We start from the raw sequence: 114,293 nt of genomic DNA, 5'->3' as shown, positions 1-114,293 counted from the left end.
TGCACGTATGAAATACGATGTATTTACACTTCTTTTTTTTAAAAAAAGGAGGGTTAAAGACTGATAAAAAGCTTAGGACAGTGTTTTGTAGTTAGATCAGAAGTTTCGGACTTTTCAAATCGTCAATAAAGATTCCATGGGAACATGATCCTATTTTTAATTTCACCTGATATTTAATTAAGGATTAATTAAGTCTTGTGTATAATTTAATATTTGATACGTTTAATTTAAATTATTTGCAAGTTTAACATATGTGCATGTAATATTAAAAACACAAAACGAACTTTTAGGCATAACCTAAACCTTACGTCACATAATAAAGAGTTGAAATATTCTAAGATATACTGACAAGAGGCTAAGCATTTTAGACACAGTGTAGAGATACAATGGCATAACATAATAATGATTTGTCAAAAAGTAAGGGAAAATTGACATCATGTAATAGATTCCCGGCGTCATGTAGCATATTGATGACACAATATAGTAAAGAATTGGCCACATGTGACAATTTTTTTCACATCATATATGAAATTCTGACATCGTGTTATAGCGACTTGATATTGAATTAAAGATAAGTTCACATCATGTAATGAACTACTTAGACCAAACAGTAGAGAGTGCACATAATGTAATAATGAGTTTAAATTATATAATAACATCTTTACACCACGTAAAATTGTTTTGACTTAATGTCATAAAGAGCTGATATAATGCAATGGAAGATTGGCGCAATGTAATTGAAGTGCGAGTTAATGCAATAAAGACTTAACATAATGTAATGGAAAGTTGACATAACGCAATAGTAGTGTGTGTTAATGTCATAAAGAGTTGACAAAATGTAATGTAAAGTTGACATAACGCAATAGTAGTGTGTGTAAATGTCAGAAAGGGTTGAAATAATGTAATGGAAAGTTGACATAACGCAATAGTACTGTAAGTAAATGTCACAATGTGTTGACATAATGTAATGGAAAGTTGGCACAATGCAATTGTAGTGTTCTGCTATAAGGCAGTGACGGCGTTCCATACGTTTCCATTCATATGTTAATATACAATTATTGCGGGTTTTTTGAGGTCAATACAATGATTTAGCCATCTGAGGAGTACAATATTCACCGAGCCCGAAGGGCGAGGTGAATATTGTACTTCGAAGATGGCTAAATCATTGTATTGACCGAAAAAATCAGCAATAATTGTTTTATTATATGATTCACTGATAAAATGATGCAGCTCATTCCTTGTTAACTTGCAATTAATTACGTCCTAGCCAAATAAAAGAGAGAAACAGAATTAAAATGTGAATAAACCTTACCAGTCGTATCAATTTAAAATGTTTTTTTAAAATCAATTTTAGTAAAAAAAAAAATGCCATGAGAGAAATATATATTATCAGTCTTTTTTATAGGATAGATTTTGAAAGGAAGGAGTTTTATTAGGAAAAACTGACTGCCAAAAAAATTGTTGTTCAGTAAAAGTGTTGGAGGGGAGGGGGGTGTCCCTGCATCCCCTCTTACCTCCTCACCCAAAATATATATTCGCTTATGTTTTTTTCACATGAAAATAAAAATCATAGTCGTTTAAATAGCTTTCTAAAACAATTTGTATCAATTTGGAATTTCCGAATCTATTTTTAGATCAATGTAGAGGAAATAAATCCTTGTATTGACCTGGAACGTCACGTACAGGTCAATACAACGTAATATTTTTCTAACATAGTTGGATCTCAGCCAATCAGAGAGATTGAAATTATTCAATCATATAATAACATGATATATCTTTGGGAGTCTGTCAGAGTCTGTTAGGTTACAATCAACGTGTTTTAAATTGAAGTCATCGCGTTTATCATAAAACTTTGTTGTTAAATTACCATTAACGTCTTATAGTTAAGTAAAATATCTACATTTGTAAATATGAAACAGATGTCAGACTCTGTGGTATCCTTTAGTATACAAGCTCACTGGGATGTGTTAAAAAAATTTCAGAGGGGACATCAAACAAATATTAATTTCGAGACTGATTCGATACGTTCCTTTGAACTCGAAATAAAAGACAACAATGAGTTTAACAAATATGTTTCATACTTGGATATTTTACAAGAAAAGATATAAATGGTAACCTTTCTAAAAACAATATTTTATTAACGTTATGATTTATTATAACGGTACATGTGTATGCATATGGAATTTATATCCCCAAGTTGATTCCAATTCCAATTGCATGTTCTACTTATTAACAATTTCTAAAACTAGGCAAACTATTAGCAAATAAGTTGATGATACAAGAATATTAACAATCTCGTTAAAAGCCATCGTTTTTGCAAATTCTACAATCAATACAATAGTCTTTTCAGCAAATACAATCTATAGCAAATCGTTAGGCCATTATTGTCCCCCGCTTGAAAAGTGGGGGATATTAATTTGGGTTTGTCCGTCCGTCCGTCCGTCCGTCCGTCTGTCCGTCCGTCCGTCCGTCTTTCTGTCTGTCTGTAACGCTTTCGTTTCCACACGATATCTCGAGAACCCTTTGAGCTTTTGCAATGAAATTTAGCATAGCAACTCCCTATGGACTTAAGAAGACCCCTATTGATTTTGAGGTCAAAAAGTCAAAGGTCAAGGTCATAAATAAGCAAATTCTGTCTGTTAAAACACTTTCGTTTCCACACGATATCTCTAGAACCATTTGAGCTATCGCAATGAAATTTTACATAACAACTCCCTGTGGCCTAAAGAAGACCCCTATTGATTTTGAGGTCAAAAGGTCAAAGTTCAAGGTCGTAAATTTATACATTCTGTCTGTGTGTAACACTATCATTTCCGGGCGATATTTCAAGAAGATTTTGAGCTTATGCAATGTAATTTTATACCAAAACTCCCTAGGACGTCTCTCGCCCCTCTCAAAGTGCCCCGCCCCGTTTGTTTTATTAGTATTTATAGTATTACATGTCGCTATTTTTAGCGCAGGGGCATGTGGAGAGTTATTGCGTATAAAACAGGTTCTCGGCGGACTTTATGTTCTTATTACATCTATTATAACTGTTTAATAAAGGCTAAATAAATCAAACACCATGGATTGTGTAAAATTTTGAGAATACCGAACATGAAAACATGAATATACATGTATGTGACTTCAGTTCTGCATATACTTCGCTCCATGTACAGAGACTCCGTGGTCTAGCGGTTATGTCTCACGCTTCAAATGTGAGAGGTCCCGGGATCGAATCTCGGTCGAACCTTTCTTTTTTTTTTTTTTTTTTAAATACTTTTTTTTTACTAAATGATAGTATTCAGCATGTGAAATGAAAAATTTATGAGGTTATAAAATCATCATTACAGTGTGATAAATATCTCATATAAAAAAATCTTCTATACACATAATAAAGAATAAGCAATCAAATCTTTATATGCATATTGACATACATGTATTTTATTTCCTTCAGTATACATGTATACATTTAATAATTCTACAAATTCAGTCAGGGGGAGCCGACTTTTTCCTTAAGCGGGGGACACGAATTCTCTGAATTAGCTTGTTTTCATCCTACTTTTGCTCGGATCATGACCAGGAGTACACGGCAGATGTGACCCGTTGACATGGGATGTTTACTCATCCATGGTACTTGATCCCACCTCAAATGTTTTAAAATATCTGTGTGCCGCAATGCTCCTAGGTTGTAGAATTTTAATGAACATTTTGAGTTTGGTAAGTCTTCGCTGTCTATCCCGCTGTGCATTACCAGTTACGGAGGTTTGAAATCCAGTATGGGTAGGAAGTTCGACGAGTACATGTATTTTTAACTGAAATGGTTTTGAAGAATCTCTGCCTTCGACGGAAGTTCGGAAAGCAATAATTGGATTATGGTTTTTACCTATAGACCAACAAAAAATTTTCATTGTACTTATCAAGAGTTTTTCCATAAAAAAAACTCAATTGCCAGACGATAAATAAATACATGTGCTATAAACATGATAAAGTAGAATCATGGAATTGATTTTTTTTGGAACAAACTAAAAATGTTTAAATTATGATTTCTTCATCCCTTTTCATTTATAGGAAATCACTAAATTAGATGTACCATTTCGCAAATAACAAATGATAATATTAATGTATAATTAAATGCAGATGCATTTTATTTTTGCTTACAATCATACACGACTTACTACTCAAAAACTATTCATTAGATCAGACAAAAGCCTGCTAGTTTGATCTAGACAATTCCTTTCTTGTGAAAGATCGTATGTATGTTTGTAAGGTTGAGACTCGGTCAATCCTTGAGAGGCATAATGTAAAATATCAACAGGCGGATCCAGAAAAATATAAAATAGTCTTTTCTTTGTTATTTCCTCAGTACTGTTTACATTCAACAACAGCCGTCGAAAAAGAATTCTGTTGACTTCACAAAAAGGACTCGAACAGCTGACATCTTCATCAGACACCAGATCCAAGGTTAACAGGACCAGGAACCTTTGATATTTTTTGATACAATTAGAAATCCATATGTCCATGTTTTTAAATATATCCATTTCACAATTTTCAGGAATGACAAGGCGGACATTACTTCTTGACTTTATTTCATTGAAAAGCTGCAGAAACCTAGTTTCTCCCTGATTTGGCATTGCAACTACTACGATGTCTCTATCCAATGTATGTGAAAGCCCTGAAATTAAAAGACAATATTTCTTATTTGATATTCTGAATTCTGTAAACGTATTTAAACTATTTATTTTAGCAGTGATCCTATTTTATACCGCTTGTATTTACTAATTCTTCTCCACAAACTAAAAAAAAAAAAATGCGACGTATATGTGCAGCAGCTCGAAACAAAATGCAGTACTTCACGATAACACTAGCCAGTTGAGAAGGGAGAACTTATTGCAATTTTGAATGAACTTATCTGTACGATTAAGAAATAAATGCCATCTGCTCAAACTTCGATAAGAAATTTAAAACACATAAGTCCAAACATCACATAATAAAATGAACCTACTTAACGGAGACTCCATCAAACTCTCTAGAGATGATGCAGCATCAGGTGTGATATTCAGCTTCGCTTTCGCTTCCCGCCTTTTTCGAAAAAAGTTAAACCAAACAACAAATGCAATCATTAATAAAATGAGAAAAGAAGCCACAAATATCACGTAGTCAAAGGATGAGGGTTGAAACGATGATTTGCTTGGCTGAGACTCTTGTTGTATTGTTTCCAGGCTATAATTAGGTGTAATTTGGACAGAAGCTGTTGGCATCACTGAAAAAGAAAATTTATATCATAAAATTATGTAGTTTACTTTTTGTACAATTGATTTATTTTTTAATAGTAAACAATCTTAAGAATATGAAGACGTTTCAGAGATTTCCAAACGATACATTTCAAAAGCTTAACTCACCAATGGGTTGACAAAAGTTGAAATCGTCAATTTTTGTCTGGATCTATCAATTTAAAAAAAATCTATGTTTCATTTAACTGTTGTTAACAGCATTTCATTGAAATCTTCAACTTTTGCCTAGATATATGATTTAAAAACAGTTTGTAACTGTATTTCATTGAAATCGTCATTTTTTGTCTAAATCTACCATTTAAAAAAATTTGATAAATAAGCATAAAGTTACCTGAAAGAGGAAAGTCATAAATATTTTGCAAAAAGTTTTTTTTTTTAAATTTACGTAAATTAATTTCAAAATACCCAAACGATGATATTTTGATTAGGAGGAATTGCTGTGAAACTGAAGTTCTTCTGACAAAGACTCTGAAATTGAAAAAAAAAAAGATTCATGATTTCAAGAGTACTATTATTCAATCTCTTTCGTTTGAATTTCACATTAATCTCACTTCAAAAAAAGTTAAAAGGCACTATACAGAATATGTATTTAGTTTATTTACCTTATAATCACTGCATTTTATGGTGCCGCTGTCCAGGATTGTTGTAACATTCCCTATGTAAATAGAAGCTATTGGATTCCATCGAAGGCGTTCAGCATTCTCTCTACATTTCAGATTTTGAAAATTTATTTCTGCTTGAATATCAAACGTGGTGCCTCCATATTTCCTCTCAGCAAAGTTTATCCTTGAGCAAGTACATAGTAATGACACAGGGTCTAAAAGATGAAAAAATAGACAAAAAAGTAAACAAATTTTAAATAGGCTGGGGGGTGGCAGCCATTTTCAGACTATTTCGATCTCCTTTAAAAGAAGAGCTCCATATAAAGCTATACAAAAATGATCAAATTTTAAAACTAAAATGTATGATTTTTTTCTTTGCCAAATGATAGTTGACAGCTTAAGATATCGTATCTTAAAGATATGTATGCCGTGTTAAATAGAACTTTTGCACAGCTGAAACCGAACAAAAATTTCTGGAGTATGATAAGCTACCAAAAATGAAGCATTCTTGCTAATTCGACGAAATTCTATTCGGTATTAACAAAGTACTGATCAGGAAAAGAACACGATATTCTCATGCATATTTATAAAGGACTGACGTTTATCCTGGATCTGCGCATGTGCGCGGGAAAAGCATCGCGAAAATCATCAGGTCGAGGAAAATATTTTTTGTGACGTCTGTTCAGTGAGGGACACAAATAGACCAATCAGCTCAATGAGTTGCATTTATGGGTTACTACATAAAATACTACATGTGTTTTTCAAAAAGGCTAGTTTTTTAAATCGCTCTCAGAAAGACTTGATGCATTATGTACATTATTATCAACTAATCCCATGCTCATATTTGCATACAAATGATTAACAATGATGAAAATTAAAGTTTTCCCCACTCCATTGTACAGGTCCGTTTGTTTAGAGTTTCCCCGTGCTGTACTGCTAGTGGACATTTTCGGTTGGGTGAACATTTACGGATCTTCAGTATGGAGCGCATTATGCGCAAAATATATTTTATGTCAAGTACAATGTATGGAAAGTAATTTAAACTACTATGTTTACACCCTGAATGGGATATCGTCAATAATCCCTTTTGGTTTTTTAATATGAGCTACATAACATATGTAGATGAAACTTACATACCATACGTCTTGCCTTCTTAGAAATATAGTTGTGCTAATAAAATAAAATTGGTCAAGGAATTCCAGGTCTCTAAAAACTATTCCAGTTTGAGGGCACAACCATTAAGAAAATTAATTCAGGTAGGTAGCATCGTTTTTTTTTAAGTGGGTGGGGGGATAGAACAGTTAGAATAAAAATCAACTAGCTCGAAGAAATCTGACAAGTAAAATAGGTTCCAATATCTATCAGTACTAAATTTTATTCATTCGCTACAATTTACTGCCAAACTCCAAATTTCACTTTCGAATTAGCTCGAGCCAATGCTGATAACCTACTTGCAAGATTTTTTATATTATTTTCAAGGGGTCAGAAATACTGTGGTTCATATGTAAAGAATATAATTATATTATTTAGTAGTATTCTGGTTTTGGCATTCGGTATATTGTGCAGATTTATACATGATATTCTGTGGAATACTTTTTGTTGTTTTGAACCATTAAGAAATGCAGAATCGAATGTATCTAATAACCATTTTGATTGATCAAATTATATCATTTGTTTGTATTGGTTATTTCATTTTGGCACAACATGGTTTCTACACTTCTTTATCCATAGTCGCTGACAGCTGTAGAAGTTCACCCAACCGAAAATGTCCATTGAAAAGACAATTGAACTCTTAGGTGCTCTCAATATTGACAATCCCTAACTCACGTGTTTGTAGTAAAAACGTAATAGACCATCATGCTTTTAGGTTCATTCACGAGATTGGACCATTGTTTGCTGTAAACATGCGAGACAACGTGATCATGAATATTTCAATAAGAGGCGGTTTTTTATCCGACACGGAGAGAAAATAATTTTTACCAAATAATATTTCATAACTTTTAAAAGTGATGGAGTGGAATTGTCTCATTTGCAGAAAGTATATAACTTATATAACTTGATGAGACACCACATATATTTATTACTTTTAAAATAAAACACTAATACGGCATATATAGCTTTAAAAAATAAGTTAAATCTGGTGGTTAATTTGTGATTAATTTGTTGACCCCCCAGCCTCCTTAAATAGAAAAGTCAAAAAAGAATCAACAAATCTATGCGTGAAAAGAAGAAAACACCTGCTGTGGCCTTTAACTCGACATTTAGATATGTTGACGGCGTATTGTCAATTAACAATTATGGCAAATTCCATTCTTATGTCGATACGATATATCCTAGTGAGCTTTAGATAAAGATTCTGGAACATCTGTTTCATATTTGGATATGTTACTTGAAAAAGACGTCAATGGTAATCTAACAACCAAGCTCTATGATAAACGTGCGTGATGACTTTGACTTTACTATCGTCAAATTCCCTTACTTATGCAGCAATATACTAGTACTTTCATAACCTGCACACGGAGTTTATATATCTCAGATGATTCGATAAGCAAGAGCATACTCTACGTATGAACAATTTCTAAAACGATGTAATTTTTTGACAAACAAGTTGATGAAACAAGAATTTCAGAAGTCTCGTTTAAAGTCATCATTTCGTAAGTTATATGGTCGATACAATGATCTTGTAAGCAAGTACAATTAATCATTGAGTCAAATGCTGACTAACGTTTTTTATACTAATTGTTAGTCCATTATTTATACACTGAATTGGTTGATTGATTGATTGATTGTATATTGTTTAACGTCCCTCTCGAGAATTTTTCATTCATATGGAGACGTCACCGTATGTCGGTGAAGGGCTTCAAATTTTGACCTTTACTCGGCACTCAGGGCCATTGAGCAGTGAGGGATCTTTATCGTGCCAACGCCTGCCGCTGACACGGGGCCTCGGTTTTTAAGGTCTCATCCGAAGGACCCGCAACTTTCACTTCGAAGTGCTGAGCGCATGGCGAAGGAACAGTTGCTACCCATTTTTTATCGACTTAGGTCATTCGCGGCCGAGATACGAACTCACGACCTCCCGATCACGGAGCGAGCGCTCTACCGACTGAGCTACCGTGAACGATACACTGAATTGACGACGAATTTTTCCGTTATTTCCTGATTATGATAAGGAGCACATGGTGGGTGTGACCGGTCGGCAGGGGATGCTCACTCCTCCATGGCATCTGATCCCACCTCTGTTGTTTTGGAGGTCCGTGTTAGCCCTGCTTCTGTTTTGTATTGTTTTATGGACTTATGATCTTGAATACTGTTCTTAATCTCCAAATGTTTTATTGCTAAAGACTGCGAAGTGATTCCAATGAATCATTTGTCGAAAGCATTAGCTAAAAAGAAGAAATTCAGCATGCAACTGATGAAGTATCCCCATTAAATGGTGGTCAGGCATGAATGTTCTGGTAAATGAGGACATCAAATGATTGCATTGAAATTCTTTTAAAATATAATCAAACCTGGTTCAGTTGTTCCAGTTATCCGGGCAGATGTAAATACACCTGAAGTTAGAATTAACAAAAGCATTCCTAAAACATCACAACAAGGTGCTGGAATAGAGAAACAGATAAAATTATCAACGTATTTTACATGGCAAAAGTGACATTCAAAATAATATTAGATAAATCCAGAAAATTCCTCTCTAAAAACTGTTGTTTTCTATTTCTGTTATTCAATGAAGCCCCCCGAAATATATCCAAATTTGCAGTTTTCCATTAAAAAAAAAACTCTCTTGGATATGTCTACATTCTTGCTGGTAAGTGAACCAGCTTTAACTTCTTATTCAAGGTGTTTTTGATAATCTTCTTTAAACTTCATTGAGTTAAATAAACCATGCAAGTATAAGTAATACTTTATTTTCTTTATACACAAATACATGAGTTTTAGCAGGATATCGCATTTTATATTTCATCTTTTGATAAAATAGTAAATTTGAGAATAAGGGATATAAAGTCGTTTAAGATGATATGATATTTACCCACCTTATATGTGTCCGTTCACAAGGAATCCACTTTGTTTATCAGGTATCCTTCATTTAAAACATGAGTGTTTTTATCTCAACCGCAATATTAAGACACTTCTAGCAAATCATTCTCTTTCAATAAAGTCACCAGTGAAGAAATATTCCAATGTCAAAATAATTAAAGCAATTGGTCAAAATGTAAACATTTAATTTTTTGTTAACAGCTCAAAAACGTATGCATATATATATTAAAGGGACTGGCATTGCCTGACTCGGGGTAGTTATAGATAATTGAGATCTGGATAACTTCTCTTATAGATATACAAAACAACTAATCCAATTGAAAATAAATACCAAAGAACTCGATGAAAATCAAATCGGAGATTGTTAAATTGTTGTTTTTTTTTCGTTGGAGAGTTTTACATGCAAGAAAGTAAGGAATAAATAACAGCAAAGTACTTATCACAGTCTTACTAGATTAGTTTAGAATTCTGAAACGTTATTTATCATTGATAGAATACTGCTAACTTTTATCATGATAAATGTTTAAACTTATTTGTTATGACAACTAAAAACACCATAAGCATAATAATAACCAAAACAGAATTTATATTATTCACAATATTCAAGTAATAATCATATAGTTTATACATGTACATTGTGATAATAAAAACACTTTTAATATACATGTAATGTCTCTTATACCTGGTATGTAAATCAAGAAGATTAACAAAGACGTATAGTTTGTGGAATGTGGAATACGTTCATGTGTATTTTTGCTATCAATAAACTACATGTAGCAATATGCAGAAAATATAAATTATTTTAAGCGTAGTCGAGAAAACTTAATCTGATGTTAATTAAATAATTATACTTTGCAAAATCATACTGTCATCTAATCTCAAATGTATATATGTACATGTTCTATATCCTAATACATAATATACTCTCATGCATCCTACAGTGTATGTATATATACATGATATATTAATAAATAAAATACTGTCATGTACTCTACAATGTATATGTACATAATTTACTGGCACGTACTCTAGGTAGTGTACGAGGAATTTACTGACATGTACATATACGAAGGTTTTCCGTCAAGTTCGTTGACAAGCTAATGTAATTTAAAAGTTGTGGCATAGATAACAGGACAACTATTCTCTTAAGAGAAGGTCCAGTGGATGTAGGCGAAACCCTGTCCACTTCTTTAAAGAGAATAACAGGACAGCATTCGTGAAAGAAGAAATGAGGTTGCATTGTCGTAAAAAATAAAATCGTTTTTAAGCGGACAGAGGTCTGAGGATTTGCAGAATCTGAATCTGAGATAAGAAGTGTTAAATATTACTAGTATGAGACCCAAACAGTCTGTGCACAATTTTGATGATTGGTTATAGTGTCATGAGAAATGTATCAAGTTAAACAGTGACAACGGGCAGTACATGTACGCAGGTACGTATAAGGTGATCATGACGTTATAAGAGACCTAAATTACAACATTTATTTTATTATATTATAAGTCTCTTATAACGTCTTGACCATTTTGTAAGTACATTTTGTAAATTTACATTTTTTGGTAGTATTTTATTAGAGACTTCGTATTAGCTATATAATAATATAGGGTTATTAAGGTCTTCCGTTTCCAACGGAAGACCTTCTACTGATTCTGATGATTAAGATTATTCTTATTATGTCGCCCCGAACGAAGTCGGGGACGACATATTGATATTGTACGCATGTTTTTTTTTTATCCAGGCTGTTTCTCGGAGATGGCTGGGACAATCTTCCTGAAACTTTCCTCAAAGGACGATCACTGGTTGTAGTTGTGCAGTGAGGTCGTTCAGTTCCAATATGTCTACCGTTGCCATGGAAACCTGTAAAAAGCGACGAATTTTGTCCGCGAGTGTTCTCTCTGGTCCCTTAAACGTTCGTCATGAAACTTTTCTTATTTTAATGATTAGTATCTGTAGTTGTGCGATTCGCATTTAAATTTTTTAAATAATCGATTATTGCCATGGAAACCAGGGGAAAGTTAAAATTCTTTAATTTCGATTTTCTCAATAACTACGCAAGCAATCGTTTTGAAACTTTCAATGTTTATTCCTTGCAATGTGTCAAAGTGATTTCTACTTTTAAAATAATTGTAATGAGTCGCTCACAGTTGCCATAGAAACGAAACAGAAAAAAGGTTAAGATGTACACATGTGTTCTCCAAGGTCTAGGTCAAAGGGTCAAAGTTCTTCGTATCCAATAAAAGTTCTTTTCACAAGGATTACATATTTGAAATACGAAAGCCCTAGCCCTTACCGTTCAAACGTTATGGCTAAGGTACTATGTTCAAGACGACCCGCACCCCCCTTTTGAAAGGCACAGCCAGGTAGAATACACAGATATAACATATACAACTTACAAGTAACGTTTTAAAAGTTTCATTCATAGAATTCAGTTCCCGTCATGTGATATTTTGCCATCATTCATTCTCCTTCTGTTTTGTGTCTTGAATTTATAATTATTTTATTTTATCTATATAAAAAAAAAATAACGATTGTCAGCTGCATTTATTATCATTTCGCGTTTTCTTGTATATCTACTACTTGTATATTATTCATTTCATTAGATACTGCAAGTATAAATTAGAAAATTGGTACGTCATTTCCATAGTTTTTATTTAAACAATAAAATGCTTTCTTTGTTTGGTATTACTGGAATGAACGGAAGCAGCTGTTGCAGAAAAAATACATACTAGTACTAGTAACCCGCGTAAGCGGGTTATGTAAATTTTTTCTGTAATAGCTGCGACCGTTCATTCCAGTAATAACAATCAAAGAAAGATATTTTATTGTATATATTTATATCTGTTTAAATAATTATTTAAAGTAGGATTAAAAAGATTAATTATTGTATTAATGATGCGAACGTCTTTATACGTTTCATTGATAGAACAGCCACTGATCAAGAAATCTGTACAAGCGACATTCCGACTGTAGTTCATGCAGTGATAAACGCAATGGGTTTTCTTAAGAAATAAAGGAGAATATATTCAGCGGATGTAAATATTCATTCATAAATCCTTGGATCTGCTCCTGCAGGTGCGCGAAGCCTTGATCACCACTGTATACAAAACATTCATCTCGCCGAAAATGTTCATGATTCCGCTAAACTGAGAAAGTTTACACATGATTTATCATCTCATAAGAAACAGCAGCCCTGTGCAATGCAGAAATGCTCGAATTGAAGGTGGCATGTCAGATTCTTTTTCCTGCAGAACCTCTAAAAATGAAAGTGAAAGTAGGGAAATTTCAGAGTTCTAACTGGCGTTATAATACACAAAATAATTCGGCTGATCCTCTTAATGAATTACACTTGCCAAGCTTTTTTTGGTAGGAAAGATACTGCATGCCAATTAACAAGTATGAGGCTCAGTTCAGTACATCTGCCCAATTTCTTTTAAGCAAGTCTGCAAATTTAGGAACTTGTAATTTTTTCCTGCACTACTTTCTTTAGTGGGATGTACCCAATTAAGGTCTTCCGTTTCCAACGGAAAGGACTGATACGACTGGATGGTTGTCCAAGCTTAGCTAATGGACCATTGTTTTAGTGATGATAAAAATGAAAATCTTGTCCAGGACGGGGCGACATATGCTATTGCTTGCAATAGCAGACTTTCTAGTTATTCTTTTTTTTTCCCCTTTTCCTAGACGCCAACTTTTCTCAATGGATTTTGCTTAAATTTTCAGAGTTTATAGACGTTACTAAACTCTATCAGAATTTTGTCTAGCATTCCAAAATTTCACTTCCGGTTTTGAGTTATTTCCCTTTCAACGAATATTTATAGGCTTCCTGTACGAAATGTTCCGCCTGGAATATAGGGGGAATTGAGGCGTACTTGGAGAGGCGTCAATTTGTCTCTCTACATATATGGTGATACACAGGTTCCGGGCGTAACTTAGGCGGAAACCAAGCGTAAATGGGCAGGAATTTGAGGCGAAAAATGCAAATGAGCTACGCCCGGAAAAATAAATGACGCCCGTAAAAAAAATTACGCCTGGAAACTAAAATGACGCCTGGAATAGAATTACGCCTGGAATGTCCTTATTATTATATAATACTATTGACCTAAAAACTTATAATATTTACCATGTTAACAAAGAAAAACATTCAGATTATGATTTACAATATGTTAAAGCTAAAAATTTAGCTTTTTGAACTGTAAGAAAACATAATTACAGGCCATTAACATATATCATTAACAAGTATAGAAAAATAACATGAATTTTGTGTATTAGGGACACTAAAACACGGCCACCATGATTGAGTGTGTATTTAGAATTAAACTTTTTTACAATACCTGTACATTTTATCACTTCAATAATTATATTGAAACATTTTAGTTACTGACTGAATACAATTCTTCATTTACTCAGCAGTTTACAGTTAGATTCTCACTGCAGCCTCTATCAGACTGATATTTCTCAGAATGTGTGCAAGGACAAACTCAAATATCTAAAGTAATTTTAGGGTCAACCAGTTATAACTATCATTGTACATAATCATAATCAAATTTACTCAAATAGGTACTAGATATTCATGATCAGACCTACCAGCAGACACTGTGTCATCCTCAAGAAGTGTAAAAGCCTTAACATTGAGATATCTGCATTTCCTGTTTCACTCACTCTAAACTCCCTCCTTCATGATCAAATTCAAACTTAACCTCCTATCTGAAATGACCCTTAATTGATAATTAAATTGACCAATCAGAGGCTTTTACTTCTCCTGAAAGTTCCAGGCGTAATTTTTGTTTCTATTTTCCTGCCATTTTACGCCCGGAAAATCTGAACTTGCCAATTGACGCCCGGAAATTACAAATGACGCCTGTAAGACGTCTCTTCTACTGAGGCGTAACTCTTTGAAAATTCCGTCTCCGCCTCAAGTACGCCCGGAATTTGCCAATTCCTGCTCAATTCCACCCAAATTCCAGGCGGAATCCGCCTTTAAAATTCATACAGGCTTCATTTCCAGACAAAGGCTCGGAGATGGCAAAAGCTGGAGCAGAAGTTTTACTGATTTTACACAATAGAAGGATTGAAGTTGTGCATAGCGGTTTTTGTTTTTCGATTTCTCTATTCAAAATGGTGCTATATAGGGGTCAAAAATTAGAACGCCTAAAAGAGCGAAAATTTACACATATTTTGCTTTTTATTTTCTAAACTAAAAATATTTTGTTAAAACATATAGAACAAAATTTGTGCAGAATTACAAGATCTTTCAAATGATATCTCGAAAAAAGGGCTGACCCCTAAATTAAGGGATCAAGAGGGGCCAAAAGTTTTTTCCAGATATCTCAAAAAGTATTGAGAATTTGTAATACATATAAGGAAGCAAAGTTGTTCAAAATGTCAAGCTTAATCTATTGAAGTCATCAAAATGCTTCCGGCAACGTCACTTCCGGTCAAACCGGAAGTCGTCAGAAAATGCATATTTTTGCCGTTCTTGACAAGTTTTTGGGTAATAAATGTCACTGGAAGCATAAAAATTAATTTTCCGTCCGTCGACATCACTTCCGGTCAAACCGGAAGTAGCCAAAAAATAGCATATTTTTTAAGGTTTTGATGCAAAATTGAAATTTTAAAGTGACGACTCAGCTCATTATTTTCTTTTGTTGACGTCACTTCCGGTCAAAACAGGACGGAAGACCTACTCGTTGCTTTGCAACGAGCTTTGCTCTAGCTGAATTTATATTGGTGAATATTGGCACGAGTTGGCTGTACAAATGCACGAGCTTGCGCAAGCTCGTGCATTTGTACAGCCAACTCATGCCAGTATTCACCAATATAAGTTCAATGACCCTATAGTACTGCCCGTGTGCTTAACAGTCGTCTCTTTAGCACCCAGTTCATTATTAAAAGGAAAGAAAACAATTGATTGAGGGTCTCAATAAAATTTACTACTGTCCATAGTTCTTTTGATCAGATTCTTTCAGTAGAAATTTAGTCGAAAATTGTTGAAATCAGAACATTCAAAAAGTTTGACGTCGATAGGCCCACAACGTTTCCCATCGTCTGATTTTAACAGTCTCGTGTTCTTAATTTAGATTTTGTATTTTGTTTCATTGATATAAATTTGAGATTGAGATTTGAGATTGATATTTTCTCCCATAAATTTGTTCAAATGGGATAAATCCCACGGATATTGACAATCAAACAATTTCTCCCATACATTGTGAAACATGAAACATATCCCATACAGTATGACAATGACATAATATATAGAATATATACAAACTACAACAATGTATTGCAGATAATAATTCATTGTCGATATCCGTGGGATTTATCCCATTTGAACAAATTCATGGTAGAAAAAATCCCCTAGGAGAAAATATCCCATCTGACATTTTTTCTCCCATGGGAGAAAGTTGGTGGGACTGAAAATCCAACCATTCTCCCATATGATTTTGAGTTTTAGGACTCCATATCTTTAGAAGTGGAGATGTTTGTGACATGAGACCCTGGAATACTGCTAAGAAACCCCACAAAGTGATATAAAAATATTTTGGAAATCATAATTAGAAATGGTAGTAGAAAGTCTGGACTATGTCGTGTCCAGAGTTAAATGTCGTACAGTTATTTGAAAAATCACTATTTAAAGGAACAATGAATGATTTATGGATGTGCAAAATATGGTTAGAATCGGTTGAATATTTACAAAGTTGTCTACGACTTTTTGGGATACCCTCGTATATTGCCATGTACTATGAGGCATAAATTTTGTTTCGAGATATATATTTTACAGCTTTTAAAGACATATCTGCCGTTAGCATCTCTAGCCATTACCATTATTTGTCGAAGCTCTCAGATCATATACAAGGTGAAGAAAATCTTGGCAATCATTCATATGTCCTCGATATAAATCATATTTATTTTGCCTGGTACGGATACAGGGAAAATGTCTTTGGATGATGGAAGGTGATTCCAAATAAACATAGAAATGTGTTCTATTATTGAGCAGAGCTGAATGGCGCAACTTACGAAAGAGTTGCTTGGAAATCACGTCTAGAGGATTAGAATGGTCTTCATTATCGTTTACAAGGTTTGCTGTCAACAGAATCATGATGGTGTTAAATTTTAATTCCACGTTGTCAATCCATTCTATTGAATTATGGAAGATATCTTCTTGGAATTGGTCTATGGTAAGAAAATGCATTCCTGTTTGGTTTTCTAGTTCTCTGATCAAAGTTAGACCAACGCCTGACAGAGACACCACAAAAATTTCTTCGACCGACTCGAAATGCTCAAGGACTTCTAGAATATCAAAAAAATATTTGGACAATTAAAACTGGTAAATGTGGCATCAAAAATATCGAATAGTATTCGGCCAAGTGTTGATATCTCCTTGGCAAGTTCTGTGACAGTTGATATAAACAAGTCGCATGTTGACATAAATGTCTTGGATGTTGATATAATTGTGTCGCATGTTAACATATTAAAGAAGTCACATGTCACCATAGTTATGTTGCATCTTGCATGTTTGATGTCAGAAGCTGGTGTTGATAAGTAAATTTACCCATACTAAAATTATTTTCTCTAATAAGATTGGTAACCTACGTACATATTGCATAATTTTCTTGCATGAAGACATAAATAGCTTTCATGTTGACATATTTTGAAATTTTAAAACATTTGATTTGGCATTCAACTTTTATAGTAGAGATTGGTATAGATAAGATTTGATCATTATAATTACCGTGTAAGACTATGGGTCTATCTTCAGATGGTTCTCTATTATTGGATTCCTCCCCATTACCAGGTTCTCCTCTCATACAGCAACACAGTAAGTAAATACCGACCGTTGAAGCAACGATCACACCCAATACACTCAATATCACCACCCTCATATCAATACGGGGTCTGTGTGGAATTAAAGTTGTGGGGAATTTTGATTTTGAAGGTGGTGGAGTTACTTTAACAATTTCTGAAATAGAGTAAAACAGAACCGGATTGTTTTCTGAGATTAGAATATTAAGCGTTTGTATAAGTTCCCTAACTCTTACAACAAAACTTAATATTGGATTTGTATTCAATACCATGAAAGGGCATTAATTGTTCGTTACTTATACGTAGCTTGAACAAGTTTTAAATTTTATTCCATCTTTCTCTTCCATTTGTTTTTTTTTTTTTTTGTGTCATCATAAAACGACTCAGCAACTCAGATTTATTTTGAATCTGTCAGTGTTTAATAAAATATACGATTGTTTGGAATGAATTATCTGTCTTATACCAATATCTTTGCAGATATTTGAAGAACCAGCAATCTCGACACGAAACTGAAAAATATTTAAGAAAATGATTGGTCATTTTTGAAATATAGAAATATTTTTTAGCATAATTATAAAAAATAATTTCATACATGTATTTACAATTTTACATCCATAAACTTACCAGTACATCATATTTTTGTGATCGAATCTTCATAGAGAAAAATTTTCCACAGGGTCTCTGAAGACAATATTAAATGACCGTAAGCATGCACATATGCATGATTCATTACACAAGAAAATTACTAGTAACTTTTGACATTTCTGTGAGATAAAAATGAAATATTTTTTTCTTCGCTTGTTTTTAACTGAAACCTTTTTGTTCCTAACTGCAGCAGAATTATGATAAAAGTAATCAAATCTATAGTGATACCTCAGTCCTTCTGCAGTATAAATACTTCTCAACATCAGTTTCATTGTCGGCTCCCCTCACTAACACTCTGATAAAAGGGTCCCACTTAAGCAGATATGCCGAATCTCTGCAGTCTGTCTTATTCCATTTGAAGCTGAGGTTAAAATTAAACCAACTTCCATTTTCATCAAATTTGTAGTGAATATCGTGAAATTTAATGCACGGGCCACAGAGTAATGTAAACAGATCTAAAAAAAAAAAAAAAAAAAAAAAAAAAAAGATGTTAGTGTTTTGTTCAAATATAATTTTTATGAAGATTATAAAATTACATTTAACGTGAGCAAGACGTACATCCTCACGCAAAAACACACAATTACACATGTTCGTAGACCCGTACCTTTGCAGCACTGTCCGTTGGGCCCCAGTTGTGGTATCCCAGCAAACCCACCCTGACATCTATAGGGGGCGGGGCAGTTATTAAATCCTCGTTGGCAGCTTACTATGGTTCCATTCACACTCAAAGGGTCCCCCACTGTACAGTTGTTTTCTGGTGAAATAATAAACGATTTTTAAACTATTTTTGACACTTTAAAAACTCTAAAGGTGATGTATGAGTTTTGCCCCTGTGACCTTGACCTTAAAGTTTGAATAAAAAAAAAATTATCACATTTATAACTTTAAATTGGTCACAATTTATTAGCCAGAAAAGATACGACTTTCATATAATACAATAACACATGAGTATTACCTGTGACAACTTTTTAAGACCTTTCAATAAATACTACATTTTTTTACCATGTGACCTTGTTCCTGAAGTTTGACCTACTTTTCAAAAATCTTAGGCTAATAATTTTTTTATTGAGAAGTTATACATGTAGCCTAGGGCTTTCATATTTGATATCTACATTATCCGTGACAAGATGTTTCCGAGCATATGATTTTTACTCTTAATTGACCTTGACATTCATGTTGGACCCAATTTTTAAAAAGTTTAACTTTGCTGATTACTTCTGAATGACATACACTGTACATGTATTAAAAGGCATTCATATATGACCCAATATGCCTTAAATATTTACACCCCGTCTACTAGGACACCGAAAGCAGGGGATCACAATTCTTTGAATTTGCGAATACTTGTGCGTCATTTATGTAATGCATTGAATGATGAGAGTGCTTTTCATAGCTGGTCATAAGCATACTTGACGTATGTAAATTGCTATATACGTATAATGTTCGTAACGAATATATATAATGCAAGCGATGAAATTGTTTGAATATCGCCCTTCAGTATATTGTTTCAAAAGCAGATTGTTGACATATTTATATACTATATAGTACTCACTAGAACTGGTTGTCCAAGCAAGAGAAAAGAAGACCAGGACTACATAGTTTGTTTTCATATTCATAATCCGTAAAGGCCACCATTTTTTTCACTTGTACTGGTTTGTTTAAGCCGATAGTCTGTTGTAAGGGTGCATAATGCATTCAGTAAACTTAATTGCTTTGTTCTTTTCACGGCACCTCGGGAAAAAAGAAAAAGAAAACATAACAATGACAAAGAAATAATGATAATATAGAACGTGTTCCAGTAATTGAAGAATACGAAGGGGACTTGTTAGTTCCAACTGTGTAACGTAAGAAGCTATTGAAACAAAACATTTATCATATCTATGTATTTGTATGTATGTATTACTTTTCGACACTATTAAAATGGGGATTTAAATTTTGACCTGGTATTGCTGGTATGTTTTGTTTTTGTCTATATATACCTGACCATGGTATACTTTTTTAACGTCAGAAAATTATATGACACTGACATTTGAAAGGTTGGGACCACTTGCCCAATTGGGATATAATTTAGCCCATTTGGGATATAATATCCCAAATGGAATATAAATTTACAGTGCAAAAAATGAAGAAAAACAAATTTGGCAATAAATATCAAAAATCCGAATCAAAACACTTCAAAGGGAATGTAATTTGGTTAACAAGTTTTTCCGTATGCCCATTATTTAGGAGACTGATCCCTCAGAAGTTCCATAACTTCTTGGGGATCAATCTAACAACCTGTAGGGTTGCAGAAAAAAAACTTGCTTACCAAAAGATATTTCTTTTAAAGTGTTTTGATGCGGATTTATGATATTTATTGCCGAAATAAAAATTAATAACCCATCTTGGATATTTTATCCCAAACGGGTTGTTTGAGGAACACTGTAATATATACTCCCATCCAATGGTAATGATTTGGACTCAAAGGGGGAGGAGGGGCAACTTCCTAAACCATATCTGACAGACTGGAAAAATATAATTAACTGGCCAAAATTTCTTAGTGGCTCGGCCTTACGGGAAAAGAAGGAGCAACCACCATCTACAGGAAATTTTATTTATAATTGAGAAAATACTATATAGTCAGAAAAAATGGGGTCCCCGTATTCTACGTGACTGTTTTCTTTTATAATAGTTGTTCTGCGGATGTGCATATACATGTGTTTTTCAGCTTTTATATATTGCATATACTGGTATACTTATTCCAAATATGCATGTGATAACCATGCAAATCTCTGCGTCTTTTCAACACTGCGGGCAGTTAAAAAAGAATAATTATTATCAGTCGTCGTGAAAATAAACGCGATATTAATGCATACTTTGAAAATAATAATAGTGAGTATAGTACAGTATAGTATAATCAGACGCTCACATATACACCTCCTCCCCCCTCCTTTCAAAACACACAAGCAATATGACATCAGTTATTTTTAACATCAATGTTATTTTGATTAAATTCTCTTAAACATTATGATAATCCAGGCTTTAAATTATATTTGTTTTATTCTTTAAGAAAAATTATTTGAGATTTTAATTACGCTGCATATTGATCAAATTTATACTTGCTAGTTTTATTAATAACCGTAAACACAGACTGAGTGAATGTATATGCTTATACAAAATCATGTGCATATTTCTACAAAATGCATTGATTATTTTTTTAATTTGCAAAAATTACTTAAGTTCAATCCAAATTTGTCTAAAATATAATGTGACAAAATTTAAACTTATAATATACAATACTAGTGTATATTATAAAATTAATGTCTTTTACATGTAATTGTTATAAATTACAGTAAAATGTCTTGTTATTATTAAAAATAACACTTTATTCTTTCGTATTTATCATAAATAACAATAAAATGTTTTATAATCATTGAAGCGAATTGATTAAATTATAACGAATACAATGTATGTCTTATTAAATAAGAACAAAGTACGGTATTAGCAGTAATTCGCCGCCAATAATACGATATTTTAATCTTCTTTGTATCATTTTTTGATGTTATGCTTTGAAGTAAGGAAGATGCGAACTAAATTCTACAGGCACAAAAATGACGTAATTTTTAACTATGACGTCACAAATACGCGCTAAACATGGAATGGTCGTGTAAAATCGTTAAATTTTATTGAAAAATGAGTAATCTCTGCTGAAATTAAACCCTTTCACATGCAACAACCACTTTTATACTCCGCATATAAGTTCATCACTACATATTTCACACACACGGTTAAAATAGTGTTGGTTGTCACCTGTGATCAATATGAATTTTGCAAAAGTTAACGTATGGAAAAGATATATTACCGACGCAATTTTCCTGATACCAATGTTAATGACGCTTAATTTACACAGAAAGATTTTTTTTTTAATTTCAAGTCGCATCACGGGGCAAAGTGAACTATAAATAACCCTAAATATAAATGAAATATTTTGTAAAACAAAGTATAAATTGTAGTTAAAGATGCCGCTTATGCTGTTTGTACATCGTATGCACTTGCATGCTCGTATAGTGTCCATCGGCTTTACATGTAGCATTGAATAACAGCACGAAAATATTCACAAAAATAGCACGATATTTTTTTTATCTAATTATTACAAGAGAAATTAAAAGATCTGTGATACATGTCTGTACCTCAATATAATTATATTTTCCTTTACGAGTTTTCCTCAATGTGAATCTAGTCTTTAATACTTATCATAAATAGTGTGACCTCCAAACAATCATGACGACCATTAATAAAATGTACATACATTGAATAAACTTTATGATAACATTTAAATGTCAGCATTATAGTATTGTTCAACATTCAGTTTGTCAGATCAAGTATTGCTTTGTAGCCTTTAATTATGAAATATAAATATTACATGTATATACATGCTGTAAATATTGACGGTGTGTAGTTGATAGCAGATCCAAAAATAAATAAATAATTAAATAAACAACCCACAACCAATCCGAAAAAAAAATAAGTTCCCGAATACTAGATAGTATGCACATTAATAGTACGAAATACCGCATAAATTCAATTGTTTATTTATTATAATTTTTTGGCAAATAATTCCTGCAGAATTTAGATTTAGTATTGATAGACATTGAACATTACTGCGTAGGTTAAGCCCCCCCCCCCCCCACCCTTCCACTTTCCACAGAGACGTTACAGTATAGGTTTCAAATTGGGGAAATGGTGCTGTTTGGAAAAAATCTTGGTAATGAAGTTCGAACCTATACCCCCCCCCCCCCCCCCCCCCCCCCAACGAAATAGGTTTTAATTTTAAACCATAACCTTTTTTTCTTGCTTTTCATTTTTTGGGGGGGGGGGGGGGGGGGGGGGGGGCGTTTTTTTCTTACACTTAGCACCCTCCCCCACTTTTTATTTGCTTCCGACGCCAATGCAGAGTCATAAATTACATGTTTACAGAAATATATATTTAGAAGCCAGTGGTTATATGGTTAAAAAAAGACTTTATAATTTACAATGATGCGCATGTTAGTTGAATTTTGAAATTTATTTTACATTGGTCAGCGACATTCAGCAGCTTCTGACTTGTGATCAAGCTAAGGACTCCCCTGCCCTTCATCCTTGGATTTTCAGATTTTTTAGAGATTACATGTAACAGGTAGATAGTCAAACGGATGAGACAGAACGCACGTGATTCTTTGTTACAAAGGAAAGAAGATCGTCTTCGAAAGTTGTCAGCAATGAAATAAGTGTTTGGGGTAGTGGCAAACTTTTTTCAAGGCCAACTTTCTTTCACTTCCAATTTTTCATTGTATTTCTTTGCTATAAATATACTGTGGTAAAAAGTGGGGGGGGGGGCAAATCTTCTGTTCAATGGACCTTTTCTATAGTAAAGGTAATGTTGGGAAAAAAGGTGGGGGGGGGGGCAGGCCCCCCCTGTTGCTACGTGCCTGTTTTGTACTGCAGGAACGGTATGTCGTATTTTGGGAAATACAAGGAATTACATGTAGAATTAGAAAAGCCAATTTACCACTGCTAAAGAAGCTAACAACTCAATTTTTTCTGTCAAAAAAAAATTCAACGTATGCACGTAGCAACAGGGAGGGGGATTTTTTCCATACATAAATTTTACTATTGGAAATTCAAATGTTCTTTGATAGGCCGGTTGCGCCCCCTCCACTTTTTGTTACAGTACAGTGAATTAAGGGTAAAGTACATGTAGTATATATAGTATTTTTAAAAAAATTACTAAAGAAGGCCTCTACACCCCCCCCCCTTTCCCCCTGAAACATGACTTTCGAGTTTGGACAATCCCCCCCCCCATTTTTATGTTTTTTATTTTCATTAATATCTTGTTTTTTGCTTGTCAACTTTTTTCATATTAGTTATTTTTTCATCTTTGCCCCCCCCCCCCCCCCCTCACTTTCAAAAACGATGCAACGTCACTGCAACATGCATTTTCAGATTTTCAGAAAAGGAAATACCTATATATGGGGGAGGGTGGTGTCATGGGCCAACTTATGAAAGATCCGTGTTTCCCGGGTAGGGACTTGCAGGTTTTTCGCGTTCTTTGTTTTGTTTTTGTTTTTGTGGTTTGCTCATTTTAATTTATTAACATTCATTCCTGCGGAAAATGAGTAAAATTCTTTTCATGGACCAATACATTTAACATGATTAGTGTATCCTTTACACATAGGAAATACCTGTCTGTATTGTATTGTAAATTAACCCATTAGATTCTTTTTGTTTATTGCGAGAATCATAGGTATATTACGTTCAATTGCCAGAAAAGTACAGACACAAGAAAGTTTTGATTTTATTTTTAAATACTAGTAGGGTACATTCTCTACCAAGCAAAGAAATTTTGCGAGAAATAAAAAAAAAAAAACGGAAAGTGTTACTACCAACTTAAATATTTTGATCCTAATAAGAATAGGCGAAAACGAAATAAAGACATGTATTTGGAATTTGGGATAAATATTTGTCATCGGCTGCTATAGGAGGTGGGGATTCTGAAAAAAAAATCCACGAGCGATTATACTTATCCGACATTATTGTCAACATGTATTGAATATGAACAAATATAAAAATGACTCTTATACGTGTGTAAGTATTTACATGGACTTATAAATTAAAATGTAGAAAGCCTTCAAAGTGAGAAAAGAGTAGAGTAATCATCTGAATACTGTGATATATTCATTTATATCCTGGTTGATGACAGAGGAATACTTGAAATTTAAATGTACCCCCCCCCCCGCGCTTTTCTGAATTTAATGAGTTCATATTATTTATTATGCATTACACAATTTTTTGGGGTTTTATTAAGACATGTAAAATGATATTTAATAAGCCTGAACATGAATCATAAGTAAAAGTTTTGATTAAAAGGTTTGTTTTGTGGGGGATAAAACATTTATGAATACTAAAACATTAATAATTTCGGAACAGGTGTTTAAATCGTTTTAAGCAAATTGAAAGAATGCCTGTTATATTATTCAGTCAGAACTGAGTCCGATTTAACCACCCCCTTTATCCCCCTCAAAACAAACCTTTTAATCAAAACTCGCATTCTTATTTATATGATCTAGTATCTTTCTTGGCAAAATTGACCATTAGAGGGGGATCTCTCCTCTACATTATATTCATAGTATTCCAAACTACTGTTCCAATAAATATGATAATAATATAAATAATATTTAACTTGATATTCAAGTTTTTTTTTAAATGTTCGTGCACCTTAAATACCATATTCTAAAGAACTGATTTTTTGGTGCCGGGGAAACACCGATGTTTTTCCAATCAGGACATTTTTTCACTAGATCTGATGTAAAAAAAAATTTCTGAATTTATTTAAGAGAAATAGTTAAAAAAAAATATTGAACCCGTATAATCAATGCAATAAAAAGAAAGCAAATCTCACAGAGAACATACGGTTTATTTTTTTTCGTTTCTGTTGGATTTAATTTTAATCAACTAAAGCGGAGACACCTTCGTGGAGGATAACATTGTAAGTAATAATGAAAATAAATAGATTTAAAAAAAACAAAACAATAATGACGTTTTAATAAATCAACAACTTAATTTCTTAGATTTATATTAAGTGTAATATAAAATGAGTCCTAGCGAGTAAATTAGAATTTTCAGATTACGCTTACTACACGTTAAACGTATTCATGACGTCGAGTCAAATTTCTTCGTAAAATTGCGACGTTCTGCTATAAAAGGTACTGTATTCAGCGTTATTTTTCCAATGCATACATTTAAGTCAGGTATATAAATTACATATCATTTGATTCTAAAAATTCTAAGCTTTTAAAAATGTTTTGAACGGAGCATGTCTGACAGCCGGCATTTTTTAGCCAATACCGTACTTTGTTCTTTGAACGTATTTAAAATATAAATAATATAAATAGCTAAAGCAACCTTTTCAAATAAACTTCAACATCAGATCTGCAGGAAAAACAAATGTTATTAACTAATTCTCGGCCAATTTGTTACTCTAAATAGGATTTGTAAAATACATCAGTTATAATGGGTCTGTGTCCGGACCTAAACAACCCCCACCCACGCCCACCCCCCAACACACAAAACTTTCCCGATTAAAGTCGGTTATAGCTCGAAAATGGGGGGGGGGGTATTCTAGTGACGCTAGCGTATTTCAGCAGAGACATAAATAACATTAATGTCTCTGGTTTCAGCATATTGTTTGTATGAAGCATTAGCATTGTTAGATCCGCCACTATTACACTTCGTATTTTTCCGTTTAATCCCGATGCTATACGGAATCAGACGATTTTATTCGAAGCACGGATAACGAGTTTGCGCATGTCCGTTTGCACGAATTCCTGGCGACAAAATAAACTAAACAACATGATACCAGAAAGATAGCAATAATGTAGTACAGGGAGCTAAAGCCAACAATATCTGAATATGAATTACGGGTAAATATGACATTATACTTATGCTTCAAGTATATAACGATTTCCATTTGCGTTTTGAAGCGTTGAAACAGACAAAACGTGTTGTGTTACCCTCTGTCAGAAACAAATTCAATACCTCTATTTATTTAATATTTAAAAGATCATAAAACTCGAATGGGATATACATCCCGACCCATTTGTTATAAGTGTTTATATTGGTCACATGGTATTTTCTGGCTGTTTTGTAACCAGTACAAAATCTACATTTTCCTTCTGATAGTTTATTTTTCAGTAGGACAGGCAGCATCGTAACATTCAGTCAGGTTGTCACGTAGTTAGAATAATCTAACTGTGTCTCGGTACAGGCCCTCACCACAGTTAGAATACGTCCCATATACTTGTAATGTACAAATCTTTTGCCTATTTTGAAGAATATAAAATGATTTGCACTGGGAATAACTACCAAAATAATCAAAACAAACCTTCTTGAGATTGCTTATGCCTTTTTGTAAAAAAATAATCCATATAATACGTAAATCCATTTTCCTTTTTCTCTCGATAGTTTACATTTTCTCTAGATTGTTCCTAGGCACTATGCGAGCCCGTGTTTCTTTCTGCTACATTACGAATACACAACGAGTTAGGTTGTATCATTTTAACGATAGGACATTCTATCTAGTTGTCACGATATGATACGTATCACGATTCTACAACACGTTACAACTGTGTATCACGATACAATTAAATATACAGTGTAAAGCAGAAAATAGTTTCTTTTGTTCTGTATAATGCCAAAATACAGGTAAAACAGTATAACAGCATGTGTATAATAGCAATTTGTAATTGTATATTTTGAAAAAAAAAAAACTCTTTGATTAATACTCAATCACTTACTAAAGAAATTAAATTTAAAAGATTTCCAAATGCCAGATTTAAATGCCCTTAAGACATATAAAATGCTGATTCCTTCCACCACGCTCATTTCGCTTTCGGACCACAGGCACTTGATTTGTATACAGGACACCGCTAGTTACAAGTAGGGGTGCCCCTTAGGTCACTGATCCAAATTGGAAACTAACCCTAACCCTGTTTCGAACGCCATTTTTAAAAGCTTTATTGTAAAGAAAAAACCTACTTCCGGTATCATGATTCCAAAATGACAATATGATATGCGTATCATTGAGACACAAGATCAATACCATCAGACCAAGCAGAAAAACGAAAATGCCCTTGGACAAAGAAACTGTCACCTTGATTAAAGAAAAAAATGCACTGAGCAGAAAATATGTGGCTATCAATAATGCAAATATAAGGAAAAAGTACAACACACTAGGAACAAAAAAGTTTGTGAGGAAAGCAAGGAATTTTTATATATTATAGTACATGACAATATCTACTGCAAAAAAGATATGGCAGTATATTAACTCAAAAAGTAAAACGAGTGGTTCTTGGACAGTGTGAACTAAAAATCCAAAGTCTAATAAAACAGAAGTTTACAAGGAGAGAAACATTTTAGCAATTTTTTAATGTTTTTACACAAAACCTTGATTTTCAATAAAACCATGAAGAAGGATATAAATGTCAAATTTCATTGGAATTGTCAAAGCATTGAACCTGTTAAAGCCATTTAACACAAAAACATAGTCATCTTTTTGATATACATATCATCAAAATAATTTTTAAAATCGATAGATGAGAGAAAAGTTTTCTAAGCCTTGAAAACAGCACGTATTTCTTTAAAAAAGGAAACAAGGCGATAGCAGGAAACTACAGACCAGTGAGCTTAATTTTGTGTAAAAAACTTTCTTTAGTTAGGGACCACATAATAGAGCATTTTGCAAGCAAATTTTTGTAACTAATTTTGGCTTTATCAGTGGTAGATCAACTTAATTACAACTGTTAAGGGTATTACCCCCTCCCCTTTCTCAAGGAATGGACAGCGCGCTTTGGACAGTGGACATGATGTTGTTATATGAATCTACATACACATATCAAAAATTAAATTTGATACTGTTTTTGCCACATAATATATTGCTTACAAAAAATTGGAAGCATATGGAAAGCGTAAGAACTTAAATAGACTTTTAGGATTTTTGAACTACCTAAGTGGAAGGAAACAACAAGTATCCATTTTTGCGGGGCAACATCAAAATGGCATAGCGTAACTTCCGGCATTCGTAATACAGTGCATATTTATATACGTGAGCTCTACTGTGTACCTATTTGCCGACGACACGAAAATCTTCAACATAGTTAAGGGTTTTTAAAATGACACTTCAAAGAGATCTTGAGAAACTAACAAATATTGACTGGCTCCTAAAGTTCCATCCAGATAAATGTAAACACATGCACATTGGAAGAAGGAAATTACTTTGAAATGATTTTAGTGTTTAGTCAAGAGGATAAAGACATGTGTCATCATAGATGAACAATCAGCTTTGACAGACATATAAGCGAGAAGGTGAAAAAGGCAAACTCTATTTTTGCAATGTTAAGGCGAACGTTTCAACATATGTTGAAGAAATTTTATTCCTCTTTATAAGACACTTGTATTCACATTTAGACTATGCGAAATGGTGTTCCCTTTCAAATCAAGACACATAGAGATGATTGAAAGGAATAATTGCAGATTCTTTCATTGGCAAATTTAAGCTATGAAGAAAGGCTGAAGAAACTAAAACTACCAACGCTGTACAGGCGCCACCGTGGAGATATGATTGAAGTGTACAAAATAACAAGATGGAAAGTACACCCATTAGCATATATATTGTAGAGACATTTCTTTCAAGAAGATGTTTGTACAGAGACCGTTAAATATGAAAATTCAGCTATGTTAGAACTGTCACATTAACTTCCAAAATATCAAACATTAAACTTTCATAGACTATTTCAACTTTATATCAAATGTGCCCTACAAAGTATTTTTTAAAATCTTATACCGGCTAAGTAGTTTTGTTTTGGAGTCGAGGAAATGGACCTTGACAGGACCTGTGTTGGAAAAATACCATAAAAAATACCATAAAAAAAAAAAAAAAATACCATCGATATATCGCTGTATCGTTACACTATGATAAAAGTGAACAATTCTTTTCAATTTGGTATACTTATCATAATGTGATTTAATGGTCGCAAACTGAGTTTTATCAGCGACAGTTATTCCCATTCTAATGCAATCCATGCATTTTGTTTGTTGTTTACGTCTTCTTTTGTTGAGTTTCGTTATATAAAATATGTCATGGAGCATTGAGTTTTTGCGTAGCTCTATTATGACGTCACAATGAAATGATTTCACTCACGTTATTGCTCATTTTACTGCTTCAAACTTCAGTGCATTAGCCAATCAAAACATGTTTAACAAAAACATTGCATAAGAATATCATATTAAATGTACAGTATCATCAAGACAAGGAGGTTTAACATATTTATAATTCCAATCTTAATTTTATTTATTGATTCCCTGTCTTTTGATTGGACGAAAACAAATTCAAGAAAAAGTTTACACATCGATGAATTCTTATATACTTTCTTGACTGTGTAAAAACATTGAAAACAGAATTCTAGTCCGTTTTAGCAGGAAATAAAAATGAATGAATGAATGATTTTTCAATGAATGAAAAAAAATGCTGGACTGACAAAATTAAATTATTTATATACTGTGAAATGTGAATTTTAAAAAATCGAATGCTGTCTTTTTCGGAGTTCAATATCAGCTCAGTTGGTATCGTTGTGACAAAAAAAACGTCTTGACTCTTGTCTTTTTAGCATCAAATTCACATGTTTACATCCTACATATCCCAATTTTCTTTCTTGATTGATATACAAATCGAGGACATCGTCGGTCTGCATCTTTCGTTATGACGTTGTTCAACTTGTTGTTAAAATGTCAACATGACCATGGTCAAGGACGAATTATTGAAATCGCGTATTTACGATATTTGTTGACTTAAACAACATTCAGTGTGTTTTTATAAGTTTATTTATTGATTGTTTACAGTTTAAGTTGGATTTTATTGATATCCATCTTGTATATACGTTTCTTTGCGGCATAAAGTATTCCTACGCCGTACAAAATAACGGATTGTATGGCGGCCTCAAAGGGAAATAATTTGTAATTTAAAAAAATTCGTAATTGGAATTATACGTCTTCTTTTGTTGAGTTTCGTTATATAAAATATGTCATTTACATAAAAGTGCTTCGCACTTTTATTCAGTTTGTCAATATATTGCAGAGTTTACACATCGATAAATTCTGAAAAAAGAACGTTTAATCCTATAATAATTCCAATCTTAATTTTATTTATCGATTCCCTGTGTTCTGATTGGACGAAAACAAATTCAAGAAAAAGTTTACACATCGATGAATTCTTCAATCAGAACTACTTTCTTGACTGTTGTAAAAACAATGAAAACAGATACTTCTAGTCCGTTTTAGCTACAAGAAACTTGAAATAAAAAATAAATGAATGATGGAATGAATAAACAAGGACTGACAGACGGGAATATTATGTTTATGTCACTGTCGCATCACGAGTGTGAATTTTAAAAACTCGCTGATCATGCTGTCATTTTCTCGACGTTCCATATCAGCTCAGTTGGTATCGTTGTGATAGGGAAAAGAAACGTACCTCAATATAGCCTTTCTGGCATCAAATTCATATGTTTACATCCTACATTGAAAATCTTTGAACGAACCAGAGCAAATCGAGGACATCGTCGGTCTTCAACTTTCGTCATGACGTCAACATGGCCATGGTCAAGGACGAATTATTCGCAATACGCGTATTTACGATATTTGTTGACTTAAACAACATTCAATGAATTTTTACATAAGTTTATTTATTGATTGTTTTGACAATTTAAGTTGGATTTTATCGATATTCATCTTGTACACGTTTCTTTGTGGCATCAGTGGCATTAAAGTATTCCTACGCCGTACAAAGTAACGGATTGTATGGCGGCCTCAAAGGGAAATAATTTTAATAATTTAAAAACTTCGTAATTGGAATTATAAGAATTAAACGCTTTAGCCAATCGATGTGTAAACATGTTTAACAAAAACTTTACATAAAAGTGCTTCGCACTTTTATTCATATTAAAAAAAGTAGAGTTTACACATCAAACAAGGAGGTTTAACATATAATAACCCCAAGATGGGGTGACTGATGTAAAAAGCTTCATAGCTATGACATAACTTGATAAAAAGGTTATATTTATATTTTCTATTATTTAATATTCTTTTAAAGGTTGTTAAACTTTAAAGCTCAAAATGGCAAACCTGGGATATTTTGGACAAATGGTATGTATAATTTGTATTCCCTTGAATTTATTTCTGGAACCACAGTGTTTATGATTTGTAAGAAAACTTTTGATGCATCAAGCAGTTACAGTTGATAAGTGACATTGTGTACAGTATTTGATCATGTTAACAGCTTGTGCCATTACTCTGATAATCAATTTTGCAAACCATTCCTTAAAATACTTAAAATTGCAGATTGATAAAATTGTAAATTTTTTTTTCAGAACAACAGAAGAAGCCTCTGAAGAAGGTAAAAACAGTCACATGCAGAATCCACAGTCTCATTGGTTCTATGTATATTTAACTTATACATGTTGCTTAACTTTGAAATTCCCAGTATTTCTGTCTAAAAAATCTAGTGTCTCTGCTAGAGGCAGTACCTTTTAAATAAGCATATCTTTAAGATGGATCAGCGTTTCATGTTCCCTCTATCATCAGATCATTTATAGTTGTCTTTTAGAACCCTCTCTGCACCTGTACACTGCACACTAGAGAGGATTCTATGGTATCGTTTTGCAGTTAGAGTGATCTGCCCTTGCATCTAAATTCTAAAATATAAAATTTACAGTATATTACTCAATTTGTAATCAATTAAAGTTTTCTAAACATTTTTAAAAGCCAAAATAAATTAATTGAAAATGTTTATTACGTGAATTTTCTCTGTGGAAGTAAACAACTATGATTTCTATTCACTGATACTGTGTTGTGTTTGATCATTTTTCCTTGGGATAAATGCCATGCACCATATAGTGAAAATTAAATAGATAAGTTCAACACAGTTTATTACTTTCATGCAATATATTTTCCTTGTAATGTCCAAAAAAAAATTTGTACTGGTGTGAGAGGGTCCTTAACTAAATACTTAGAAGAAACATGATGTATATGAGACACATATAAACTATATCTTATCTAGGACACAAAGAAGACAGTAAGTGGGATATATTTTTCAAATGCATGCTGAACCTACGTCATGTACTATATAACTTGGAAATACATTTAATGGGTATCTAATGGTTTTTATTGAATTAAGAGAAAGCATGATTACAATACTAATTACATGTTTACAAGTAATATTTTTGAAGTTCTACATGTGTATACAGTATAAAATAATATCCGGTTTTCACGTTTTAGCAATACCAATACAACGTAGTGTCTATATTATCTATATTATAATAAAAAGTTTTCAAAGCACATACACATGTACATGTAACACAATATAATGTTGGAAGTGAGATGAATATAGTAGCCTAAAATTTAAGCCCCCACCCTCCTTTGTTACAGTATTTTAGTAGATATGTAGAGTATTATGATCTAAATTTTGTAACCATCCTTGGTTTGGTATTCATCATTAAATAATTGTTACATTTAATTTTGGGTCTCAGGAAGTCTCTTTGTTTTAATAAATAAGTTACATCTTTTCTATATTGTAGCACAAAGCATTGCTCATCATAACTGTTTTCAAATTCTGACCAAGGCAGATTGCATGTAATAGGCCATGAATGATAGATTTAACTTGTTCAATTGACACAGGATTGAATTTGTGAACCTGTTTGATAATTTTAATTGCACTACCCATGTTTATGTTTCCAGTGTAATTCACTGCATGATACTGTATTGCATTTAATACATTTGTTCTGTATGTCCTAATGTTTTCTTTGTTGAAACACATATCATTCTACATATTATGTCATTGGATTGAATATCACTTTGAGGTCTTTATACACAACTCATCTGTACCGGTACATTTTTTGAAATTCACTTCATGCTGTGATTTACTTCGGTAAATCCTTAACCTTTACTTTTATGTAAATATATTATTTTCTTTATTTAAAACTTACATGTAATTAGTTTAACTTATCTAACATGAAAGTTATCTTAATTATCATGATTATTCAAGACATTCACTGGAATAATACCATAATGCCATTTAAACATGCTTTAAACATTTTAATTAACATGCCAGTCAATGTAGCGAGACTTTAACAGATTTACTAAGAGATAAGGATATTTTTTCTAGAATAAACAATCAAATTAGCAGAATGAAAATTTAATTTCAATTAAAAGTTATAAATAAAATGAACTCTCAATGTTTGATGTGACTATGCCCTGGAATAGCATATTATGAAATGAAAAGATTTAACAATATTAATATTTTGTAAATTGTAAATAACTTGATTTCCTAGGTTGACTACAAAACAAGAAAACAGCCGTTTGAAATACGACATCATCCCAAAAACTATGACAGAATAGAACCAGAGGTTGACAATATTCTTAAACCTCTACCAGATGACAAGCCAAAGGAACCAGAGAAACCGAAAAAGCCAGCCAAAAACTTCATCCAGAAGAACCGAGAAAGACTAGGCAAGGGCAAGAAAGGGAAGGAGGATGAAAAGGATGGGACGGTGACCTTGACCCAGGAGCAGCTGAACGCTATTTTAGCTTCAGTGGGAAAGGTAGCCTCGGGAGAGGAGGAGAAACTAAAAATACATATAGGTGAGTCACATACAGGAGAAACTATGAATACATATAGGTAAGGGACATACTATATACTGTATACAGGGAAATTTTTGCCCCTGTTTTATTTTTGGCCCTTTTGCCCTTTTCAAAAGTGGTCAAATTTAAAACGTGGTGAATTCAAAAAACACAGTATAAATTCTTAATTATTACTGGGACTGGGCGAATTTAAAACGGGGCAGATTTGTAAGCAAGTGTAAAAGGGCAAAAATAACCATGTTTACAGTAATTAACAAACGTCTATTAATTTTGTTTTATACAATTGCATGAAATTTGCCTTGCTTCTTAAGAATTTATATGCATCAAGAATTGTTTCAATGAATCACCTGATCATTATGTTTAAAAATTTAGTAATTTAAACAATAGAATGGTGCAGAAGAGAGTGTATAATATAAACAGTTATAAATAAAATCTATTGTAGATTCAGAGCACAATGAGGTGACGATAGAATCCCCCCGTAGGAGGGAGCACAGTGATGATGAAACAGAAAAGCACCACAGAGACCGGTCAGAGAAAGAGAATGGTCACTCCAAGTCCAGAAAAGACCGTAGGAAGAAGGAGGATGATAGTATCTATGCTTTAATGGGCGGAGACACAAATCGGTCCAAGAAAGACAGGTGAATAGTCCACAGTGTTGTCTAATTCTTCTGTGTGACTTACATCTAAAGATTTTATCACTTTTCACTTTAAAAGTTTTACCAGAAGTAGGTTTTTTGTGAAAATAGATAAATATTTCACAGATGCACATCAATGAATTCTTTAACAAAGATTTTGTAGTTGTGCATGCCTTACAAGCAAATAATTAATGTGTGAATATCAGTTCTTTGCACATTAATTTAGTTAATCGGTGTGTTTCATCTTTCTCTGTTTTGCTTTTAATATGATAATTTGATGCCTCACCTTTCAATACGTAGAATTTAAATGCACAATAAATATGTATTAGCTTGTTTGAGTGGATGATTAATTTTGCATGCACAGGGACCGGAGAACCGAGCGTGATGGATCGGATGAGCGAGATCATCATCACAGAAGGTCACGGGATGACTCACGAGAACGGTATAGGACTCTCTGTCAGATCAAATGTTAATGTACTTTATGATAGCTATAGATGTATATACAAATCTTATTCACTTGAATGTTATCTATTTTGATTTATTTTACTCCATGTACATCTTTAATGGTGGGTATACCTCAGTCTTTTTATTGCATTTTTGGATCCAAACCTGATAAAGACTTAAGTAATTTAAAGTAAAAGATAAAATTTTTTGCAATCTTCATTTTATTTCTTGGATGAAGGCAGACCAACTAATTATTGTTCAATTTAAATACATTAGTTGATTGACAATTTTCTCATTGGTCCATCTTTTTGTGCAAGTAATTAACTACCTGTGTACACAATAGTGAAGCATAGTGTTTTATTAACAAAAAGATATATTGTTTACAGACACAGGAAAACAGAGCATGACTACTCAGAAGAAAGAAGCTCTCATCGAGACAGGAGATCTCACGATGACTCGAGAGATAGAAACCATTCCCGAGAAAGGTACAAAAACTATCGTGATAGAGATCGTAATCAGGATCGTGAGAGGGAGAGGCATCCCGGCTACGACCCTGATTACGATCGTAAAAAGAAACAGGAAGACTCGACAGAGAGGATTCTAAAAGATCTGCGACAGAAAGCAGAGGATCAACTCGAGAAGAGCCGGGGAAATGACAGACTCAGAGAATCCAAGTCTAAAGAGAATGATATTAGGGACTCCAAAAAGTATGAATCCACAAACCATCTTTCACCTGACCCTAACATTGAAAATATCTCCCCCCGAGAGATAGCTGGTATCCCTGTGTCCCTCCCCTGGAAGCACATGACTGTAGCCGAAAGGCGGAGGTTAATGATTGCTCGAGAGAAGGTTATAGCAGAGGCTGAAAAGTAAGACTGATTCCGCAGTACTGCCAGCACTGATCTGCTGCCTTGTGTATTTGCCTTGCTGTAGCACCCACATCGTGCTTTGCATTCTATGTAACATAGTCCTCTGTAGTTATTTTGCACACCTTTTTCATTTTCTCAAATAGATCACCAGAATTCTTATCTAGTTATCAAAAGATCATTTGAATTTTTATGTGCCCGGATCGATAGATCCAAGGCGTATATTGTTTTTGTCCTGTCTGTTTGTCTGTTTATCTGTTTGTCTGTTTGTCTGTTGTCAACTTTAACCTTCGCCATAACTTTTGAACCATGAGAGATAGAGACTTCATATTTGGTATGCCTACTTCACCAATGAAGCTCTTGCAAATGACACCAAGGTCAATGACCTTGTGACCTTGACTGTGACCTATATGCTAAAAATAGCTTTTTCGAACTTTCGCCGTAACTTTTGAACCATGAGAGATAGAGACTTCATAACTCCACCAATGAAGCTCTTGCAAATGACACCAAGGTCAATGACCTTGTGACCTTGACTTTGACTTATATGCTAAAAATAGTTTTTTTTAACTTTGATGCCGCCGGGCGCATAGTGTTTCACAAACACATTTTGTTTTTTCATTGTAGTAATTAAGTTTAGACTTTGTTTGATAAAACTTGAACCATTTGATGAATAGTTAAAAAATTTATCACATTCTGTTTGTCTTACGTAATCACTCTATTTCATTTAGGTTAATCAAAAATGCATGTCATTGTCATTCTTTCCCCTGCAGATTTTAGATGTATTTTATGTGTTTGACTATGCATCTTTGACTGGCACTATAGGTGATTAGTTATCCAGGTTCAATCAAGGGTGTATGGGGATTTATCCCGGGTTTTATTCCATACACCCAAAGGCCAAAAGGGTGTATGGAATACAACCCAGGGTAAATCCCCGTACACCCTTGATTGGACCTGGATAATGAATTTATTTCTTATGTACCCATAAAAATTCTTTGTAAACATCAGAGTGTGTCAATCTATCGATAAGATAACTATGTACTACAATGCATCGTGAAGTCATGTTATTCGGTTTTTATCATAGAGAATGTATGCATTGTGACGTCACGTTGTATTTACACTCGGCTCAAGTCGGGTGCACGGATATCTACACCAGACTTTGTAACAAATCAAAGCTCGTGTTACAAGCTACATAGGAAATAAACCTTCTTATCACATTATCATACTTCTTGCATTAATGATGATTGGCCACTATAGGGCTGTGTCTGTAACTGTCAACAAGCTTTCTGCAGTGGTAGAGGATGTATTTTATTTTACATGGTGTGTGTGTTTGTTAGTGTATTGGTAGAGGCACATCTATATGATTTTTTGGCATTTTATTTATATGCAACATTGGTGGAGGTATATGTAATGTGTACATTCATTCTCTTTTACATGTAAGAAATTTGTTTTTATGAACAACAAAAATATATATAGGGAAATATGAGTGACTTACCATAATGTACCAGAAAAGAAACAAAAAGATAATTGTTGATAATTTTTAATTTTACAGTGATCAGTAGACACATGAAATGAACTAATAAAATCGTAATTCAAACGAAATAAGTTTTATCAACAATTTTTAAGTATGCTTTGAATATGAACTTACCTGTCCATAGCCCCTGTTACAGAAAGGGTTTTATTTTAAACATTGTGTTGTAGGAGAAAGGAGGAGGGAGTGAAATCTAAGTGGAGGGAAATGGTGAAGGAGGAAACTGAGAAGTTAGAGACCAGGAAAAAGAAGGAGAGCAGAAGACGCAGTCCCAGCTACTCACCTCCGCGGTCTCGAGATGGCTCAGGGGATAGGAGGCGAGACAATTCTAGGGATCGCAGAGAACGGTCGCGAGAAAGGAGGCGAGAAAGGGTATCACCATCTGACAGACGCGAGTCCAGATCAAGGGAAAGGAGGCGCAGGTCACCGTCAGATGATCGCAGGGAATCTCACCGAGAGAGGCGAAACTCAAGGGAGAGATCTCGTGATGACTCGTCAGACAGATCGAGACATAGGTCTCGGAGGCGGTCTCCCTCACCGTCCAATCGACAGGAGGACAAGACCAGCAACACTAGTGTAGCAACAAATGTCAGCACCAGGCCCCCCACAAATATGTCACTAGCGGAGAAAAAGAGGCTACAGTGGGAAAGGGAAAGAGGTACTGGGATCATGTCTACTGGCTTATAAATAGTAATGTATGGGTTACTAATTCTTAATGATTTTTCATATATAGTAAAGGTGTGTTATCTGTCAATTTTAACTGTCTGATTTTGTAGCGGAGTCACAAGTGGGATACACCCCCTGGGGAAAGCCTGGAGCAGGTGCCCCTCTGAGGACCAAGTCTGGGAAGCTGGCCGCGGACTACAGAGCTAGACAGGTGTTTAAATGTGCTAGTGGCCGTAAAATGGTCTACATGGACTAAACGTGTTAGATTTAGACATGATCTCAGGTTGTAATGGGAGGATTTGATACATAACGGTAGACGGTATCTTATAAAAGAAAAACAGCGAGGGGTGGGGAAATACTTAATCTTGAAGATGACGTTTGGAATATTTATGTCTCTAGAAATATAAAATGAAATATAATGAATGAAGTATTATCATGATTAATGCTACACAATCACTATTGCATAGTGCTTATAAACAAAATACAACGAGGTTATTAGAACTTGATATAATTTATAATTATGATTTTTTTTTGACTGACTAGTCTCCTTTGTTATAATATTAGGTTTTCAACAAGGTAAAAAATTTTACAGCAAGTTTAGCTTATCATGTTAGAGAATATTATTTCAATGCCTTTAAAGAGCTTTTTGTGTGTCTCACCTCATCTTCAGCAGACTTGATGGCTTTCTCTAGCTTCTTTCTAATTCTGTAAAGGAGGGGGGGGGGGGTCAAGTTCTCCTAATGGGTGCAGTCGAATTCAATGGCATGCAACTACTGCAAGCATATTTTCTCTTGAGGATAGGAAAACTTGTACATTTATATTATGTGCCATTTATGTTGATTCCTTGATGGAAATGAACATCAGCATTGTACCTTATTGCAAGGAAGTTAACAACAGTCTCTGTTTACACATGTACATGAAGGGCTGTTTTAAAAAGTCCAACCTTGTGTATGGTAACTTAGATGAAGTGTAAACATGTTGCAAGATCATGAATTGGATTTGAAGTAATTCTTCCTTGCTCACTCGACATAAAAGCACCAAAGTCTGGATCTAGTGGGATCTTTTTTTTTTCAAGCTACTGAAGTTTCACTGTCTCAGACTATTTGCTTATTATGTTCCCCAAACGAAGTTGGGGAACATATTGTTTTTACTCTGTTTCTTATTATTAAGGTCTTCCGTCTTCAGCGGAAGACCTTCTTGTTATTCGTTTGTTTCTTTTCCACTGTTTTTCTTATTATTTTTTTTCTTACCGATTTTGTGCACGCGATTTCTCGAAAACGGCTAGTTAGATTTTTATGAAACTTTCAGGTCTGATAGAACATATAAAAATCTCGATACCCTTTTTTTTATTTTGATGACGTCACTTCCGGTTCAGAGATTTTCGAAGTTTTGTGATTTTTAAGGGTCAGTTTGTCCGTCGCTCTTCTTAAAAACCGCTCATCACAGGAAGATGAAACCTTTTCAGGAAGATAGAGCAACATATGTAGATTTGCATTGTGTTGTTAACTTTCACCGGAAGTACTGCACGTTAACACTCGGTATGGACTGAAAAAAGTCATATTGAGCGTTTCAAAATTTCTAACACTTTTTCTATTATATCATTTTACTTGTAAATATTTTGTTAAAACATATAGAACAAAAGTTGTGAAGAATTTTGAGATCTTTCAATTGATATCTCGAAAAAAGGGCTGACCCCTAAAATAAGGGATCTAGAGGGGCCAAAAGTGTTTAATTGATATCTCAAAAAGTATTGAGAATTTGTAATACGTCAAAGAAGCAAAGTTGTTCAAAATGTAAAGCTTAATCTATTTGTGTCGTCAAAATACGTCCGGCTTCGTCACTTCCGGTCAAACCGGAAGTAGTCAAAAACGTGTATTTTTGCCGTTCTTGTCAAGTTTTTGGGTAACATATGTCTCTGGGAGCATAAAAATTAATTTTCAGTCCGTCTTCATCACTTCCGGTTCAACCGGAAGTAGCAAAAATTTGCATATTTTTGCATTAATTAACATAGCTTTAGAGGAATCAAACATTTTAGGCGTTATTTCTCATTATTGTTAAAAATGAAAGCTACTTCCGGTCAAACAGGACGGAAGACCTACCCGTTGCTTTGCAACGAGCTCGGCTCTAGTTATTATTATTATTATTATTATTAAGGTCTTCCGTTTCCAACGGAAGACCTTATTGTTTTCGTTCGGTTTCTTTTTCCCTATTATTATTATTTTTTTCTTACCGATTTTTGTGCACGCGAGTTCTCGGAAACGGCTCAGTCGATTTTCTTGAAACTTTCAGATCTAATAGATATTGATCTGAACCTTATTGGAAATTTTTATATTGATGACGCCACTTCCGGTTGTGAGATATGGTCGATTTTCTAATTTTCAGAGGGTCGGCTTGTCCAGGAAACTCCTCCTAAACGACATAAGATATCGACTTAAGATTTTCAGTGAAAATAGAAGAAGGTTTGGCGAGTTGTAATTGGGTCTCCAAATCTTTCTAGCGCAAAAGGCGCCAGAGCTTGGTAGGGTCCGAAAAAATGTCTCAGAAATATCTCACAAAATTTCACACATTTTGTTTCATATCTTCATACCTGTTAATAATTTGTGAAAGCATATTGAAGAAAAAATGTGCAAAATCACAAGACCTTTCATTTGATATCAAGAAAATTGGGCTGACCTCTCAAATTAGGGGCTCAGAGGGGCAAAAAGTCTTTTATCTATAACTCTCTAATGATAAATATTTTGTTATACATTACTGAAACAAAAGTATTCATCTTAACAATTTACAACAATATATGATAAGATTTTGATCATATCTTACGTAATTAGGGGTCAGAAGGGGCCAGAATATTAAATCTTTGACGCTTTATATCTCAAAAAGGAGGAATATTTTGATAAGCAATATTGAACAAAAGATAGTCAGAATGATGTTCTAAACAATATCCATGCTTCAAATTTTTGTAAAACGGCCCCGTTAAGGACTTGTAAGGGTGGCCCCTAAATATTTCCATTTAGCATATCTCCATAACAAATAGAAATCTCTGAATAAGTGCTGAACAAAAAATCTTCAAAATCACGAGACCTTTCAATTGATGTCAAGAAAATGGGGCTGACCCCTCAAATTAGGGGCTCAGAGGGGCAAAAAGTCTTTTATCTATAACTCTCTAATGATCAATATTTTGTTATACATTACTGAAGCAAAAGTATTCATCTTAACAATTTGCAACAATATATGATAAGATTTTGATCATATGTTAGGTAATTAGGGGTCAGAAGGGGCCAGAATGTCAAATCTTTGACGCTTTATATCTCAAAAAGGGGGAATATTCTAATAAGCAATATTGAACAACAGATGGTCAGAATGATGTTCTAAACAATATGCATACTTCAAATTTTTGTGAAACGACCCCATAAAGGACTTGGAGGGGTGGCCCTTAAATATTTCCATTTAGCATATCTCTACAACAAATAAAAATCTCTGAAATAAATCTAAACAAAAAATCTTCAAAATCACAAGACCTTTCATTTGATACCAAGAAAATGAGGATGACCCCTTAAATTAGGGGCTCAAAGGGGCCAAAAGTCTTTTATCTATAACTCTATAATGATCAATATTTTGTTATACATTAATGAAGCAAAAGTATTCATCTTAATAATTTGCAACAATATATTAAAAAAATTTGGTTATATCTTACGTAATAAGGGTTGCAAGGAACCAAAATGCTATATTTTTTATGCTTTACGTTTCTAAAAGGGGAGCATTTTTATAAGCCATATTGGACAAAAGATGTTCAGAATATCATGATAAAAATCAGAAACTTTAAATTTAATGAAGGATAACTTAATGTCATTCTCTTTAAACAAATATCTCAGTCAAAATCACATCTTCGCTTCTGGTGCCAAGTTATGGACAATATCCTGATTTTAAAATGCGATTTTGTCGCCCCTTTTTATAGAAAATGGCTAAGGATATGAACTGGAGACTTATTGGAGATGATAGATCATGACTTTGTGGTTTGCAGAATTGCCTTTTCGTGCGTCGTCAGTACTTCCGGTCGTTACCAATTGCAAACTTAAAAAAATCGTATTTTCTAACTTTTTTGTTTTTCAGTATTTTTCATTTATATTTGGTATGGTAGTAGAAGCCCTCCGTATAATGCTTACTATTTAATTTGTTTGAATGTTGATAAATCTAAAGTCTAGATATTTGCATTCAAAAATCTGAAGCGGGTCCAAAATGGCGGCTGTCTCTGTCAACTCCGCCATTTCGCGAGTAGGGGTTTATGGAGGCAGCTGAGCGTTTGATTAAACAATTCTGACATAAGGATACATGAAATGTAGAAAACTACTTCGACTCTCACGTAGTATTAAATGGTTGGAGGAGTTACCTCCCGTTACTTGTTTATATTATAATAGATAATCAATGTAAATATTGTAATTAATTGGTCAATTGACTAAAGAATTAAACAAGTATTATTGATAAATGATGTTCTGTTAGAAAATAATAATGGTGTTACCAAAAGAAAGACAGTCTGTTTTATTTTATCAATATGATATCTGATAACTTATTATCATTGATTAAGTTGAGGTACACGGGGGCAGTACAGCCAACTGGCTTGTGTCTTCACTTTGGTACAGAAACAAATTGGTTTATCGATCAAAGAGGATTGTGCAAAGTTGCCGTAGTCAGTGACTAGTTAAAAGGTAGCTGTGTGGCATTAGTTATAGGTTTGTCATTAGGACAGAGAAGCTCTTACAAAGTTAAATCATACTGTGTAAGTATATTGTAGCCACTTGGCTAGAGTTATATAGGCAACTTGGTAAGCAGTTATACACCAGGCAGATGTTAAAGGCTAAATCAAGAGGCACCAGGCAGATAGATGTTGACTTATATAGTCAGTTTTACGAGTATAGTGAGGCAATTATCATATGGCACCAGGCAGGTGCCGGTATTAACTGAAGATATGTAATTATACAAAGCACTTAGGTCATTTGATTTAAAGACACCAGGCAGGTGTCATATTATTATCTGTATATATTGCATTCAATCATATCCCTAGTAAAACTTGGTAATCCGAGCACGGACCTACTGACCGCTCAGATCCGACACGTTACAGTAGTACGTTGCAATTGAGTGTCAATCTTAAAACTTAATTCACTGCTTTAGTGTAACTGGGCTAGATACGATATGTAATGTGTATAATGTGTTACATACACTTTCTTAACGTCAAAATGAAATAAAGGCGCTAAGAATGTTTTATTTTTAAAATTTAATTGATGCTATCATACCTATCTATTAGATCAGTCCAAAGAAAAGGCGCGAATATTTACTCGTGGCGTTTGGCGCGAAATTATGAATGCTTTTTATAATTATTAGACAGGTGAACTGTTGCAAAAGTACCGTGGTATACACAAGTATATTTAGAGCAGTATTCCCAATAGCTTAATGGTTAGCGCGTTGGGGATATAAAAGTAACAAAAAAAAGCGCATTCACGTTGGCGACATGGTTTCAATCCTCCTTGTGACCAAAATTTTGAATCTCTTTTCAGCTCGATTTTGCGTGGGTTTCTTTTCCTAAAACGGACGGAAGACCTCTCGTTGCTTGCAACGAGATCGTATCTAGTTATTATTATTATTCCTGGGAAAATTTTGTCCTCAAGTGATCTTGTAAACTACACATCTGACTAAGGTAAAATGTTTTTAGGGTCAGTAGACATGTTATGTAGATTTGCCGAACAAAGGTCATTTTGCGCGCACGTGCTTGCAAGAGCGCGCACGTGCAACACGAGAAATGCCCAATATAATTGATATAGACGTAACTTTTTCAATTTTTGTTGAAATGCGTTGAAACTTATAATATAAGGATATATTAGTAGCATAGACAATATGACATGGTCAAAATAGCAAGATCTCACGCGCATGCACGTGCGCTTCGCTCTGATTGGCTGAAATTAAAGTCTCAATATCTTTCCTGTTTTTTGACGAAATTCTTTGAAATTTTGAAGATAGCCATGCATTAGGATATCCTACAACATGATATATAGCAATTATCTTGGAAGCACGTGCATGCACGTGCGCTGCAATCTGATTGGCTTAAACTTTAACTAGCTATAACTCCCTTGGTTTTCAACCAAACAGGATGAGATTTGGAACATAGATAGATATAATTAACTTCTACAAGAAGATATGGACACCATGCACATGCATACACGTGCGTGTATGTGCGCTGCAATCTGATTGGCTGAAACTTTAAACAGCTATAACTTCCTTGGTTTTCAACCAAACGGGGTGGGATTTAGAACATAGATAGATGTAATTGACCTCTACAAGAAAGTATAATCACCATGCTCGTGTATGCACGTGCGTGCACGTGAAATATGTAAAATCAAAAATACACTTGAATGAGCGTATTTTTTTAAAAACTTTTGGATTAAATACTTTAATATTTAGTATAAATAATACATGTATATAGATTGTGTAGACAAGATGATATGGTCATTACGCATATGCATTCACATGCGCACGCGTGCAATGCTAAAATTTGAATGAATTGTCTTCTTTAATGAAGCTTACAGGGAATACGGCACCAAAAGGGAGTTGGGGAGCGTTTGGGGAACATCTGTAACGGTCCCCGTTACAATTAGCACTAGTTTATCATTGAAAGTAGGCAATTATACTAAAAACATGCACTGATCCTGATTTTATCAGTTTTGGTATTTGTGTATTCATTTTTTTTTTGCTCATAGACAATCTCTTGTATCTTTTTTCTTTATATCCATACTCCTTCTACTCATAATGAACATTATTAGAGGGAGGCAAGTCATGTTTGAAGGGGATTGGTTTGCTCAGTAATATACGATATGTTGAGTATTGTATAGCATTGGTCAGTTCATTAAGAAGTTTGTTTTACAAATGTTTTTTTTTTTTAAACTTATTCATATTTTGCATATTCATTGGGTTTCCACTTATTTATATTCTGCACCTATATATATATACATATGTTTTAGTGTATTATCTATTTGTTATTTATGGCAGTAAGCCTTATATACAATATTCATTAAGGAGAAATTTAACTCCTTTTAAAGTTTAAAATATTGTAAATTATTTTTGCCCTATTCACTTGCAAAAAATTTGTCCCATTTTAAATTTTCCAGACATGTAATTTTTAAAAGAGAAATAACACTGCTTTAAATAGTTGCCTGGTTTTGAATTTGCCATATTTAAAATTTGCTCACTGATCATGGCAGAGAAGGGGGGGGGGGGTAAATGGGGTAAAAATGTGTTACTCCAAAAATTGTTTCGAAGTTCTCCTCAATGAAGGAAAAAGAGATATTTGAATTAATCTAAATTTCATTCTGATACTTGTCAATTATATCTGTCATGCAGGTCATGGTATGTTGAGGTAATAAGCTATTTTATTATTCTTTTGATTAGAGTGTGACATTTCTAAAGCTAACAACTTAAAAATGATTTATGACTTTAATGTCACCTTGGCTTTTGAAATGATCTTAAGAAAATTCATATTACTGAATTGATATAGATTAAAATAATTAAAGAGCAGAGTTTTTAAGTGCATTAATTTGATAGCCAGAGTTCTGTGATGTTTTTGGAGTGTTACATTTTCTGATTCTGTATATTATTTAATTTGCTCCATTTTTTGTATCAGTATTCATGTAGATGCTCAGTATTTGGACGAAATATTGATTTTTTTATTTTAATTTTTTTGTTATTTCTTAGAAAAAAAAGAAAGAAATTAAAGTGATTCTTTATACAAATTGTTTTGAGTCATATTTTTTGCACATTAGATGAACTCTGGCTATCAATTATGTGAATGCACTATCCAATTAACTTTCAAAATTAACTTAAAAAATTGATTGACTCATTATTAAAGGATTGACCTGCATACATGTAATTAGTGATAGCCAGAGGGTCTTCTGTGTATGTTCAAGATGTGGGAGAGAGAAGATGCAAGGAAAAAATACTACATGTACTGTCTGAGTACTGATCTCGGATAACGCTGTATTACAGTCTTAAAAGAATGATCAGTAAAGCATAAATTGAAGCAGCTGGGATAATCTCTACAAAAATCCTACCAACTATTATCAGAGTAGGACATTGTTTAAAAAAAAACGGGAAAGAAAGTAGAGAATTTTAAAACGTCCATAAAGTATAGAAATAGTGAAGTCATGTCATTTTCCCTTGTTTTGGTTTTAATTACAAAGCAGGATACAAAAATCTAGACCCCTGGCTTAAGTACTGGAATCAAGGTCATGATAGTTATATTAGAAAACTGATCAGTTGTGACACAAAATAACTTACCCAGTGCATTGTATGGGGAACTCTGCTATATGGTATAATATGGGAAATGTTTCTGACATAAAGGTCATGAAGTAGAAGGTCATGTACTAGTCTAAAGGTTTAAATAAGGAACATGTAGGTTTAGAAGAATCTAATATGCCAATGGAGTGAATTAAGTTGTAAGCAAATACTACTGGTCAGCTTGTAAGACATTGACATAGATCAGCCAACACCGTTCAGATTTTTTAAGGAAATGTAAGCAGTAAAAACATTTTTATTGAGTGGACTGAAGTGCATACATGAATTTCTTGCTTAAACATGCTTTCTCAAGGTGAGAGAGATAGAGTTAATTTAAAATTGATCTTCAGGATGCATGAAACATGCCTGTGAAGTACCTAAATTAAAAAAGTCCAAAAAAAAATTTAAACAAAGATTGTATAGAATGTATGCACATTAATGAACATGGCCATTTTGATAGGATGACAATGAAGACATTCAGATTAATTGACGTAGATATGGAATCTTCCATAAGGATGTATTCACTATGACAAAAGAATTGACCTATAGGAGAGAACAATTTCCCGGAAAAAGTGACATTGAAAAATTAATCTATTTTTGTTATTTTCTACCGTATATATGTCTAAGGTTTCAAATTTTTATTTCATACCTAATATTTATTATTTACAAATTTACAATAAACCTCTAAAGATGGCCAAAAAACCATTTTGTCCATTAAAGCGTTGATTTTTGCATGTATTTTGGCCTAGAAGTCCTTCAGGGCAGGCCTGCCCCTAAATAAAACTGTGATATTTTGATAGGTTGGTGTGTAAAAATAATTTAATATATGATTTTTTTAGGGGCACCTCTGCCCTAGGGTCGAAATTCACAAAAAACCTACAAAAAATTAGGAAACCTGATTTTGATAATCTGCTTTAAATTTATGCCAAGTTAATTTACAGTCAGACTAGCTCATTTTATATATGTGCTGACTACACTATCGATACTTCCTTTTTAAAGTCGGGGGTTCGAATCCACCTAGAACCACCTGGAACCACACTTTTAAAGTTTTAATTTTTCGCCTTTTCAAAGACTATTTTAATTTTTTTTATAGACTTGTATATTTCCTTTCAATTATCTATCCTTTATGCATGCCCATTCTTGTTATAAGAAACACTAAAGAGAGATCAGATGGTAACAATCCAATGTACAGTTGTCAGTCAGGCGGAACAATATAAGCACATTTTCTCCGTGGACAAGAATAGCTCACTTTGTGTTACTCGATACAGGTATTCTTGGCAGCATTGAGCTGCGATGAATTTCAATTGTATATATTCCTTAGAATTTAATGACATTGACTTTGGCTACATATATCAGTAACTGTTTTCCTTGGATTTCATTTAGGCCTATATAATTTGCACACATTAATGGTATGTTTTATCATATCCATGTATAAATAGCCTAGACATAAAGAATATAGTTTCAGAGACAGTAGACATTACCATTATGCACAATGAGATAGAAGTAAAGAAAGATATCAATTATTACATTTGTAGAAATCAATAAAAAGGGTTCCTCCTATCTCTACTCACTGAAATAAAGATTTAGGGAAAACAAATTGTTATATGTATTCAGCCTAATGTCATTAATCAGAACGGAAATCGACAAGCTTTTTGTAGAGAATAAAACCAAGCTTGATCCTATAGATCAGATCCCTATTTATAATGAAGTGATCCTTTATAGTTGGGTGTGATATTTTATCCAACAAGTTGGATAAAAGTCATATCCAATGACAATTAAAGCATGAGAGATTTTTTTTTTCATGTTTAAATACTTCACCAATGTTTTACTTGGTTTTTAAAATATGAATTTATTTTACTTCAGCACGAAATGCAAAAACAATTATGATCATGTCACAACTTCACTAATTTAACTATTGGATATCAAAATGATATCCAAGGAGTCATATATCCAGGGGATAGAGGGGTAAAAAAAGGATAAATAAATGTAGAATGAATGCATAATGCGTGTAATGGAGCAATTTTGTTCATGGATAAATAACCATATATTGATAATATGCTTGTCATATCACAAAATATGGAAAGTATGACAAAATTTTTAGTTCACCTGAGCTGAAGGCTCAAGTGATCTTTTCTGCTAACATTTTGTCCATCAGTATGTGTCCGCCCATCTGTTAACTTTTCACATTTTTGACTTCTCAAGAACCACAGGGCCAAATTAATGTGCAGCAGCCATACTGGGCTGAGCTGGTTTCCCCTGTATGTACAAGAAAAGACAGCAGAACGGAACAATGCCAACACATCGTAGACACTGGTTTATACCTAGCTTAATGGGGTTCAAGAAGGTCTTGACTGGTTGTCTGATGGCAAAGGTATTTGGCAGAAAAGCAAAAATAATGATGACAAACTGAAAAAGCAGGAGCTAGACTGCATACTTTTAGTTGCTGTTCAACTTTGCAAGCAGTTACTTTTATGGTGGAGATTGGAAAATTATCTATTAAAAAAATTCTTCAGTCTTTTGGTCTTGAAAATGATTGAAAAACTTCACAGTTGTCTTGGACAACCTTTGCAGTATCTGCTTTGGAAAGTCAGAAATAGAGCACTGAAATGTAATGATGTTAGTCTCTCTAGGTGAAAAGTCAGCCCTGTAAACTGAGTACATGTACTGAATAACTTTTGAAGAAGTAAATCATCATGGTAGCCTTCTTCATGGTTATGTTTGGGAAGTTGTCTTGTCCGTTTCTTCTTGCGTCACTCCTGTAAACTGGATTTTTCCATGTGTTTTTTCTGACATTAGATATAATGTTTGTCCTCTATAGAGAGAAGGTTGTTTTCCAGTGTTTGCAGAGGATCTCTCACGTTCTTTGTTGTGTGGAATTGCTCGAGGGAATGAGCAGAGAAAGTCATGTAAGGTGTGCCGAAATGGAGCAATTATAACATAATATAAGAAAAAGTTAACAGAAAAATTGATGCACTGTAGCGTGTTGGTGATGTAGGATACCATTGCGTACCGAAATCCTCTGTCGTTACTAACAAGGGAGATAAATTTGGTAATTTCTGATGGCGCCACTAGGATACAAAAAAAAGATGATGATCATAACCAGCTGGGTGATGTTAATGTGGCGATGAGATGATAAACTGGAAGTATCGTAACGACTGTGGAGCATGTGGAGCTGTTGACTCTGCTGGAGAGCACATATCAGCTGAATGTTACAGAAAAGTAAAGTCGACAGAGGAATGAAATTCCCGAAAATGGCCCAAAGTAGTTTAAGAGTGTACTGAAAAGAGGCCTTCATAAATAGGCTGCTTGGCTGTACGGTTGTGTATCCCTCTTCCATGCATTCTTCAGTAGTGAAATGCCACATTGACACCAGGTTAAATGCAATAGAGATTACAGCTACTACAAATATACCTGTACTAACGTTTCTGATGGAGATAAATTGTCTGGAGCGGAATGGATGACAGATGGCAAGGTATCTCATCAGTGCAGTAAGAACTGTTAACATGGTACTGCTGAAAATGAACATGCTGACGATGGCTGAGTTATACATGTGGTAGTACAACAGGAACTGGCTCTTATGGTAGATGGTCTGTGTTGGGGTTTGAAATCCAACAGGAATGGTTGTTATACAGAACATCAGGTCAGACACAGCTAGTGACACCAAACAAATTGTCGTACAATATTCAACCTTGTCCAACATACCTGTATTCTTCTTCTTCGTAAAGATAATGACGTTGAGAATGTTTCCCAGAATTCCAAATGAGCACACCGTAGGAATGATGATGTTGTAACAGTAGTAGTTCATAGTCTGTAAGATCTCTCTCTGTTCTTCTGACACGATGGACACAAAGGAACTGTTTAGTTCTCCCACTGGTTCTCCCATCTCTAACACCGAGCAGTTTAAATCGGCAGAGAAGGAGATCTCGTTGGTCATATCTGATCCAAAGAGTGAAGTCACCAGATGCAAATAAACCTTGATTTAGTTTAAATTTTTCTTGTTAGTTGGAATCAATTTGTTGACTTGCAGTCTTTAACTTCTGGTTCTGCAGTTTAATCCAAAGATAGAATCTTAATTCCTCTTGGATTTGTTCCCTTAATGGTGATCCAGCATATATGAAGCATATAAATGCTTTAGCTGTCTGTCAATTAAAGTCTGTGGTCAGATTTTGCCTACTCTCTATCTAGGAGACTTTTCTCAATTTTCTTTTAAGACACTGCTATGGAATTTTATTAGCAGGAAATACAAAAGAGATGAAAACTTATTTTTGTTTCATTATAGGATCCTCTTTTAGTCAATTTCCTAATGGAAGCTTAGAACATTGCTCTTGAGTCCTCAATGCCAATCTGAAATACAAAGGAAGGACTGTGCTTATATGCTGTAAATTATATTTATAAACTTAAAATAAAATTGTCACCTAGTGAAAAGTCATTCAACAACATGGATGTATTTGTAAAAGAAATGATCCAAATGGTGGATTAAAACAGTTGCTGTTTTCACAACCTTAATAAATTCATTCGTATTGATAAATTAGATACAAATTTGTCTGTGAACGACATCTAGCTGTCTTAAAATAATCATTCAGGGCACTTCGAAAGATGATTATATAATTGAGGAGAATTTATTTTAAAATGGATTAGCCATTCAAAGTTTAAGGTGTGTATTTAAGAGTTTAATAACCATTAAAACATAAGTACGTACATTTACCCCACCTCTGTCCATTTTTCCGTGAAATCCTGGCTTACGATTGGTTGAAGTCTGTCACCTGAAGGCGGTGGATTACTTATCTATACCCGGTCAGTTGTAAATCTATACCCGGTCGATGTATTACGTCACAAACAAAAACGTGACATCATAATAAGCACAGTTTAATCGCGATGAAGCATTTAGCAGAGAAACCATTTATACACTACAGATAAAACGTAAATGTTACATCGATGGGGTAAATTCGTTACATAGTCTTTTAGTGACAGGGTATGGGATGATACCTGGTTAGTAATTTCATACCTGACTCGGCTCCGCCTCGCCAGGTATGAATTTTACTAACCAGGTATCATCCCATACCCTGTCACTAAAAGACTATGTAACTAATAATACTAGCCAGGAAGATTTGCTGCGGTATACGTTCTTGCAAATGACATTTACCTTTATGTCATTGAAGGTCAATGAACCTAGCTAGTGCTTTTAATTTTGTCAGTTTGGATATGACATATGTTGAGCAGTTGTTTGGAGGAAATATGTTAACTTATATATGATTTACTTCCTTATGGTCTTATAGTCTTGATAGAGCAATGATCCCTAGCTTCTTTCCATACCTTCAGAACAATACCTAAATACTTTACTTATACATGTAGCAGAAACTTGATTCAAAGAGCCGTATCATGTATCAGTTGACAGGTACAAATCATTAGATCAAATGAGATGCCAAAAAGTCTAGTTTGTTCCGATGATTTGCCATCATCAATGAGATGTTCTTTGACTCATCTTGGAGCAGTCATGTACAGAATCAAAGTGCTGGGTATTGTGACTGAAAAATTGTATCCCCATATGTTGCAATATTAAATGTATTGCAATACATCACAATATAAAATTCATAATCTGTCATTTTACTTTTCAATACCCCATTAAATGAAAACACAAACACAAATATCATGTATCATCAAGTTGCTGAGTTTTTTGTGGCAAAAGAATTTTTAAGATTAAGATCATGTTGGTAAAAAAAAAATACTTTGAAGAATATCTATATAGGTCAAGGTCTGTTTTGGGTACACTCGATGCTTTTTGGACAGAGCTATGCCCCTTGGACTTCAAAAAATTTCAATTATTTTTGGGAGGGGGCATATTGTGTTTAACAAACATCACTTTTTTTGTAAGCCAATGCCAATCCCTTGAAAGGATATGTAAAATTTTAATTACATAAAGGGATGAAACAGGGTTTTATTTTTGCCTAATTCAGATATTTTGCTCCATTTATTTATTTTTAAATTAGGATAATAGTTTGAGTAAATATTAACTTTAACTTGATGATGGCAAAGTTCAATGTAATTGAAAGGTCAAGTACAAAACCCTAGGGACATATATTTTATAATTATATGAGAATGATTAATTGAACAAGTATTTAAAAATTAATTAAATTATTATACAGTTTCACGTTATTTTACGATGATTTTATGTCATGAAAATTCATGCAGTTATGCACGCGTGCACTACGTCAAATTAAATATTCCGTCTCTGTCATACGATCTTTTTATACATTTTTATACAGGAATATATGTCATGTTATACACCAAATGAAAGAGAAAGAGTAACTCTACAAAGAATCAATAAAAAACTGAAAATGTCAAAATTCTTCATTAAGGGAGGTTTTTGCTTGGCATGTCACATTTTAAAATCTGAAGCAAAGCAAGCAGATTAACAATTTTCTAAAAAAAATAATTTCTGAGAATAAGGGAGGGAGTTAAACTTAAATTTCTTCTTTTGAAGTTGGTCTTTTGAACTTGAACATTATCACCAATTAAGTTACATATTAAGTATTATTTATCAACAGGAGGACTATCCAGAAACTATTGATGAGGAATCACATACTGTCAATCAAAACAGTTCCCAGAATGCATCTGAGAACAACAAGAGCAGACGACAAAGGAAAGAGTCGGAGAAAAGGGAGGAAGTCCAGAGGAATCAACAGCCAACTGTTAGTACGTCTAGTCGTAATGTTCCAGCCGCCATGAGAAGCTCCTTCATATTTGGGGTAGGCCAAAAAAAAATAAATCTTTCTAAATAGCTGCAGTAAATAGACAAAAACAAGAACAGTTTTGATATTCCTTGTGTGATTATTGGAATTTTTGTTCGCAGCAAATTGCTCCAGATGCTGACATGTATGAAACGACCAAAGAACAGGAAAGACAACAATGGCTGAAGGACCTTGGTATGTTTTCTTATGTCCTTTTCAAAACTAGGTTCAGACTGCTCATTGAAACCTGGTGGAATAAATTTTTTTTTTTTTTGAAGTGATATCATACAGCAAAAAATATTTTTAAAAATTCTTTCTTTTTATTACAAGCAGTGAACATGACAATGCATCTTGAGTCCTTAAGGAAATAATTCTTTGATGAAGATGATTTATCATTCCAATTTTTGTTTGGCACTTTGGAATATTTCCCATTTTACAGAAAACAAACATTCTTTAGTATTTTCAGAGTTCCATTTAAATATGTAAGGAAAAATTAAGAATGTATGCCTCTCACGATCTCTTTAAATTAATATTTTATAAAACAACTGAAAATTTTAATTTTGCAAATAAAGAGAGGCAAAGAGAAGAAAAGCGAGAACAGCAGATCCAAGATTATGAGGGTACACACCAAGGGAAGAATACCTGGGCAGATAAATTTTCTAACGATTACCGCCCTGCACGGCTTCCAGAGCAGCTGCCAGAGACTGTCAGACGTGAAGATGTCGACGCTGCTGCAGACACGAATCGTATCAGCAGTGCTCCTGTTAATGTGTCGCAGACGATCAATGACAGCGAAGACAAGTAAGAAAAACTCTATACCGGAACTTTACAAAACAAATTCTAGATATCTTTGTTGTGAAGTAAAATAATTTTCTCCTGCTTTTTTAATGCATATATAATTATTCTGATGTAGAGTATTCCCATTTTCTGAAAGTTCAGTCTTACCATTGTGAAGCCAAAGATTGCATTAATGTTAAAATTGGCACTCCTATAAGACATTACAATGAGAGTTATTAAAGTTATCATTCTGAATTAAGACACTTTATAATCAAATTGATAGTTATTTTAAATATACATCCATGTACAAATTCTGTTGTAGATCATACATTAGAGGTCAAAATGTCTATATGGATCCGGTAACAAAGAAAGAGCTAGAAGATTCCAGACAGAGACAGCTAGAGCATCAGGTAACTATTGTACCTACACTTGTAAGGCTGAATGTCTGTCAAATCTTAAATTTTATTCTATTTTTAGCAATTTTTTGTTTGTTTGTTTCTTATGTCTGTTTTCTATTCAATTTATGTACACCTTTGTTGTTTATGAAGATTATCAATTAAACCAACTGCTCAATCAAATCATAAAATCAAAATTATACTAACAGTTCTTCATTATTAGGTCACCTGAGTAAACTCAGGTGACCTATTGCTATCCGTATTTTTTGGCACAAAGCATCTATGGGTGAAGGGGAACAAAAATTGTGAATGTCATGGTCCCTGCCCCCCTGGGGCCTGAGGGGTGGGGCCAAAACCACTTAAATTAGTGCAATCTTTAAAAATCTTCTTCTTTACTCCTGGACATCAAGCAGTCAAACTGTTTGCATGATTGTAATCAGTATTGAGTCCTCTACCAAAATTGTGAAATTCATGGCCCTAGGGTTAGGGGTGCTAGTGCTAGGGTGGGGCTAAATATACTGTATAGAAAATGCATTACTACTTTGGAGATCTTCTTCTCTGCTCCTGGGCATTAAATAAGCTAACCAAGTACATAATTATGTTGGATAAGATTGCCTTTTCAAATATTGTGAATTTCATGGCCCCAGGGTCAGGGGTTCTGGTGTTAGGGCTGGGCTCTATAGATTATATAGTGAAAATGCATAAATTCTTTAAAAATCTTCTCCTCTGTGCTTTGATATATAACCAAAGAACAATGTACATACTACATAGTTATAATAAGGAAGGATGTTTCTTCCCAATTTGTGAATTTCATGCCCCTGGGTCAGGGGTTCTGGTGTAAGGGCGGGGCTCTATTGGTTATATAGTGAAAATGCATTAGTTCTTTGAAAATCTTCTCTGGTCCTGGATAATAATCAAAGAAACAAAGTGCATAGTTATGCTGACCGAGAATGCCTCTTCTAAAATTGTGATTTTCATAGCCCATGGGTGAGGGGTTCTGGTGTTAGGGCGGGGCTCTTTAATTGTTTATGTAGTGAAAATATATTAATTCTTTAAAAAATCTTCTTCTCTTCTCCTGGGTATGAAATAAACTAACCAAGTACATGGTAAAATTGAATAAATCTGCTTCTTTCAAAATTGTTAATTTCATGGCCCCAGGGTCAGGGGTTCTGGTGTTAGGGGCTGGGGGCTCTGTTGATTATATAGTGAAAATGCATAATTCTTGAAAATTCTTCTCCTATGCTCCTGGGTATAAAACCAATAAACTATGTACATAGTAATGATGAGGAAGGATGGTTCTTCCCAATTTTGTGATTTTTTTTACCCTTGGGTCAGGGGTTCTGGTGTTAGGGTGGGGCTCTGTAATGATTATATTGTGAAAACACATGAATTCTTTGGAAAGTTTTCCTTTTCTCCTTGGTATAATGCCAATGATCTAAGTATATATTTATGATGAAGAAATGTGCCTCTTCCAAAATGGTTAATTTCAGGGCCCCTATGTTAGGGGTACTGCAGAACATGGGGGGGGGGTATATAGCCTGAAAATAAAGTAATACTTTGAAATCTGCTATTTGATATTAATCACCCATTTCTGATGACATGAAATTTATAAAATTTCCAAAATTTTGAAATATGTGGCAATGGAAATGCATTTTCTCTCTATTTCTCTGATCTGCCTTGGGTATTAAGTAACAAAAATAAACATGCTAAGTGTATAGTAATGATAAACAATGGTGCCTCTTTCAAAATTATGCATTTCAAGCTAGGCTTATGGTTTAAAATAGTCAAACCAAATTCAGTTGTTGGAAAGTTTTACATGTTACTCATGTGACCTATAAGGCCCGTGGGCCTCTTGTTTTTGATAATGGCTTGAATAGCAAACAAAGGGAAGGAACTCTAGTGACAGATAACAATATTTTATTTGATTCAGAGGGCTGTGATGGAACAAGTGCAGGAGAAGCAGCGACAGAAACAACTGGAGCGTGAACGAAAGATGGCGGAAGATGCAGAGGAGGAGAGAAAACTTCAGGCAGAGCGTGACCGCCTACAGCGACAGTTTGAAATGGAACAAAACAAGCTGAAGATGAGAGAGGTCTGTAAAGTTTGTTACCTGCTTGCTGTTAAAGTTTGAAGATGCTATGAATTGTACATGCTATGAATAGTTTGAGGAGATGCATAGTAATTTTTACCAAAAAATTATAAGTAAAGTGATATTAAGAACAAAATATATTATAACGTGAGTAAGTATAGTATAAAGTTGAATCGCAAAAAGTGATTTAAGTACAGAGTAAATAGAAAAGATGAAATCCCACTGGGAGACAGAAAACCTTAATGAACTAAGTTTGAAGACATTTTACCTTGCTAGGAAATTTATATTTTTGCATGACTAACTTTATTGTAACCATTATGGACTTTATTCTGGAGCAGGTTAAGAGACAAGAAGAGGTGGAGCGTCTGAAGGCGGCCATGGATGAGGCTCACGAGAAAGCCATGAGAGAGAAGTACTCCAGGAAGATGCAGCACCTAGAACAGGGCGGCCATGACACCTCCCATCTCAAGGCTAATCTAGCAGGTAATTAGTCACACCACTTCTCTTGTAGTTTATTCATTACAAAGGAGAGACATTTTGAAGTCTGGTTTTCAGAAGTGTGTTTTAGAGATTAGTATTTTTCTGTTTTCACCAGCTTTAATAATTTAAGTTTTTCTAAAACATTTCACATGCCAGCAATAAAAAATGATTCTCAAATAGGTATTGACCTACATATACCATATTGTTAAATGATGTATGATACATGAATTAATTGATGTTCATTCTAGCTGTACTTGGTGAAGATTTGACAGAGAGAGGTAGATTTAATATGGTCTGCATGACTAGTGTATATCTGCATGATATTTACTAGTTTTGAAATTTTGTAGTTACATAGTATCATATAAATATATATAATACATGCAGTCAAGTATATATACATGTATTTATATGTATAGCTGAATTGGGAATTTCAACAAATGAATGGTATTGATTCAGTTTTATGGGTGATCATTAGGAAATTATAACCATTTATGTACAAAAAGTAGGGCTGAAACAATTCATCGAAATATCGATATCGTTCAATATAATTCCTCAATTCAATATTCGATTCACTACCTCAATTTTCAATTCAATACATTTTTTATAATCAGGTTAGATTACCCCTTGAAATGACTGGCTTTGTCCGCCTCATTTTGACAGTTTGACACTCATGAGAGAGAATATTGAGACAGAGAAAGTTTTAGAGCAGGCTGCCACTGCTAGAATTTGCACAGACGATGTGCTATTTTAATCGTCAGAAGCACAAGAAGAGTTTTCTTTTTGTATCGTCACCTTTTATATATCTTTTGGAATCTGAATACATGTTTTCTTCAACCTTATGATCTGTTTCTTTTTTAAAACGTATCGTATCAAAAAAATTGAATTGTGACACAAGTATTGCAAAACGTATCGTATCATGGAGGGCGTGTATCGTTTCAGCCCTAATAAGAAGGAAGTATTGCATGCTTTAAACAGAATTCCAAAGTACATGTACTAATGTTATGCACATCAGTGCATGATTGCATGCACTGGTCATTAGTATTAGGTTTAGCTTAGATGTTTTTAAAATATGTATTATCTGTTACTGAAAAAAATGTACATACTAATCTATTTCACATAACATGTATCAATTAATGTTGTATCTATTTTATATATGAGGAATTTTATAGTCTGAAATATCTGATGTTTCCCTAGTTTTTATTACAACATTGGTATTTTATGTGCTAGGAAAACATCAGAACTGGCGCCATTATGAAAACTGGGAATTTGCCACCAATGATTAATAAAGAAAATTTAGATCATTAATTGCCAATAAAAAGTGATTTACAGTATATAAAGGGCAATCAAGGGTCAGATTTAAACCAATGAAAGTGTGACATACATTCTGTTCAAAGGGAAAATAATATTAGAGATTACACATAATACATATACATGTTGGAGATTTGCATTGTTCTTGATAATGTTTGAACTGTGCATGAGAAATGCTTGAGTTTGCTGTAAATTTTAAGATTCATAGTTAAATATAATTTTCTCGTTATTTAGTTACTTACAATAATCAAGTGATTTGAAGACTAGCAATGTCAAACATTCAAAAATGAGATTTCAAGTAAGACAATATTGGAAAGATGTAATAAGTTAAGTAAATTTGAAAAATAGAGCAGAACTCATTGCTCTATGGAAAGGAAGAAAGACCATTGAAGTATGACTGCACAAAGAGGCACAAAATGAAAGTTTGGGATTAAAATCTCAAGTTTGTTAAACCTGAATTTATCATTATAAATTATATAAGTTTAGTATCTTGTATGAATGTGTTCTGTTATAGATGCACCTACAAATCGTCAGGGCTATGAGACTTTGCGGAATGCCCAGCCTTTAGGTATAATCTGCATGGTTTGTTCTTCACTGTCTGACTGAGCGCACTATCTGTTAACTTACACTGCATGCAAAGCAGTTAAAGTCATTGCTAAATCGCTGCCTTCCTGCTCCCCAACACCTCAGCTCCCCCAAGAAATTTTAATGACTCAATTATGGTTTTTCGTCAAGGATTTCTTTTTTTACAGCTGTTACAGTAGTTTGTTAATAAAAATATCTGCATTTCACAGCATGTACATTGTAATGGGTAAATTTTCATGAACATTATCACAAGTAGTCATTTACGATTATTGGCCATGTTCTCATTTGAATGGTTGGATTTACACAATGTGATTCTTTTGTACAGTTCCAGAGCTGCCAACCCTTACGATTTTGGAGTAAGGCTTACGAAATTAGCATCTAAAATACCCCTATGATTTCTCTCTATATTCTTCTGATTTTTGTTTTTCTCCATCAAAGTTTTATAATACTGGAATTTTCATAGCTGGCCGTCCACAGTTTCTACTATGATAATTAAATATTTATAATCCTTATAACGCTTGCTTGTATTGTTGTTTCAGTTTTAGAAGGCTGATTGTATTCATGTCAATGTTTTAAAGTAAACAAAATGGAAACATTCCTCAAATTGCTCCGATTGCATGTCCATTTACAAAACATCTCCAGCAGCTACAATGTAGGGGTCTAGGCAGTACCCGGACCCCGCCTTCCTATTTTTCATTTAAGAATGTTGGCAGCTCTGCAGTTCTCTCAGTTGCACTGTTTTTGAAGCTTTCCTTTGATTTGTTGATGACCTGCATATTAATCAAACACATTCAGTCTAAAGTTTAAAAAAATGAATGACTTTATAAGTCATTTCTCAAATTATGTTTTATTATTTAGTTGATACAGCAAAACTCGGTTATAACGAAGTTGCTGGGACCTTTGAAATTACTTCGCTTTATCCGTAATTCGTTTTAACTGTATAAGAAATTCATTAAATTTACATAGCTGGGGATCCAAAATGAATTCGCTATATCCGTGAATTTGCAATATCCGTGTTCGTACTAAACGAGTTTTACTGTAATCACAGGCACTTTATATATAATTTTAATTTCTTATCAATCAAACAGAAAAGATTATGCAGAAAATAATCTTATTTCATCATTTTGTTTATTTGATTGATGAAGAAAAAATAAAGCATTATACAGTGCCTGTGCATGAAAAGGTACATGATTGATATTTATGAATAATCTGACATTCCTTTACTTTCAGCAAAAATAACCCCAAGAGGAGACCCAAACCACATTGTTCCCAGTCAAGTTCCTGGTCTGGATCTGGAGTTATCTCCCCGTGCTATAGGTCCACCAACAGCCCAGTACACACAGAAGGACTCGTACCACGAACCTCATTACATCGAAAACCGAGTCTTAACCCCCAATAAATACAGACAACACGGCCACACATCCGAGTTTGGCACTCAGACTGGTATGAATGCTCAATATCAGATGGACACTGATAGAGATGGTGTGTATAGAGCTTTTTATTTGCATGTTGTTTACAAATGGAGCACCCTTTGCTCCCATTCCTATCCCAAAAATTTATGATTCCTACTTCTACTCTCTGTTTTATTTCTGGTATAATCATTAAATTCTCCTTTAGTGTTTTCTTATTTTCTGTATCTTTATACTGAATTAATCTAAAGCTAATTGTATCTTAAATTGAGAAGTAATATTTCTTGTATCTTACACAGTTAAAATGAAAGATAAAAACAGACAACATGCAAATACTAATTGGTTTTCCACATTAGGTCATTATGCAATTTAAAGACAATAAAAGCAGCTTGCACTAATATCTACATGTAGCATCACATCAACACATTTGTTGTTGCTTCAATGTGTTTTGTGTGAATCTATTTTATCTTCATACACTTCATTGTCCATCCTGTGTAACTATTTGATTTTTGTATTATTATATTCAGCTAAAACGATTCTTTAGTTGAATTATTTAAGTACTCCTTTAATCTAGTGTACTTTTTAGCAGAGGGTTATAGCCAGAATTTTAATTTTGATATTATTAGCAAGGGTATTAAGATTGCTAAAATTAAATATGTTAAAAATTAATTGTGTTTTATTTGTTAAAGCTGGGTAGAAGCCAACTTTTTCCAATACCAACTTCTTTCAGTACCAATTTTTATACACCCCGCTTGAAAAGTGGGAGGGTATATAGTAATCGGTATGTCCGTCCGTCTGTACGTCTAGCTGTCCGTCCGTCCGTCTGTTACACTTTGGGGTACCCATCTCTTATCCGCAACTCCTCTTAAACCACTGAGTGAAATTTAATGAAACTTTCACAGAATCTTTATTACATATTGCCATTGTGCACCTCCTATTTTATTTTTTGATCCGACACATATTTTGGGTTTTCCGGCCACAGCAAAACATGGACTTCTTCCATTATAATCATATGAGAGGCGGGGGGTATCATTTAGTGAGCTCATTGCTCACAGTACCTCTAGTTTTAACCTACAATACTATATTTACCTTATATCACAAAAAGTTGATTATAATTTCAAATATAAAGAAAATTTTGAAAACAAAAATTTACATTTAATTTATGTTTTATCAAACTGCAACATTTCTAGAAAAGTGGATTTTTATAATGAGTATAATAGAACATTATTTTGAAAAATGTTTACACACAGTCATATGTATTTAAAACTGCATGAGTACTTGAGAATCCTGTGCAGTCAAAAATAATATCATCCATCATTTTCATTTAACTTTCACATGTATTTCCAATGAGTAGCATAGTTTATTTTTACTGTGTGAGCAGATTTTGAGTAATTGTGTGACTTTTTTTATTTTGTTTTTGTATGTCCATTGCTAGATTTTAATTATCTGTGTAATTGAGTTTAACCATTTCATGATTATGAGAATTAGAAAGACAAATAGGACACAAATATGAGACTAATAAAACTAATTGATATTGATGGACTGAAAATTGAAAAAGCCATATGATTTTATATTAAACAGAAGATAACGTAAAATAACATTGATTTGCATTTTTTTTATTTGTTCTGTAGAAGATACTCCTTTGGAGTCAAGAAGAGCCTTAGAGACCAAGAGAGAAGCCACTGATGTGGGCATTATGTACAAGTTAGTGAATGGAAAGAGAGTACGTGTGAAGAGCGCTCCCAAAGAGGAACTCCAGAAAAACCGAGAACAAAGAGAAATTCCCAGAAAGAAAGCCGCAGAGAAAAAGAAAGATAAAAAACTCTGGAATTACCAAAATAAAAATCTAAAGAAGCCAATCAAACAGTCAGAGAAAGATCCCTTATATCTGAAGAAAAAGGAGGAGAGTCGAGTAAGAAGGCAACAAAGGGAACAGCGACTTCTGGAGATGGTGGAGAAAAACAGGGATATTATCCCCACGGAAAGGCAGAACAGGACCCCGGGGCATTCACGGGAACACTCTCCCTTCTCAGAGGGGGGCCGCACTCCTAGGAGTACAGTGAAGGAATACAGTGCTTATAGTGTAAGAAGAGCTAGATCCCACTCTCCAGATAGGAGTGACTCCCGGACAGCCACTAGAACACTAGAAAGGACTGACTCCCCCCCAAACAGGAAGTCTCCCGTCAGTCATCATTCCATCTCACCTGTTCCCACTGGGAGACGGTCCCCACCTATTCCTGCTCTACGAAATAGGAACACAGATAGGAATTCTAATTATCTAGCAATAGACTATGATGCCTCAGGGATTGGGACTAGGGTGGTGAATAGTAAATATAACGATGGGGATCCACTGGAAATCCCTGTGGGAAACAGTGACTTTGTGCCATTTCTGAGGACTGTTGATATACTGGACCCCGCCAAGGCTTCCTCGCCAATGCCACTCTCAAGAGAGGCAACACAAGTGGCCAATGCCAGAAAAGCTTACATTAAGGGGATGAAGCCTGGTAACTATGGCAACAGGGTGGACACCTATCAGGATAGGATGAGGCTGCCCAATGAGAGGAGGCAAAAAGTAAGAAATATTGTGTAAACTTGAAAAATTGCATAGTCCTAAATTCACTTAAAGAAACCTGAATCCGTTTTGCGCAGTGATGATTGTTGGTAATTCTGGTTTAAATTGGACGCTTTTTGAATCGGAAAAACTTGCTTGAGTCAGTGCATATGGCTCATTTGAGCTAAAAATACAAAAATTGCCAAATTCAGATCCTTGCTGATTTTGGACTTTTTTCATACTTCTCAAGAACCACTGGGCTAATTTCAATCAAACTTGCCACAAAGTATCCTTGGGTAAAGGGAATTCAAGTTTATTCAAATGAAGGGCCAAGGGGAGATAATTATGAAATAGTGAAAAATTAATGTCATCTTTTAAAAATCTTCTTCTCAAGAACCACTGGGCCAGGAAAGATAAAACTCATATGGAATCATCCTCAGGTAGTGTAGATTCAAGTTTGTTCAAATCATGACCCCTGGGAGTAGGGTGGGGCCACAATGGGGTATCAAAGTTTAACATAGGAAAACATAGGGAAAATCTTTAAAAATCTTCTTCTCCAGAACCACTGGGCCATGAAAGATGAAACTCATGTGGAAGGATCCTCAGGTAGTGTAGATTCAAGTTTGTTCAAATCATGACCCCAGGGGGTAGGGTGGGGCCACAATGGGGGACCAAATTTCGACATAAGAATAATTAGGAAAAATCTTTAAATCTTCTCAAGATTCACTGGGTCATGAAAGATGAAACTCATGCAAAAGCATCTTCTGAAAGGAAAGATTCAATTTTGTTCAAATCATGACCCCAGGGGGTAGGGTGGGGCCACAATGGGTGATCAAGGTTTTACATAGGAATACATAGGAAAAATCATTAAATTTCTTCACAAAGCCATCATGATATTGATCATCAATTTAAAAGCATAAAAAAAGGTAACAGATTTGAAACTCAGGAGAATAGAGGAGCCATAAAGTGGACAAATGAATATAAAGGCTATATCAATAAAACAACAAAACCATAATGCATCACAAAAGCATTCTAAGGAAGTGTAAATTTAAGTTTGTTTAAATACCCCCCCCTCCCCAGAACCCATTTTTTAGTATGTACACTGTACCGGTATATTTAAACTTTTTAATACTGAACTAATTTTTGCTTTTACCTAGCCAGTTGCTCAGGTGAGCGATCTGGCCCCTGGGCCTCTTGTTTTCATACATGAACCTGGGGGATAGGATGACACTCACTAGCACAGTCAACTGGAAATTAAGGTTTCACATAGTAATACATAGGAAATATCTTAAAAAATTTACTTTGCAAGCCACTTGATTGGTGGAGAAAACAAAGAAACTTACGTGAAACCTTCATTACATAGTACAATTATTTTATTTACTATTTGTACTTGTTAGATTACTTTATCTGTACCGCTTTCAGGACCCCATCCTGAACCCATCACTAGTCACAGATCACCCGACACAGAGACAGGATGCCATCTTACAGCAGCTGTCTACCATGAGAGAGGTCAGTTCCTACAATAAAACTGTTTTATTAAAGTTAGAGAACAATTCTGTAAAAATCTGCACTTAAAGTTGTCATCAGGTCTTATGTCATTCCATATTGCTGTGATTTTTTTTTACCTGCATATTATATAGAATTTTCAGTTATAGTACTAGTAGTTGCTTTGGCTGAGAGTGTTGATTTAAATGTGTATGACAGAATTCTTTTCAAACAATTTTATCATTGGCATTAAACAACTGAGAATTTTTTTTTTCAGAATCTTATGCAGAGACAGCGTGAATTAGAGACGTTCTCTCCCACTGATTTAGAATAGTGCTACTTCAACTCTGATGTTTTATAGAAAAGTTCGAATTTTAAATGAAAGAGATTCCATTGTTACGTAGTATCTTTGTCTCCACATGGAGATAATGTATCCATAGAAGATATGGTCATGTGAAGCTGTGCTTTGTAAATAATCAGCAAGATCTGTTTGCATGACATGAAGATTTGTGATTGCTCTTGCCAGCTAGCTACATTGTATCACAGTACAATTAATTTTTCAGCATATTTTTAAGTAATCGATATTTTGTGCCAAATTTAAGATATTATACATGTATATGAGAGTATAGTGCCACTTCCTTTTAAAAATATCACAACAGAATTTTCATTAAATTTATTATGATTTTGTATGATCAATTTTTATTGTCTTGGTTGAGAATTATATCTAGTTGATTCTAGATAAAATATTTTATTGTAATGAGAATTCACACATATTTTTCCAAATATGAAAATATTGTATCGTAAGATCTCAACTGTTTAATACCCACGAATGGGGAAATTACAAAGATACACATAAATGTATGGTAAAAAGTGCCCAGTGTTTCGTAACTAAGAAAGCTTAAACATATAGGACATTCCTTTAGGGCCTTACATATAATTATTAGTTGTAGGTTTATGATAGTATAAGTAAGAGTTTCTGAATGTTGTTTCCAGCAACACAATTCCAGCATATAAAACGGAGTGTAACAAATTTCTATGTTGCTATTTTTTCGCATATTTTTCTGTCCAGTTTTAGCAAATAATTGGAATAATAACATAGATATGAAATCTGGTCTTGTTACCCAAATTTGGTGCTTGAACAGCATTTCTCATTTCAGAGTGATTTGATAGGAAGTACACATTTTATGCATCAAAGTAATTACCGTAGTATGGAATTGAACATTAAATGTACTGAAATGGCTCTTTCTATGTAATGACCTACAGCATTTTTATTTTGTAACAAAAGGCCTTCTTTAGAAGAGCAAAGACTTATTATAATCTTAGATTTTGATGTATGACATAGTAAAGAGGAAGTAATATATGTATAATACGAATTGTTTAGTTGTTATTTATTCACAAAGTTCTGACAGATTTAAATGAAATTCTGTTTATTTCTGATATGTGGAATTTTGTCAGAATCTTTTATAGCAAACTAAAAATAAATATTTATTGAAGTTATTTTAATTTTCTTTTATTCAATTAATCAATATGAAAAGGGGCAAAAATGGAGGACAGTAATTTAACAGGAGACGATAGAAAAAATGTCAGCTCAGCTTTGACAAAGGATGGCCAAAAATGTCAATCTACCGGTATAGTTTTTAGAATATACATGTACGAGTAGTTTCTGAGGCACTGCCTCATTGATTAATTTCATTAACATTGAAAAAGGGAAGTATTTTTTCTATTAAATCAATGAAAAAGATTTAATGTCAATCTACCGGTATAGTTTATAGAATATACATGTACGAGTAGTTTCTGAGGCACTGCCTCATTGATTAATTTCATTGACATTGAAAAAGGGAAGTATTTTTTCTATTAAATCAATGAAAAAGAGTTATGCCCCTTTATGAAAATGATACTGAATGAATTATTTTCTAAAAATGTTTTGAATTTCATTATTTAAAGTTGAGTATGAAAAAACAATAATTTGTAATTGTATATCAAAGAAATCACAACACCGAAATTAACTCTACCGATTTCATTTTTAATCTTTGGGAGTTTTCGTTAAATTCACGGTCAATTAATATTCAGGAGTTTTCTGTTTCACTTTCAATCTTCAGGAGTTTTCAGTTTCATTTTCAATATTTAAACAATTTCGGTGTTGTTTTATATATTCGTATAAAGGGTGTTAAGAACTTCATTCCACATTGCACTTTCATTTTCGAAAAGAACTACAATTAATGAGAAGTTATTTAGAATTTCAATCTTTCAAAAAGTGATTAATCTTTTTTATACCTATAAGCTCATCAGGTTTGTGTGATGCATGAAAAGCTGTTAAGAATCAAAAATAAATAATCCTATATTTTCACACAATGACCAACATTTGTGTCATTTCGGTGCTCTAAAGATGTTTATATATATTTTTTATATGAAAAAAAAAACCCTTATAACTTCCTGCTAGAAATGAATTGGCACCTGATCCCACCTCTGATGTTTTGGAGATCGGTGTTTGCTTTGCTTCTACATGTATTTTGTACTGTTTTATGGACTTTTGATCTTGAATACCGTTCGTTATCTCCAAATGTTTCATTGCTATAAATCTAAAGCACAATCTTGTGATTATGTCAGACTGAAAATTTCATATCTTTAATTAGTTAAACAGTATATTTTGAAATTTTCAAAAATATTTCACCATGGAACGAACTTTCTTAACGCCCCTTATATAATGGAGCCGACAGAGTTATTTTGATCAAGAAGAAAATAGGGTAGAAAAAGGGGAAAGAGGGGGGGGGGGGTAGGGAGATGTTAGAGATAAGGTCACTTCCTGTTCACTCTAGGATACAGTGGGTTTGACAGACTGTTGGGCTATACTTGGTTAATTGTCTATCGTTCCTTCACAGACCATTTGCAATGTCCCGGAATTCAAAGATTCCAAACCATATTTAGCAAATTTTGAATAATATTTTCGATGAGTAGAAAAAATAGAGGAAATGATAGAAGATACTATACTGTAGAATTTGGAACTCTAGACACATGTAGTTTTAGTTTGTTTTTACGGAAAACAGTAAGCAAATGTGTTCAAACAGTGACTTTTTAGAGTTTTTGAAAGACGGGGGCAGCCAGAAAGAAAATCAACTTACCTGAAAAACTTGACGAGTAAATAAAAAACAGGAACTTCCCCAAACTTTATTGGGGAGGGGGGGGGGGGCTTCTTGACCTATTCCTTCCAAATAATTTTCAAAATTTCTTTCAGTCCTGTATTACTCTATATAACCCTTATTTGACTTCACTGCAACAAAAAGTGGAGGGGCCAATCAGCCTTTCAATGAGCATTTTCAATAGCAAATTATTCTGTATTTTGTGGACCCCCCACCCCCCTCCGATGCTATGTGCCTGTCAAAGACATGACGGCAGGAACTAATTTGGTGATATGTTTGCTAGAAATGGACTTTTTACCGTACGCGTTTTATCGAAATACTGTATACATGTACTTTATTTCTTTTTGATAAATATTTGGCAAGTCTTGCCAAAACAAAAATTAACTCTTAATTTCAATGTAACTTTGTCATTTATATTAATTTTTATTTTTAAAAAAAAAATAGATTATATCGTAAAATATATTTAAATTGTGCAACTTTGTATGTTTAAATGCCCTTTGGGGCCCTTGATTGAGAAATAAAAATATCTTGTATCTTGTACGACTTCGGTTTCAGGCCTACGCTTGACCTAATGTGAATTAAAATTATTTACGGGTACATTGCCATTTTTTAAAAAAGACGATTCAATTTTATTAGTTACGGTCGATTGTTCCATGCTATGCTATTGTTTACGAAAAATGTTTGTAGTAGATTTAAAAAAAAAACACGGAATTTTTTATATATATATTATAATAAATTATTTATATTATGACATTCAGATTCCTCATAAATTAAAGTATATACATGTTTTTAATGACGAGCTTAATTCTACATTAGAGAGATGCGTTGCGTCTTTCTTTTTCATGTCTGACTCAGTGTTTTTTTATCTAGAGAAAGGGGGAGAGAGATAGAGAGAGAGAGAGGTTATCATCAACAAAAAATGCTTCCTTTGCCTCGATCCAGAATTTTCATGGTCAAAAAGTCTGTACACGCACTTTAAGCCTATCTGACTTGTTAGGGAAGGCATGTTTTGCCCATAAAATAATAAATATGATAGGAAGTTTTAAAGGTGTGTTATGACAAGAAAAGTTGACAGCATTAATAAAACAAATGCAAAAATGCAGTAAATTATTTCAGGTACGAGTGTACGCAAAACATTGTTTAAGAGTTAAATGTACTCAAAAATATACATTGCACGTGAATTATAGTATTTGTCTTTAAAATCCGTGTACATTCACGCAAGCCATATAGTAAATATGCAGTCTGATTAAATTCAACCCTTCACTATCTCCGATTTATTTTGATTGTTGCAAGAAGGTCTTTTATAAACGACAATCAAAATAGAAGGATTCAGTGAAGGTTTTCCTTTCATCTGAAGGATAAATAATTGTGTTGATCTTCTAAACTTTTAAATTTTGCATTATGTACATCGGTGAATGTCTTGCACACCATGCAAGTAAACTCATTCCGATTAAAACATTTTTTTTCAGTGTGATATAAACTGACATATAAATATTTAAATTGTGTGATACAACCCGAGTACATTAGGGGTAATCCAGGACAGTAGACATAATTCCCCCGAGATATGACACTCGTGGTATTTTGGCAGTCATATCATTGCACCTATATATACTGTGTATGAATTTGATACAGGAGTATCATACTGCACTAACCTCAGAATCAGACTAAGGGATAGTAACCCCACTATGATTCATTGAGGGGGTACAGAAATACAGAGACAAAATTGTAAACACGTGGTACATAAATAAGAACCGCCCCCGCGCCCACCTGCATGTTATATTTATTTACCACGTACTACTCTATTTACCCCATTCAGTTAAGTATCTATACATTGTCTGTAGCCTATAGAAATTAACACGTATATTCTGAACAAAGGCAGCGATCCCCAGAGGGAAGTTTTGTGTCAAAAACGTTTTCCAATACTTGATCATTCCGTCCGTATATCGATCTGCTCCATTTTACTTTTGTAACGTATAGTGGTTAATGCACAAAATCCAGTGAACATGAAGCGTTTAGATGTACATATCTTTTTTCTGTTTCTTGTGGCCTTGGAAATTATTGTGATGGATGGTGAGTAATAATTTTCTTTCATTTTATGAACCTTTCTCAAAATTTTTTTAATTCCTCCTTTGCCACACATTTTCTGTTTTAAATTTTAGTTCTGAATTAGTATCTAACAAGGCAGCTTCTATAACATGAATCTTTCTTTAGTCTTAATCTTATATTGGGGAAACTAATTTTTTTATATGAATAATTTTGTAAGGCTTAATTAATTTTGATTTCCATTAAGAATTTACTTTTTTAAACTCGATTCGTCAAATGAAAGTTCTGCAGCTCCGATATCTAGTTTTCCTTTCTTCAACTTTTCAAAGACGAATGATTTTGAGACTTGTATAGATTCTTGCAGAATGTGCCGACATTGTAGATCTCTCAACAAAATTAAAAAAAAAACGAAATTGTATTACGTATGTACGTATGTATAGTATATAGTATAGGGAATTAATAAGGTCGCCGAAATGTATCCAAGAAATGGATAAGCCAGGGTGGTAAAACAATTAATTAAAAAAATAGAATTGGAAAAGGGAAGTAAAATATCGCACAGTGAGTGTTTATTTGGAGAAATCTATATCGTTTAGTCTGAACGAGCAAGATATCTCCTGAATCAAAGAAGACAGGGCATCTGTGTTCTTTTGTTTGTATGACTCAGACAATGGCATTATTCCTGGAAGTCGGCCTTTACACCCTAGCTTACGTCAATCTCTGGGACTGTCTGCGAAATATTTCCTTCTTTTTGGCGGAAAATCATAGACTTGCCATATAATTCACGAGTACAGAAGCACTCATTGTGAATTCACCGTAAAATTTCCAAAACTTTGGTGAAAGTGATATTTAATATTACCCAGAAACGTTTGATTGTTAAGTTTGTAATAATTTTGATCAAGTTGGCAAACATTTCAAAGAGACCGATCGGGTTTTTAGTGTGTTTGCAGAAATTGGACTGCGTTCGGTAGAAGTCAATCTTTAAGCCCCCCTGATTTTTGACGTGAAATCGATCGTAGTTCTTGGCGGGACATTAAGTTCTATTGTCTGAGATCATCAGAATTATTCTCCCGGGGTCGATTCCTGGTAATTGTCGAAAATTGCGCTAACTGGTATAGATATTCCCAAGCCATTTGTGCAGGAAAAATTCGTCATATCATAGTATATGTAACTATTCATTCTCAAAGTGTGCACTGTACTCGTCATATCAATGTCAGTTCGTTCGATGTTGATAACAAGTTAACAATTTTTGTTGTTTATTTTTTTAGAAATAGAGAGCAACAATGGCTTTTAATCGCTTCATTTTATTATGTGTTTATACTAATATGTGTAAAAAAAAATTCAAAGACATAATGAAACCGTAAAGTGAATATTCATATTATCTTCTTAAAAGAATTACTAGTAGCTTAAATCAAAGTGATTGAAATATAACAATGTTTAACCTTGTACAGAACCTTTGGACATGTGTAATTAAATGAAATGAAATTATAGTGTTACTTAATGAATTCTTTTAAATTCAAATTAATATATTTTGCTTTGCAGCACAATTTACATGTTTCCGAAAATACAGAGAAAAACGAGGAAAAGAATTTTGTAAAGGACCACTGAAAAACAGGAGGAAATTCTCTACACCAGAAAAATGCTGCGCCAAAAAAGGCAAAGGATTTGCTGTTTCAGTGGTAAATAAAAAAAATCATTATTTGTATTTTTTAAAAAGACTTTCTCCTTTGATAAGGTTCCATTTTATTGTGTTTATAAATTGAATATTTAATGTACATCAATCTTAAAATTTAATAGGTTAAAGCTGGGGGAAGAAATAAATATCAATGCACACCATGTAGTGATCTGCTAAAGACAACCCCAGCCCCGACTCTACCACCTACACCTGAAATTACCACAGGTAAGTGTAGATCGAAGTTCATTGTCTGTATTATCGCTTACTCCCCAACTCTCACACCTGAAATTACTACCGGTACAGTGAAGATCCGAAGTGCGTACCCTTTTCCATTTCCGACAGCCCCCCCCCCCCCCTCAAGCACCACAGCTAAACCATATTTTGAATATCAAATTCTTGAAATAGTTATCCCTTTTTGCTGCTGACTATTTATAACGTTTAAATGCTTGTTGTTATATATATATGTACGTATTTACCGGTTTTTTTTTTGACCTATAAATGTGCAGTTTTTGCATTGTCTAGACCGCAGAGATCACTGGTGCATGATGCAGATTTCATATGCAACTGTTTCCCAAAAATCAACCTATCGACTGGAACGAATTCAAAATAGAAAGAACTACGAACGATAGTATTGTTCTCCCGCCTACCTCTAAGTCAATTTTCAAAAGTTAACATATTTGAATGATTTTCAAAATTTTTTATAGATATTTATATGAATTTTCATAAAACGTTTCTTTTTTGGGATACCAAAGTGAGATAACTGTATAATTTTGGTAAAACTTGTGTTTTTCACTATGGAAATCAACGGAAAACGGAAAATATTTTTAAAACATCTTCCCCCCCCCCCCCCCCCCCCGTGAAACAAAAATTCCTTTTTACAGATTATATGGACTGTCATTTTACAAATTTATGCCAAAGCTTTTTGTGTTTCACTGGGGGGAACATATGTTTGTAGACAAAACAACGAAAAAATGCTGCTTTTTCACCAATTTTAAAGCTATTTACAACTAAATAATTGTATTTTATTAATTTATATGTTTTATTTATTTGCGTAAAACATAAGAAAAGACATGAGATACATTTTATCATATTTAAGACTATTTCAAAATATGGTGATTCTTGAAAGTCCGATTTCACTAGAAAATATCGTCTACCCCCCTTTTTTCAAGATCTGGAATTAATGATAATTTACTAAACTAGAGCTGGAATTAAAATGATCAATCAATTACCATAGAACTGTTCTTTGTATTAAACAAAGATTTAATGGCCAAATTGCCATTAATATTGATTTTAATGGGTGCAAAATGTAGGCGGGAATTAAGAGTTAGAGTTCGTAGTTCTTTATGGCTCTTCTCAAACACTGTAATTTACAATCAAAATAGGTCAAAAATATATACCGATCCAGGCATCTATTTTTTGTTTGTATCATCTGTCCTTATTTAAATCATATCAATAGACCCTAAGCAGTAAGATTTTTCTACTATTTTACAGAACTACCTGAGTGGGGCCGATGGAACCCTTGTAGCGTGACGTGTGGATACGGGTGGCGGAACAGATACAGGAAATGCGATGACTGTGATAAGAATCACTTCAACTACGTCCAGTCCGAGCCCTGCCTCGATAACTTCTACTGCCCGAGTGAGTTACATACAACACTTAAAAGACAGGATGATATTCGAAATGTTTACTTTTATCAATAAACGAGGCGGAAAGGTTCATTAAGGGCATTCCATGATCAATTTGTGCCAAATTATATTTCTTTTTGAACAATTTAATATAGAGTCTAACGGTTAAAGCAAAAAGGAAGATAAATAACATCTTATAAGATTCTAGTTTAATATTATTAAAGATTGCTTCCACTTCCATTACCAGACGGTTTGACGCCCATCTTTTACCGATGTTGTCTGAATGCACGCAATAGTTATATAATGGCTTTGAAAATGATTTTGCAACATGACATTTTTATGCAGCGGAAACAATATCCTCACATAACATTTTAGTACTCCTTTTTTTCAAATGACATTTATAGCGATTACGTATAGTGTTATAAACATGCACATGTCATATATAGTAGACCTTTCAGCCAATTAAATTGCTATACTGACCTTGACCTTTTTCTAGTGGATGGTAACTGGGGTAACTGGATGGGGTGGAGTCAGTGCTCAGCTGATTGTGGGGGCGGGACCCGTACCAGGGTTCGACGTTGTAACTATCCGCCACCAACACACGGAGGCAAAAATTGCCCCGGGCTGAGAGTCAAAGAGGAACCATGTAACGAGGACCCATGCAAAGGTAATCCCCCAAATCAATTTATTTTTGGAATTGTGATTACAATTCCTGGTTTGGATAGGCAACAAGTTCTGCTTGCAAGTATTTGTTTAGAACGGATGCACTGACTTAATATATCGAGAATCCAAAACTGCATCATATATTATGATTGAAATATGATATAGTTATATAGACAGCATCATAGATTAATAAAATACAGAAAATATATATTGTTAAAAAATTAAGTATATAGAACTTCATGATCAGTATTGGCTTGAAGCTAATTAACAAGATGCGGCATGTTATTCATTGGTAACAACTATGTATGTAATTTGTTGAAAATGAAATGGGTACTATTTGTGCTCCCAGAAGGTGTGATCGGTCGGCCAAACTTGTTTTTCTTAAGACCGTATACCATCTGTTTCCATGTTCCGTGTTTTGTACTGTTCGAGTTTCATATTGATTGCAAGATTTATGAGTTTGATTAAAGTTCTTTGTCTTTGCCTTTTTAGCTCACCTGAGCTGAAAGCTCAAGTGAGCTTTTCTGATCACATTTTGTCCATTTTCTGTCTGTTTTTCTGTCAAATGTCTTTCTGTCCGTCTGTAAACTTTTCACATTTTCGTTCTTCTCAAGAACCAATTGAATACAATTTCAACCAAACTTGCCACAAAGCATCCTTGGGTGAACGGAATTCAAGTTTGTTCAAATGAAGGGCCACGCCCTCATTCAAGGGGAGATAATTGGGAATTAATGAAAATTTGGTGGTATGTTTTAAAAATCTTCTTCTCAAATATGAACCACTGTGCCAGGAAAGATGAAACTTATGTTTGAAACATCCTCAGGTAGTGTAGATTCAGAGTTTGTTCAAATCATGACCCCCTTGGATAGGACGAAATAAAAATGGCCGACCAAAGTTTTACATAGAAATATATAGAACAAATCTTTAAAAATCTTCTTCTCAAGAACTACTGGGCCAGGGAAGCTGAAACTTTTGTGAAAGCATCCATGGGTGATGTAGATATTAAATTGTTAATATCATGACCTCCGGGGGTAGGGCGGGGCCAAAATGGTCGACCACAGTTTTACATAGAAATATTTAGGAAAATTCTTAAAAAATCTTCTTCTCAAGAATAGCAAAGGCATTAATGGTCATATTTATATGAAAGCATCCTCAGGTAGTGTAGATTCAAGTTTGTTCAAATCATGACTCCCGGGGGTAGGGCGAGGCCAAAATGGCCGACCAAAGTTTTACATAGAAATATATAGGAAAATTCTTTAAAAATCTTCTTCTATATAGGAAAAATAGCAAAGCCATGATTAGTCATATTTATATGGAAGCATCCTCAGGTAGTGTAGATTCAAGTTTGTTCAAATCATGACCCCCGGGGGTAGGGCGGGGCCAAAATGGCAGACCACAGTTTTACATAAAAATATACAGGAAAATTCTTTAAAAATCTTCCTCTCAACAATAGCAAAGCCATAACTGATCATATTTATATATGGAAGCATTTCAGGTAGTGTAGATTACAAGTTTTTTTTAAATCATGACCCCTGGGGGTAGGGCGGGGCCACAATATATCAGACCACAATTTTACATATATTATATAGAAATTCTTAGTTATAAATCTTCTCAATAATAGCAAAGCCATAATTGAAAATATATATTGTTAAAAAATTCAAGTATGTTCAAATCATGACCCCCGTATTGGCTTGAAGCCAAAATGGCAAGATGCACAGTTTTACATAGAAATATATGGGAAAATTCTTTAAAAATCATCTTCTCAAGAATAGCAAAGCCATGACTGGTCATGGGACTATTTTTGGATTTAAACTTTTCAATAATAAACCAGTTGCTACTTTTTCCTAGCCACAGTGCTCAGGTGAGCGATGTGGCCCATGGGCCTCTTGTTTGTACATGTAGATGGTATTGCGAAAATGAGACTTGCATATACTCTATTGGACTGATGTTTCATTGCTTGGTAAAATATATTGAAGCAATTTTTTCGAGACTTCTGGTATAATGGTAGATTTTTTCACACTGAGCGTTTTGATAATTGATTCGGTTCATTGATACGCTGATAAAAAGAGAACTTTCAATGAGTGTACTATTCCTTTATTAGTTTATGAGTTTGTCAATGTGTTATTTCTTTTTTATAAGATTTTATCCTACAAGCTAATTAATTATTGTCAGCATTTTACTTTTAAAATACAATTTATTGGTAAATTATTTAATAAAGCATATAAGCAGCAACGAGAACAATGACTGAGTGGTGGGATTAAAGCAAGTACACGTCCAATTTGAACGTTACTTACCCTAGTTATGAACAGTTCTTTTTAAAAATACATACGTTATTAAAAATTGATCACATTCATTAATTACAAATATTTTATAAGCTAAGTATTTATTCTAATTAAAGTTGACGGAAATTGGGGAGCTTGGTCACAATTCACTCTGTGTAGCGCCACTTGTGGGTCAGGAACGATGGTGAGAACGAGGAAATGTGACGACCCGCCGGCTCAATTTGGAGGAAAAGAGTGTAAAGGGGTGCCGTACCAGGAAAAACGCTGTAAAAACAGAAACTGTCCGCGTAAGGAAATAAAGTGTTTTAAAAAGATAAATTCAAAATAGCAAAAAACTATAATTATAGTGAATGCTAGTATCATTCATATTTCCTTGATGTTTAGATTTTCCCTTGTGAAAATTTTAAAATATAAATTCACTATTTTTATAATTTAATAGTGTACAAATTAAAAAAAATATATATAAATTATATATAAATCTATTAAGGATCATTGTTTGATTGTGTATTTACGTTTGTATCCTTTCAGTGCACGGTGGATGGTCTCTATGGGGGCCTTGGAGTGAGTGTTCCGTCACGTGTGACACGGGAATGGTGACGCGTACGCGCACGTGCGACAGTCCGCGTCCTCTGTTTGGTGGGCGAGAATGTGATGGATCCGCCACAGATACCAGGGACTGCACTGCTAACAAACAATGCCCAGGTATAACTGCTTGTTTGGTATATCTTATTTTAGTACAACGACGAATGTTGAAATAAGAAATATAAAAACAACACTTATTGTTTTACTTGTATCATAATATACAATTTTACAAGTCGTTGAAATGAAAATGCTATTAGTACACCAGTTTTCAATCTGCTTTTTTTCTAGTACATGGCGGTTGGACATCGTGGACAACACAAGGAAGGTGTAACGCGCCTCGTTGTGAAAGCGGAACTACAATTCGTTCGCGCAGCTGCACTAATCCCCGACCACGACATGGCGGCCGCCCGTGTGTTGGTCGGTCCTACAGCCGGGAACCCTGTGTAAATGACGAGAATTGTCCCAGTAAGACATGAATGTTGTCTTTGCTGTTGTACTTTTTGTTATATTGTGGTGCTGAGTAGATAAATCCACAAACTGTTGTTATTTTTTAGATTTATTTTCTAACTTTTGTATGATTGTTGTTTGCTGTTATTATATTTTTAAAAGAATAAATCATTTCTATTAAAACATTCTTTATTATCTTGTAATTGTCCATTCCCTTCCTTCCACATGTTGAATAATTGTTACAGTTTTGTGTTGTTGTAAATTGATTGACACTAAGAACTTTTGTTACTGCTTATGTAGGATACTGATATGCTTGAGTTAATAGTGTTTCTGGTAACAAGCTCTAATAACAAAGAACATCGAAAATGGGTGACTTTGTGTGCCAAAAAGGTCAAGTGGTTAAAAAGAATGACTTTTGAATAGAACCTTTTTAAATTGATTGCTGTTAAATTTGTCAAAACATTCTTCGTGAATTCAAGCATCTGACATATTAATTTCCTTACATGTACATACTCCTTTACCAGTTTAAAAATATAAAATTGAAAACATTGGTGGATAATCTTGAGCATCAAACGCTTTTTTTCAACTTAATGAAAAAGTAAATGCACAAAAACAAATATTAGCATTTTTTATTCAAAGTCCAAAGTTCTTTCAATAAAAACTTTTTCAGTAAATACAATTTATCATGATAAACACTACACTTTTTCATGAAATTGATAGTCAATTATTTATACACTGAATTGACGAGTTTTCTGTTGTTTCCCGATCATGACAAGGAGCACACACAACGGGTGTAACCTGTCGGCAGGGAATGCTCACTCCATGGCTCCTGATCTGATGTTTTGGAGGTCCGTGTTTGCTCTGCTCATGTTTTGTATTGTTTTATGGAATTTGATCTTGAATATTATTTGTTATCTCCATATAATTTACATTTAAAATGTAATTTCTGAGATATCCTTTAAATGGAAATTCATTGATACAAAACATGGTGAAAATAATAACATGCTGTAATCACATTATATTTATGGCTTCTCTGTCACAAACCATTCAGATGAATGAATAACATACTTTATAAATTATTTGTTTCACCAATTTGACAATTCATTTGTAGAAAGTTCTTGAAAACTTGCGTTTACTTGCTTCATAGTACAACAGTATAAATTCTCGAGGTGATGTATACTCAATACCAAATAACCCCAAGGAACTTTAACGTATCAAAGTTTATCAAAATCACTTACATCAATATCAACACATACTAAGTACAACCTTTTAACACTTTATACAACATGCAGGTACTGTAGGTTACAGTCCACGATTTCTAATTTCAAACATAGCTATTTTTTGAAAAATATAAAAACAAATCTTGTAAATTTATTTACTTAAATGCCACTGGTCATTTGCAAAATAATTTTAAAAAACTTCTGATTGAAAACACAAGTAATCCGAAGTTTATGTAAACAAGATACTTATCTGGTTCACAAAACTTCCCTAGTTTTTGGAATTTCAAGTCTTCAACAATGGGTATTATTTTCAGACCCTTTTTGTATTCATATGAAGCAAAACTTTCTCAAAAATCTTCTTCATTATGATCCTTCGTTGAAATGATATACAGTATCCTTTTGAACTATATATTAAAGATATTACAAAGATTGACATTTATTTCTTTTTTGGATTTTGTATTAGAGAAGACAATGGTGTCACTACAACAAAACTAATGATAAACAAGTAGACCCCAACTTTTCTATCGTTAACACCCTTTATTTATGTAGAAACAATAATCACTTACAATGGAGTTTGTCTCCAAGTAGTCCATACTCTACATATGGCCAGTGCAAACTATTGCAAATGAGTTGATTTCAAAGGACATAATTAGATGGAATAACCTTGTCAGCAAATATAATCCATCGTGAAGTCCAATGTTGACTTACGTTTTTCATTTAAATTATTTGACCCTCCGTCCATCCACTGGTTTTTGTTTTCCTGATCAATAACAACAAAAACACGTATATGCAACATGTGTAAGCGATGGTCAGGGGACGCTTACTTCTTCAAGGTACCTTATCCCTTGCTCCTCTACTGCCCTGGAAGTACATGTTTGCTTTAGTACAAATTTCTGTTTTTGAACAGACCTTTGAATTTGATTACTACTTTTTTCTTAAATTTCATCATGTTCATTGCATAAGTTAATGCAAGTTAAATGCCACTGACTACCATTTTACCATTACCATTAATTGAAGCAATACCAGACCTCTAATTCGTCAGAAGTGGATCAGGTTCCATGGAAGAGTAAGCATCCCCTGTCAAATTCAAGGTGTGCTGGTTATCTTTATCGAATAGGGTATCACTGAAAAAAATTTCGCTGTCCATTGTTTCAAAATAATTATAAAGGACCTACAGTGCCTTCTCTGTGATGTTTTACATTTTCTTGATATATCAGTATTTTTGCATCTGGATACCCTAGGCAATGTAAATTATATAACAAAAGAGCCCTTTTTAAGATGCAAGAACTTGTAACCAATCCTTTTGTATAAATTATGCAATAAAACATGTTCTAAACAAAAACAAAAGATCAATTTCTTTTGATCCAGGCATGAACAGAGCCTTTGCTACTATATGCCATCAAGATGTTATTCAAGCTGACTGTAACAAATATATAAGGACTATACCAGTTCTTGGGAATGATGTCTACAATATTTAAAATAGAAGAATATCTTCTTATTATTAATCACATTTCTGCAAGGATTGTATTGTTAGCCACAACTACAAGTATGTCTTCCATTTGTTTTCGCAAAGATGCTAACTTATGTTATCCATTATTAATGCATCCTTTGGAACAACACGGAGATTATTCAGAAAGTATTTTGAATGCATTTTGACATTTGCTTCTATAAATGTAAACTGAAATTTTAATACTGGTATTTTGTGATTGGCTGTCTAACCTACTTTAAGATCATTCTGATTTTACATGAAATTTATGAAGATAACGGACACTATTCAAGCTCGAATGTCCATTTGACAATATAAATCAGATGCAGACCAAACACGAACCTTTAAAACATCAGAGATGGGATCAGATACCATGGATTATGCTATCAGTATATTTGCTCATTTTTTAGAGGCGGGCGAGTGGTGTAGCTGGAATGAATGGTCACAATGTACCGCCACTTGCACGGGACTTAACTCCATGCAGGTCCGCCAGAGGTCGTGTCAATGCCCTGGTCCACAAGCAGGAGGCAGCGAATGTGATGGCGAGTTATATTTCCTTTAACTAATATATGTCTTATCACATTATACATTTATTGCAATCAATTTATTTTTAAGAGTAACGTGCATTTTTGTTGCTATCGCCTATGAGATCTTTCAAATCTGTTTGCTATCATTATGTATTCCTTTCTATACAACACATAGAATTTATTTTTTCAAATAAACTGTTACATGTGAAAAATCAAAATTTATGTATGACTGAAGTTCTAATGGGACTTTAAAAGAACTATAAAACTGACTTTTGTTTTGAAAATTATTTATACCTGGTAAGCCGGTTACCTTCATTGATCTATTTCTGATTTTTTTCCCTTTTAAGGAAGCAAATATGAAGCTCGAGAGTGTGTGAATGTGAAACCATGTAATCCTTACGGAGCATTCCTAGGTCGACGTAAGTACTAGTATGTCTCACGATCTTAAATTCTAAGGTTCGATATATGATTTAGAATACTTGCAGTTAATGCTTCTACATGTATCTATATCCCTTTAACTTAACTCAAGCTAATGAGTCGTATACTTAAGTTTGTAATTTATACAGAGCACTCAAAAACAAAACAAAAAGATCGGACAAATTGACCAAATCATCGCACAAGACAACTTAAAGATCTGACAAGTTGACATAATTATCTGACGGAGAGGGGGAGAATATGCCTACTTATAACCATGAAAAATCGGGCATTTCACAAAAAATGTTTTTTCTCTCCATTCAGAATTTTGTAACCACGAGCCATCATATTATAAAAGATTTACACTGTACTTGAAATATTTTGCAGGAGGCGAGGAAACGTACAGTTCTGAAGTGAATAAAACAGAAAATGCTGACAACTCAAAGAAGGCAATGTTATAACTATTATATATTGATAGAGAACTAGACGCCTTTTTACTAATCAGCAGATAAGCATGAAACATGACGTTTTTGTTAATTTGCAACAAATGCTTTTTGTAATCAATCACATTATGGTAAATGGAAGATTAGAGGCAATGATCACATATTTATGAATAATAGTGATTTACAAGACCTTGACTGTTCTTATTAACCATCTAATTACATGAATTGTTTATGTATTTTATAGGATGTTGACATCATTGCTTCGTAGTATACAGTTAAGGAAATTGAGAACAGTAAACCACATTTAAAACTGTTTTCGAAGAAAAGGGAATTTGAATCGAAATATAAGTATCTGCTTTGATGCGGAGTTGCCGATAGGAAAAAAAAAAGATTTTATCAAAGGGAAGGAATCGACGAAGAGAGACTTGAATCCACGCTTTCCAAAATTTTAACACAATATATTTACAAAACTGATTGTAAAAGTAGATCTCTGTGAAGAAAGAATCTACGAGTTCAGAGACCCACAATTACTATATATAAAAAAAATCATGTTTATCTTTGAAAATATGTTGTTATTGTAAATGTTTTGTGTTTTTCTATGGTTAATATTATGTTAGGAAAGCTTTTGACATCTTTACAGTCTATATATTTAATTTATTTTTTATATCTTAACTTTGTATGCGGAAGTTTTTACTACCTATCACTAATTTCCTGTAATTATCTTTCAGTTCAACATTTTAGAATATAAATAAGATTATTACAATGAAATCATTTTCAATTCACATAGGCCAGTAGAAGTCAAACACAAAGAAAAATCTTTTTGATAAATACCTTTCATATCCTTCCAGTCGATGTCGGTATGGTATTACTTTTATATATTTATTATACAGTTACTGTAGCTCTGTGATCTCGTCTAATTTTTTTTCAGTAAGCAATTATGTATAGAAAGGATTTTAATGTGGCTTTTTGGACATAATTTTGTACAGAATAAACAATATGTTAAATATATTCGAGTATTTCTTTTGAACACAATTTACTTTTTTCCAATCCGGAATTTTGTAAAATAGCATGACAAAAAGCTAGCTTGGAGAATTCCACTGAATGTGATATCACGTGTCAAAGTGATGATATTTAATTAAGTGTTTTATCTTCGACTTTTTGGAATCAAGTTCTATGTAAATATTTAGGTAAAAGGTGAAAATGAGGAAGAGTGATTATTCTAAAAGGATCTCAAAATACATATATACTCTCTCTCTCTCTCTCTCTCTCTCTCTCTCTCTCTATATATATATATATATATATAAATTTTGTCACACACACACACCCCAGTTGACACACACACACACACACACACACACACACATCAAAGTTCTCTCTCTCTCTCTCTCTCTCTCTCTCTCTCTCTCTCTACTCTCTCTCTCTCTCTCTCGTGGACAAGTATATATATATATATATATATATATATATATACACAGCAAATTTCATAAATATATGCATAAATAAACAAATTATGTGATTTTATGCCATGTATTGTATCACCTTACGGCGCATGGATTATAACGTCAAAGTGTTTAAAACGGCGTCACGTTTTATCTTTGCTGAAAATGAAGTTGGATGAGTCCGACTTAAATTTAGGAATTTCATTGATAAACATTCTTTAGTCTCTATAAACAGTCGAAGAACCAATTGGAACCCTTATGTGATCTTCTGAAGATTTATCAGTAAGTTACGGACAATATTCTCACCATCATTCAACTAAAAGAAAATCTCATATCGGCGGTCTACTGTGACAGAGTCTTTTGCTATTACATTAGGAGATTGTCATGTTTTTATATAAGGGACAAAACTTCGCTAAGAAAACTCCTATTTCATTTGTATACTTAAAATATGGCGATATTTTTATAATCTTTTTTCCTCTATGGTCATTTCAAGTCTCTAAAGGTGTCATTACAACATCGAATCAAAACGGAAATGCTCTCCGGTGCGCCGTAACGTCATAAAACGTCGCCATTTTTCGTGTGTTGTGTTTACCACTTTCCCATCTCGAATGCTCGAGAAACTGCCAAAAATTAACCAAATGCCTTAAAATTTTTACAAAGACTACAAAATTGATTGTGGAATTGAATTAGGATAATTTTAATCCAAATCTTATGTATTAAAAACTTTTATTTTGAATTCAAACTTGTGTATTTTTTAATAAAGCCTTGGTTTTTTTATCCGTGCGCCGTAGGACAATACCCCGTGCACATTCAAGCATAATAAAATCTTTATTATCAAAAAAAATTATTATGCACTTATATATGATAAATAAACATTTACTGAAATTTTCAGCTAAGTGCGCCCATTACTTTTCGAGAAAAACGCTTTGTCTACGATTTTACGGGACAACCCTCGTATAATCTGTTATGACTTCTTATAAATTAATAATGACTGGCGTTTTTTTTTCATAATAATTGTAAGTCCATTACTTATATACTGAATTGACGACGGTTTTTCCATTATTTCCCGATTATGACAAGGAGCACACGGCGGGTGTGACTGGTCGGCAGGGGATGCTCACTTCTCCATGGCCCCTGATCCCACCTCTTATATTTTGGAGGTCTATACGTGTTTTCTCAGCTCCAGTTTTGTATGGTTTTATGGGCCTTTGATCTTAAATACTCTTCGTTTTCTCCATATGTTTCATTTCAGATATATGTTTTATTGTATCAGGGTAGTTTCACAAAATTCAAATCGTATTTTCTGCAAGATGGAATGCATTCCCACATTTATATCGACTTTAAAAAGTATCGATATGACAATAATGATTTAAGCATGAAAGTTAAAGGTATCTAAGTAGTTAGCCCGACACACATAATAATATTGTATGCATAATAGTTAAATTGATATAGATATCCAACATGTACACATGTACATGAGAAACGTTTGCAAAATATTTTCTATATCCAACTTCGTGGGCGTGGAAATTCTAATGAATTGACGGCACATACACGAAGGCACGGTTATCCTGAGTAAAGTATCATATATTTGTTGTATGGTTATAGAGAAAGAAGGGGATAAGAGGGGGTTAAAGGAGAAGGGGGTAGAAGGAAGTATATCAGTTAGACTGTCCTAATTAGTATGAAATTAATTGTATATGCAAATCTAGTAATAATGTAATATTTTTCCATATTTTTAAATAAAAATCAACAAACTCTCATTGAAATAAGAATTATGTGCTAGCAAAGTATGCATAATAAATATTGCTGCAACTAAATTATTCAAGAACAGTTGACCCCTCCCCCTTTCCCATTTTTTCAATGTTTGAGTTAAAAATTCACATAGTACTAGTCCTTCGTGTTGATGGAATGAAAATAGAAGGTAACATTATTATGGGAGTGACTCTTGCTATGTACTCTGTAAATTTTTGATGTTTTACCATTCTATGGTTTACACAGGATCAACCACATGGACGCTCAAAATTAACCATCAATGCATCAGATCTAAGTTCTTATTACTTAAAATAAATGTAAAATAGTTGTGTTTCATTTCAGGCAATCTGTGTATGCTTAGTGAAAGAGTTAAAATGGTGAAAGTGTGGGGTCAGCCAAGTAAAAAAATTCACAAGAAAAAAAGTTAAACATGAAATTATTCAACTTCAATTATTCTTCTTTATTTTGGGAATATCTTAACGGATTTCTACTATACTCAGAATTGTTTTTAAAAGCTAGATGAGGGGTATAAAGATACTCTTGCATATACTCCCTTCAAAAGTTGTGATAAGCAATAGCCTTCTATGATTGTGCTTATGATCTAACTGTAGATGTCTCTCCATTTCGCTTTTTCAATTTTTTTTTATTTTTATAAGCTGATAATCGTACACGATAGTGTGCAAAAGCTTTTCAAATCCGGAGTAAAGTGAAGATTCATTAGAATTGCCACGAAAAAATTACTAGCAATTCAATAACAATATCTTCTCACTCTCTCAGAAATATTTTTTTTATATTGATTTAACTGTATATTTAATTTTCATATTGACAATACTATGTCGATTAAAAATCTTGCTTTGAACGATATCTTGGTATCAATTTAAGTTTAAAGTCGAAACACTTAGAACAATATAATCAATTTAAAGAAGGTGCCTTAAATTATGTGCTGTTAAGACAATAAATATTAGACTATAAACAAGTTATTACACAACAAGTGTAGAGGCATTCACGCTCCAGAAAAAAAGTAACTTAAAAAAAAGATAAAATGTTTCGTCTACTATCGATCTTGTTTAATAAATCAAAGTTCGATTAATTAAGGTAAAACTTACTTATTAGCCGGATATTAATGGTTCCAATGACTCTTTGGGACATATTATTCTTCCAGTTTTACATATAAGTTATTAATTTTTCATATAAGATGTGTTTCATCAGTGAAAATCAATAAGAATGGAAATGAATTTCGCATATGTTATGCATAATTTAGTTTGTTCTTTGAAAGAAGCCTTGATATATGCGGTTGAATACTTTTCACGAAAGATACTAAAATTTCATTATTAAAGTAGATGAAAATACTTGATTATGTATCACTCAGGCAATTTCTGCAGATGATATTCTCTAGATTTGGGCATTGAGATATACAAGAGTCAGAGTATGTTACAAGTCAATATTATAAATAAATATATGGAAATTAAAAGTAAATTTACCAACAATGAAGTTTTAACACATAGTTAGTGAAATATATGTATACTGAACTAAAATAAACCTCAGAAATAACGTTCACTTGAACAATAAAAATTATAAGCAGAGCAAACAACGCCCTGTAAAGTAATAAATATATTTCACAAAAATATACACTCTACAAATAATTGAAAGCTTTAAGTTATGATATGGACTCGTGATCATGCAAGTCGCAATTGTGCTGCAAAATACAAAAAAGGTAATCTTATTAATGAAAATATAAGCAATATACAAATCTTTCAAAGAAACACTGTGACATAGTAAGCACCAAAAGATGCAGCATATGTAAACTACATGTAGATGCAATTCGATACATAGAGCTCAAAGTGGAATGTTTATTCCACTTAAGGGCACCTAATCCTATCACTTTAATTTTGTCTTTCCTTTGTACAGAAGTTTTCTTTTAAATCGATTACTTTCTTCATCTACTGCTATTCGAACAAAGCGGACAGAAAGAACAAAAAATTATAATTGTTATCAAAGATAGGGGGGGGGGGTAAAAAAAATTAAATTTCAGAATAAAAACTCAATTAAATTGGCGCTTTCGAACTCTTAAATATTTATTTAAGTGTATTTAGCAAAAAGATAAATTTAATCTTTCAAAAATTAAAAAAAAATAGAAAGAAAAGAAATTAGAGCATATAGAAATTAATTTCATTCTATAAACTGTTTAGAATTGGATTTGATATGATCTTGGCATTAAAATGTGCTCTGTAGCTGAATCTTGGTTGGTAATTCATACCCTCTATATACTTAAAGAAAGACATTTCTAAAATTTACATTCACCGTAGGTAAATGCAAATAAACGCCAAACCCCGTCTTATTGTTGTACAACAAACTTTATGTTATCACTAAAAAAAATGCAATCAAAGTGATTCACAGGATATCGTTTTATTTTAATTATAATATCTTTTTCCCCAAACTGTAACCTCACATAAACTAAGTTGATTTCCACCGTCACCATGCATCATCTTATCCCCGAGAATCCTTACTGTTACAAATTTGCCGACAAGGCAGGAGGTACACTTGATCTTATACGTCTGACCAAGTTCTGCTGTCTTGTTAAACATACCACAGGTGTCCATGTTCTCCCATGTAGTCATGTGACCCACACGGACTTCCACGTCATGCAAATATTCCGCTAAAACAAACAAAATATTAATTTGTATGTTGTATTTTTACATCATTATTACTGTTCTATATAGCCTATGAACAATTGAAGAAAAGATGGGCAAATAAAGCAAAAATAAAAATACCCTTGAATTTTATTTTTCTAGAAATCTTTCATGAGCACTTTACTAGTATCCCCCGAAAAATAAACGTTTAATATTTACTATTAAGAAATTGACAAATCTGGAAATTGTCAGGTCGATTTACTTTCCAGAAAGGGGGGGGGGACTCCCCCCACTTTTTTCCAGCATTACTTATACTATAGGAAATGTTCATTGAAAGGCTGCTTGCCCCAACTTTTTATGATATAAGGAAAATTTAGTATTGTAGGTCAAATAAATTGGTACTGAAAGAAGTTGGTATTTTAAAAAGTTAGCTAATACCCCCCTCCCCCCCTTCCCCGGAAATAGGATTTTCGAATTTGGGCAACTTTTCCTTTTTTTTTTTTTTTTTTGCTTGTCAACTTTTTCAGGTAAGTGAAATTTTTTTCTCTGGCAGCCTCCCCCCCCCACTTTCCAAAACGACGCTACGTGGCTGCTTTCCCCCAATTTTTTGCCAAAATTTGATAATAATATTAATTCTAACTTTTTGAATTGAATGAATTATCTCAGTGATGGGAGAAAAATTAAGCAATAATAAAACATAAAGGAATGCTAAAAAAATTTCTCTACTTTTCCGGTAAATATTTCTCATCAGGATATATGGGATATAATACTCTTTCTTATTAACATTGTTTAAAATATTACCAAAAATAAATGTTATATTACAGTTAAACTTTTTCACCAATTAATGTAAACCGGACAGTCGATTAGACGACATGCATTATCATTCAAACTGTGAAAACTACATACGCAAGCCGTAATAAGGAAAATTAAAAACAAAAACAAATACTTTGACATTTACGAGGGTTGTCCGGTAGAATCTTACACAGGGTTTATTTTTTCGAAAAATAATAGAAGCACTAAGTTGAAATTATTGAAAAATCGAAAACGTTTATTTATCATTATTTAAGTGTATCTTGATTCTGAGAGAAAAAGGATTTTTAATGCTTAAATGTGCATAGGGTACGTCATACGGCGCACGACCAAAAAAACCCAGCAGGCCTGCTAATGAAAATTTCTTAAAATGTGTCTTAAGAACTTGTATGTACTTAAATCTTTCAAAGGTTTCTCCCAAGCCCTCCGTTTTTGCCCAAGTAAAAAACAATTGTATATTTTTATCAATTTTCAAGGGCTTAAATAAATATTTTTTCAATGTGTACAGGCATTTACATACATTCACACTGGACATGGTTTATAAACTGATTTAGTTCATTAAAGAAATCGTTGATTTACAACAAATATATGATTCATTTACACAAAAAGTCTTTCTTAAGTGTTTTCCTAACACTGACGCTTCTTAAAATCATCCGAGATATGACTTAAGACATGTCCGCAGATTAGAAGGTCTCCTAGGATAGGATAGCTTCGATGGCCTCTTAAGGCTAAGATATGTCTTAAGTTTGACTTAAGATATTTCTTAGTCCTAGGATAGCTTGCAGGATTTCATTAGAGAATTCACATGTAAAATTTCGGCGTAAAACTATTAAATAGATAAGCCCAGCAGGCACACAGCGTTGTTTAAACGTTGAATATTATTTGAAGTTGGGTTTAAACGTTGATGAATCTAGATACAATATTGATTCAACGTCGACTTTTCAACGTTGAAAATTTAATGTTGAATCAACATTGAATTCAAATTGAGTTGAATTGCCAACATTGATTCAACGCCGGATCTTCGCTGAGCGAGCCAATCCTATTTTTCGCTGATAGATAATTTGGACTATGATAGTGTCGGACTATAACACTGTCGGACCATAACGAGGTCGGACTTGACAATGTCGCACTACCGTATATCATTACTAACTAATATAGCTAACAAGGATGGTAAATATAGGAATTTTACATATTCAATGATAAATATGAATTCAGTACGAATTTGCCAAAGTACGAATTAAGAGCATACGCAGTAGGACATCCGGAAAATATTCAAAAAGACAGCATAACACAACCCTCAGGACTCAACACCAAGATTTAATAAAAAATTGAAATGTTTTTGAAACGTTGAGTACTAGTATCATTGAAGAGACATAATTTGTCGAAATGCTAGCTGGTGCATCAAAAGTTGTACCGTATAAGGTTTGCGTCTTACCTTAGAATGGTTTCATGTTCTGGACTATATTTCATGACCACATGTGAAAATGCAAAACGTTTGTAAATGCTCGGGTTTTGTAACATGATTAATTTATAAAATGTATTTTGGTGAAAATTATTGTTACACAATTAACCCTCTGCTATAAATTTCACCTTAGAAAGTTTTGAATTTGTAATATTGATTTTCATAAACAACAATAACATTAGAACCACATGGAAAATAGTTTGAAGTATAAAGCGCTGCTTATTTTTTCAGAAATGATTTTTATGTGCAGATCATGAAATGAAGAAATTGAACACAGAGAATAGAAAGAGCAACGATTTATTACCACAACATTAAATATAATATATGAGGTGCATATGAAAATAATACTATTATATCTATTTAAATCATGTTAGAAAACATCATAGAGCGATGTTTCCTAAGTCAGAAAATCACAATGGTGTATGTGGTTGTAAGAAAAAAATATATCTGTGATGAGGAGTTATTTTTTCTGAATATTTCTTCATGTGAAAAAATCATTCTATTTAAAATACTGTATTAAGTACTTGAAATATTAAACCATTTTTAAAATGGTACTTAAAAAGATACAACTTATACAATTTATAAGGCATTTGATGTTGGATTTAAATGTTTTATTGTTAAATATAATAAAACAATTACAAAGAAATTTGGAAAATAAATAGAAAGTAATCTATTCCTTCTATGTATGACCTCATCAAAGTGACTACTCAAAGGTCTCAGAAAACTGAGTAAGAATACTGTGAGTAGTATTACTATTTTGGACTTTGAAAGTTATCTGTCTTATCAGAGGGTCGCTACCCTTCAACAATTACGAAGGCATCTTAGCAACCGTGCAATGAAACGGTTGAAATTTTAAGTAAGTATACTATTACTATATGACACCCCCTTTCCAAAATTAATAATTGAATAAATATTGAATCAACTGTTTTTCAACAGATAATCCACGTTCATTATCAACGTTGATTCAATGTTAAGACTTCGACGTTGATACAAATTTTCAAAATCTAACATAAAATCAATGTTGAATCAACATAGAAAAACAACGTTGATTCAAAGTTTATTCAATGTTGTGTGCCTTCTGGGAGATTGGGATAAACGTAATCTTGTTTTTAATCCACTCTCTATTGTGTCGTCTTTTGGAAAATCTCAAGGCATTTGCCTAATTTTTGTCAGAGTCCCGAGCATTAGAAATATTAGAATGGTAATCACAGCACGGGAAAAATGGCGACGTTTGATGATGTTACAGCGCACCAGAGACTAGTTCAGTGGTAGTAAAAACGTTCTAACAGACTATGAATGAATACAGAAAAATATGAGATCTTAAGTATACAAGTGAAATGGGGGGGTTTCTGAGCGAAATCTTTTTGACTGAGTTCCTAGGTAGAACAAAACCCACGGACAAACAGTCATGGTGATGGCGAAAAATGATGTTGCTGTAGACTGTCGATAAAAGCTTAGCTATTAATTTGAATGATAATGAGAATACCGTCCACAACTTTCAAATAAATCTTCAGAAGGTCCCAATTGCAAGATTGGTCCCTCGACTGTTTATGGAGAAATAAAGTGCAACTCAAGTATGTGAATCAATTTCTTCTTTCTTATTAAACTTTTCTAAGCAAGGAGGAAACATGACGCTGTTTTAGACACTTATCATTTGTGCGCCGCTAATAAGCACAACACATAACGAAAAATATCATAATTTGTTTATTTATGCATATATAATTTATTTTGTTTGAAACGCAACATGAAATTGGATTTAAAAAATCAATCTAAATTGTAAAACCTGGATTGCTTACTTCACAATGACTTACGTCACAAGCGTATCAATCCGTTTGACGTTACGTTTAAAATATCAACAATTTAAGACGTTTTAAGGGTCGTTTTCTATACTTAATGTCTGAAAATTAAAATTTAAGGAATGAATTAAATAGCAACTTAAATTGTAATGGTATAACCTGGGTGGTTGGAACAAGACACGCTTCGCGGATTATAAAGCGTAAACTGTTCCAACCAAAGATATTCAGTAAACATGTAATTTTGGTTGCTATTTCATTCATTCCTTAAATGTCCATTTGAAATCTGTACGCATATTGATGAAAAATGTTCTTTAAAAAAGTAGTGAATGTTTTAGAACTCAGTGATGAGTTTTCACTCTAGACAAATTGTCCACGATTTTACCGGACAACACTCGTATTTCTTGTTCATAAATAATTCTTCTTTTTAAAAACCTTGGTTTATCATAATATTTCGAAATGTATGGAAATCCTTGTCTTATAGGGGCCTGTACACAGTTTCAATGTTGACAATTTTAATTTTCTATTTTATTAACAAATTACAAGTTTAGTAATTTGAACTTATATGAGTATTCTAAAAATTCAATCAGAACGTTATTTATTATCACCAAAATCTATAGAAAATATACCATAATAATCTCCCCGTGTTAAAAGAAGTATATGATCAATATAGAACAGGTTCTGTAGATCAATCCTGAGGTAGGGATGTGGCTCAATTCCATCAGAATGCGCACAGTACCAGTGTCCTACTCCCGGGACAACTCCACGCCCATCGACAGCGTAAAAAGCCTCCGAATAGATATCCCACACTGATGATAAATTCGCTGGTTTTCCTAGGGCTACATTTCTATATTGCTCTATTTCAAATGATAAATGTATTTAAAATTACATGACTTTATATTTTTAAAAGAAAACGTTCAAAACAAAGCAAAGAAAGCATCAGTTTTAAATACATATACCTTTTGATATACATTTATACTCTCCAGAGGAAAAATGAACACGTTCAACGTTTTCTTCACAAACACTCAACTGAAAAGACCAGTTATATATGTGTAACAAAGTCCTGTCAAAAATGTTGTCATTATGTAATTAAAAATAAAACTTTCTTAAAAATAACCCCTTTACATTTTATGAACAAGAATTAATTTATACGAGGGCTGTTCAGTAAATAATGTCCTGAACTGTATAAAATACAATACAGATATCATATGGCATTATGCTTGACTTTCTCTCATTATTGAATCTTGAATGAATTTATAACAGTGTATGTGACCACTTTTCATCATATTGTTTCATAGTGAGACGCTGGAAAACAAGGACTATTCGAGACACTGCATTAAAAATGAATGGTAAAGAATCAGAAAACTGGAGTGAAATCAATTTAGCTTCATTAAAGCTGCTCTAAAACTTGTTAATAATCCCAAAGAAATATTCAGTGAAAAATGTAAAATTTACGGCAACCAATGTCTGTTTTATAGACAAATGAGCAGGTGGATTTCAATTATAAAAAAGTATATAATCGGCATCAAAAATGGGTTGCGTCCTTACTATAAAAAAAATTATAACAACTTATGTACTGTTGCAAAATTTTAACAAATAATTTTTGAGACACATAACAAATTTGATAGACATAATTTTGGGAGTAGTTTACACTGCTTTAAAGAAACATTTGACAGTAAAAAAGCTTAGTACTCAAAGGTCACCCTATGTTTTGAAAAATGAGTGAAAACGACAGAGTGTAAGAACATCTAAATAATTATTTTAAAATATCAGTAAGTCTAGTTATCCACGTTTATTTGAAATTAAAACAGATAATGAAACTGGAATCTATTGCTAAAAACCGTCAAAACAAAATTTACAATAAGATGTGCTTGACAAAAACAGCAAAGGTTTAAGTATAGCAAAGAATTGCAAGAGCACAAAGACAGATTTATATGCAATTTTCTTAAATATAAGTGGTTTTGTTGTTCAAATTCGTATTCGGTGAGGTAGTTTAATTTCAGGAGGAGTCTAGAAAGCAATTTTTTGCCAAAAAAAAATCGAAAGATTTATGAGAGGAAGGAAATAGATTCAAGAATCCACTACATTAAATTTCTTAATGACAGCGTCGAAACCCACACACCCTGATAAGTAAAGGAAATTTTTGGATAAACAGAAATTAATAGTTTTTCACATTAACAATTTTCGCTAGATCTTTCATCATTTGACTTGTTTCAATTTCCAAACTTGAAAAAAAACGCACGTTTTAGAAGGAAGAAACAAGTCCAGGAAATCATAGGATCTGCCATTTTCAAGTATACTAAAGGTCATACCCAAAAATTACTTCTAATAACAATCAGAAATTGGATAAAAAATGTTACGGACATGTGTTTTAATTAAAAGATTGATTGATTGATTGATTGATTGCATATTGTTTAATGTCTCTCTCGAGAATTTTTCACTCATATGGAGACGTCACCGTATGCCGGTGAAGGGCTTCAAATTTTGACCTTTACTCGGCACTCAGGGCCATTGAGCAGTGAGGGATCTTTATCGTGCCAACACTTGCCGTTGACACGGGGCCTCGGTTTTTAAGGTCTCATCCCGAAGGACCCGCAACTTTCACTTCAAAGTGCCGGGCGCATGGCGAAGGAACAGTTGCTACCCATTTTTTTTTCGACTTAGGTCAGTCGCAGCCGAGATATGAACTCACGACCTCCGGATCACGGAGCGAGCTCTCTACCGACTGAGCTACCGTGAACGGTTTTGAATTAAAAGAGAATCATGAGTAAAATCATTAAGACTAAATCATTGAAAAGCGTCTTTTGCTTCTTTCCGAGCACCAAGGACATTATTTATTAAACAGCCCTCGTATATTCTTCAGGTTCTGATTTCAAAGTTACTCATTTTCTTTTTAAAATATATTTTGTAGACTTTAAAAGATTGAAATTAGCACAAAGGCCTTGAAATTCTGTATTTCATTATCAATAATTGGGTATGGTGGAAATGTTTTTTGAAATTGAAATATTGTTTTAACATTCCATTTTGTTTTCTCGGTGATAACTCTTTGAGTTGATTTTTTGATAAATCAACTGGAATGTTAATTTCGCCAAGTGAAAGTACATGAGCTTAGAAGGCCTGATATACATGTAAATCTCGTGCGGCTGTCTTTGTGTTCGACATTAGTGGACGGGGGACCAATGAAATTTACATGGGAGGTTTCGTGTAATTTAAATCTTTTAGACAACATTTAAAAATCTAAATTAACAATTTTATTCCACAATGAAATGTAAATATAAAAAAGTAAACGTCTAGTTTGTTGAGTATGCAAGGGAATCAGAGACAGTTGGAAAAGTGGGATAACTTATGCATATCGGGCATCATCCGTTATGTAAATTATCCCACATTTCCAACTATCGTTGATGACCTGGCAAATAAACTAGACAGTGATTCCTTTATTGACTTCAAGATGACATACATAAACAGTGCAGCAATGAATTTAAAGTAAAAGTGATGAAAAATGTTATCAAAATAAACATCTACAGCACACGGCGGGTGTGACCGGTCGACAGGGGATGCTCACTCCTTCATGGCACCTGATCCCACCTCTGATCTTTTGGAGGTCCAGTTTGCTCATTTCCTATTTTTTTTTATTGTTTTATGAATTTTTTATCTTGAATAAAACAAATAGAGATAACGAACAGTATTCAGGATCAAAAGTCCATAAAACAACACAAAACAGGAGCAGAGCAAACATGGTAAAAACGCGCTGTTCCTGTACTGCTAGGAGACAGATTCCGTAGGTCGAGAGTTCAACCGTAGGGTGGGGCGCAGGTGGGTATATATATATATATTTCGAAAACAAAATGAAGAATCGGAATAATGTTTTGGTATATTTAAAAGTAAAAATCCAAAGGAATAAAAAACATTTACTGCAAGCGCTTTCGCCATGTTGGGCTCTTCAGGCAGTTAAACAAATGTCAGGTAGGTTATACATATAACTCTATTCAAATAAATATTTTCTTCTAAGAAACACTAGCTTTGATAGGTTTTCAAACTGTTCACAACTGAATTGTAAGATATGAAATCTAAACTTTAGTACCTGGAGTCTTTTTTGACATTTTGTCACATTCCTTAGCTGGGTAAGTAAAGTCTCTTTACCATCGTCATGATCTTTCAGCAGCTTACATCGAAGTTGTTTCTTGTTGTATTCCACGTTGAGACAAAGATTGTTATCATGACATCTTTTTAGGCACATTTTGTAACCTATGATATCGATAACTTTAATCACACCGTCTTCCTCACAACAAAGAAAGAAAATCAAATTCATCAAAAAAACACTCTCCTTGACGTAAGATTTCATAGTACAAAAGTATTTTAAGATAAAAGAATGTGGGAAGAGTCTGAAAAAAATACATCTGCAGTCTTCTGTGCAATTTCAGAAAACCGTTTTTTTTCCTTAAATTAAGAAAACCAATGATTTATATCGGAAAGCTTATCATCCATATCTGTTAAATTAATGTCTTCGATAAGTTTTATCATTTCTTACTTTCAAGTCATTCAATTATATATGAAGATTTTTCTAGCTAATGGATGTGACAATAGAACTTCTATTGTTATTATTGGTTTATCTCTTTTGATCAGTGTTTTGTCAAGAAGGAAAAGTGCTTGATAATGGTGGCATATTCTGTTTAAACTGATTTACCTTATATTAAACTATGCGAATTGATACCAAACCCTTGCGAAACGGTGTTTATCCAAACGCAATAAGAACTTCTTGTGCGACCAAGAATAACTTTCTACTTGAATAGAACTTGAACTTGTTCATATCGAAGGATATAAAATCCCTTAGAAACTTAGTTTCTCAAATATAGAGTAACTTTTAAGTAACTGTATAATGATAATAATAATAATAATAATAATAACTTTATTAATAGATGGTAACTTATTAGCGCATTGCACTAGACTTCATCGGGGTCCTCTTAAAATTAACAATAATACAATTATTATAAAAACATTGTACAAATAATTAATAATACAATATTATGTAAAAATACGCCTGCAACTACATATAACATTTTAGGACATGAAATTACTGTAAATTTATTACATTTAGCTTGTACGATATTTGGCGGAAATTGATGTTTGACTAAGTTAGCGTAAACTGGATGTAGCGCATTTCTTCATATTCTTATTTATGTTTATATGTGCAAGACTTTCAGCTTTGTACATGATTTAGCGGTTGCACCGTTCCGCCAAAGCCGTTAAAAAGAATACACAGCCAAATTTAATACGTTTACACCATGGTATTCAAACAGCTTTGTTGCGGCAAGTAATAATGATATTTATTACATTTTTACGAAATGTGTAATATACAATTGTTGAACAACTTATTTACAGAGGTAATTTTTTTCCATAGATGAACACCAAAATAAAGAAAAGAATTTTAAATTGATTTGTTTGATATTTCTGTAGACGAAGGTAATAGTTGTGTTTAGATCGTAAAACATAATTATTAGAAGAAATAAATTCAAAAATGTCTCTTAAATCATCTGGTGCCATACCACGCAGTGCTTTGTACATGAAAATTATTCAATTCATATATGGTCAGTCATCCAAGTTTTCTAAATTATGGTAGAGAAGGGACATCATAAGCCACATTTTATATAATCTGGTTGCTCTTTTTTACGGAAGCGTAAAGGGCAGTACACCTGCTATGTTATTTTACTTTGTAGCGACATATGAAATGTAATAACTCCACTCCTTATTTTACACATATTTTTGAATTGCGTTAGATGTAGTTACATAATAAAAGGCATTTTCTTTTGTTCAATAGATTTTTTTGCGGTACGTTTTATCGACTTGAATATTATATTGATTTTCAGAAATCGATCGAAACAAGATACATTTAATCATATCAATATAGTACTGTCGATATGAAAAAATAAATATATAGTTATATCGATATAAATATATGAATATTTATGAGAAAGAAGTCAGAAATAGAGTGATTGAATTAACTTTGCGGGGACGGGAAGTATAATGAATCTTCACTTCACTCGGGATTCAGTGAAAGGTTGTGTACCAGGTAATTGCTATTGTGTACGATATACCGGTAGGTTGAAAAATTTCAAAAATATTTTGACAAAGAGAGTTTGAGAGATATCAACGGTTAGATTCTTAGGGGGGTTATAATGTACCGATCACCACTTTAAATACACTTCAAAGTTACATATTTGAAGATATTGGGGTTCTTTTACTAGTAATTTAAACAAAGATAACAATATTTATTCACATGTTATGAAATTAGAAGTGATTTACGGTGTTTTTGCAATTGAGTGGTAGGAAATCTTCATACACTATGCATTGTAAAATGATGGAAGTTAATAAAAGAAACAAAAGCACCTAAAACAGGTTTAAGTATAAAATTTGTGCAATATCCTCAAAAGCCTAGATACCTATGATTTTTATTTCTGTTTGTTGATTAATTTTGAATTGGAAAATGCAAAAGGGTGGGGTGGGTGGGGGGGGGGGTATTCGCATTTCCTGAAATTTCATTTGAAATTTACTTATTTTTCCTATATAATAACATTAACTTTAAAGATGAAGTTTGAAGAAATACTCAGTATCGTGGTTAAAACGAATTACTCACGAAATTCAGAGACATTTTTATGAACATTTTTAATTAGTCAATGCCTGATTTTCGGAACATAGCGATGAGAGTACCATATTTGATTTATATTGAAATTTTCCCCCTATTTTAGTTTATGTATGATTGATTGATTGCATATTGTTTAACGTCCATCTCGAGATTTTTTGTCATTCATATGGACACTCGTTTAGTTTCGGTCAATTGATTTAATAATTTTGAATCACATATTCGTACTGACATATTTGCTATTGCTGTTTTGTAATACTTTGATTTGGCTTGATCTATAAATTGTGTGCCTTTTTCTCCAAAATATGTAATTTTCTGAATTCATTTGTAGAGGGATATGGAGATAACGAACAGTATTTAATGTCAAAGTCCATAAAACAAGACAAAATAGGAGCAGAGCAAACACGGACCTCCGAAACATCAGAAGTGTGATCTGGTGCCATGGAGGAGTGAGCATCCCCTGCTGACCGGTCACACCCTCCGTGTGCTCTTTTGATATGATCGAGAAATAACGGAAAAATCCTTCGTCAATTCAGTGTATTAATAATGGACTAACGATAAGTATGAAAAACGTCAGTCAGCATTTGTCTCAATGATAAATTGTATTTGCAGACAAGGTCATTGTATCGACCATAGAATTTACGAAATGATGACTTCAAACGAGACTGTTGATATTCTCGTTTCATCAACTTGCTTGTCAATAATTGACCTCGTTTTAGAAATTGGTCATACGTAGAGCATGTTCTTGCGTATCGAATCAACTGAGATATATATGTACACTCCATATGCAGGTGATGGATGTATATTGCTGCATAACTAAGGGAAGTTGACATAGATGGAGTTTAGCACGTAAATGTCTAACACCATATATTTCCTGTGTTAGCCATTTAGGCAGAATATAGTTTTCACTTTGGCATGCTTGTTAAGAATATCATTAAATAATTTAGAAACTTTATTCAATATTTCATTTGGTTCCAGAGTGAAGAAAATTGCATTCTCTAATTCTCGTGGAAACTTTTTTTTTTTTTTTTTTTTTAAAATCTCGAGATCGGATTTCACTACGAATTCCTTTACGATGTATGCAGTTAGGTTTCCGTGTTAAACATATAGGGTAGTGGTCAATAGGGTTAAGATACTTTTGGCACTTAGTAACTCGGGTAAGTACAGCAATTATCTGTGAAAGTCCAAACTCCTGTGTGTGTCGGGGGATGGGGGGGGAGTATTCATGGGATTAATATTGAAATCACCTGGTAGAATTATTTCAGTATCGTCACAGCAGAAGGCACAGATCACCTCCCTTGCTAGGAATCTTAGACACCTGACATCAGACTGCAAACAATGGGCGGCTTTGGGGGAGCGTTTTTTCAGGAGTCCACTTGGATTCAATTTTGCATGAAGGTAACGAGTAATTTCCACTAGAAAAATCACCAGGCTTGTTTAGAAAGTTAAGATATGAAAACGATTTTCTTTAATGGATTTAAAACACTTAAACTTCCTTGAAACTGAATAAAGTAAACTTCATTCTTCAACCTTATTCTCAAACTTTAGAATACTTATTTTTTTTTTAAAAAACGTGATGTATCTTTATTGGCAGGTTACACTAAAGCAATAAATGTTTTTTGATCTTTGCGTAATAAGTACAATTTTTAATTAAAATAAACAGTGAAATCTACCCTGCTTCTTCGTTCTAACCTGATTAAATTTTTACACTCGGTCGTTCTTCTTCGTGCTTAGTAAAACAAATAAGATAATTAATTGTTGCATTTATTTGTGTATATATATATATATATATATATATATATATATATATATATATATATATATATATATATATATATATATATATATATATATATATATATATATATATATATATATATAGTAAAAATAATTAAAAAGAAAACACGAAGACAACAAAGTAAAGCATTAGCGCTTTCATTTAAAAATCTTCAGATGCTTTACAATCAAGTTTTTTAACTGTCACATAGTAACGCCTTCTATGACGTCATAATTAGAGGAACGTAATACAGTCTCTATGACGTAATTCTCCCAGCAGTTATTACGGGAAAGTCAAACAATGCTATTTAGCTTTGGTTTTAAAGTAGTAATAAAGTGGTTTTCTTTTTCTCTTCGTTGAATTTGGTTTCCAGACATCTTATAGAACGGGAAAACGGTAAATTGTCTCTTCCCGCATATATCTAAATGTTCACTAAGTTTAATTTGTCTGTATTGCGGATTATTAATATGCTGTTTGTGGACTCTTATCCGAGCTCTCAGTGTAGTGCTAGTTTCTCCGATGTAAAATTCGTTACAACCCGGGCATGTTATGACATAAATTAGGTTCTTAGTTTCACAGGACATGTCAGCATTTACAGTGAAATTTCGGCTCCGGAAGTCGTAGCTGGTTCCCTCCACAATATAGTCGCAGGTACTGCATCTTGGGTCATTGCATTTTGTTACGGAACAATTCTTTTCCTTGAAACTGGATGTGCACAGAATTCTTTTTAAATTTTTAGCCTGGCGTTTGCTATTTATAAATTGAACATTTCGGTAAATTGCGTTTGTGTTCTCATCCTCCTTCAGTATCAGGTTTGATTGTCTTACCACTGGTGTTAGGTTTTGGTTTCGTGGATTGTGGGTATGAACAAAAGGTATAATTTGTTTTTCCTTCCGATTGTCACGTGTCGTAAGTAGTTGTGTTCTTTCATAAGACTTAGCCTTTTTTATACTATCATCCACTATCATCCACTATCATCCAAGAGTTTGCACCATAGTAAGAGAGCGATACCATATAATCATTGTGCAAGAACATAATACACCATTGATAATACTTTTCTTTGGTGTATTACAAACATCTTCTTGCCAGATTATATGGTATCGCTCTCTTAGTATGGTTTGGATGAAGAGATTGCACCATAGTAAGTGAGGAAAGCACAAGGGATTTACGACTAGAGGAATTAAAATCTTTTCTTGTGAAACGTAAATACCCTATACGACAAGTGGATGATGGTATAAAAAAGGCTTTCCCGTTCTATAAGATGTCTGGAAACCAAATTCAACGAAGAGAAAAAGAAAAACACTTTATTATTACTTTAAAACCAAAGCTAAATAGCATTGTGTGACTTTCCCGTAATAACTGCTGGGAGAATTACGTCATAGAGACTGTATTACGTTCTGCTAATTATGACGTCATAGAAGGCGTTACTATGTGACAGTTAAAAAACTTGATTGTAAAGCATCTGAAGATTTTTAAATGAAAGCGCTAATGCTTTACTTTGTTGTCTTCGTGTTTTCTTTTTAATTATTTTTACTATATATATATATATATATATATATATATATATATATATATATATATATATATATATATAATAAAAACAATACAACTTCGTTGTTATGACGTCGTTATTATTTACCTTGGAAAAGAGCAGGTTAGAACTACCCTTTTTGGATATTCTTATAATTAAGGAGGGTCGCAAAATCATAACAGATTTATACTACAAGAAAACGGATTCCCACCAATATCTCGTATTTAATTCTTGCCACCCGTCACACGTTAAACGTAACATACCTTTTAATATGGCAAGACGTGTTTGTACCATTGTCATAGATGAAACCAGAAGAAATGGCCGTCTACAGGAATTAAAAACATTTTTGCTCAGACAAAAATATCCTAACGACTTAATAGATATAGCAGTTGAAAAGGCCAAGTCAATACCGACTGCAGATCTCCGTTCTACTAGACGAGGACGCCAATAAAACAATAAGGAAATCCCGCTGGTCGTTACCCATAACCCACGGAACCTTAATATATATAACTCCGTAAAACAGTGTTTTCCTTTTTTACAGCAATCCCAAAATTTAAAGGAATTAATTGACCCGAAGAGCATCATCTATAGCCGACGCCAACCTCCAAACCTAAAGAAACTCCTAACAAGAGCCAGATTCTCATCGGATGAGGAAAAACGCACTGTAGCCAAATGTATGGATCCCCTGTGTGGAACCTGCCCTTATTTAAAAACCGGAGAAAATTTTACATTTAAATGTGGTAAAACGTTTACCGTCAATGCGAATATGTCATGCAAAACTAGAAATTTAATATACTGTATGACTTGTACTTCATGCAGGAAAGAAAATATATTGGACAGACCGGTATACAAACTAGCTGACCGTGTAAGAGTCCATAAACAACACATATACAGACCCCTCCGTTATAGCAGGAATACACCTTGCAGTGAACATTTTGATTCATGTGCGAATGGAAACTTTTTGATATTTCCATTTTATAAAATCACAGAAAATAATGAACAATTACGGAGGGCCAAGGAAGATTATTTTGTTAAATTATTTCAGCCTAAATTAAATGTAAATTGAACATTTTAGCTCTAAAGAAATGTTCCATTTTATTACAATGTACATGTGTTTAACTCTATACATTTGGCGCTTTTTTGACATTTACCTGTGCCAATGTATAACGCTGCCTTTGTGACGTCATAATAACGAAGTCATAACAACGAAGTTGTATATGTTTTTATTTAGGCAGAATATCATTGTTACACTCTGAAGAGCCGTAACGGCGAAAGCGCTTAGTGTAAAAAATTAAACGTAAACTTGTTTGTTTATCTTGGATTTAATTTTGATTTATAACTTAACCTATAATGGACTTCTACAACATTTCCCCTATATATAGATATATATAGATATATATAGAAAGCGCTAAAGTGCACACACAAAAAACATGACATCATATTTTCTTATTCATAACATTTGTCAAAGATATATATATATATATATATATATATATATATATATATATATATATATATATATATATATATATATATATATATATATATATATATATATCCTCTCTTTTCGTCAAAACTTTTGTGTAGAAAACAGTGAAAAGAACGCTTTCGTGTACATAACAATACCAATGCTTAAGCAGCCTATATATTATTCCTATAAACGATAACTCATAAATCGGCGCTTAGTTGGTCATATTTCACACCTGAAAGGCCTACCTCTTATTCCATCCAATGTATATACTGTTAAAATCAAATTTTTGTTGTAACAAATCATTTGATTGAAAAAAAGATTTATCTTATATTGTTTAACATAGGTTGTCGACGTCACAATGAGTTACGTCAAAAAGGTATTACTGTGCTTGACATTAATTTTAAAATATGGTCAGTTTGAAGTCATTTATGGAAGAAAATTATCCCATTGTCTAAACTAAGATTAAATAATTACAAATGAAGCTTATTTTAACTATGTTATATACAGAAGCGTAAATGGCTCTACACTTGTTGTGTTATAACTTTGTATATTGTCTTATATTTTATCGACTTATCAATATATAAAGTGTTATACCTCCTTATTTGTGTATATATTTTAAATTGTTTTAAGATATCTAAACATAATAGAAGGCAATTTCTTTTGTTCATTAGATTTTATTGCTTTAAGTTTTATCGACTGAAATAATATATTGATTTTCAGATATTGATCAAAACAAGATATCTAATCAAAATAAAGATATATTTATATAGATTTTAATTTATGAATATTTGCGATAAAGAAGTCAGAATAAAGTGTTTTAAAGTAGTCCCATGACCAATCATGGTTTTGCTATTCTTATTTTTAAAGAATTTTCATATATTTCTATGTAACACTTTGGTCGGCCATTGTGGCCCCGCCCTACCCCCTGGAGTCATGATTTGAACAAACTTGAATCTACACTACCTGAGGATGCTTCCATATAAATATGATCAATTATGGCCTGGTTATTCTTGAGAAAAAGATTTTTAAAGAATTTTCCTATATATTTCTATGTAAAACTTTGGTCGGCCATTGTGGCCCCGCCCTACCCCTGGGGGTCATGATTTGAAAAAACTTGAATCTACACTACCTGAGGATGTTTCCCCATAAGTTTCATCTTTCCTAGAACAGTGGTTCTTGAGAAGAAGATTTTTAAAATTTACCACCAAATTTTCCTTAATTCCCAATTATCTCCCCTTGAATGAGGGCGTGGCCCTTCATTTGAACAAACTTGAATCCCCTTCACCCAAGGATGCTTTGTGGCAAGTTTGGTTGAAATTGGCCCAGCGGTTCTTGAGAAGAAGACGAAAATGTGAAAAGTTTACAGACAGACGGACAGACACACGGACAGCTAGACAGACAGACAGACAGACAGACGGATGGACGCCGGACAAAATGTGATCAGAAAAGCTCACTTGAGCCTTCGGCTCAGGTGAGCTAAAAACACTTTCCTCCTTTAAACTTTGTGAATAAGCTTATACAGATTGGCTGAAATCACAAATTATTTTATATTATTTAAAGCAATAAGAAGTTAGATCTGGTGTTATTAAATTTTTATGCAGAGGGGGGGGGGGGGGGGGGGGGGCTGGGAGGTTTCAAGACTGTGGAGGTTTGCATTCATGAGTCAGATCCTATGTATACCACAGAGTGGAACAATATGAAATATTTACAAAGTACATATATAATCAGTGTTTATAATAGTGTTAGGTTTTTTCTATTTTCGCTTCATTAGAGATTTACAATCCCTATTGAACTCAAAAGATATAAGCAGTGAACCATGATAGAATATATCAGATTCCCTCTTCAAAATGATGGGTACAATAATTTCCTATGACAATGCATATAATTTAACTGTTGATGTCTCTTCATCTCCATTTTTTAAATATTTTTTTTTATTTTGTTTCAGCCTATAATTTTACACGATAGTAAATACATGGTACATAAGCTTCCCAAGTGAAGTGAAGATTCATTAGAATTCCCGCTCCCGCCAAGTTAATTCAAAAACACCTTTTTCTGACTTCTAGAAAATATTCATATATCTATATCGATATAACTTCATATTTATTTCTTCCTATCGACAATACTATATTGACATGAATTGATATTTTGTTTAGATCAATATTTAAAGATTAGTATAATATTTCAGTCGATAAAAGTTAAAGCAATAAAATCTATTGAACAAAAGAAGTTGCCTTCAATTATGTAAATACACCTCAATTCAATTCAAAATATGGACATAAATAAGGAGGTATAACACTTAACATGTTGATAAGTCGATAAAATATGACAAAATACAAAGTTATAACACAACAAGTGTAGGGCCATTTACGCTTCCGTAGTTATAGGCGTTTTATAAAGCGTAAACTGCCCCCAAGTTATCTTAATTCGTATAATAGGTAAACATAAGTTGAAATAAGCTTCATTCCTTAAATTACTCGTGCAAATGAAAACAAAATGTTACTATCAAGTTTAATGAAATATATATATGTAACACTCGAATTACTTTTTTGATACTTTCCATAAAGTGAAAAGTCCATAGTCCGTTGTAAGTTAATAGGTGCCTGAGATTCCTAAAATGTTTACTATTGGGTCAAATATTGATATCTCCACGTAATGCTTTACAAAGAGTTACAAAATGTAAAATTCCGTTTTGGTTTGATGTTGTTTAGCCATAGAGAAAGCTTTGCACGTGTTATGAAAAAGAAAACCTTGCCGAAAATGTGCAAAAATGTTCTATGATTTAATGAAAATAATAAGGTGAATTGAAAACTATTTCAATAAAACCATGGTATGAAAATGTTTGTACTTCTTTGTTGGATGAAGATGGCAACCTATGAACTTTTATTAAGGAATGCAAAAAAGTAAAAACTATTTAGAATTTTTAAGTGTAACACAAGCAATTAAAAGGAACATACTGAAGACCTGATATACTAAAGACCTGATATTTTGACCTGATGAAAAAATATCACATAAAATTATCAATCTAAACAATCTGTTCCAATTTTTGGGGAGAAAATTATTGATAATACTATACTAAAATACACGTTTAGTAGATAACACTGAGAATTTTTTTTCTTTTTATCGGGGTGCTCTTACAAAAACTTGTTGACCTGATATTTTGATTGACCTGATATTTCTAGTGAAGACCTGATATTTTTATAAATGATTTTCAATGGAAGGTTTTGAATGTCCTGACATTTTTATTTCTTTTAGGAAAATTAAACACTTTAAATGGTTTTGAGACAAATCTTTTTGCCAGAATTAAAGAAAAAATTTGACCTGATGATTTCCCACTAAGGACCTGATATTTTTTTTAATGACCTAATATTTTTAAATGATGTGCTGGATTTAAATGACCTGATTTATACTTATAGTATATTTATAGGAAAATAAAGCAGATTTCAATGTTAAACTTGATAAAATTTAAATATTTGCAGCAAATCCATTTCATTAAAAAATATCAGGTCTGTAAAGTAAAACATCAGGTCATTCAAAATATCAGGTTATCGAGTTTTGTGAATATAACTTAATATCTAGCAAAAATCTAATTATTATCCAATTAAAGTATTTGTATTCTAGTATAGTATTAGCTACTATCATTAATATTTTTGTCCCAGAAATATGAAATGTAATGTTGAAATTGATTATTTATATGAAATATTTCTTTCATCAGGTCATATGTCAGGTCTTTAGTACATGTATATCAGGTCTTTAGAATGTTCCCATTTAAAATGTACTAGAGAATATTCAGATACAGACTTGAATAAGGAACAAGAACTAATCATTCCATTACATATTATCCCTGTTGTATTGAATAATATGAAATAAACACGAGGTCTATCGCTCACTTGAGTACTGTGGCTAGAAAAAAACAAACATCATTTTAATATTGAAAAGTTTAAATTCAAAAGTGGCCCGACCTATCCCCTGAAAAAAGATGGGGTATGATTTGAACATAAGTGAAGCTACACTAAAGATGCTTACACATTTCTTTGACTAGCTGTGGCTTTTTCCTATTCTTAATCTTAACTTTCATTTCGGTCCCCTCCTACCTCTGGGGTCATGATGTGAACAAGTCTGAATCTACACTTTCCGAGGATGTTTCCATATAAATATGATCCATAATGCAAAGGACTATTGATCTTGAAAAGAAGATTAAAAAAAGAAACTTTTATCATCAATCTTGGCCCACCCTATCGCCAGGGTGTCATTGAACAAACTTGAGTTTACATTACCCAAGAGTACTTCATAGCCAATCAAGGTTTCGGTGTTCTTGAGAAATATTTCTTACATACTCCCATATAAAACGCTTATCTTCCTTTGTTCCTTCAAAATTCATACAAACTTGAATCTACAATACTGAAGATGCTTCCTTATCAATATGACCATTTTTGGCTTTGTTCTTGAGAAGATTTTCAAAGATATTATCTATATATTCCTATGTTTAACTTTGATCGTCCGTTGTGACCCCACCCTACCCTGGGGTCATGATTTGAACAAACTTGAATTTAAAATACCTGAAGAGATAGCTTTGCTGTTCCTAAGAAGATTATTAAAAGATGCAATTAATTTTTTTACTCGTTTACAATTATCTTCCCTTGGAAGAGAATATGGTCTTTTATTTGTCAAATAGATTATCCTTACATTCAAAAAGTTAGAATTAATAGAATATGTACCCCTAAAAATATGTGTATGATCACAAGTACTGTTTTTTTTTTTAGGAATAATTCACTAGGGGCCACACTGACCTACATACTTAGTAATAAATTACAGAATTTTTGCATATGCGATAACCTGACGTCACAATATCCGTATTAGCCCTGCAGGGCTGATATAGATTTGCGGGACTGTTACGGATCAATTTCACACCCCTAGAAAATTAAACCTAAAAAAAGTACTTATGATCATACACATATTTTGGGGATACATACTCTCTTAATTTTAACTCTTTGAATGTAAGGATAATCTAATTGACAAATAACAAGCTAATTCAGAAAATTCGTGTCCCCCGCTTAGGGAAAAAGTCGGATCCCCCTGACTGAATTTGTAGAATTATTACTTGTATACATGTATACTGAAGCAAATAAAATACATGTATGTCAATATGCATATAAAGATCTGATTGTTTCTTCTTTATTATGTGTATGGAAGATTCTTTTTATATTATATGGAATATTTATCACACTGTAAAGATGATTTTATAACCTCATAAATTTTTTATTTCATATGTTGAATACTATCATTTAGTAAAAAAAAAAAAAAAAAGAAAAGTAAAAAAAAAAAAAAAAAAAAAAAAAATCGACCGAGATTCGATCCCGGGATCTAACGCATGGGAAGCGGGAGACATGCCAATAGACCACAGAATCGCTTTACATGTCGTTGAATATATGCAAAACTGAAGTCAGATACATGTATATATTCATGTTCGGTATTATCCATGGTGTTTGATTTATTTAGCCTTTATTAAACAGTTCTAATAGATGTAATAAGAACACAGAGTCCGCTGAGAACCTGTTTTATACGCAATAACTCTCTTCATGCCCCTGTGCTAAAAATAGCGACATAGAATACTATAAATACTAATAAAACAAACGGGGCGGGACACTTTGAGAGGGGTGAGAGAGGTCCTAGGGAGTTTTGGTATAAAATTATATTGCATAAGCTCAAAATCTTCTTGAAATATCGCCCAGAAATGATAGTGTTACACACAGACAGAATGTATAAATTTACGACCTTGAACTTTGACGTTTTGACCTCAAAATCAATAGGGGTCTTTATTAGGTCACAGGGAGTTGTTATGTAAAATTTCATTGCAAAAGCTCAAATGGTTCCAGAGATATCGTGTGGTAACAAAAGTGTTATAACAGACAGACTTTGCTTATTTATGACCTTGACCTTTGACCTTTTGACCTCAAAATCAATAGGGGTCTTTTTTAGTCCATAGGGACTTGCTATGCAAAATTTCATTGCAAAAGCTCAAAGGGTTCTCGAGATATCGTGTGGAAACGAAAGCGTTACAGACAGACAGAAATACGGACGGACAGAGGGACGGACAAACCCAAATTAATATCCCCCACTTTTCAAGCGGGGGACAATAAATTATTTTCAAACTACGGATTGGGTACATTTGAAATAGAAGTACGAGTACATGTACATGTAGTAACAAACTTAATGTGTACTGTATTTTTGTCCCCCGCTTGAAAAGTGGGGGATATTAAGTTGGGTCTGTCCGTGGGTCCGTCCGTCTGTCCGTCCGTCCGTCTTTCTGTCTGTCTGTAACGCTTTCGTTTCCACACGATATCTCGAGAACCCTTTGAGCTTTCGCAATGAAATTTTGCATAGCAGCTCCCTATGGACTAAGAAAGAACTCCATTGATTTTGAGGTCAAAAAGTCAAAGGTCAAGGTCATAAGTTCGCAAATTCTGTCTTTTGTAACACTTTCGTTTCTGCACGATATCTCGAGAATTCTTTGAGCTTTTGCAATGAAATTTTACATAGCAACTCCCTGTGGCCGAGGAAAGACCCCTATTGATTTTGAGGTCAAAAGTTCAAAGTTCAAGGTCGTATATTTATATATTCTGTCTGTATGAAACACTATCATTTCCGGGCAATATTTCAAGTAGATTTTGAACTTTTGCAATGTAATTTTATACCAAAACTCCCTAGAACCTCTCTCACCCCTCTCAAAGTGTCCCACCCCGTTTGTTTTATTAGTATTTATTGTATTACATGTCACTATTTTTAGCATAGGGGCATGAGGAGAGTTCTTACGTATAAAACAGGTTCTTGGTGGACTTTATATTCTTATTACATCTATTAGAACTGTTTAATAAAGGTTAAATTAAATATCATGCATTGTGTAAAATTTTGACAATATCGAACGTGAATGTATACATGTATGTGACTTCATCTTTGCATATAATTTTTGCTAGTTTAAAGCGGCTCCGTGGTCTAGTGGTAAGTCTCTCGCTTCACATGTGAGAGGACCCGGGTTCGCATCCAGGGCGATCTAAATTTTTTTTTTTTCGAAATACGTTTTTTTTTACTAAATGATAGTATTCATGTAAAATGAAATATTTATGAAGTCTGGCTTGTACAAACTCAAAATCATCATTACAGTGTGATAAATATTCCCTATAAAAAAATCTTCTATACATATAATAAAGAATAAGCAATCAAATCTTTATATCGATATTGGCATATTTTATTTGCTTCAGTATACATGTACGAGGGTTGTCCGTAAAGTTCGTGGACAAGCTAAAATTTAAATAAAAATACTGTCATTGATATTTATTATTAACATATTTATAATCCTATATTAAATGTGAATTACAAAATGTGAAATTGTATTCAATTTCAAATTAGAATTACAGTTATACCTTCATTATTATACTTGGTATAGTGACCCGGAGCACCACAATATTTTGATTAAAAATATATTTATTACATTATAAATATCATTTGTATTTTGTTAAATTCCACGGAAATTCGGATTGCTTTTATAGAATGAGGTTGACAAAATTTAAATCTTCAAACCTGCAGAATTTGAACGTTCAGAGGTTAGAAATGGCTGAGAAATCGAGGTTAGAATCTATAAAGACAGGATCGGGATTGTTGGAAAAATGGACGTTTTCGGAAAAGGTGGAGCAGAGGGCAGCGATAAAATTCTGTGTAGACATCACAAAAACGCCTATACAGAGACCCATAAATGCTGTAAACAGTCGGGAAAATATATTTTAAAAACCGATCTTAAGTATTTAAGTGGAATATATAATTTTCGGGCCAAAGAAACAGTTTACAGAATGACATGTGTGAAGGAAGACCATCATTCCGACATTGCAGTGCTGTAAAATATGAATTTTGTAAGTTAAACGTGATCATGACTTTGCCGTATTTTCGTAAATAAAATCGTCTTTACACGGACAGAGGTTGGATTGCAAGATATGAGATAGGCATTGTTAAATATTATTTTACAAATAAAACCTGAACATTTTGGGCACATTTTTATGACTGATTAAAACGACATAAGAAATGTATTGAGTTAAACGGTAACTATGTTGAGAAAATTTACATGTGCTCGTGTTTTTGACGTCGGTAATGTCAAAAATTTTCGTTTAAGTGCTCCGGGTATGAGTGTGTGTCTTTTTTGTATCTGATAAAAATATGACTATTTGTGCTTTGTTTTTGTTGAAAACTTACATATTTATAAAATAAAACATGAATTTAATGAAAATAATAGTTTCATATATTTTGTCAATGTTTGTCAGTGATTATCAATATTGTCCACGAACTTTACGGACAACCCTCGTATACATTTAATAATTATACAAATTCAGTCAAGGGGATCCGACCCCCCCCCCCCCGAACTGCGCATGGTTTATTTTTTCCCTAAGCGGGGGACACAAATTCTCTGATTTAGCTTGTATAACTAAGTTTGTTATAAACAAGATAAAACACCCTTTTCCACATCACATCCTGCATCAGCCATCGACCATTATTATGCTTCCTGTCAGTTTGTCTCTATGTAACTCATAACCTACTATTCTCGCATAGTGTTCTAAGAATTTATATAGTGTAGGCATACTATGCCGAAATAGTGCACGGCTTTCATTTCTGAAGAAAATCCGACAACCCCATACCGGGGAGCGAACTCACGACCCCGAGATTGTCAGTCCGACTCGCTACCGATTACGCCACAGACACCGATATCTATTTTATTGTACTATAATATATATAAACTTATATTTATAGTTTCAAATATTTTACACTTAAGATTAAAAATAAACAAAATAATTCTTCTAAAATAGTTTCTTGCAACACCCCTTCCTTCACTCAAATACTATTCTCTAAAACTATCCGTAGATTATACCTAAAGCATGGAACGTTCAAAATTAAGGGGACGAAGGATGTTTGGTCACGTGACTCAGTTTAATTACGTCATAATCTCTGATAACATATGTACAAAACCAGATTGAAACCACAGTATTTGGAAGAAAAAAATGACTGTTTGTTTGAGTTCACCATCTTGTATAAAAATGTCTAAAAACATTCAAACTTTCTTGCAAATATTTTAAAATTACGGAATAGATTGATCCACTCTTCTGTTTCCCTACACTGCGCGTCCAACGAGTCACTGACGTCATAGTGGATCTTAGTACAGTAAGATTATATACATGGTAAAACACGGGTAGTAAAATATTACACGGGTAAATACATGGTGTTGCTACAGAACACGTAAAATATTTTTACTGCTTAAAACGGGTCGTGATCAGTACATGGTGGGATATTTTATGAATTACAGAAAACAAAAAATATTTTTACATGGTTGTTGACGGAAACATATTGTAGTTATGTCTTACTTAGCTTATTTCGCAAATGTGTGACGTCATAGTAGGGTTTTCCCGTACTCGAGAAATGTAAACATGACACGTTTTTCTCATGCTCATGTCTTGTTTAACTATGCCCTATGCAATATTGAGCTCAGCTTCACCAATAGATTTTTTTGCAGTTAATCAATAACATGACGAACTTGCATTTCGACGTAATTTTTCAAATATTGAATGATAGGATTTTTTGTAAATTAATTTTTTTGTCGTTTAAGTTGTCTTAAAAAGAACGTAATTTTCCGTCTCCAGATGCGGTGTGACAAAAGAATCTTGCTTTTTCGAATTTTTAACCCTATTCATACTCTGAAATGATTTAAAAGACACATGTTCGCTGACATATTTTTTATCTATGCTGAAAAAAATTCATTTTGGACCGAGTAAATGGGCCCAGAAATACGGAGAATCAAAAATTCACTCAGACACTGTGGGGCATAGTATTTGTCACTCGATATCTCAGAAATAAACCTAGAAACCTATTGATATATCTGCTTTGAGGTTTGTGGGATATACTAAATAAGAGATATACAAAATATGAAAAAAATTGAAGGACAGGTATTTTTTCAGCTAAAGGTCCTTCATCCCCTTTAAGAAAAAGATTATGACGTACATGTTGCACAAGGTGACGTCATAAAAGAGTAGACGAATATGTAACATTCCCAATGATGAAACATTAGGAATGGACAATATTTTGCCGTTTTTATACAGTAACAACAGTCAGCATAATAATAACAATAGTGTTGTGTTTTGCATGCACCATGCCTAAATAGTAGTCAGGGATTGACACAGAACTTCCAACCAATGTATTTCATGCACAAATTTCATTCACAAATTTCATGCACAGTGCTTTGCTTGCTAAAATATCTTAAGTAACGTTCGCGGTTTGATAACCCGGAACGATAACTACATACATGTAAACTTGTAAAGTTTATTTAAAACACAACTACATAAAATTTAATTGTAAGGTTAATTACCGTTCGCGGTATACCCGGAACGGCTATTATTATGCTTATTATGAGTACATGTACATGTATAATAGAGAGGTTTAGTTACACGTTTTGTGACGAACTTGTACGGGTGACGTCATGAATTGCTGTGTTCTTCGAAAGCATGACGTCAAAACCAACATGCAGCTACAAGTTTAGAACGTGTAATACACTGTCTACACGAACGAAATAAACATGTAATTTTATCGATTAAATTCTTTATTTCTTGATTCATATAATTGATTTTTAAGCAATAAAACAAGACAAAACATCTAATTTTCTAATGAAATGTGATTCAATGGTTCCAAAAAAGTCTTCGCATTTTTATCAATGAAAAGTTAAACCTGATACCAAGGAACATGCCTATTTTGTACGTAGGATTCATTTGAAGAAAACCCCGCCCATGCACCTAATAAAAAATCCTCGGTGTTGATTTGTTCCACTTAATATCATTTTTCATTCAAACCCATTTTAACACCTCTATATAGTTTAATTTTTTTTCAAATGAAATATTTTCTATAAAATAACACCCACAGGTACTTAAGTGACATAACAAAAATATAACCCCTCGCCTATAATAAGTTATGGGTAGTATCTTTTAAAAAAGATGCATTAAATTTTATTTCAAGCGTCATTTCTAATTGTCTTTATCATTAAACCCTAACATTTTATTGCTTTCAAAAGGTTTTCTTTTGGGATCCCTCCCCCTCCTCCCGAAAGTGCGCAATGTTGTCGTTTTTTGGTCGTCAATTTAATATCTTTATGACCGTAATACAATAATACAATAAAGCTTGTCATGTAGACAAAATATTTCAACTGCTTCACTGCAGTTAGATGACAATACATATAACAATTATTCTTTGTTTATGATATCCATGTCTAGAATAAGTATAAATTTCAATTCACCTTTTGACTTTTCTAAATTAGAAATCATAAATAGAATGCGTTATAATTTGCTGTACTCTCCGTTCCCGAAAATTTGCATGCGTACATACATGTACGTTTAACTAAATCATATTATTGACGTTGACGTCAAGTATAACGTGTACGTCAATGTTACAGGTACACGTTGTTACGTCACTTGTAAATAACCCTCTCTAATATTATGTTTTCATGTTGCTTGCTGCTGTTGCTTGTTATAATAATTTGGGGTCGCCCTTTACGCTTGGAAACCCCTTGCTGCTTTTAAATATGCCACTACCAACAATCGCCAATATCAAAA

General features: G+C 33.3%; 5 protein-coding genes and 1 long non-coding RNA gene across 14 annotated transcripts; 2 read left to right on the top strand and 4 right to left on the bottom strand.

The window, feature by feature from the left end:
- Positions 1 to 4,043: 4,043 nt before the first annotated feature.
- LOC134268284 (uncharacterized) lies at positions 4,044 to 5,913 on the bottom strand. Its single transcript, XM_062750520.1, has 5 exons — positions 5,876 to 5,913; positions 5,679 to 5,741; positions 5,382 to 5,424; positions 4,985 to 5,242; positions 4,044 to 4,654 (listed from the first exon to the last, which is right to left on the bottom strand). Exons 4-5 carry the CDS (start codon positions 5,238 to 5,240, stop codon positions 4,161 to 4,163), a joined length of 750 nt encoding a protein of 249 aa, XP_062606504.1. The 5' UTR covers positions 5,241 to 5,242; positions 5,382 to 5,424; positions 5,679 to 5,741; positions 5,876 to 5,913; the 3' UTR covers positions 4,044 to 4,160.
- Positions 5,914 to 5,920: 7 nt separating this feature from the next.
- LOC134268285 (uncharacterized) lies at positions 5,921 to 9,974 on the bottom strand. Its single transcript, XR_009992330.1, has 3 exons — positions 9,910 to 9,974; positions 9,388 to 9,477; positions 5,921 to 6,090 (listed from the first exon to the last, which is right to left on the bottom strand). It is a non-coding gene; the product is annotated as an uncharacterized LOC134268285 (long non-coding RNA).
- Positions 9,975 to 16,718: 6,744 nt separating this feature from the next.
- On the bottom strand, positions 16,719 to 20,738 carry LOC134268288 (uncharacterized). Its single transcript, XM_062750523.1, has 7 exons — positions 20,735 to 20,738; positions 18,960 to 19,109; positions 18,584 to 18,810; positions 18,335 to 18,391; positions 18,174 to 18,219; positions 17,640 to 17,867; positions 16,719 to 17,197 (listed from the first exon to the last, which is right to left on the bottom strand). Exons 1-7 carry the CDS (start codon positions 20,736 to 20,738, stop codon positions 16,719 to 16,721), a joined length of 1,191 nt encoding a protein of 396 aa, XP_062606507.1.
- Positions 20,739 to 26,674: 5,936 nt separating this feature from the next.
- Positions 26,675 to 66,307, top strand: LOC134268293 (trichohyalin-like). Of its 8 annotated transcripts, none has more exons than XM_062750527.1 (21): positions 26,675 to 26,793; positions 32,016 to 32,068; positions 32,293 to 32,318; positions 34,252 to 34,561; positions 35,004 to 35,199; positions 35,561 to 35,638; positions 36,027 to 36,509; positions 38,205 to 38,692; positions 38,811 to 38,911; positions 53,559 to 53,759; positions 53,864 to 53,936; positions 54,314 to 54,542; positions 54,841 to 54,928; positions 56,844 to 57,005; positions 57,341 to 57,485; positions 57,731 to 57,760; positions 59,305 to 59,358; positions 60,606 to 60,857; positions 62,416 to 63,356; positions 64,758 to 64,844; positions 65,098 to 66,307. In XM_062750527.1, exons 1-21 carry the CDS (start codon positions 26,783 to 26,785, stop codon positions 65,152 to 65,154), a joined length of 4,065 nt encoding a protein of 1,354 aa, XP_062606511.1. In that variant the 5' UTR covers positions 26,675 to 26,782; the 3' UTR covers positions 65,155 to 66,307. The 8 variants fall into 8 exon arrangements, with proteins under 8 accessions (XP_062606511.1, XP_062606519.1, XP_062606518.1 ...); XM_062750534.1 differs by having other exon boundaries at positions 26,685 to 26,793; positions 36,027 to 36,125; XM_062750530.1 differs by having other exon boundaries at positions 26,685 to 26,793; positions 60,606 to 60,818.
- Positions 66,308 to 69,744: 3,437 nt separating this feature from the next.
- On the top strand, positions 69,745 to 82,367 carry LOC134268297 (properdin-like). 2 transcript variants are annotated; one of them, XM_062750540.1, is made up of 12 exons: positions 69,745 to 70,027; positions 71,540 to 71,676; positions 71,795 to 71,897; positions 73,164 to 73,310; positions 73,794 to 73,964; positions 76,359 to 76,529; positions 76,771 to 76,944; positions 77,113 to 77,289; positions 80,388 to 80,519; positions 80,852 to 80,923; positions 81,306 to 81,367; positions 81,606 to 82,367. In XM_062750540.1, the coding sequence occupies exons 1-12, from the start codon at positions 69,961 to 69,963 to the stop codon at positions 81,627 to 81,629; spliced, it is 1,437 nt and encodes a 478-aa protein (XP_062606524.1). In that variant the 5' UTR covers positions 69,745 to 69,960; the 3' UTR covers positions 81,630 to 82,367. The 2 variants fall into 2 exon arrangements, with proteins under 2 accessions (XP_062606524.1, XP_062606523.1); XM_062750539.1 differs by having other exon boundaries at positions 80,388 to 80,523; positions 80,856 to 80,923.
- Positions 82,368 to 86,863: 4,496 nt separating this feature from the next.
- LOC134268287 (uncharacterized) lies at positions 86,864 to 95,484 on the bottom strand. The gene is made up of 4 exons (XM_062750522.1): positions 95,329 to 95,484; positions 92,207 to 92,276; positions 91,877 to 92,104; positions 86,864 to 87,208 (listed from the first exon to the last, which is right to left on the bottom strand). Exons 1-4 carry the CDS (start codon positions 95,482 to 95,484, stop codon positions 86,964 to 86,966), a joined length of 699 nt encoding a protein of 232 aa, XP_062606506.1. The 3' UTR covers positions 86,864 to 86,963.
- Positions 95,485 to 114,293: the final 18,809 nt, after the last annotated feature.

This window comes from Saccostrea cucullata, unplaced genomic scaffold, assembly GCF_032062105.1.
Source record: "Saccostrea cucullata isolate Sc308-1 unplaced genomic scaffold, CSIRO_AGI_Scuc_v1 ctg612, whole genome shotgun sequence".
NCBI classification, from domain to species: Eukaryota; Metazoa; Mollusca; class Bivalvia; order Ostreida; family Ostreidae; genus Saccostrea; species Saccostrea cuccullata.
This window is presented reverse-complemented; position numbering and strand designations above follow the sequence as displayed.

What these genes read in the sequence shown, in the direction of transcription:
- LOC134268284 (XM_062750520.1), bottom strand. Translation starts at nt 5,240, where the DNA reads ATGCCAACAGCTTCTGTCCAAATTACACCTAATTATAGCCTGGAAACA. An exon ending in TTTGATGGAGTCTCCGTTAA is followed by an intron (nt 4,655 to 4,984) that starts GTAGGTTCATTT and finishes TTTTAATTTCAG; the next exon opens with GGCTTTCACATACATTGGAT.
- LOC134268288 (XM_062750523.1), bottom strand. An exon ending in TATACTGCAGAAGGACTGAG is followed by an intron (nt 18,392 to 18,583) that starts GTATCACTATAG and finishes TATTGTCTTCAG; the next exon opens with AGACCCTGTGGAAAATTTTT. An exon ending in CACAAAAATATGATGTACTG is followed by an intron (nt 18,220 to 18,334) that starts GTAAGTTTATGG and finishes AATATTTTTCAG; the next exon opens with TTTCGTGTCGAGATTGCTGG.
- LOC134268293 (XM_062750527.1), top strand. An exon ending in GTTATAGCAGAGGCTGAAAA is followed by an intron (nt 36,510 to 38,204) that starts GTAAGACTGATT and finishes ATTGTGTTGTAG; the next exon opens with GAGAAAGGAGGAGGGAGTGA. An exon ending in CGGACTACAGAGCTAGACAG is followed by an intron (nt 38,912 to 53,558) that starts GTGTTTAAATGT and finishes ATTTATCAACAG; the next exon opens with GAGGACTATCCAGAAACTAT.
- LOC134268297 (XM_062750540.1), top strand. Translation starts at nt 69,961, where the DNA reads ATGAAGCGTTTAGATGTACATATCTTTTTTCTGTTTCTTGTGGCCTTG. An exon ending in GGAAATTATTGTGATGGATG is followed by an intron (nt 70,028 to 71,539) that starts GTGAGTAATAAT and finishes TTTGCTTTGCAG; the next exon opens with CACAATTTACATGTTTCCGA. An exon ending in TGCTAACAAACAATGCCCAG is followed by an intron (nt 76,945 to 77,112) that starts GTATAACTGCTT and finishes CTTTTTTTCTAG; the next exon opens with TACATGGCGGTTGGACATCG.
- LOC134268287 (XM_062750522.1), bottom strand. Translation starts at nt 95,484, where the DNA reads ATGTGCCTAAAAAGATGTCATGATAACAATCTTTGTCTCAACGTGGAA. An exon ending in GTATAAATGTATATCAAAAG is followed by an intron (nt 92,105 to 92,206) that starts GTATATGTATTT and finishes CATTTGAAATAG; the next exon opens with AGCAATATAGAAATGTAGCC. An exon ending in AACACGGGGAGATTATTATG is followed by an intron (nt 87,209 to 91,876) that starts GTATATTTTCTA and finishes TGTTTGTTTTAG; the next exon opens with CGGAATATTTGCATGACGTG.